General features: G+C 48.2%; 3 protein-coding genes across 14 annotated transcripts; 2 read left to right on the top strand and 1 right to left on the bottom strand.

The window, feature by feature from the left end:
• The first annotated feature begins 1,783 nt into the window (after window positions 1-1,783).
• Window positions 1,784-16,761, top strand: NGB (neuroglobin). Of its 6 annotated transcripts, XM_050952316.1 has the most exons (7): window positions 1,784-1,874; window positions 2,707-2,801; window positions 8,917-9,135; window positions 10,002-10,109; window positions 11,651-11,762; window positions 13,116-13,235; window positions 14,701-16,761. In XM_050952316.1, the coding sequence occupies exons 4-7, from the start codon at window positions 10,006-10,008 to the stop codon at window positions 14,845-14,847; spliced, it is 483 nt and encodes a 160-aa protein (XP_050808273.1). In that variant the 5' UTR covers window positions 1,784-1,874; window positions 2,707-2,801; window positions 8,917-9,135; window positions 10,002-10,005; the 3' UTR covers window positions 14,848-16,761. The 6 variants fall into 6 exon arrangements, with proteins under 6 accessions (XP_050808273.1, XP_050808278.1, XP_050808275.1 ...); XM_050952318.1 differs by lacking the exon at window positions 2,707-2,801 and having other exon boundaries at window positions 1,795-1,874; XM_050952321.1 differs by lacking the exons at window positions 2,707-2,801; window positions 8,917-9,135 and having other exon boundaries at window positions 1,793-1,874.
• Window positions 16,762-23,936: 7,175 nt separating this feature from the next.
• On the bottom strand, window positions 23,937-94,403 carry TMEM63C (transmembrane protein 63C). 6 transcript variants are annotated; one of them, XM_050955667.1, is made up of 25 exons: window positions 93,767-94,181; window positions 92,807-92,876; window positions 52,372-52,486; window positions 51,618-51,845; window positions 50,528-50,607; window positions 46,561-46,648; window positions 43,339-43,376; window positions 42,158-42,300; window positions 41,683-41,734; window positions 40,896-41,004; window positions 40,142-40,215; window positions 39,578-39,658; window positions 38,835-38,955; window positions 36,849-36,982; window positions 36,170-36,292; window positions 35,454-35,607; window positions 34,742-34,848; window positions 33,658-33,744; window positions 31,893-31,958; window positions 31,346-31,508; window positions 29,377-29,482; window positions 28,791-28,958; window positions 28,305-28,420; window positions 27,513-27,584; window positions 23,937-26,691 (listed from the first exon to the last, which is right to left on the bottom strand). In XM_050955667.1, exons 4-25 carry the CDS (start codon window positions 51,813-51,815, stop codon window positions 26,479-26,481), a joined length of 2,493 nt encoding a protein of 830 aa, XP_050811624.1. In that variant the 5' UTR covers window positions 51,816-51,845; window positions 52,372-52,486; window positions 92,807-92,876; window positions 93,767-94,181; the 3' UTR covers window positions 23,937-26,478. The 6 variants fall into 6 exon arrangements, with proteins under 6 accessions (XP_050811624.1, XP_050811627.1, XP_050811623.1 ...); XM_050955670.1 differs by lacking the exons at window positions 92,807-92,876; window positions 93,767-94,181 and adding an exon at window positions 94,383-94,403 and having other exon boundaries at window positions 52,372-52,483; XM_050955666.1 differs by lacking the exon at window positions 92,807-92,876.
• Window positions 94,404-126,479: 32,076 nt separating this feature from the next.
• On the top strand, window positions 126,480-137,934 carry ZDHHC22 (zinc finger DHHC-type palmitoyltransferase 22). Of its 2 annotated transcripts, XR_007774706.1 has the most exons (4): window positions 126,480-126,843; window positions 128,073-128,648; window positions 132,631-134,338; window positions 134,414-137,934. XR_007774706.1 is itself a non-coding variant. In XM_050955747.1 (3 exons), the coding sequence occupies exons 2-3, from the start codon at window positions 128,087-128,089 to the stop codon at window positions 132,894-132,896; spliced, it is 828 nt and encodes a 275-aa protein (XP_050811704.1). In that variant the 5' UTR covers window positions 126,480-126,843; window positions 128,073-128,086; the 3' UTR covers window positions 132,897-137,934. The 2 variants fall into 2 exon arrangements, 1 of the variants encoding a protein (XP_050811704.1); XM_050955747.1 differs by having other exon boundaries at window positions 132,631-137,934.
• Window positions 137,935-142,974: the final 5,040 nt, after the last annotated feature.

Here is a 142,974-nt window from a genome sequence, read left to right as displayed (position 1 = left end):
AAAAATTAATGTAGGATGAACAGAGATCTCCTCAGCCAACTCTTCTAGGACTCTTAGGTGCAAGTTATCTGGTTCTGCTAAATTAGAAATATTTATCCCTAGCAGATGCTGTTTAACATTTTTTTTAGTTACTAATGGACTGTACTTCATACTCATATGATAAGAGTGCATCGTCCTGCTTCTTTCCAAAAGCAGAACATAAATATGTTTTGAACTCTGTCTTTTGTTTCTGGAGTTTGGGGACATCTCTTCCCACGAAGTAGTAGCATGTAGTTCTTGTTGGAGCCAGGAACCGAGGTGGCTAAACCAGGCAAAGTGAAAAAGTACTCAAACAGTGAAGGGGAAACCCTGTACCTAGAAATAATACTCAAGGTTGAATTCAGAAAACAAATAGCCTAGCACTGAAGCAAAGGGATTGCCATATTGACATAGCATCCATTCCTCTACTGTAGAGCTATCAGTCACATAAGATCTGTTTGATAGGTGGAGCAAAGCCATTCTCCTGAAATGCAATTGAAATACGTTGGGTGATTGAGGGAGATGCCTTGGCAGCAATAAGAAGAAAGGATGAGGATAGAGACTGAACTTGGATTAGAAAAAGGATGATCTATGAGCAGGGCCGGCTCTAGGCCCCAGCACACCAAGTGCGTGCTTGGGGCGGCATGCCGTGGGGGGGGCGCTCTGCTGGTTGCTGGGAGGGTGGCAGGCGGCTCCGGTGGACCTCCTGCAGATGTGTCTGCGGAGGGTCCACTGGTCCCGCAGCTCCGGTGGAGCATCACAGGCACGCCTGCGGGAGGTCCACCGAAGCCGCGGGACCGGCGAGCGGCAGAGCGCCCCCTGCGGCGTGCCGCCGTGCTTGGGGCGGTGAAATGGCTAGAGCCGGCCCTGTCTATGAGCATTTCAAAGAAAGGTTGTATCAGTGCTTCTGAAATGAGTAAAAGATAGAAGAGAAACTACTGAGGAAGCTCCTTTGGGAAGTGCATGGGAAAAGAAAATTCTCCTCAAGCTTTTTTCTGAGTGAGAAATAATTGGGTTGGGCCAACGGGTGATGAAAGAAATTAAGTGCCAAATTGAGCCCTGATGGAAGCAGTGGGAATCCCTGGGAGTTGGGATTGTTTCTGATTCGAGGTAGGGAGGCTTAAAAAGCCATGGTTGTAGTTACTTTCTCAAAGGCCATGCTCTGATAGCAGGGGCAGAGATCATTGATTATGACTGCGCTAGAGCATAGAACTGAGGCATGAGGTGAATAATGATGTTGTTAAGGCTTGTGTATCTGGAGTCTAGAGATAATGCTGAACTGGTCAGACAGCTGCCTTCCCAGTGCCTGAAGAAACTAACAACTTTACACGCAGTCCCCTTTGGATTCTCTGGCTGGGTCATGTGCTGTCATCCTTGGATTGTTCTCAGCTGTTTGTTTATATAAACTTCTCTTCTCATAGGAGCTATGTGAGAAGAATCCCTGGTTATTTAGCAGCAAAAGAGTCTATGGACACTTTTTTATTTTTTGCTCTGATTTTAATCTCCTGCTGTGGCTCAACTCTTCAATGTCATCATCACTGCCCTGTGTCTCCCCACAGGCACGATGGCAGGCAAAGAACACTGCAGCTGTTGCCCTTACCATTCACGTGCAAGATTATTCCCCGCTACGTCTTTGCCTTCTTGTTATGCAACTGGCTTTGTGATTGGCCTTGCCTACTGAGCCGTGCCTGAGGGGGGAGCAGGGATGAGTCGTAGGAACATTTCATAAGCTCTCTTGCCACCTGAGGATGTGGAGAAAAGGGAAGGCAGCTGTCATAGTGCTCAGCTATAACAGAGAGACTGGGAAGCCAGGGGGGAGAAAGGGGGTGAACCTAGCCCAGGAGTCAGGCACTAAGGTGAGCTGAGAGCCTGGAAAAGTGTGATCAGAACTGCATTATTCATGAGGACCTGCAGATGTTGAATTTGAAACGAGAAATAGTCTGGAGGGGGATTGTTTAAATTACTTGAAAATTGCTGCAACAAAGATGAAAACTAAGTGTCACAGCATAATGGGCAAAGTGGAGTCAGATCCAGGCCCTTGACGGGGAGAAAGGATGGTTTGGTGATCTGAGCACAGGACTGGAAATCAGGATTTACTGGAGTTATTCCTAGTTCTTCCATAGTCTTTACTGTGTGACTGAGCAGGTCACTTTTGTGCCTCAGTTTCCCCTTCTGGTAAACATAGATGAATCTTCACGAGGGGTTGTTAGTGTTTATAAAGCAATTTGAGATGCTTGGGTTGAAGGGGCTGAAAAGATGATTATTAGTCTAAAGGAATGGATTACTGTTAGATTGCTTTTGTCTGAAGCACAAAACAGGCCTGCAGAGCACAGTGTCCATCTGCCTGCCTGATGGAGGTCAGTGAGACTGACTAGAAATTCCCCTTGTCTAATTATGGTATAAACTGGTGTCTGTGATGGATCTGTTCTCTGCCAGAACCTCTGCCCTACCCCAGTTGATACATTGCAGAAACCTGAGAGGATTTTACAGCAGGACTGAGCTCTAAGACAATAGAAATGAAGCCAAGGGGTTTGGGTGACATCACAGTAGGCGCAAAGGCCGTGGAAGCCTGTGGAGTGCGCCTGACCTCTTTGATGGTTCCCTTGGTGGTTTGGCGTGCTTGAAGGCTCTCTAAAGATTTGAACAAGCAATATGTTTTTGTTTTTTTGATTATAAACTCCCCTGCAGATCCTCCGTGTGGTGACAGCACCTCCAGTGCTGTGGTAGCAAGGAACTCCTCTGATAGTAGAATAGCTGCAAAGGAGAGGCTGCTTTGTATGCAGGTGAGACCAGTGCCATGTGAAACTCCTCCTGAGACCTCACTGCTGGCAATTGCATGAGCATGTGTCATCTACGAGTTTCAAATGTTCTCTACCCTTGAGCTCTCCCCATCTCCCACCTCCAACCCCCCTGAAAATTCATATCTTTCTGAGCTGGGGGCTTGGTAGAAATAAGCAGTTGCCAAAGAAAAAGTGTTTGCTTTGGAATTAAAACTGGAAGTAGTAGTGCTGGTTAAAGGTGCCAAAGTAACAGTGCTGGAGGCTGGTGTTTCTGCTATAGCATGAGCAGTGGCAGGGCACTGGAACAATTTCTATAGTAGGGGTGCTGAGAGCCATTGAACCAAACTGTAAATCCTGTATATGATGGAAAACCACTTCAACTCAGGGGGTATGGCAGCACTGTTAGTTCCAGCTCCTCTGTGGCAAGGGAAACTGCCCCTTTGAGCCTCTGTCCTGGCCTGGAGGGGCCCCCACTAGGGGAGGGATGGGAGTTAATTCTCTAGACCCCATTCAAGCAGTGGTCTCTGTGCTGAGCCTTCCACCGAGGGGGCTAATTAGTGTCAACTGTCACGGTGGTTTTCCACTAGGACTGTCCTGAGCCCTGCCCTTCATGTCAGTTGGCAAACATGTAAGAGACAGTGCTGATTGAGCTCCGTGGCTTGTTCAGAGATATCAGTAACTTGGCTGTTTTTAATTTTGTTTTGTCTGTGCACATGGAACTTGAAGTGGCCTCCTAGGTCATCAAGTCCAGACCTCTGCGTTTGCAGGCAAACTTTCTCACGATCCTGCTCGCAAATTTATCAAGCCCCATCTAAAAACTACTCTGTTTGCCCCCACGACTCTGATTGGGAGGTTATTCCAGAACCTCACTCCTCTGATAGTTCGAAATCTCCTTCTAATTTCCAGCCTCAATTTATTTGTGGGCAAGCTATGCCCATAAAACTGCTCTGTGTGACTAAGGGGAGATTATGGGCAAGTCACCTGGCTTCCTGTTACAATCAGGGCCTTGTTGCTATTGCTTAGGATGCTTCTTCCACAAAGAGCATCTGATGAATCTGTATTTGTTTATCAGCCCAGGAAGGAAATGGCCACATCTTCAGAAAGGAGCCTCCCTGAAATGACCCCTTCCTATGGTTCTGGGGATTGTGCCCCAGATCTTAAAGAAGCTTCAGCAAAGCTATCAGCAGTGTTCCCGTGTCTCTCCTGTCTTTCTCCTACAACATCTCCAAATTCCAGCCCCCTTTCATTCTCCTTGCTCCAGATCATATCGAGGACCTGATCATCTCTTGCATTGACACTTGTAACCTCCTTTTCTCTTGCTTCTCTTTCTCTCTCTCCTCCCCCACCCACCTTTCAGTCTATCCAAAATAGCGCTGAGAAAATAATCTACTTAGTTAGAGGCTCTAATTTACCTCTTCCCCATTTCAAATTCCTCCACTGGCTTCATTTCTCCTTCTACAGCAACATCAACTTCTTGCTCTCTACAAGATTCTCCCAACATAGCTCTTGCTTACAATTCTGTTATCTTTTGTTAGCAGGGGTCAGATGGAGGTGGGGGAAAAGAGATGATACTTTCCCAACCTTTGCTGACAATGCAAGCTCTATATACTCATGACATCAAAATGAAATGTCATTCATAGTACATTGTGCAGATTTTCATAATATAGGGAGCCCTGCTTCTTTCCTGTGTGCTTTGATCAACCAGGGAATAGTTAAGACTGTTAACATATACCTAGTTGTCATTAGGCTTCAGTGTTAACATCAATTGCAATAACATAGCATATCATGCCTCTCTCAGATCTGTTGCTTCAGGCTCCCTTCAGATTTGGGCAGTGATTACTGCATTGGTTTACATTCATTTCACATTTTGAAGGTTTCCTTGGCAATCATAAGGGCTGGAGAATTTAATTCTTTTTAAAAAATGAGAGCTCATTCTGCCCCACAACATAGCAGCCCTCAGGGGAAAGTACTCAGTATTGTCCACCACAAGTGTTATTCCTGGCAGAGTTCTGTACCACTGCGCATACACAGAATGTGTGTCCCCTGCAGCTATCTTTGCTTCCTTTCAGAAAAATGGCTTTCTGACAGCAAAGCAAAGCATAGCCACAGGAGCAGTCATGCGACCCTTCCCAGCAGTATGTTTTGGGTGCCCAGGGCAGCCGGTAGAGAGGTAAATCACTGTGGGGCAGGGAGTGGGACTAGGGAAGACCCAGCTGGTGGCTCCTACCCTGTGCTGGGTTCAGCTGCTAGTCCCAGCTGGGCTGGGGAAGATAGGACTTCCTTTTCCTCTGCATGGCATCTGGGGGTCGAACAGACTCACCCTCAGATTTCTCCCCAGGCTGCAGGAAGCTCTGCAAACTCCTCACCCATTGCTCCTCAGCTGTAGTGGGAGTGATCACTTTATGGGGAGTTGCTCCCCCATCCACCCAACCCCCATGCATCCATACCTCCTCATACCTAGACCCTCCTGCCAAGCTTCACCCCCTACACACACATCCAGAACCACCCCGCCGAGCCCCACTTCCCCTGCACCTGGACCACCCCAACGAGCCACCCAGATCCCCATTCCGCTGAGTCCCAACCTGCACCCAGATTGCCCCACACAGAACCCTTTCAACCCACACCTGGATGCCCCCACACTAAGCCCCTCCACATTTGGATCCTGCTGAGCTGAGCCTGCCTGCCCACACATGGCACATCTGGCATGGAGGGACAAGGCCCTGGGGTGTTTCTGAGGCAGGCTTGGTCCTTGCACTGTGTCAGAGTTGGGTGCAGCCTCACTGCTGAGTCCATGTCATAGGGAGAGAGCTGCAGAATGATCTCCTACCTCTGTGCAGCCAGTGACCTGTGCTCCCCAATGCTATGCTAGAACCTCCACATTTATTTAACAAATAAAATTTGCCCTCAGAATTTTTATACTTTGGGTGCAGAATTCCCTCAGGAGTAAAGTGTTCAGAGATCCTGAGTCAGGCCCCCAAAGTCCATAAGATTGACTTTAACCCTCCCTCCCCCAGCTCCTTCATGATTTTAAGTTTGGTTCTTTTTATTCACCTTCTGAACATTTACAGTGCACTTGGGTCACATTATCAGGCTTTTCTTTGCCACCATGAGGGTTAGATATTTACTCCTCCTCCCACTCCCTCCCAGATGAGAGCTGGGATTCTCACATTCACTTGCCTACAGTGGGACTTTTGAGAAAATGCCAAATATTACAAGAGTTGTGATAACAGCAGTAAGAAGTTGGCAACATAAAATACTGGCTCATCAAGCGCCCATGAACCGGCTCCGACTGAGGCATGCTTGTTGCTCTGCCCTACCCTCACACCCACTACTATCATCAGAGTGCCTGCAAAGTGCATCTTTATGTCAGCAACCTCAGCCCTGCCCCAGTGCATCTTGCATCCTCCTCTCTCTACAACACTTGTATCAAACTTCCCATTTTTGGTTAACACCAAGTGGTGTTTGTATCAATGTAAAAGACCCTCTGCACCAACCAGTGCTGCTGCTTCCTTCAGCTCCCCGAAGTGCATTGTTTGCTTTAATTAGCTTGTCGGATTAGATTGTCAGGTCCTTGCCCGGGCAAGACTAAGGTTCCCCCTGGCCCATGCAGAGCTGTGCACGTTGATGGCACGGAATCTGTTTTACCATCACAAATCTCAGTGGCTAAAGATCTGGGAGTCCAACTGGGACCCTTAAATCTTAGCAGCTAGGCCAGGGGTCTCAAACTTAAATGACCGCGAGGGCCACATGAGGACTAGTATATTGGCCCAAGGACCGCATTACTGACACCACCCCTCTGCCACCGTCGACAGTGGTCCCACTTACCCCTTACATGAAGCCCTGCCCCTGCCCCACCCCTTCCCTGCCCCCATTCCTGAAATCTCCACCCCAACTCTGTCCCCTCCCTGCCCCCAGGGGGTGCAGGAAGCATGTGGGGTGTGGCAGGGACTCAGGGCAGTGAGTTGGGGTGTGGGATGCAGGAGGGATGAAGGGTGCAGCAGGGGATCGGGGTGCAGGAGGGGTGTGATGGGCTCAGGGCAGGGGGTTGGGGTGCAGGGTGCAGCTCAGGGAAGGGGGTCAGGGTGAAGGGTGCAGCAGGGAGCTTAGGGCGGTGGGCTGAGGTGCAGGAGGGGTGTGGCAGGGGGTTGGGGTGCAGGGTGCGGCAAGGGGCTCAGGGCAGGAGGTTCGACTGCAGGAGGAGTTTGCGGGGCGGGCTCTGGCCAGGCATGCACCGGGGGCAGGGCAGGCTCCCTGCCTACCCGCCCTGCCCCCAGGCTGCTCCGGGAAGTGGCTGGAACATGCAGGAGCAGGGGCACAGGAGTGTGCCTGCCGCTGTTGCTTCAGGCACCGCCCCCAGCATCTCCCATTGGCTGGGATTGGGGAACCGCAGCCAATGGGAGATGCTGGGGGCGGTGCCTGAAGCAACATCAACACCCCCCCCCCGTCTCTTGTACCCCACGTCCCATCCGCCTCCCGGAGCAGCGCAGGGGTAGTGCAGGCAGGGCGGGCATTGTTGAGCTCTCCGAATGTGCTCAGGTTTATGAAACATAAAGATAATCGTGACACCCGCAGAAGATCTTACAACCTTAGGGCCAAATTCTAACTCCACTGAAGTCAAAGGTGTTACAGCAGCAGAGAACTGGTGTCATAAACAGATAGCTAAGGGTTAACGTCTCTTTCACCTGGAAATAAGTATCTGAAGCACCTGACCAGAGGACCTATCAGGAAACAGGATTTTTTTCAACTCTGGGTGGAGGGAAGTTTGTGTGTGAGTCCTTTGTTCTTGGTCTTCTGCCTGCACTCTCTCGGCTATGAGGGGATTTCTATTTCCTGCTTTCTAATCTTCTGTTTCCCAGTTGTAAGTACCAAAGATCAGATAGGGATTTATATGTTCTTTTGTATTTACATGTCTATAGTTGCTGGAGGGCTTTGAATTGTATTCTTTTTGAATGAGGCTGTTTATTCAATATTCTTTTAAGCAAATGACCCTGTATTTGTCACCTTAATACAGAGAGACCATTTTTATGTATTTTTCTTTCTTTTATATAAAGCTTTCTTTTTAAGACCTGTTGGAGTTTTTCTTTGGTGGGGAACTCCAGGGAATTGAGTCTGCAGCTCACCAGGGAATTGGTGGAAGGAAGAAGTCAGGGGGAAATCTGTGTGTGTTAGATTTACTAGCCTGACTTTGCATTCCCTCTGGGTGAAGAGGGAAGTGCTTGTGTTTCCATGACTGGAAATAGAGAGGTTGGACTCCCTCTGTTTAGATTCACGGAGTTTGCTTCTGTGTATCTCTCCAGGAACACCTGGAGGGGGGAAGGGAAAAGGTTTATTTCCCTTTGTTGTGAGACTCCAGGGATTTGGGTCTTGGGGTCCCAGGGAAGGTTTTTGGGGGGACCAGAGTGCCCCAAAACACTCTAATTTTTTGGGTGGTGGCAGCTTTACCAGGTCCAAGCTGGTAACTAAGCTTGGAGGTTTTCATGCTAACCCCCATATTTTGGCCGCTAAGGTCCAAATCTGGGACTAGGTTATGATAACTGGCCCTTCAGAAGAGATAGTGAGAAGACAAGAGTGGTGGGATGGAAGTGAGGATGCAATATTGTGCTGTTTAACATATCCCCCTTCTAGGAACAAACGTTAATGCTCTTGAGGAATGATGTATCATCATTGGCTATGAACACTTACAGCCCATACTGAAGGTTCCTGGCCTTCAGAATGTCGTCTTCTCAAGATAAATCTCATTAATAACTGTGTGTTTGTAATTTCAGGGCAGACTGCAATGATTTTCAATGAGACACATGCTCCTATGTCACTCAGGCACTTTTGAAAACCCAACCTGAAATTATTATTCTGCTATCTATCTACTGTGTCTTTCTGTTGAGGGGCTCTTTAACCCAGGTCTGCCAGATTGTTTCCTTTCTCTGCACTTGCCTCACTGCCGTCTGAGACACTAGGCCATTTTAAGAGAAGAGCTTTTACTTAGAGTATACTTTGAAGGCATCTGACACAGCTGAAAAGTCTATGGTCCATTATTAAATGCTTTGCCCTGTATAACTGGCTTTCTTTCCATTAAATTAAACATGTGATTATGTTCCCTTTCTACATTTCAAATCTCGAGAAGCACCTACTAATGGATATATCAGGAGCCTGAGAGGGTTCTGGATGTCAATGAAAGTGACAGGAAGCAAGGGGCTACTGTAACCTTAAAAGCGTCTCTGAAACTAGCAGAAAGAAAGGGGATATTCAGAGGCAGCAACATCTAATGGTTAGAACAGAGCTGGGTGTTGCAAGAGCTGGATTCCAGTCTTGGAGCTGTCATTGATTTGCTATGTGACCTTGGGTAAGTTTCTTCCCTTCTGTGTCTCTTACTTCATCTGGTTAATAGAGCTGATTGGAAAATTTCAACCAAAATGGGTTAAATCATCTCTTATGTACTGAGGCTGAAAGTCTATGGTTGTTCTTTGTGTGTGGGGAAAATACAACAAAGTGCACAATATTTATTTATTTGTGTAGCTTTAAAAAGATTGATGGAAGAGAGGGAAAGAAAGGTGACACTGTCTCTTTAAGAGCATCGGTGAAAGTGTTGGTACTGGGAGCTGCTCTGCGAGACAGCCAGCTGGGAAAGTGCTGCTGATAAAAGGGAAAGGAGCTAGCTTCAGCTCCAGATCCTTGTGCCTGATAGTGTGTGACAGGCGCAGAGACAGGGACTGAGTCAGGAGCACAGTTATCACCCAGCACAAAGACTGGGAGAGGGAGACACAGAGAAACGTGTGGTAACCAAACAGCAGGGGGAAATTAGAAAGCAACGAGTCCTTCATTCTCGTAGACCCCAGGGAACAATATGGATCTTCCCCAAGGCACTCAGGTTTCATCTAATTGCTCAGAGAGAGGCTCTTTCTAAACCCACCTGTGCTGCTTCCAGGTTGCAAGTGACAGGGCAGATAGGAGAAGAGTTCTTGCTCTATTTGTAAATCCCAGAGATGTGATCACAAAGTCTTGTGCACTCTGCAGGGAAGAGCATCCTTGGCCCTTAGGGAGTGAATGGTGTGTGTGCATCTCTGCTCGAGGCACTGGTAGCCTTAGATACTTGGATTACTAGGAGATCAGTGCCACCTGTAACTCAGAGGGCAGAGTAAGTAGTGCAGTTACTTTCAGAAGAAGCGTAAGGTTTGCCTGGCTCTGTTCTTAACCTCCCTCTTTCTACAGTAAAATGGAGAGTGGAAGATTATCCAGCACAGAACAGGCGCTGATCCGGGAGAGCTGGCAGAAAGTGAGTAGCAACCTCCTGCAGCATGGCATCGTCTTGTTTACCAGGTAAGTAACAGGCTGTTCTAGCAACAGGAGGCATCTATAGCAGGGTAACTCATCCAGATATGGAGTAAGCACCTGGGGCACTCGCTAGCCTGTTTCTTACCCATCTCTCTCCCTGACCACCATCCCTGAATTAAACAGTGGGAGCTTTCCAATCCCTGATCAGAAACACTTTCTTCTCCTTGGGAATGATTTATTTTTTCTGGCTTCATCTCATTGCTCCTTCTGTCCATTTGTTGTGATTTGCACCCTGGAGAGAACAGGATTATGAAGAAGCTTGTTTGCATTTAAATCTAGAAGTTTGTTAAAAGGAGAACAGGGAGAGTGTATGGGGTAGAAGACTGTGTATTTTTTGTGCCTTTGCAATGATAATCCTCATTTGTTAGCAGAAAAGATATTTCTGTTGTAAAGAGCTGCTCGCTCCCAGTGTATATGCTCAACTCTGTGGAGTGTATCTAAGTGGCTTCCTAATTGTTTGTGACACTGCAGTCTTCAGACACAGATAGAGACCTGGCCACTGGGGAGAGGATCAACTAATTCCAGGTTCAATCCCAGCACAGAGGAAAAGGTGCTGGGAGAGAACAGCTGAAAATCCAATTCGCTGCCTCTTCCAAGCAAATGAGCCCCTAAATTAGCGGCTAGAGGAATGGAGGGAGATAAAAAAAATACCTGAAAATTCCTTTAAAATCGTGGATCTAAGTTTGTGACGAGCTCCCAGCTTCTTCACAGCCTGTGCAGAATGGAGTGTTGCATCTGGGAAAAAAACAGGGCCCAGCAGAACAGAAGAGAGAAGCTATCTAAGGGGATGTTTAAAAGTTTTGTGAAAGGGGGGTGGATGTTGCAGCTGAATGTAAAGATGAGGTTGATCGTAGGAGATTAGGGAGAAAGCAAATTGGCCATTGTGTGTATGTCTGTGTGAATTGCCATACAACAGAGTCCCAGGAATGGCATTAATCCATTGCATCTTCCTGACCTCTTGCACATTTCACCAGTGTGTGTTTTTCAGCTTAGAGTCCCTGTATAAGTTGGTGGAAGGAGCCTAAATAGTAAGCCAGTGATGGTCTGTGAGCTAGGGGTTTATATGACCCTGCTCACTAGGGTATCTGGCTGCAGCATTCTGGGCCTTCCTGAAGTTGGTCGAGTTGGGATTCAGGAAATTTATAAAATGGGGAATTGCAAGAGTTGAGATGGCAAACAGGCACAAATAAGTATTTCAGCCAAGACAGGGTCAGGCTAAGGATGAATTCCAGCAATGGCTTGGAGCTAATGCTAGGGAGCCATAAACCTACCAGTTAGGAATGGGAATTTGGACTAGAGTAACAGGCTTTTTTGTAGCCAGAGATGATCTGAACTGTCCCAAATTATTAATCTTCCTTTCAGAACTCTATGCTTTTCACATGATTGATGGTGAAGTCAGGTCACCCTTTGGGTGGTGCTGGTGGAGGCTGATGTATGGATTGGTAGGGAGGGGTCATCGTCTTGGTGAAGGTGGAGTCACTTTATGAGGAGTGTGAAAAGTCTCAGCGTTTCTCTTTCTGTTGCAGGTTGTTTGATCTGGACCCTGACCTGTTGCCCCTTTTCCAGTACAATTGCAAACAGTTCTCCAGCCCTCAGGAGTGCCTCTCATCACCTGAGTTCCTGGATCACATTAGGAAGGTAAGGGATGAAGAGGTCGATGCGGTCAGTGATGCACAGTATAGAGCAAATTCCCTGAACGGGAGAAGTCCTGAGTAGCAAACTCTGCATTGGGGGGCTAGGTCTCTCTTACGTCCATTTGCCATGAAATGTCAGGCAACTCACTCCCTGAAATACAGACATTAGTGAAGTTCTGCCAGAGGCAAATCCCCATGTGTACAGCAATGAGGGCTGGGTGCCATGTGTCCTTACTCTCTCACTGCAGTTATTGATTCAATGAAAATCAAAGGACTGGGTTCTTATTCTGAAATGTGCATGAGAATTTTGTGCTGCTTAGATGATGGACTGACCACAGTGGAGACTGAAGGTTCTCTAGTTACCTACACACAGAACAGGGACAGTACAAGCACTTAGATATCACAGTGATGGCATGATACAAAACCGTAGCTAGAGAGAGAGGCCATGGGCAAAGTTCCTGCTGTAACTAAAGAGCAGGCGTCACCAGCAATCTCCTCCTGAAGGTTCTCTTGCTGCAGCAGCAGAGCCTGAGAGCCCACAACCCCTTAAGTTACCTATCATGGGACCCATCATGCAGGACAGTGTTATACACATTCACCTCATCCTCAGACATGGAGGATAGAGATGGGGAAATAAAATATCTATATATCATCTTGGAGGATCCTGGTGTGTTTAATGCAGCATAGCAGAATCCCTTCATTCAGCGCTGAAATACAGTCACCTCAGGGGTGGAACGCTGCAGCTATTTAGTGACACACGACAGTGCTACACGATGGTTTGTGACAGGAAATGAAGAAAAATTCCATATTCTACTGAAACTGAAAGTTAAAATTAGGGAGGCAGAATGTAATTATCCAGGCTGGAATTTGACCAACGCTTGCCAAAAGGGTCTTGGGAGCTATAATGGTCACTTGTGATCACATCCTCAGCTTCAGGTCTCATCCAACAAGCTACATTTCCAGCATCACAGTGTCACAGAGAGAAGAGGGCCCCCTATTGAATCACCAACACCACTTGCCATACCACCTGCTGGCCTGCTTAGCTTGTGAGATCTGGTAGGATAACAGCCTCATAAGGTGAAATGATGTGGCCCTTGAGTTTGCCTTTGCCAGAAGGAGGAGATGATGTACACAGGTGGGGACGGCTGTGGAAAACACTGTTTTTCAATAGAATACAGGTTTCCATCAGGATCTGTGAAGTTCTGACCAAGCTCTTTAGTATAATGGAGCAGAACAGGCCTTATCTGTACAACAGGCTAAGAATGGCTCCATGGCTGATGATGAGAAGGCTGTTTGGAAATTTTGTTCCCAGCAGATGTTCTCTGCTAATTCTGTCCTCTCTGGATTTTTCCTGCAGGTGATGCTGGTGATAGATGCTGCTGTGACCCACCTGGAGAACTTGTCCTCTCTGGAAGAATATCTCACCAACTTGGGCAAAAAACACCAGGCAGTTGGTGTGAAGGTGGATTCTTTCTCGGTGAGGCATCTTCTCTCTTCATGCTACTTCTGCCACAGCATTCTCCCAGCTTCACCAAAGGTGCCATCCTGATCCACCATGAATGGTAGTGCATGATTTCCTCATTGTGCCATGAAGCTGGGTTCTAGGACTTCTGCACATATGTTGCTGGGTTATTTAACTCTGTTGCTGGGCAAGAAAACCGGCAGCCCAACCCAGTCCCAGAATCTGAAGCACCTACAAGGTGACCGTTGGCGTGCTAAGGGGGAGCAATCCCACATGCCTACTCTTTAGGAGAATTTGCGCTAGCTTGAGTTGTATTCCCCACTCTGCCCCGCATCGTAAGCTCGATGGGCAGATCGTTAGGGTGCCATTTGCAAGAGAATACAGCTACATCTCAGGCTGCATTTGCCTGGCACAGGGTTACTGAACCTCAGCCCAGGACATTGCCAGATATGTGATCAGTTGTCCCAGCTCTCACCTTCCCTTCCTCTCCGAGGTAGTGAGGCTACCCCAGCCCTCATTTCAGACCCCAGCTTCCCCACATCCTACCAATGAGCAGGAGCAGAAACACTAGATAAATGACTTGCGATTATGGAAAGCATCAGGCATGTTAACTTGAAGATACATTGGCTTCGTTCCTTTACCTCTCCAAGTGTGTTGTCTTGTGCCACTAGCCATAGCCCATGGCAGACTGAGCTAGAATTCCCATTACTTGGTGGATAATTATCTCTCTCTGGGGTTTGTTTCTAGCAGCCTGGATGAGGGAGGTTTGTTCCATATCAGATCAGCTATTTATACGGTGTCACCTGGACTGCCATGTCAGTAAAGAGGGTTGGGTTTGGGATGGTGTGCCATGTAGTGGAGACTTCCCAGGGGAGGATGGGCTCTGACTATCCAGTTTAGTCTGATACACTGTGATCTCTACCTACTGCTGTAAATAGCTTCTGAATATGCCTCAGTTTTGCCTACCTACTTTCAGATGTCATCACCAGCCTCCCCTGGTGCTAACCTAGGGGAGAGTGCAGACTTCCTGCAGCTGGGAGCTAAAGTAGATTAATAATCTTGCCTAGAGTTTCACCCCCACTCCTTTCTGCCGAAAAGCTTCATTCAGCACTGGATTGTGCTCCCTTCAGAAAGGGAGCGATGAGGGAGATCAATTGAGAGCGTGAGGGGAGTGGGTACAAAGCAGTGTGGAGCAAGGGAAGTCGGTGGGGAGTGAATCAGCCCACAAGAAGAGGTGGGCGGGCAGCTTGGAGACATTCTGGAAAATTGTAGGAGGATTAGAGAGATGGGGAGGAAGCAGGAGTGGGGACAGGGCACCTGGTGGGTAGGAGCTAGAGAAGCTGTGTTGTCCTGTTCTGGGCAGTGCAACAGGGAAGGCTCACAAAGGAGATGAAGAATAAATTCAGCAGGAGAAAAACTGACATCATGGCTGTCCTGAGGCATCTGACCTCTGATCCTGGTGCCTCTGTTTGGTTTGCAGGCAGTGGGAGAGTCCTTGCTGTTCATGCTGGAGAAATGCCTCGGTACTGCCTTCAGCCCGGACATACGAGAGGCTTGGACCAGGCTGTATGGTGCCGTGGTGAAAGCCATGAGCTGTGGCTGGGATGCACGTAAAGAGGGGGAATAGACCTAGCAAGTTTAGGCTCTGGCTTTCCTGTTCTGAACCCAGCAGCAGCTCCAAGGAGAGCGTTGACTCTCTCTTCCAACCACGCCCATTCCAGGGCCATCTCGGTAGCCCTCTCTGTCTTGCTTTGATATTACCCACATCTCTGCCTCTGACGATGGTCAGTGTGATCCCCCCTTAATTACAATGAGCCCTTGCATCCACTTCCAGGGGGCAGGGTAGAGCTGGGCTCAGCACGCAGAGATGGAATGAGCTTGTCACAAACTGAAGCTGCCTTCCCTCAAATTCCAATAAGTTTGTCTCTCCACCTAAATATTCTCCTGGAGTCACTGCAGGTTGGCTAATTCTTGCTCTTTTTTCCCTCTGCATTTGCCCTAGAATAGATCCCAGGCCCATCCTCATGTAAGGTTAACCACAGCTATGTGTATTTCTTAGGGAGAGGCTGAGCTGTGTAGCTTTTTGAACGTGGAACTGGGTTAATCCTGGTGTCAGGCGGCTCTTACCAGGTCTGAGCTGCTAGCTGGCTGGATTTGGAGTGACTTGGCTGGCTGATTTAACCTGAAAGCCAGCTGAAATGCAGCAGCTACCAGTGCTTTTCAAAATGTCTTCCCCCTAAAGTAAATTACATAAAGTACAAATACAGACTTTTTGTATTAGAATTAAAGCGACAGATGCAGCTTTCTCCTGGGAGCAGCTTCCAAAAATCATCCTGATTCTTGGCCAAAGAGAATATAGCTGGAATTCTTCCCATTTACTTATCATTTACATATTTAGAGCTTCCTGGGCCCTTCGGGATAACTCCTAGCCATCACTGAAATGCAGCCACTCCTGGGGTGGAATAAGATGCCTGATTAACAGCATACAACAATGCCGTGCTCCACTTTAGGACAGGAATTAAGTAAGAATCCAATATCCAATTGAAAATACGGGAGGAGTGTTCAGGAGGTAGAATGTGATTACTTTAATTGGAATTTGACCTGAACCCCGGGAATAAGATCCTGACTCCTGTGAGAAGTGTCGCATGGGATTTTAAATGGCCCCACGTGGCTAGGAACTCGGTTTTATGTCTTATCTGAGACATTCCTCCTCCAGAAGTACAGCGCACTGTTTGGGGCGTTGGTACTGCCTGAGGGAAGAGCATATCCTACTGAACGTCCAGCACTGCTTCCTACAGGACCTGGATTTTCCATGCAGATCTCCCATCCGAGCACGGACTAGCTACGACTCACTGTTCTGTTAATGTAACTGCTACCCAGTGCCCTCGTGACCCGCACCTTGTAACAAGAGCTCACGTCTGTCGTTTTGGAGCAGCTCTGTGTCAGTTGGCCAGTTAGAGAATCCTCAGTTGCATATTCTAGGGAGGGTAGTATGGGTGTCCAGGATATGAAATGCACACTGAGTTCACTGCATCTCTGATGGCTGCAGCTTCCTTTTAGCCAAAGGGATCCTTGTCTTCTCTCCTTATAGGTTTTTGGGCTCCACTCTTCTTTCCCTCTTCTGCAGACTCTGACTATAGCACCAGATCTCCCCTCTTACTACTCTCTCTCTATGGAAGCCAAGCTGGGTGGATGTGGTAGCTCTCCTCTAACCTGCAACTCCTGGCTAGTTAGGGCAGGGGAAGTTGGGCCTGGATCCAGGAGAACAGCGCTGGCTGTGCCTGTATATCCCAGGAAGGGGGAGTTAGGTGCTCCCCTGTGGAATTTTGAAAGGTGATCAGTACATATCCAATACCTTCTCTGCGGCTATAAACCTATGAGGTCAAAGACTTGTTTGTGCGTGCTGTGGCTGGGTGGGCAGCTGCATGTGCTGAATAGATGTATGTGGGTATGAACGACCCCTTGTCCAGCTTTCATAGCCCCTTAAGCTCACCTGCTCTCTGCCACGTTTTGTGTAATTCCTAAGAGAAATAAAGCAGCTGTCTGTGTATGCCTCCTAGCCCTGTCTGGACTGTGTTTAATAGGCAGTTGTATAGCAACAATGCTAGTATTAAATCACACCTGCCAGGGACTGATGCAAGGTGACCTACAAAGGATTTTTTTTTAAATGAGTCTCTGCCTTTTTGGCTTATTTATGATTTCAGCATAAAAGACCTGAAAGGTTGAAAAAGAGGAGTGGGAGCGGGAGGGTTTTATTTTATTTCTGTGTGACTCTTGGAGATAGTGCAAATGTCAAGTCTAGCCTTGCCTGGCTTTGCTGGAGGACTGCTCGGTGGCCTCATGTCTATTGGCAACTTTTCCCCATGTCTCTTATTGGAAGGGGCAGGCTGTTGAATCTTTAACAAAAACATCCTTTCTACTAATGGCTCATTAACTGGTGATGTTAAATAGCCCCTAATGGGATCAAAATGTTCTGAGCAGCAGACCAGTAATCTCTTCCCCTCTCAATTGTTCATCTTCTCTCACTTCTGTGATCATGCCATTGCACTAATTCTCCAGTTGCTGTCAGCTGTGTCTGCGCTGGGGAACAGAACCACTGCTAACTGAAGCAGTGGGATAGCCCTGCTGGAAGCACCTACTATGCAAAATATTCATGCTAGCTATGTTGCTTCGGGTTAAGGAATACTGTGGTTTTCCCCATCTCCCTTCTATACTGTCCCTAAGATAAACGCTAAAAAGATTCTTTTTTCCTTTACAAGTCACTTCCTAGGGCTTGCATCATGCCTGACATCTAGGTAGATTCTACAGGTATTATACCCACTTGATTGTGGGGGAAACCGAGGCATGGATGTCTTGAAGCAAACCCAGGCCTGCAGGCTTCTAACCTCGTGCTTTGACCACTCTCTGTGCACTTTGAAGAAAGGCTAAAGGAGTGTTAGGATTGGAGAGTGCATCCTAGACCAGAGAGAGGTCATCTCTGTAGCACACACTAGCAGTCTTGAGGGTGTTTTATGGCTTTCCTGTCGGGTTAACCCTTTCTCACAGCAGCATTTTCCAGCCCATCAGTCACACCCTATTGCGCTATGCCTCCCTTAGCTATGCCATTTTGCATCAGGCTGCATTATGTAATTTTTCAGCCCCAGCTGTGAGAGAGTTTCACACGCAAATGACTGTAATCAGTGGAGTGGTTTCTCTGAGTGACTGAGTGCTCTGAAGTGCAGAATAACAGTGCCCTAAACAATTGTGTTAGTGTTGGATGACCCTTGCTGAGCTGCCTGTTCTGCTTAGAGAGAGAGGGAAGTGAGAGCTATCAGCCAAGAGGTTGTGATTACAAAGACTGTGCAGAGGTCTCTTGCTCCCGCTCTAGGCCTTAACACCTACACTAAATCTTTAATGCTAAACTTTAAGTGGGAGGAGACTAGGGGGAAAGACATTTCTCTGGGGTCTGTCTCTCTCCCTCCAGAAATCATCCATTCTGCGATGAAACACTTAAACAAAATAATTGCTGTTATTTAAGTAGGACCTACAGTTCACGGGGTGGGGGTGGGAGAGGGAGAGGAACGGGACTGGGCTGTGAAATCAGCAGAGGGAGCCAGTGTTAACTAACTTGTAATGAGTGACTCCACAGCAACCCCAAAAGCTGTGTTAATTTCTTATTTCCTCTCCCCACGATCCCTGGGGAGGGATGAGGCAGTCAGGGATTGTTACCAACTTCCATGCTCCCCACTTGTGGTTTGCAAACAGTTCAGCTTGGTGACCTCTCCTTCCTACATCTGTTTTTCTTTTGGCAGGGGAACCCCAAGAGCTTCATTCTCATAATATCCACTACCCCACCTGCCCAAACAATTCCTGATTCTACCTGTCCCCACCTGTCACTCGTGTCCTATCTGCCATCCCTGAAAACCTTCCCCAAAGCCACATCTACTTTCTCATGGGGATGGAGTCACTTGCATTAGATCCTCACACTACCACCAGACTTTCCTTGCCCTATATGCACCTTCTAAAATGACCTTCTGTACCACAGTTACCCCCTTGCCCCCAAACTTCCCCCCCCCCAGGCCAGATCTGTCTGGTGCACCAGACCTCTTTCCCTACACCCACTTCAGGGCTGGCCATGCACTCTACCTGTATCCACAGTTGCCAACTTTCATGTGATAAATAAGCACGCCGACTTCCACAATAAGCCAAAAATCAAGCTAATCCTATTTCAAAACAAGCCAATCCCGAAGAACCCCAACACTCTATTTGACTAGATTCCCCCCAGCGTGCAGTCTGGAACTAGTGGGCCTGCTGTGCACCGCTGACTCTCTTCCCCCCTTGCCCCTGCTTGTCCCCGCTTGCCGGGAGCCAATTTAAAAAAAAGAATCAACAAGCTATAAGCCAAAAACTATCCAACAAGCCAATTAAGCCAAAACTAAGCCCCATGTCTGCATTTTTTCCCATGGGTTTGGCATATCTGCCTGTATCCTAATGGTTGTGAGCGCCACCAGTCTCCCTCCTCCACGAGCTTTGCTCCCAAGAATGCCCATGCAATGGGCAGAGTGGGGCACTAACAACTTCATGGACTAGATGCACAGCCACTGTGTGTAAAGGAACTGGAGTTCCACACCCACCCACACCCACACCCCCACCTGTCCAACCCCCGCTTCCTCCCCTCCCCGGTCTGTATAGCCTGGTTCTCTAGTCAAGGCTGCTCACCAGTCTCCATTGCTGGAGGCTCAGGGTAATTTGTCTCTATCCTGCCTGCTTTTTGTTAAAATCAGGATGACAGGAGAAGCAGGAGCTCTGATTTCCATGGTAACAGTACTGTGAGCCTGCCAGGGCAGATGGCTGCCTGCAGCAGCACACAGCTTACTGGGTAACCCCTTGACGGGCATGAGTGAGTGAGTGTGACTGCCCGGAGCGCAGTGAGGAGTCTCAAGGACAGCGGCGCTGGATGAATATTAGCATGAATAGTGCTGCAGCAGCAGCCAGAGGCCCCTGTGTTCTGTGCCTTGTGCACCCTCAGTGCTTTGGGGCACAGAAGGACTCTTACTAGATAAGATGGGGTGGAAAGGCGAGAAGCAAGAAAACCCTTTGCCTGCCACATTCAATACTCTGCTCCAAGCTGTCTCTGAATGGGAGAGCCATTAAAGGGGAAAGGCTGCCTGGCCAGGAGAGCCTGAGGGGAGATAAGTGTATTAAAGGCTATTTTGGCTCCTCTACGTGTTTGGGGAGGGGGGATTAATTTTCACTCCTCTACTGTCATTTCAAAAGCAGTAGTCCAGGGGCCTGTACACCTAACATCAGGCCCCTGGTGTGACACTCATGCAGCCCCCTCATCTCCTGCAGCCCTGTGGAAAAACTGCCCTCCCAGCGGGGATGCTGTGGTGCCTGCTCTGCCAGCTGTTGCTGCTCCCCTCTGCTCGATCGCAGGCAGGCAGATGAGCAGCTGGTGAGTGGAGGAGGTGGCTCTGGCGGAGAAGGAGGCGCAGGCTGAGAAGCAACATAGGCTGGGGAAGGGAGCACACAAGTGTACCCACACGGGTATGGGAGCAAGGCTGGTTCCAGCCAGCAGAGGGCAGAGGTTGGCTCTCAAGCCTGCTTACATGACCCAGTATTTACATGGAGCCCACTGCAGGCTGCATTACTAAGGTTTTCCTTTGCATCCAGTTAGGCTGCTGCCTTTTGCTAACTGCAGCTGCGGCTGCACTGAGTTCCAGGTCAGAGCCAGGCTGAATCTGTATGGGTGGCAGATTGAGCAGCAGATCTTCCCTGCAGCCCTGCTCTGAAGAGAAACGTGAATGTGCCCAGCTGTCGGACCTGGCACTATTCTATACACCTTGTTCTGTCTCTCCTTCTCCCCTAGTCTGTCCATTTCCCCACCCCACTCCCCAGGCATGTCTTTTTCATCATGGCCCCTCTCACCCATCGGCTCCCTCGCCAAAAATGTTTTAACTCCAACCTGGTTCCTCTTTCTCCCAGAATGCCCAGACCTCCTCTCCTGAAGCATGTGGGAAGGATGTGCACAGAGAGCGCTTCCAGTTTGACATAGTGGTAGAAGATCAGGCAAAGAGGGGAACTTTCCTCCCCTCTGGCTGGAGCAGCACAGTGGATCTATGGAGCCCGTAGCAGGGTACTTCCACCCCAGGGTTTGGAACCAGCTGGGATGAGTCCATATACTGCGCTGGTACCTCTCTGAAGCTGTTGTATTGGTCTCCAGACCCTCAGCTCTCATGAAAAGAAAAGGTCTCTAGCTGCTTTGATTGTGATGAAAACTTCAAAAATGTGACTGGAGGGGCCCCAAAGTGGAGGTGAGTCTGCAGAGAATTTGGAACAATAGCTCTGAGAGGTGGGAACTGCTCCACTCATCTAGGAGCTAGTTGCCCAGTGTTGATAATTTAAATGTCACAATTTAATTCACCACTGTCCTTCCTTGTGTAACAAAAGAGAAGAGAGGGTCACAGATTGGCACAATTTGCTTTGGGGGATGGTTCTTTTTGGTGTCATGAGTCTGTGGTAGTTGGGAGATAGTAATACTCCCCTCGTGTGCACTGACCCCCCTGAAATTGAGGGGTGGAGCATTCAGTTCCATGGGGCTCCTGGTGCTTACCACAAGCCTCAGCAGCCCCATGGAGCTGAATGGCAACATGGTCTCATTTTAAACATCTGCACAATCGACTGTGAGCAGCCTCTTCTGGTGGCTTGCCAAGACGAGTCTCTACGCCCATTGGCTCTTTACCCGGCCCTGTCCCACACTCTGGGAAGTTCAGTATATTACAGGAAGGACCCAACTAATCCAGTTGAGGTCTTTCCTAAGGCAATCATATTCCAACCCCTTGCAGCCTGAGTCTGAGGGAACAGGTGCTGGGTCAGTTCAGGCTGCAGCCCAGCTGGGAGTCCACGAGCAGGATCAGTTTATTTGACATGACGAGTGAATGCGTCACTCAGTGCTGGGCCAGACAAGTTGCCAGGAAAGGGAGCAGTTTTCCTGAGCACCTCATCTCTATTAAAGGGCAGTAAATTAGACCAAGGAGGAGGAGCTACGTCTTCTGGCAATGAGTATCCTAGAGCACTCACTGCTGTGAGAGGCTGGAGAGCAAATGCAAGCTCTGGCTTTAAAAACTGGCTGGCCTATGTTTATGCACTGTAACAGCAACCCTATGTGGGCTCCCCTAGAGCCAATGTCCTTCACATCACACCTCCCTGCCTTTCCTGCTGCTTAGGTGAGCGTAGCGCAGTGTAAACAGGTGCCATTTACTGCAGGGAAGGACTGGGCGAAGTCATTTTATTCAAGGCACGGTCATAGCAATAAATAACAAGAAAGGTACAGAACTCTGGCACATTCCTATAGTGTGACAGCCAAGGGAAAGTCAGACAAGGAGCCAGAGCTCCTCAAGAACACCATGCCACTCAAAGGACTTTGCTTCCATACCAGAGTAACAGCAAAAGAGAGAGAGGCGTTGAGGTTAGTTGATCAGGTGCTGATAGCATCAAACTGGCTCCAACAGGAGAGGCAGCATAAGGAACAATCCACCTTCCCACAGAACTGGGCCAGACCAACCAGTGAGTGGAGACAGCACAGGGTGAGGTTAGACAGGGGCACAGTTGGACGAGGGTGGTAGTGGCCAGGGAGTAACTGGCTGGGGTGACATGGGTGGAGCTGTGTAGACACCACAGTGTACATGGTGATGTATGAGGTGGGGAATGGATGGGGGTATATGTGCAAAGGGACAAATGAGTGTTTGGCTGAATAGCTGCTGGAGACGGGGGTTTTATCATGGGCTATGAGATGCCAACAGTGCGCCAGGCACTGAGCCCAGAAGGGGTTTGTGATGTGGCTATGTGCACACAGACAACAGAGGGGTCACCCATCGCACTAGCATCTCTGATTTTTTTTGCCATCCCAAGTCCCATTCTTCGGAGCTGCTTTCCCTGGCCTCAGTGCTATTATGACTTTTCACTGCCACTGTCCCATGCTACCCATCAGCACGCTCCCTCTGGCAGCTGTGGGCATGACTGAAGGCTAGTGTGACACAGTAATGGTGCTGGGAGGCTAGAGCCTGGCCCTGAGGAGCTGAGCATCCCTCCCCTCCTTTCAACCACCCACCACTCTCAAGGGTGCGGACAGGCTGCCTGGCTTACCATAGCCACCTTGCGCTTGCTGGAGAACATTTCTTAGATGCTGAGTACTAAACACTCCCCCTCTTGACTGTGTCCTGTCCCCTGGGGACAGAGCTGCGCCCCCTTTACCCCCCACCCCTGCCTTTCTAACCACACTAAGGGGACCAGGCCCACTCGCTTTTGCTTGGATCCTCATTTGTGCACCAGCATCATCCCGTCAGCCCAGCTCTGGGAATGGGGAGTGGTAACTGCCCTGCCCATGGGCCCAGAGCCCAGTTCTTGCAAGTGGGTTGTGGCATCATGGCTGCTTTGAGGGCAGCAGGGGAGCCAACATATTTTTTAATTCCCTCACCCTTTGTTTTTAAGTCACAGTTTTATTTGTTGACTGCAGTGACGGAGGGAACTCTGTAATGTGGTCAGATGGCAGCTCACATGCCTGCCTCCCTCCCACCTGCCCCCAGCAACTTGGAGCAAGTAGCTGGCAGGGCTGAATTCAGCCTGCAGCTGCACAGCTCAGTGAATGTTCAGCTATGTAGCTACCAGGCTTGGCGATCACATACGCCTGGGGGAATTCTGTGCGTGCATGCGGGCGTGTGTGCGTGCGCGCAGAATTCATGTCCCCAGCCAATTTTTTTTTTTGCTTCCCTGTGGAAAAAAATGACTTTTTGATGGGGAAGCAAAGGTAAGCCACAAGTCATTGGGTGCATGTACACACACAGCAGCAATGCTAGTTCAGCTGCTAGTCCCAGGCTCGGTCAGACTGACCCCCAGAAACCTGCCCTAGCTGCAGGACAAGCTGCACCTCTGCCACACCCCCATCCACTTCCAGCCTCCATCACGCCTTAACCACGGGGTGGAGGGGGAGGGGATGTCACTGTATTTGGGGCTGTGCCCCAGTCTGCCTAAACCCTCTGCATCGGGCCCCAGACACACGCCCCACCCCCTTCCTGCAAGCCTTGCCCCCCCCCCCGAGCAGCCCACACCTGAATACAGAGCCTCACCTCCTGCATCTGGAGTGTCCCTGCACCCAGACCCCCTGCTGAGACACCCCTCCATCCAGACCCCCCTCCCGCAGCCAAACCATACCCCCTGCGCACACACGCAAACCCCCACCCTTTAACCCCCCCATATATCTAGACCACCCTGATGAACCTGCACCACCTGGCCCTTCCTCTGCAGAGTCCCATTTCCCCTGCACTTGGAATCCCTCCACCCTAAAACAAGCCCCTGTGCAGCCAGATTCTGTCCCAAACCCCCCGCCCCGCCCCCGTATCTAGATCCCTCACTGAGCCACTTGCAACCATATTGCACCCACACAGAACCCTCTCAATCCACACCTGGATCCCTCCACACTAGGCTCCTGCTGGGCTGAGCCCGCCAGCCCACACCTTGTGTGCCGGGGGTGGGGGAGGAGGGATCCAGGGTATTTCTGGGGCAGGCCCGGCCCTTGTGCTATGTCAGGGTCTGGAGCAGCCTCACCACTGAGTCCATGTCATGGGGATGAGGGGGGCGGGAGGTGTTGTAGGGTGAGCGCCCACCTCCATGCAGCCAGTGGCCTGTGCTCCCCACTGCCATGCTGGCACTGCCACATTTATTAGTGACATAAACATTCTGCACACAATAAAATTTTGCAAAATTCTGCAAATTTTATTTTTTTGATGCAGAATTCCCTCAAGCGTAAGCACTAGCTGACACCTCCCTGAGGCACAAACTGAGCCCCTGGCTGAACGTCCTGCAACTGCAAATGGTCTTATGACTCTCTGCACAGATGGCTCTTTAAGGTGACAACAACCTGCCAAGTGGCGTGGGGTCCTACAGCAAACACCCCTCCCCTTGCTTGCAGCCTGCCATGCCAACATGTAGCCAAACATTTTGAGCACATGTTGTGCCGCTCAGCCTTGGGCAGGTGGCTCCTCCTTGCATGGCAGAAGGCGTGATGCCTGTCTCCCTGGAGGACAGCATGAGCCTGGGGTGGAGGTGAGGGGGCATAAGCCGTCACTGACCCTGGATTATAAGCACCAAGTGCAGTTGCTGCTGCAATTGGACAGAACCATACTTAGGATGCTGGCATTAGCACTGGGGCAGTGTTGCTGGGTACCTGTTAAACAGTTGCAGCAGCCTATGCCCGAGGGGGCTGCATTTCTGACACTGGGCAGTATAAAAGTCCTCTACTACCAGTGTCACTAGGCTGGCACTGACTTTCCTTTCCCTAGCTCTTTGACTAGTGCCGGTCATTCAGCAGGCAGCAGATGCTGGGGAGGGTGACCATCCAGCAGCGAAGTGAAAGCAAGCGTTCATTAGCCATCTTGGGAATTTCCAGTGTGAGGCTGCTCCATGTGTTCTCAAGTCCAGGTGGTGGGGGCAGAGGTTTTTCCAGCCCAGAGATTGCCCAGAAGGGTTCCCCAAAGGAGCTTGTTCAATCACATGCATAAGCCCCTGCATGAATAGAGCCCCCCCACAACTCCCAGCTGCCTCTTTAATTAAGCCCTTGGAGCCTACATGCATCTCCGAGGGGTCATGCCCAAAGAGCCGGCAGTCTGGAACATGCTGCTGTACAGCGCTAATGCTTCAGGGCACACAACTCTCCTTTTGCTGCTTGTTATTCCATCCTGGCCTCAGCATTCTCCCCCTGGCACCCACCCTCTCTCTTTCTCCCTTACCCTGTGCTGGGGGAGCCAGGTGACAGGCCCCACATCAGACGCTGAACCAAGAGAAGGAGCCCCAAAGACAAATACAGCGTTCAGCAGTCACACACACACAGCCGCAAGCAGACATAGGGGGAGGAACAGACACCACCCAGGCCTGGCACTGGGGCCCAGCTGAAGGGCAACTGCCCTGCCCTGCTCCTTGGGACAGCGAGCGAGTGCACCACAAAGCTACGGGTTTGGCATTGCACTTGAGTCTGGCTGGTGCCCGTGGCAGCCAGGGAACTGCAGGCCTTTGCTTCTGCATTGGACACATTCATCGGCGCTCTCTGGGCATTTTCCCTTGGCAGCAGGAGAACAAGCCCATGCCCACCCCCACAATCTCCCAAAATATGTTGATAAAAAAAGATTCACAGCTACGTCTGCTCTGGCGCGATGGGTCTGTGCCCCCCCCCCCGCCCCAATGTCTGGGGGCCACCCACTCTACTGCTCCCCTCCTTCCCAAAGAGATGCTGAACCAGAGGGAAAGGTGTGGAAAGCAAAGAGGGGTGCCTGAGGTCTGCGGCGACTGACCCTGACTCCAGGAGAATGGAAAACCAGGGGATGGCAGGCAGGCTACTGAGCATGAGATGCACTAAGCAATCAGCTTCAGCTGCTCAGAGCTGGAGCACAGGATGGAAGCAAGAGGCCTCCTGGGGTCTCCCCCTCTATTAAGTTCTGTCTCCACCACTGCAGCCTAGACCCCAGTAATATCTGTGTGCATGAGCAGGAGGCCACCACCCCAGCACTGGGGCTTGGGCTCTCGCAGGCCAGAAAAGCCGTTGCTCTTCAGCAGTGTTGGATCTGGGCCAGTTAGCGGCACTAGACCCTCGCCAGGGCCTGAGAGCTGGCGGCAGGGTCGCCATGGCAGCTCAGGAAGCTCGGGGCCTAGAAGATGGAGGTCCCCCCGCGTTCTCAATACTTGATGTAGGAGTTTCTGTCCAGCTGGTGTTGCCGCTGCGGGCGGCTGCTCAGTGGTAATGGACCTGGTCCTCCAGCACGGGCCCGGTTCTGAATTCACCCTCCACAGTCTCCAGCTCCGTCTCAAAGCTCTGAAGGCCACCCTCCTCGCTGTTCTCCACCGGCTCCAGCCGGTTACCCATTGTGCCGTAGGACTGGTGAGCTGGGGAGGCAGCCGGCGTCAGGCTCAGCTCGGGCTCCTGCAGGACCGTGGCCACGAACATCTGGGGCACAAAGCAGACAATGGGCTAGAGGCGAGGATCAGAAAGAAACCCCGGTCCCACTCAGAATCCAGGCTGGATGAAAGGAGGGATTTGATTGGCCAATGAGGTTGGGGCGTGTGAGTGTATTACCCTCCATTCACAAGCAGGGCCAGCTCTGGCTCTTTTGCCACCCCAAGCAAAAAAAAAAATTGTGGCGGCCAGAGCGGCAAAGCAGGAAAAAAAACCTGCAGGGCGGCCGGAGTTAGGGGGACTCCCTGCACTGAAGACGTGCTCCGGCTAGCAGCGGGGAAGGTGAAGGGAGCGGGGAGGAGAGAGAGAAGGTGGGCGGCCAGGGCTTCAGCAGGGCACTCGCCACTTGGCCCCGACTGCCATGCTGCCTGCTGGGAGGGCTCCGTGCCGCTCCGGTTGGCGGGCAGGGAAGGACGCGGGCTGCCCTGCTGGGCTTGCTACAGACCTGGCACCGGCGCTCTCCTCCTCCGCACCTCCCCTACTGGGCGGCCAGATTGACAAACAAAACAAAAACAAAAGTGGCTGTGCCGCCCTAGGATTGGGCGGAATGCCGCCCCGTAGAATCTGCCACCCCAAGCACGAGCTTTCTCGGCTCGTGCCTGGAGCTGGCCCTGTTCACAAGAGCTGCGCACCAGGAGATGAGTGGCCATGCCGGGGTAGAGGTACATCTGGGTCACTGTGGGAGTCTCAGTGCAGTGCTCCTAGTCTCAGGCATTAGTGGTTCATTGTATCAGAGTGTTTTGACGCCGCATAAAGCTGACTCCCGAAACGAGGCACCTGACGCGTGAGGACAGGGGGGTGGATATACTCACATTTGAGTTAGGGGTTGAGGAGATGCTGCTTCTTTCTGTGTCGTTGAAGGCCCCTTCTGACTGCTCGGACATCTGCAGGCAGGGAGAATACAAAGCAATGAAGGATCAGATCCCCCAAGTTGTGGGGACAAACCACAGGAACACACCCTCCTACAGCCATTTGAGACCATGGGGTTAGAGAGGGAGGGATCATGTTTGCAGCCACTGAGAGCTAGGATTAACTGAACTGACCACACCCCTCAGCGATACCTGCCCAGAGACAGACCCACAGCTCGTTTTACAGCTCACAGAGATGGGCTAGACACCAGCAGCTGGGGGACGCTGGAGCTGCCCCTTGGCTCTGAGCTCTCAGCCTGGATTACAGGGGACTGCTTGCCAGGAGACGGGTTTGCTGGAAGTGCAGTGAGCTCTAATTTGGATCTAGTGGCAAAACGGAGCTCAAAGTGCTGGCACCTCTTAAAATGCAGCATCTCCTAGTGCTGCCCCTGGTGTGAGCGCTGACGGGGGAGGTGGGTGGGGCCCAGAGCCTACGATCTGGAGACAAGAAGGGCCACTTTCAGCTGGGCCACTGCAACTGCGACACAGACACACCCAAAGCTGGTGATGGTGAAAGGGCAGAGGGGAGATGCTCCATGCATCACCAGGGGAGTCAGCTCTGTGTCTGCTCCAGACGCAACGAAATCCTCAGGCACCTCAGTGCATATTGACCCCTGAGAGGCAAGACACAGACAAACAGGACAAAGAGACGATGAGTCAGGGCCTGGGACCAAAGCGGCTGCTTCCCTCTCTCACCTGATAGCTGGAGGGCTTCCTTGGCTGCAGCTTCTTCAAACACAGGCCAAAGAAAGAGAAGAGGATGCAGGATAGAAGAACCACGAAGGTAAAGAGGGTGATGGGACGGATGGGACCTAGAGCAGAGAAAAACAGCCAGCCAGCATGGGAGTCTGTATCAGAGTCCACCAGCTTCAGTTCCTACCAGCCACAAGAGCTTCTGAGTACCAGCCAAAATCTCTCCCACCTATGGCTGAGGCCCCCCTAACTACCAGCCAAGATCTCCCCCATCTGGCTGAGCCCTCCCCTCACACAGTGAGTAAAATCGAGATCTCACCAACATTACCCTTACTCCATTTCTTTTCTCCCTGTCTGCCCCATTCCCCTCTCCTCCTGTTCCTGATGACAAGGTGATGGTCACTAACTGGCTGCTTGTCCCCTGGAGAAGTGAGACCTGATGCAGATACGGTCTAGGCTGGAGGAGTCCCTGCCCTGAGTCCACCCTACCTAGACGCAGGACAGAGAAGAAGAGCAGCCAAAACATGCAGAGGATGGGTGCCACCACCACCTGGCTGACGGCCGCTGAGTGGATGCGCTGGTTCAGCTTGGTGGGGATGTACACATAGTAAATGTTGTAGCGATCCACCATGTGTTTCAGCAGCATGTAGAGCAAACCTGGACCAGGAAGATGAAAGAGGGTCAGGACAGGTGCCATCGTTGGACAAAGGAGGGGGGGTGAGGTGAAAGCACCACAGCTTGGAGAGGGGATGAGGGACTGGGTCAAGGAGAACAGTCCCTGGAATTGATGCCAGTGGTGATTGGGGATTTGGCAGCTGATCCCTGCTCACTTTTCTGTACCGGGGCTGGTTCCCCAGTCACAGCATGACAGTGGGGCAGGGGTGGTGGTTCTCAGCAGGAGGTCAATGAGACCAGACAGAGCTGCCTTCTAATGATCATCTCACCTCCCAAGGGAGCAAACAGACTCTCCTGGGAACATGGATGTGGGCGAGGCTGCTTCCAGCCCCGGGGCCAGGCCCAGAGGAGATGATGAGACAGCTGAAGGCCGGGCTGGAAGTTCACAGGAGCCACTCACCAAAGGGGACGATGATGGGGCAGGTGATGCTGTAGGTCATGACGACAGCAAAGATGCAGCAGGTCCAGGCGTACTCCAGCCCGAACTGGAACTCATAGGCTTGGCACTGAGGCACAACCAATAGCACAGTTACCCTGCTGCCTCCAGCCTCGTGCTATCGTGTGTGTTACAGCACTAGCTGGAGGCCTCAGGTGAGCTCGTGGCCCCTGGCACTAGGCACTATACATACACATAGTGGAGACAGGGTCTCCCAGAGAGCTCGTACTCCACATGGACAGATGGAAGGCAGAGAAAGGACATTGCGCCCACACCACAGATGGGGAACTGAGGCACCCAGGGATGACAGGCCTTGTCCCAGTTCACCTAGGGAGTCTGTGGCAGAGTCAGTCAGATCTCCCAGCCCATTGCCTTGCCCCCAGCCCCATGCTTCCCAGCATTTCTTCCAGGGCCTGGCAGCAACTCCCAGTCCTTTATGTTTCCCTTCTTCCTTTATAAGCCACCCAGACAACATGGGCAGCCATCACCTGCTGACCACGGAAGGGATTCTCCTTCAGAGCCAGGCGCTGCTGCTCTTCACGCAGCCAATGGGGTCACTACTGAGCGACATGATGCACTCCCTTGCCCCGCTGCCTTTCCAGACCTGCACTGATTGCTTCCTCTGCACAGCTTACCCTTGGCAGCCACAGAGGGACTGGAACTAAAGCCAAGCCTCCTGCAGCAGCCTCCAGCCACAAGCCTGTCCCCAGAGGCACTGGGACCAGAGCTAGGGTTGTCAACTTTCGAATTGCACAAAACCAAACACCTTAGCCCTGCCTCCTTCCCCAAGGCCCTGCTCCCCTGCTCCCTACGTTCCCCCTCCCTTGGTGGCTCACTCTCTTCCCCCTCACTCACTTTCGCTGGGTTGGGGCAGGGGGTTGGGGTGGAGGAGGGGGTGACAGCTCTGTCTGGGGGTGCAGGCTCTGGGGTGGGGCCAGAAATGAGGGGTACAGGATGCAGGAGGGGGATCCAAGCTGGGGCACAGTGTTGGGGTGTGGGAGGGGGTGAGGGCTCTGGTTGGGGGTGTGAGCTCTGGAGTGGAGCCGGAGATGAGGGGTTTGGGTGCAGGAGGGGGCTCCAGGCTGGAGGGGTGGGGCAGAGGGGTTCAGGGTGTGGGAGGGGGCTCTGGGCTGGGGTAGGAGTGTGAGATACAAGGGGATGAGGGCTCTGCCTGGGGGCGCAAGTTCTGGGGTGGGTCTAGGGATGAGGGGTTTGGGGTGCAGGAGGAAGCTCCGGGTTTGGAGGGGCTCAGGGCTGGAGCAGGAGGTTGGGGCAAGGGCTTACCTCTGGCAGCTCCCTGTCAGCAGCTCAGCAGAGGGACTAAGGCAGGCTGTCTGTCTGTCCTGCACTGTGCTACGCCACAGAAGTGGCCAGCAGGTCTGGCTCCTAGTCAGAGGTGTGGGAGGTGGCTCTGCGCGCTGCTCTTGCCCACAAGCACTGCCCCTGCAGCTCCCATTGGCTGCAGTTTCTGGCCAATGGGAGTGTGGAGCTGGTGCTTGGGGCAGGAGTGGTGCATGAAGCCCTGTGGCCCACCCCCACCTAGGAGCCGGGCCTACTGACTGCTTCTGGGGTGCAGTGTCGAGCCAGGGCAGGTAGGGACTAGCCTGTCTTAGTGCCGCAGCACTGCTACATGGACTTTTAACGGCTCGGTTGACGGTGGTGACAGGAGCTGCCAGAGTCCCTTTACGACCGGGTGTTCTGGTCGAAAACCAGACACCTGGTCACCCTAATCAGAGTCCCACCTCCTGGAGCAGCCCTAGGCCACGGACCTGTCCCCAGAGGCACTGCAACCAGAGCCCCACCTCCTGAGTACAAGAAGTTGAGTTTCTGGCCAGGACAGTGGAGACAGGATCTGGCAGGTCTGAGTTCCCAGGCAGGGTGTGGCAGATGGGCAGTGTGTGGGTGCGGGTGTGCAGGGAGTGGAGCCACACACCCGTTTGATGTGGAGCCGCTCTGGCTCAGACTTGGCGAAGCAGAGGCGGGTTGCATAGACGATGAGGCTGGGGATGCGCAGCAGCTCCATGGCTGTCCCAATCAGGCTGGACGTGATGACGTAGTTGACAAAAAAAGCGCCGTTATCAGGGAGGAAAACGCACCTGCCCCCGGAAACAACAAGGAGGGAAGAGAATGAGACATGCCCCAAGCAGATGGCCAGAGAAGAGCTGTGCCAGGCTGGTGGCTGCAGGACTCATGCCCGAATCACTCCAAAGCAGCTGCCCAGCAGCACAGGGGGTGACAGCTGCAGGGTTGCTGGGTCCATGAGCTTGCAGCCCCTTCTGCTCAGGGGATCGCTCAGAAATGGGGGCCAAAACTTGGGGCATCCTAAAACACTACAACCAAAAACCACTGACAGTGCAAAATGCAATTCCTCTGCCCCTGCACACACCCAGCTGTGCATGCAGCTCCCCCTAATCTACCTGTGTACACACATCCCCACACAAACATGGCTCCACACACGTTCAGCACCCGCCAGTACTCACTGGAACTTGATATTTGCCTCATCCAAGAAGTGAATGTCAAAGAGCCAGTGGAAGAAAAGATCTAAACTGGATGAGAGAAGGAAGAGCAGAAGCTGGTTAGACCTGTGTTATACAGACAAGAGAGAATATTATGGACAAACAGGCAAGAGTCTTTCGCTCTCTCTCACACGCACATGCAGAGAGCAGGAAAAGGTCTTGCAGCACACCTTCCCCCCACCCTTCTCTGGACTTCCCTTTGGCACAGGGCCTGACCTCGGTGTGGAATGTGCCCAGCCTGTTTTGTTTTGGCATTGTGTGAATAACAACAATCATGATAATAATCAAGGCTGGTCTGCGAAAAAACAGCTGGGCCACTTGGTGCAAATGCTGGAAAACACTGTCCTGTCAAAGGTGGCAATTACTGAAGGATCTGGTTACACGACCTGGAACGCTCCACAGAAAGGGTTCAACCTACGATGGAGCCGTGTCAAAATCTTACTGGAGTGGCTGCTACTCCCGCAGAGTGATCTTGGCTTGATGCTTTGGTCCCTTTGCACATCTCCAGCTGCGCAAAGGGCCACTAGCTGCTTGGCAACAGCCCCAGCACAGCCAGAATCCCTAGGTGGCATAAAGCTGTTGGCAACAGCGATATGACTGAAGGCTCGCTATGCTCCGACCAGTCCCAGCTGATAGAACAACTCCGTGGTGCCACAGGCAGCTGAGGGCAAGTTAGGTCAGCCCCACTGCTTCTCCAAGTTGTGCTGGGAACCAAAGTGGATCCCAGCCGGCATCAGAATAAGGACATCCCAAAGGTGATTAAAACCACTTTTGCCCCCACCCTGGGATCCTGACTTGATCACAGCTTGGTTGGACCTGAGAACAAGGCTACATTCACACCCGGCGAAGGAGTTCCTTTGCAGATCAGCTGAACAAGAAAGGGATTAATACTCAGGGTGACTTGAGCTAGCTCATACTCAGGAAGGAGGGGGCTGTGCAGCTGGGGGTCCTTGGGCTGAGGGGTCACCAGGGTAAAGTTTGGGGACAGGACGGGCCCAGGAACAAACAGTGCATGTGCTGGGAGGGGAGGAGCGAGTGCTTTCTGGCTAAAGGGCTGGAGAGTTGGGCCTCAGCAGGCGTCTCTGAAAGTGCAGTAGCCTGTGAGTAGCTGTGCTGCTTTTGCCATTTCTGTTTGATACACACTACCAATACATTAGAGCAGGAGGTTCCCCAGAGGGAGCTGGTCAGTTCTCTCTCAAAGACAAAGTGGGCTACTCCACAGCCCCTAAAGCTATAGACTGGCGTTGGCCAAGGAGCAACACCACAGAGAATGATAAGTAACCAGCTATTGAACTATAAGATATATTTCCTCTTTAAAGAGTTATTGCTCTAGGGGCTGCTGTGCTGCAGCAGTCTTTTGGAGATGTAACAGGGATGCCCTCTGGAATACACATGATTATTAAAGACACGACGGCACGTTGCCCAAGAGTCAGGGAGTTAATCTTGGCATCCTGGGCAGTTGGGCCATGGGCAATTCCATGCTTCTTCTCTAATTTCCTATTACATTTTAAATGGATACACTGCACTTTCTGCCATAACTGGTGCGTAGAAGTGCTGATTGCTAAGAGCTGCTGTGTTCCACTGCATTTCAGTGATGGTGACGTGATCCCTGCACACACAGTCTCTGCAAATGCTTTGGGGTTGATCCCTCAGGATGAAGAGCTCCAGGCACATGTATATAATTCTCAGTCTGCAAGTCAATGAGGAGGGCTGTGCACATGGGTTGTACCTGGTCAGCCCCAGCGAGGGCAGGATGATCACCATGAACACCAGAAAGAAGTAACACTTGTGCATCGTGACCTGATTTTCATTCGACCTACAGTAAAAGGAAACGATCTTTATACATTTTGGAGACAGAAGAGGAGCTGGAGGGAGAGATGCTTGGGGCTTGGGTCCAGTTCTGCCCAGAGAATCAGACTGTCCTCAAGGGGACACTGCTCTGTTGGAGCAGAGTGCTAACTGGGGAAGGTGGGGATTATTTCCCTAAACTATGCAGAGGCCACAATGGGGGAACAGGGTGTGGTGAAGCCATCTGGGGAGTCCCCCACCCTCCAAATCTCTAATTCTCATCACTTCCCACAACAGGATTTGCAGCTGGAAATCTGACTGTAGTTCACAAGCTGCAATGGCCAGTTTTACCACGAGGGGGTGCTGCTGAGTGGGAGCAGAGAGGGAACACAGCTGGACAACCACAGCTGGATTGCTGGTTGAGGCCATGGGGAGGCATTAGTGCAGTCCGGGAGCAGGTTTAAAGCGAGAGGCATAAATAAAGGGAGAAGAGAGGGGACTACAGGAGGTTCATCAGGTGGGGCAGCTTTGACCCCCCCCTCCGGTAGCAGGGCATTTTTTAAAAGGTGGGCGCCTGTACCTCCATCCCCACCAGCATGGGAACGACTGCGCTGGGAGCCATTCAGCCTGACCTGTCCTGGAGATTCAGTGCCGGTTTGGAATGTAGCTGAGAGCAATGGAGTGGACTGAAGCATGTGTGTGTGCAGCTGCCAGGTGACTGCTGCCCAACGGAGGCGGGAACAAACAGCACAGCACCTCGCACAGTAACCTGGCTAGTGCACACAAGGGCAGACACAGCGATCTCTCCGGGCACGGAATTGTCTCCTCAGGAGGGACTGGCATCCTCTTCAGTCCAGACTGGACAACACCCCGCGGAACAGACTGTAGGACCAATCCCACCCTGACCCCTGCAGATGACTAAATGGTGCCTACTAGGGTTTTCATTCAAATCCAGATCCCGAGTGACTCCGAGGGGGCAGGCGGGCCCCAGGGTGAAAGGTCAGAGTGTAAAGGCCGTGAGTTACCTGGTCCAGTGTGACTCAAAGAAGGCAGAATAGTACACGACGAATGGCAGGAACACAGAGAAGGCCCAGAGCAGCAACGTGGGGAAGAACTGGGTGAGGACGGGATTCTGGGGAGGGGAGAGACCGGAGACAAGCTTAGGACCCTGCCTGCCTGGTGGCAGGGCCCCTGGGACACTTTGTGCACCGCTGGAGTGGCGGCGAGGCTGAGGAAAGAAGGCTTTACTGGGACAGAGCAAGCCCCCAGCTACAGCTCACAGGTTACTGCGGAGGAAGGGGCTGGATTCATGGCAGCTCTGGAGCAGCCCAGCACTTGGTGCAGTCTGTAATGGTCCCACCCCACCTCCTTTGCTTTGGCACACTCACAAAGCTGCCCTGCCTCACTGGCTCCCTATGAGTGAGGTTGTATGTGCCCCTCCCAGGGTATGGGGTCACTGCCTGGGTGTGGGGACACACACACACAACCTCACACAGAGACAAGACCCGAGGATGCCTCCATCAGGGACATGTGGCTGCCCACCATGTGGGCTCTCCCTTTCTCCCTGCCAAGACACTCATCCCACTCATGGAGAGTGCAGAGAAGAGGCATGGCCTGCTCTCCTCGGGGGACACAGAGACAGCCCACACCCTCCCCTCCTCAGGCAAGCTCGGAGATGGGTAACCCCCTAGTTGGGTCCCTGAGTCCAGCAGGCAGAGCCCCACAGGAATCGGCTACCTTGAGGCTCTCTACCGGCCGCGTCACGTTGAACATGTCTATGGTGTTGACGATGATGGCAGGTGTGGTGAGGAAGAAGAGGAGGATGAAGAGGCAGAAATTGAGGAGGACAAATCGCACCCACCATGACGTGCCATGGACAGATAAATTCTCCCTACAAGAGAACAGAGTATCCAGCAGGTGGAGCACAGGGAAAGACACAGCGGTGTGGGTGGCTGGAGTATCCCTCCTGGTTCCCAGCTGGGAAGGGGCTCTCCCCACTTCAACAGCCTGACCCACTGGCTCCCATGTTCACTCTGCCCTATACCTTCTCCCCCACATAGACCCCATCCTTTCTGATTATTCCAGGGCTTCTGCTTCTGGGTTTCCTGCTATTAGTCCCCATCCCACCCCATCTCAACACAACTGTCCCCTGCATTGTCCCACCTGGAACTGGGGGCATCGCCAGGATCTAGGAGAACCAGCACAATGGAATCTCTGTGCACCCTGCAATGGGCTCTGGATTCACCAATGCCAGAGAAAGCCCAGGAGACTTCATTTTCCCCTCCCTTGCCTGGCCTAGCTGAGACTTGCAACCTCGCTGCATTGGTGTCACTGCTCAGGCCCCGCAGAGGCAGATTCTCAGCCCTTAACACTCCCAACGGTCTGGGAGAATTAAAGCTTTGGATCCACCTTGTTCCCTGGTGCCCCCTCCATCCAGCTGTGTGGGGATTTACCAGATGATGTCACTTGGGGCTGGGGCATAGCGAACGCCCCAGCTGTGGGACTTTACCACCGTGGTCACGGAGGATTGCTGTGGGTGCCTGCGGCAGTGGATGCGGCTGTAATCCTTCAAAATCCTACAGGAGAGAGGAGGAAGAGGAGACTTTGGCTCACAGGACAGATTCCTGCTATATGAGAAGAGCTGGGGGAGGGGGGTGAAGGGGTTTAGGATCTCCGCCACCCTAAACGTTCTTCCCACAATCACAGGCTGTGGCCCTCTGCCATACTCAGAGGTCATTTCTTCTGCTGATATGATAGGCAGAGTTCGGCTGAGACTAAACAACCATTTGGGTTTAGCTTACTGAAAATCAGAGTCCACGCGGAACCACGGAAATACTCAGAGCGCCACTTGACAGCCTCGAAGCACCAGGGCCACTGACACTCCCACCCCAGAGCTGAGATGGGCACCCCTGCTGGCTCTGAAGCAGGAACGGACTAACCATTCCTGGTCCCAAACCCAGCAGGGGAAAGTGCTAGAGAAGCCGAAGCTGCTTATTATTTTTATATTTGCACCCCAGAGCTGTGTGAATTTCAGGTTCATTTCCCATGGGCAGAGGGTAATGTGTAGGCTGCCCAGAGGGCCGTTCTAGCTAGCAGGACCTCGACCCTGCTCTCGCTGAGGCCTGCACTCACACTGATGTCATCCTCTCATCCTGGAAAGTGACGAAGGCCATGTCAAGACGCTTGAGTGAGATGCGGTTGCGCTCAGCATTGAACTCATCGGTCAGTTTCTCCTCCAGCTCCCCATAGTACTGCTCAGCATCCACCTGCAGGGGAGTGGAAAGATCACTTTAAAAGGAGCTCTCCTCCCAGAGAGATGGGGACTGACATTCCAGCAGATTACTGGGGATGAAATCTGGGGGGCTGCCACATCAACACCTGGACTAGCTGCTGGGAGGCAGTCACTGAGCAAGTTACAAGTGGGAATGAGAGGAGCTGGTTTTGGACGTGCAGGCTCCTTCCTCACCCATGTGAGGGAAATAAGGATTCCAGGAGGGAGCTGAGGCCTTTGGTCCAAGCAAGGACAGAAGATGTATTGATGCAGGATTTAAGGAGGCAGTGTTTGGGAACAATGCTAAAGAAGCCGAAACTCCCACCACCACGAGTATGTTTAACTCCAGCACCACCCCTCACTGGGATAATGGACATTGACTGAGGGCATCTGGCCCCCACCGTGCCCATCTTCACCCTAAGAAACAGCAGCAGAACCAGGGGGCATTGAGCCATAAGATCACTATGCCCTCCTCCTTCAGATCGCTCCTCTGGACTCATCCCAGCTGTGGTGCCTATGAGACATCAGCCAGTGAATGATGCAAGGGGCACGTAGGGAAAGCTGGCCCTTACATTGTGTAACTGTCAGGAAAGAACCTGCAAATGCACTTACGGATTTTAAACCTGACTCTATTCGGTTGTATCCCTCTCCCAACACCCTTCAGGTGTTCCCTGTCTTCTTAGGCCCCCATCCTGAATGGAGCTGCTCTGTGTGGGAGGGGTCTATGCTGGTGCACACAGGGGTCTGCCAGTGAGAAGCAACTTGCAGGATCGGGGCCTTTGAGTGTCAGAGCCTATGTTTTTCTGTGGGCACATACAGCACCTAGCACAAGGGACCCGATACTCAGGGGTGGCTCCAGGCCCCAGCATGCCAAGCGCGTGCTTGAGGCGGCAAGCCATGGGGGGCACTCTGCCAGTGCCGCAAGGGCAGCAGGCAGGGTGCCTTTGGTGGCTTGCCTGCGGAGGATCCGCTGGTCCCGCGGCTTCGGTGGACCTCCCGCTTGGGGCGGCAAAAACCCTTGAGCCGCCCCTGCCGATACTAATTGTGGCTTTTGCGTACTGCTGGAAGAAATATTAAGTAGTGTTCAACAGCTGACAAATGCTAACCCAGGATGCACAGCTGCAGTGAGTTAACTGTGGCGGGGAGGTGCCCAGGGATGGGTGTGAAAGTGAGAGTGACTGTATGTCATTCCAGTCTCTCCAGGCAGACACGCTGCTTGTAAAAGAACAACACTAAAGTCTGTGTCAAGGAGACAGCTGTCTGGGTTGGAACAACAGCTGCAAGTGATGGTTTGTGCCTCGAGAGGGCAGTAGCAGGTGAGTGTTTCCTATATACACAGTTCAGGTTCCGGAGTGAGCCACCTTGGGTGCCTGATTCTGTGGGTTGTTTTTAGGGTGACCAGATGAGATGAAGAAAATATTGGGATATATGGGGTGGGGGGTGTCCGCCGGCAGAGAAAAAAAAAAGCTGAGTGCTGCCGGCGGAGCAACAACAACAACAACAACAAAGGCCGAGTGCTGCCGGCAGAGTGAAATATCGGGACGAACCACCCAAATACCGGGACGGTCCCGATTTTATCGGGATGTCTGGTCACCCTAGTTGTTTGTTGATCAATGGAAACCTCCCTCTGGCCCTGAGGGTTCCCCTGACCCATCTCATTCTCCTGAGCCTCCATCCCCCAGTATGCATGGTGGGAAGGAGACTGGAGAGCAGCATTGTTTAGTGGCTGTCACAGAAGCAGAGCTGTGTGGGGAGGGGAAGCTATAAGAGAATCTCTGATTAGGGGCCTGGGGCTTGTTGGGGTCGAGTGTTATCCAGCCCCACCCTCCACAACTGTGATCTCTTACCTGTTCAAAGGTGCAGCTGCGGCAGCAGAAGATGCGGGCGCAGGGGTGAGTTTTGATCATGATTTTCCCCTCTTTCTGTGCCTTGGTGGTGAAGTAAAGTCGTCCCTTCATTGCCTTGCGCCTGCCAGGAATAGGATCACAGAAGACACTTCATGAGGCCTCCCAGAAAAGAGAGCTCCCCTAATTTGTTGGAAAGGAGCCTTTTTTCCATATACTCCCAGATGCACCCTGTGTCTTCCATAACATGCCCCCTACAGCACACCAGGCCAGAAATATCCCAGATGTACCAATGTGGACAGGGACAGAGGGGGAAGCCTGATACGCTCATCCTGCTGGGCACACTCCTCCTGGCATGGGAGCCTGGTGCCATGCTAACACTAGGAGGAGACAGTGCTCATTAGCACTAGAGAGACCTCAGGTACCCCAGGCACAGCCTGCCAGATAGGCAAGGCCACTAGGAACCTCAAATAAAGAAGTCTCAAATGCCAAGGGAGGCCAAGGTGTGAGATTTCCCTTGGGACTCCTGAGGCCATGTAGACAATGTGGGTGTGCTCCCCTGGCATACAGGACTGTTCTTTTACAGGGTAAACTAGATCCAGGCAGGATGACGGCTCTGGAGAGCCTGCATAGGCAGTGTGCATGCAGACTCTTGAGCCCATCAGTGGGTGATATGCAGGCACCATGAGATAGCTCCATGGGACTCCTAAGGAGTTCAAGGCACCAAGGCCCCAGCGCAGACTCACCTCTCTCCATCCAGCTTCATCAGCTTGTGAACATCAAAGCAGAACTGGACATTGGTGACAGTACAGCTGGGATAGGCCTCGCTGCAGGGCACATACAGAGACAGACATGTGAGACCCTCTCTCCCAGGAGACTGAAGAGACTCAAACCACTTGCTTCTCCCAGCCCCGCTGACTCCTCATCTCCAACTCCGCAAGGAAGGGAGAGCTGGGATTGCTGAGGGGGACAGCCTCCTGGCCCCAGACCACTTACCAACCCCCAGGATGTGAGTCTTCCTGGGCAATGTTGGATGAGAAGAGGGAGGATGGCTGCATTTTCTGTACCTGTCTTTGCCATGGCAGCCAGCAGGGGGCAGAACCACTTTCTTCATTACCTGAGACCTTTGGCTGCTGGCAACATCACCTGCTTTCCACACTGATGTTCCTCTAATGTTTTCACCCCTCATCCAGACCATGGGCATCCCGACCTGTCTCCCTTCAGTGAGTCGTCAAGAATCAGCAGAACCAGGGGCAGAGAAGCTCACAGAGATGGGCACAGATCAAGCAGCTACCTGTGGTTCTACTCACTGAAAATGCTTGATGACAAGGGAGGAGTCTGTGATTTCCTTGGGAATCCGGGTGACCATCAGTGTCCGGGCAACCTGGGAGAGGAGAAGAGGAGCTGAGATAGAGGAATCGGGGAGCAGAACCATGTTTTGTCTTGCATTCACAACACTCCCGCCTCTGCAGCACCTCACATTCTCCCTGGAAGGAAGGTCAGTATCATTTCTACCATTGCACAGATGGAGAAAACTGATGCACAGAGACTTGTACAAGATCATCCTGTGAATTGGTGGCAAAGCTGGGATGGAATCCAGGAGTCCTGAATCCCAGTCCCCGGCCAGTTCACTAATATCCCTCCAAGAGGTGGGAACAGAACCAGGAGTCCTGACTTCTAGTTCCAGGCTCTAATTACTCAACCACACCCTCCCAGTGCTGGGAATAGCCTCTGACTCCTAGGCCCCCTGCTGTAACCACTAGACACTACCACCTCTTACACTGCTTGGACATGGGTTGAGCTCAGTCCCTCGACAGCAACACATACAAGTTTAAACTTGATGGGGGCACAAAATGGTGCCTAATCTGAGGGTTTCTTTCATTTTAAGGAGAATGGGAGAAATCCACCTTCTTTTTCCCAGTTAACCGAACTCCAAGCCATTCGTAAAGATCTAATGTATTCTAACTGTGGCTCGTTCAAAAGCACAGATGGCAAAAGACAAGCAAAGTTGTGCAGGGTCTCCCCTTCGGTTGAGAGGGGCAGAAGAGGACTGGGGCAGCTTACCTTCTCATCCTCCTTGTATTCGAGCTGGACAGAGTGATGAGCCATACAGAGGATGGTGATAATGAAATAGATGAGAGCGAAGATACTGTGCAGCCACAGGAGACGGTCTCTGTGCAAGAAAAAAGGAACAGATCTGCAACCTAACAAAGCAGCACCCCTATTGGAGATCAGTCAAACCCACTGCAGTCCCGTCCTCCCCTCCACCTGGTTTGCTCATCACAGTGAAAACCAAAAGCACATAGCATCCATGCTCATAGCTACTGCAGTCCCTGCCTCTTCCAGCACAAGGTGCTGTAAGGAATGGATGCAGGAAAGTGAGCTGCTGGCAGTTCAGTTAATGCAGTCCTAGTTTCTGCTAGTAGGGAGCACCAGAGGGAAAGCTGCAGGAGCACTAGCTGAGCTGCCGGAGGAATGAGGCAGGAGAACTTGTAAACTCAAGCTGCTCCAGACCAAACTCATCCCAACAGGAGGTGCTGTACTGAATGGTGTAGGAGTGCTGGCTGGGGAGGTGCTAGCTCCAAGCTACGGCAGTTCCAGCAGGAGGTGCTATTGTGCACGGTGTAGGAGTGCTGGCTACCATGTCTTCTTATACAGGTGTCCACATCTGGCCATCAGGTGCTCACATGTCTTTGCAGTGCACGAGTCGTGCAGATCTTTATGAACTATGTAAAAGAAAACCCTGTCCCTGGTCCCAGGCCCCACATTGCTGATGGCCTAACCCTGTGCCCCTGGCAGCCATCTCCACAAGCGGCAGAGAGTGCAGCTGCAAGGTGTGGGGGGAACGTACTGTGTTGGGACGTTGGTGATGGTTGTCCGGCCAAAATGAGCTGGACTGCTTCCTGGAAAAGAAGAGGGGAAGCATGGAGGTTATGGGAGTGCCGCGCATCTCAAGAGGTTCAGGCCCAGAATACAAACAGCTTCTCTATGACAGATGCCTGGGTCCCCTCCTGGCTCCTTCCTCTCTGCTGCTTCCCCAGGGTTTCTCCTCCTCCTGCAAGCCCCAAAGCTTCTCTGGTCTCCCCCATTTCCTATACCCCATAGCTGGCCACCAACCCACACCCCATGGGGCCAATCTCCCAGGCATGACCCCCTGCACTGAACCAATCTTCTGGGCACCACACCTTATTCAGAATCCCACCTTCCCAGCTAACTGACGGCATCATCAGTCCCCCATCCCGCTTGGTGTATGATGCCCACCCATGTGCTGTGCGGATCTGTGCTCTGCCACTGGGATCACGCAGTGGGCTTGGAGAATTACCTACCCAAGAGATCCCCAGAGAAGTTGACAGGCAGGATGACAGCCACAGAGAGCACACAGACGATCATGACCAGCACCAGGATGTGGCGCTGGAAAGAGAGGTAGGTGGTGGCATCGATCCCACACTTGCTCTGGAGCTCCTCATCCCTTACCGACACAGAGGCGGATGGTGTGTTAGTGCAGGTGATGTGAGATCACCCATCCCTGCTCAGGGGGCATGCCCCCCTCAGCCCCCCACCACTCTCCAGTGGAAAGCACCAGCCCCAAATACTGTAGGGCTCAAACTCAGGCCATCCCTCCAGAGAGCACATACAAGATTCAGGAGGAGAGTGCTCTGAGTCTCTCCCTGGAGGATGGCATTTTGGCACCCGTGGAATGGGACATCTGGGACGTCTAGAGGGTTGCAGACTGGTCCCCAAGGGAAGGGCTGGGAGGGAGCCCCATCATTTGGGACATTAAACCTGGGCTTGGACAAAGCCCTGGAACGTACACTGAACGGAACAATCCTGCAGTAGCCCCTGGAGGAGCCTAACCGGACCTCTCCATCTCAAACTCCAACACAATAGGTTGTCCCTGACATTCCATGGACCAGATCCCTCGATGAACACAAGAAGGGATGGTGATCTCCTAGCATTTGGAGAGTCCAGCCAGTGAAACACCAACAAATCTGGACACTTTCCTGAACTAGCCAACTCTGCTAAATGGGAGGTGGAAATCCCCTGGGCCTGGTCTCTCTTAGGGGAGTTCCAGCCCTTTCTGATCCCCACTGGCCCTGAGAACAGACTTTTTGGGCAGTGCTTCACTCTTCTGGACATGATCAGAACCAAGGGCACCACAAAAATGAGGGTGGGAGGGGAGAAGTCTGTCAAACTTTTTCTGAACTTCAGGTATATTGTGGGCCTCCTGAATGTCCCTCAAGGTGGGAGAGGAGCACTCACCAGAACCAGGGCAGAGGGGAGATGGGACAGCACACAAGGGACAGCAGGATGTAATGAACAAAAAGCCCATGTTCCCCTCCCCGTCCAGGGGAGGTGCTTTCTGATCAAGGGATGCCAAGCAGATACAGCAGCACTGGGGTATTCACTGGTGATGGGTGGTACCCAGGTGGTGTCTTGGATACACGGAAAGGCAGAGAGAGGCCAGGTAGCTGCCATCCAATGCAGACAGGAAAGGACATGTACTTACTTCATTTGGTAGATGGAAATGAGCCAGGAGCAGAATCCCTGGAAGGGAAGATAAACAGGATCAGCAGGTTGAGAGCAAACCAAGGTACCAGAAATGGAGCGTGGCCTCAGAGTGCTTCACATTGTGGGGAACCAGGGACAAGCCATGCCGTGATTGTGGCCAAGGAGGCCAGTTGGGGGCTGGCTGCACGGCAACTATTGCTAAACTAACAGAGCTCCTGCTCTGCACTCAGTGACCAGCTCTGACAGCACAACTAGTGTCAATGACGACAGAACACGGAGGTGATCACCTCTGTTTTTCTGAAAATGCCAAGGGACCTTTAGTGTTCAGATAGCAGCCAGCAGAAGGACTGGAGAAGACATTCGAGGAGAGCAGAGAGGAGCTGACAAATAAATGCACCAGGCTACATTCCTTCTGGGGGAAATCCATGGGCATGAACCTGGCTAGCAATTCCTAGAATAAAGATGACTCTGGGGGGACATGATCACAGCCTACAGAAGCCGTCAGGGTGACAGTACAAGTGAATGAAGGGAATTAACAACGCTCTCAGGAGATGGCAGGACAAGGAGGTTATGGCCCTGAAGTGATGGAAGGAAAAGTCTAAGCTGGAGATTAAGGAATTTGTCTTCACAGCAAGAGCAGCCAGGGAAGAGGCTAGGAGAGGGAAGTCCCATCACTGCAGAGATCCGAGAGTGGGTTTGAGAAGTATGGTAGGTGGGGATGACAAGGGCTTGAATCCTCCAGAATCCAAGGACAGACTCAAGCAGCTTTCCTTGGCACCAGCTGGCATGGCAGACCTCAGCTCCAGGGCTCCTCTGAAGGACAGATCCTTCGACAGCACAGCAGTTCCCTTTTCAGCACTGCACAAAGGCATTAGCCCTGGAGAGGAGCTTACCTCCCTGGGGCAATTCTCCCTCCACAGGATACAGGCCACTCCCATGGCCTTTCATTTGACTTGACCCCATGGAGGAAAGAGTCCTTCACACAGTGATTCCTGCAATGTACGTGTCCCACCTCTCCCCAGTGACAAGTGAACAGGGTCACAAGTCAGAGGGAAATTGCCAGAAACAGGAGAATTCCTGGTAAATGGACAAGACCTGCTGTGGAGAAGAAGAGGCAGCTCCAGGAATGTCACCAGAGCCACGGCCAAAGCCAGTTCAGGGGTTCATCTTTTTGTTAGTCAAAGCTTAAATTTTTCTATATGACAAACATGCTCAGAGAGCAAGAGCAGGGCAATGGAGAGATGGAGGAGAGGGAATGAGAAAGAGAGACAGGTTGCATCTACCCTGGGAAATTTAGGAAAATCTTCCATGGAGGGAGTGTGACGGTGCACCCCATAAGGCTTCATGGAAATATGCTTATTAATGTATATATATGACATAACTGGAATATGTTTTGTGCTACATATGCCATGTAACATATCTCTGTAAAAGTTATGATCTACTGAATCTATTCATCCTATTTGTATGCATGTGTCGTTGTATTCAAAGTTATGAATATTGGCTGTGTACTTGCTTGATTTCTAAGTAACCTTAGTAAAGCATTTGGTCAGCTTCTTGAGAAAGGAATATGCAAATTACATGCCCAGTCAAGAAACACTTAAAGGACAATGTATCTTGGAAAGCTCCAATCCACATAAGAAGTCTACCTGAGGATGGTCAGGGTAGCATGTAAACAATGGCTCCTGCCTGTAAGAACTGAGTCATGCATGGACATGTGACTTGCCCGTGTGACTCCAAAACTCCATCGTGGAGCTGGACTTTGCATAGGAGAGAGGAGGGGGTCTCCACTCACAAGAGAAAGTCTACTTAAACCCCTGGGAGGCCCCTCCATTTTGTCTTCAGCTAGCTAAAGAGATAGCCTCTCTACCCCCAAGGATACCTGAAAGAAACTGGAACAAAGGACAGTAACTACAGGGGGTGTGAGTGATTGCTGGACCCAGGCTAGAAGGAGACTACTCTGTAAAAGAAAGCTTACTGGAATTCCTCTGAGCCCATGTCCAGACTAACCCGCGGCATCGGCGGGTTAAAATCGATTGCTCGGGGATCGATATATCGCGTCTAGTCTGGACGCGATGTATCGATCCCCGAGCGCGCTTACATCGATTCCAGAACTCCATCAACCCGAACGGAGTTCCGGAATCGACATGGAGAGCCGTGGACATCGATGCCGCGCCATCTGGACGGGTGAGTACCTCGATTTTAGAAATTCGACTTCAGCTACGTTATTCCCGTATCTAAAGTTGCGTATCTAAAATCGATTTTAATACCCTAGTCTGGACGTGGCCTAAGGGTGAGGTTTTTATCTGTACTCAGTTTTCTTACTGGATTAGATTCAGACTTGAGTGTTTTATTTTATTTTACTTAGTAATGCACTTCGTTCTGTTACTACTTGGAACTACTTAAATCCTACTTTCTGTATTTAATAAAATCACTTTTTACTTATTAATGAACCCAGAGTATGTATTAATACCTGGGGAGCAAACAGCTGTGCATATCTCTCTATCAATGTTATAGAGGGTGAACAATTTATGAGTTTACCCTGTGTAAGCTTTATACAGGGTAAAACGGATTTATTTGTGGTTTAGACTCCATTGAGAATTGGGCATCTGAGTGTTAAAGACAGGAACACTTCTTAAGTTGCTTTCAGTTAAGTCTGCAGCTTTGGGGCACATGGTTCAGACCCTGGGTCTGTGTTGGAGCAGACTGGCGTGTCTGGCTGAACAAGACAGGATGCTGGAGTCTCAAGCTGGCAGGGAAAGCAGGGGCAGAAGAATCTTGGCACATCAGTTGGCAGCCCCCAGGCGGTTTCTGTGATCCAACCCGTCACAGGGAGTACTGACACAGACAGCACTCAGGAGCTGCTACTACCATGTTATCTAACCCTGTTGGGAATGGATCTAGAAAACACAAGGGCAAAAAGCACCAGTGTGCTGTCAGCTCTAGCACTCCCACTGCTGACACCAACAACAGCTCCCCTGGTGCTAGATCAATGGGGGGGATGGATTTCCCAAGCATCGACACTCACTGTAAGAGCATTAGAAAATTGCCGCTTCCCAGGAAAACAAAGGGCAGCTCCTGGCTCCACCATTGGTTCATATTAAACAGGAAACTTCAGACTGGTGACCTAATCTAATTTTAAACCTGTGCTCCCTGTAGTAGAGAGAGCTCCTCTTTGCACAGGATGGAGCTAATTTCCCTCCCACATCCCACTGAGACTCACCACATCTTTGTTATCGACATCCGGCGGGCTGGTCTCCGACGGTGATTTCTCCTTCTCACTCTGCTCCCCATAGAACAGCGACGTCAAGCTTCCAGGCAGAGGGAGGAGAGAGAGGGCAAGAAAGGGGGCACAGGATGGAGAGAAGGGGAGAGAAAGAAGAGAGGGAATGAAGGAGAAGCACAAGAGAAGGAGCAAGAAGGATGAGGAAAAACCCCAAGATTCTGATCAGACCCACTTCAAAGTGACATTTTCCCCCACAGCAAGCGACCCCTTTCTGAGAAATCAGCCAAGCCAGGACAGCATTTGTGCGTTTCTAGCCCAGCAGCTGGAAGGGATTTTTCAGCTCAATAGCTGCATGGAGTCAGCTCTCTCCTCAGACAGTTTAAGATGGTGAATCAGCAGGTGGCAAAAGGTTTCTATACATGCAGCAACTGCACCCCAAGAACCTGCCACTCCCAACACCTCCCCAGCGAATGGCACAGATTCAGTTTCATGGGAACAGCGGTTACACACACACAGTCATTGTCTAGGACATATTGAACTGTATTGATGCCCACTGCATACAGGAGAAATGAGACAACAAGTCAGTCAGTAATGATAATATCATAACAAATTGGTGTATGTGTGTCTGTCTATGCATGCAATCGCTGTCCTCTGCACAGCAGAATCAGACCTGTTTCACTGTGGGTCACAGTCCCTATAGTGCTGGCAGCTAATGGAGTGTCACCTTTAGCTGAAGTGCTAGGGCTCTATGCTTTTGGAGTGGGAGCATCCCAGTTTTCTCCTTGCTCATGCTGTTAAGTTCTGAATGGCCATGGATTTGTTACAATATAATAACACTCTGTCCTCTATCTCCATTTGTTCAAGGTTCTCTTTATGGTTCACAAACACTGCTCACGCTTCACAAAACCCATGTGAGGTCACTACCTTCACGACAAGTTAAAGGAAGCTCCTCAGACCGAGGGGCAGTGGGGGAAGATATTAACTATTCAACACTTCTCCCTGTGCTGGCTCCTTTCCAGGAAAATCCCTTTTGGTTTACACTTGGGACTTCCTGGAAGTAATGAAGAGAGAAATGTCCCACCAGATCAAAGTAAAAACAAGATCCCACTAGCGCATGAGGCTCTATTGTCTGGTTGTTTCCCTGCTTCTCTTCTGTTATCTCAGATACTTTGGCTAAAGAAGAGTTCCCCACTCTTTGCTCCAGCGAGGTCATAACTACATGTTTGTGACATCATTATGGCAGTGACTGCAACATCACTGACTCACCACTATGACCTCACTTGCACTATTCTGGTAGAAGAGGAAGAGTTTAGGGAGCGAAAAACTCTTAAAGGGACAGTGTCAAATCATTTGTGCTGGAGTTTAGATTGTGTGAGAAAAATGTTTTTCAAAACTTAATAATAAAATTACAATAATACAGTAATACCTAGCTCTTAAAAGTGCTTTTCATCAGTATGATTTCAAAGCACTTTACAAATGAGGTCAATGTCAGTATCCTTATTAACAGCAAGGTTTCCATTAACTGAATGGAGAAACATTTTTGTTTAGCTTTAAAACCTTTCTGGCAGTTTGGGAAGCCTCAAACCCAGCAGCCTTGGGCTACTGCCTGGCGACTAGCAAGGGAAAGTGTCAAGAATGAAGAGGTGAAAGTGACCAGGCTAATGTCACTGCCCAGGAGGAGTGAAATTCAGGGAGTAAAGCGAATAGGGGATCACTGGGGAAAAGTGACTTGGATTTTTACAGTTCTGACTGTTTTAAACATGCCATGTGACATTCTAGTACTATATTTTAATGGTGTCTGCTGTTTTAAATCTTGACTGTCCTTTTAATCTCTCCAACAAGTGAAAACATCACTGACACATTTCCAGATTTCGAACCAAAGGCAGTGCTTGAGAAAAATCAAAGAAAATAGAGGCTCAGAAGAGGATTCTGGAAAGAATTCCCTAAAGCCAACCCCATCTCTCTCAGAGACACTCTTCCCTACCGTCCTCCAGAAATAACAGCCATGGGAAAGAAAGAGGAACTGCTGCAGGGATGGGGAGCAGGATGGCTGTGAGGTGCTGAGAAACATGGCACCTGTCGGGAGGATGCCTGATATTTTGGTCTGGTTTCATGCTGCCAATCAAAGCAGGTTTGGACTTGTAAATGGGGAACAACATCTCTCAGAATCCCGACATTCTTTTAATCAATAACAAATATAGGATCTGATTTTTTTTTTAATTGTGTTGATCACATTTTTCTCCTGAGTCCTGTCCTAAGGCCCAGCTGGGTTCTAAACCCCTGGAAATCTGCAGGCTAGGAGAATACTGACGTCCTCCTCCACCCAACCAGACTAGAGCACCAGGAGAACCTCGGTGCTGTACCAGAAACACTTAGCATTCTCTCCCCTCCTGCTGCCAGACAACACTCTGTGCTGAGGCAGTCTCCTGCCCCTTTGGTGGGAGAACTGGCTCCAACCCCTGTGGGAAAGCAGCTGCTGTTTCTCTTTCTTTCCCAGGAAGGCATTTTTCTTGTCACCAAAACCACAATCACCAGATCACCATTATCATTACTCGTAGGAATTCCATGTGCTTGGAGGGATTCGGCTGGTTCAGAAGTGGGGGAGAGGAGACAATTAGAAGTATCAGTAACCATTCAGGATACTTCTATCATTCCCTGCTTATCCTCCCAGTTTTATATCCCCAGTTGACTATCACCCGCCAACCTGCAGCCCATTGTGCCTGCATTCCCTCCAAACGTTCATCCCCACTCAACTCCACCTCAGACTATGAGTAAGATAATGACAACAAGAAGCCAAGTGCCATGAACCCCCCAATCATCACCTACCACCCACACCTCCAGCTCTATTTTTAAACAACCTTCACCCCCACACCCTTCCATCCTCTCATCCCGAGCAACCTGTCTCCCAAACCCACACCTCCAAACTCCCCATCTCTCCTCCTCTCGGGTCATATCATAGTACACAGATTTCATTCAGATACATGCTCTGCGCCCCTCTGATACTTGCGCCCTCTTTGCCAGAAGACCAGAGCATTAAGCCACATGTCAGCATTTAGCTAGTTCCATATCCCTCAAGGACCCCTGTGCTGATGATAGATCCTTCTCCCATTTCCATCAGTAGCTGTTCTACAACAGCGTTCAGCAGGCATCAGATCAGGTCCTTAGGGAGCCTTGACATCCCTGGTCAGGACCTTTTGCCAAGGGATGATGCAACTGCTGAGAGGGAGGTGGAGGATGGGGTCCTCTCACTGTTAGTGGCTGGTGTGTTAGCTCAATAATTGCTGCACATGCTAACGGACTAGTGAGGGGTTTGTTATTTAACCTTTTGGTGCATTGTTTCCTATTTCTTCCTGGTTTTCCAAGAAAGAAAAAAGGAAGGAACATGTTCCTTAGTTCTGAACCTACAAGTGAAAGCTAACGCAGCCCTGGTGCTGACTCTGATACACCCACCAGTGTCACTCTAGAGAACGTGGCCCTGCCAGTGCACGGACAGCCCTGCCACTTCCACTGCTACAGAATCAAACTTGCCTTCAATCCGGCCACAGCGTGGGGACAGGAGAGAGCTCCAGAGCTTACCAGAAGCAGCATTTCCCGCCCCAAAACCCAGCAGCACAATGGGCACTAACTGGCCTACGTCTTGAAAGGCTCAGCAGAGAAGTTGACCGGGCCATGGAGGCTGACCTGCCCTCCCATCCCTAGCCAGTGTTCCTCCGGGGCATGAATGAGGGAGCCTGTGAGAAAAGCTTGCCCTGCTGCCACCCATGCTGTGCCTCTCCGTGGGGATGAACTGAGCTGCTCAGCCACCAGAGCTGCTAGTCTGGCACCGTTCAACAGCCCTGACATTGACTCTTCTGGGCTTGTTTTGGAATAAGGGCAGGGAATAGACCCTGCAGCTCCTCTCCCTGCTCTGTCACAAACACTTGGGGGGTGCCACCAGCCCCTAGGAAGGGAGCTCAGTCCTTACCTGTCATTATCCATCAGCAGGGCCAGGCGCCCATAGTCCCAAGCTGCTTTCCGAAGGCAGGAGAAGACCAGGAGGAGGAGCTGCATCAGGAGAGGGAGAGTAAAGGGTTGATGTACCAGCCCCACCTGATTTCTAGAGGCCTCTCCATTCAGAGAGGCTGCCCTCCACAAGTGGTCCCAGTCATGACAGCAGAACCAGTTAAAGCTCCTCTCAAAACCAAATTGAGGTCTTGCTCCAGTGACTCTGCTGCAACTGGCTTCTGGTGACTTCACTCACGCACTGCAGCAGAGACCCACATAGTCCAGAACACTACACTCCCACATCCATCCACACAAGGTGAATATACCCACACACAGGCACACAACCAAGGTGACCATACACACATAGAAAGGCAGAGACCCATATAGCCACGGTAAGCCCCCCCTCATCTCTTTCTCTCTCTTACACACACACACACACACACACACACACACACACACACACACACACACACACACACACACACACACACACACACACACACACACACACACACACACACACACACAGAAACTACCTCCCACCCTGTAGTCAGAGCTGTATGCCCAGCATAGTCACACAATACAACCCTTCCACACCTTCCCAGGCTCAGCTGTACACCCACCATAGGCACAACACACACTGGAACCCACCCAGATGCCTACAGGCAGAATCGGATACCTGCTGCAGGCTCACGTAACGCACACACATCCATGATTATGACACTTGTCTTTTCTCGGGGACTCCACCTGCACAAACATGGCCTCATCGGCACCAGGAAAATCAGGGCCCATAGTTCACCACCTGGCCAGCTCCATTAGCAAGAGCTGCAGTGGAGACAGGGCTCAGGCATTCTGACCACTGTGTCATCTGACCATGCTGAATAGGTGCCATGGTGTCACACTTCAAAGTCCTGGTGCGATTCTAGCCACACTGAGTCACTCCCACTCCTGAGGCCTGCCTCTTTCCTTCCCCAGTTCACTTGAGGCACTGCCGAGAGACTGGGCAGACACCGGGAGCTGGGGAGAGTGAGTAGGGCACCCTGGCATAGCCCCCTCCTCGCCTCGCTCACCAGCCAGAGGATGAAGTTGATGGCGAGCACGGTGGGCACACCGCCGAATGGCAGCCCCTGCAGGACCGTGCTCCGGGAGCGGGCGCTGAAGCACTGCTCCTCTGTGCTGTTCGCCAGTGGGTCCAGGAAGCTGAGGACATCCAGGGAGACGGGGCTGGCGCCCCCGGGTGCAGGCTCAGCCAAGTACATGCTGTCCATCTATGCTTTCACACAGACCCTGCAAAACACCTAGGAAGAGTCCATTGGGGCAAGATGGAGTTGGGGAGTAGGGGAGCGTTAGCGGGCAGGAATTCACAGCTACTGCAGTCCTGGCCTTTCCCAGCAGGTGGAACTGGCTGTGAGCACAGCTATTAGAGCCCCAGCCTCTCTCAGCATGAGGCACCTCAGAGATGAGTGTAGGGCAAGTAGCTGTAGGAATGAGCTCCTAGCTAGTGCAGTCCCAGCCTTGCCCAGCAGCCAGCGCTGTAGGGATCAGCACAGGAACATAGGATGGGAGAGCTCCCAGCAACACAATTCCCAACCTCTCTCAGCTGGAGGTGCTGTAGGAAATGGGGCAGGGTTCTGCTGGTGGGCTGCTCACAACTTCTCCAGCCTTAGCCTCTCCCAGCAGGAGGTGCCATGGGGAATGGGACAGGGTGCTGGTTGCAGGGAAGCTCCCATCTGCTCCAAGCCCTGTCCCAGGGCTACACTCCATAAGACTACACACGATTGTTGTCATTTGGCTTTTCAGATGCCGTCTCATTTTTATTCATACCTGACCAAGGTCCCTCGCTGCCTTCCCCACTCAGTCCTGGCGGCTGGAGTCAGTCACTGCCATCATGGTGCGGCCAGTGTGCAGGAACGAGGCACTGAACCGTTTGCGTGAGCTGCTATGAGTAAAAGAGACACTGATACTAGGAGAGGGGCAGACAGAGTTCTGTTCACCTTGTTCCCACACCACCTTAGTTTCATCTTTTAAATTACACCCTCCACCCCCCTCTACCAATACCCAGAATCTTTGATGTTACAGATACGAAAGTCCTACCTGCCAGCATAGGACTGTTCACTCTGGGATATTTCCTCGGCTTTACTACAGTCCAATCGTCAATGTCCTAAGCAATGGGGCTCCCACCGCTTCCCCGGGAGATGACGTGACAGCCTCACAGAATTCGCTGTTAGGAAATATTTATTGCTATTCACCTTCAATGACTTCAACCCTTGAGTAATCCTCTGCTCTCCTTGGGGCTTCCTCCCTTCAAACACCTGTGACCCACTACTCACCCCTTGGTCATTGCTTAGTGAAGCCAAATAACCAAGCTCTTGTAATCTTTCCTCATAAACCAAACCCTCCATCACTTTTATTGCTCTCCTCTGACATCCTCCCAACTTGCTGATATTTTTCGGGCCCTGAGGTGCCTGGGATTGATCTCATAGCAGCCATAAAGCCAGAGTTCATTGCTTCCCTGCTCCTGGAGGTGCTGTGGGAAACAGGGCAGAGGCACTGGCAGTAGGATGACCAGATAGCAAGGGTGAAAAATCAGGACAGGGGGTGGGGGGGTAATAGGTACCTATATAAGAAAATTCCCCAAATATCGGGACTGTCCCTATAAAATAGGGACATCTGGTCACTCTAACTGGCAGTGGGGTTGCTCACAGCTACTCAGATCCTGGCCTTGCCCACCACTTGTTCCTGCACTGCAAGCCCAGAGCTATTTTTCCAAGTGTTCTCGTCTCTGTCAGAACTTGTCTTCGCTAGGAAATGCTGTGTTAAAACAAAACAACACATTGCCAACCACAACTAACAGGTCAGTATGGACCTAGCTGTGGTTGGCAACGTGTGAGGTGCCTTTGCTCTTCACAATAGTGTTTAAACACAGGAAGGCTTTCTACTGCCAACAGGCCTCAATGGCCCTCCAGAAGTTGGGTCAGCTGGACTCCATCACATCAGACTTATCCAACAGTTGAGCTATTTTAGCATTGTTCTGACTCCATTCGTTTTCCCTGGTAACCAGAGGAAACCTCCTGGTCTGAGCCGCTCAGCTAATCCTCAAAGCAGCTTTTTTGGAAAACAGGCACTATGTTAGCAGCTCCCAGCAGGCACTGGTTTTCTGCCTATTTCCTCTGGCTCTGTCAATCTTGCTGTGGTTTCACATTCTTTCCTTCTGAGCCCTCAGCTGATCCCAACTGCTCCTGGCCATTTACTGCATTTAATTATCCCAAGTTGCTCTATACCAGTGGCTCTCAACCTTTCCAGGCTATGAAAGTGTCACAGCACACTAGTATTGAAAAACTGCTGACTTTCTCATTTTTACCATATAATTATAAAATAAATAAACTGGAATATAAACATTGTACTTACATTTCACTGTATAGTACATAGAGCAGTGTAAACAAGCCATTGTCCATATGAAATTTTAGTTTGTACTGACTTTGCTAGTGCGTTCTACGTAGCCTGTTGTAAAACTAGACAAATATCTAAATGAGCTGATGTACGCCCTGGAAGACCTCTCAGTGACCTCAGGGGTACATGTACTCTCAGTTGAGAACCACTGCTATATAACTCCCGCCTCAGCCTCCGTCAAGGCTACATTCTGACTCCCAGGATTTGCTGCACCAGATCCAAGCATTGTTCCCTGGCTTTCCTCTCCCCAGTCTCTCGTGGGGAGACGGGGCATGTAAAGGAGCAGGATGCCAGTAGATGTGGCCAGTGCTGGCTGCATGCTCAGTGTTCATGGAATGAGGTGCTCAGAGCTACCTATGGAGCCATCATTTTAAAACGGTGCAGGACCCTGCATGCCACAAGTCACAAAGTCCAGCCCCACGGTGCCAAGACAGCAGTGACTGGAAGTATTAAAAGGTGGCATTGGGGGTGGAACCATATTGACTTTAGGCTGCAGCACCACGATAGCACACCCCATAAGGTTCAATACAGCCTGCCAACCCTATCAGGCCAGATTCTCTGGGCTAGATCCTCTCTCATCCCCAGAGCAACAGGTTTAGTTGAATCCCAGGGCCTTGCCTCTGACTGCAGAGACTAAGCACAGTGCCGCAGTGACAGCAAGGTCATCAGCATGGAAGAGAAGGTTGGTTCAAGGAAGGATATTGGAGACACTGCTACTCCCACACACCCTGGAGATAGATCAGTCACCACTTCATCCTCTACTGATACTGGAGAAAACCACAGACCCAAACCAGATCCTGTGTTTCCAGGACTGGGCTTGGGCCCTAGATGTCACTTGTTGCTGCCGGGAGGGGGAAGGGGATGTTGTGTCATTCTTGTGACCATCAAGCCAGTGAGAGTTGACCAGGAGGGAACCAGCTGAATAGCAACCCTAAAATGTACTCAGAGCCACCATGCTTCTGATAAGCAAATCAGGGAAACAGATACGTCTACTATGAGGTGGGTGCACAACTGGTTGGAAAATCATACTGGAAGAATAGTTAACAATGGTTCTCAGTCAAATTCACAGGGCATATTGTGTGAGGTCTCGCTGGGATCTCTCCTGAGTCTGGTTCTATTCAATATCTTCATAAATGATTTGGTTAATGGCAAAGAGAGCACACTGATAAAGTTTGTGGGTGATACCAGGCTGGGAGAGGTTGGCAAGTGCTTTGGAGGGCAGGATTAGAATTCAAAATGATCTTGACAAACTGCAGAACTGATCTGAAATAAATAGGATGAAATTCAATAAGGACAAGTGCAATGTACTAGACTTAAGAAGGAATAATCAATTCCACACACACAAAATGGGAAATGACTGCCTAGGAAGGAGTACTGCAGTAAAGGATCTGTGGGTTATTATGGATCACAAACTAAATATAAGTCAACAATGTAACACTATTGCAGAAAAAGCGAACATCATTCTGGGAAGTATTAGCAGACACGAAAAATAATTCTTCCGCTCTGCTTAGCATTGATAAGGACTCAACTGTAGTATTGTGTCCAGTTCTCAGCACCACACTTCAGATTGGTGTGGACAAACTGGAGAAAGTCCAGATGAGAGCAACAAATATGATTAAACGTCTAGAAAACATAATCTATGAGGGAAGATTGAAAAAATTGGGTCTGTTGAAGTTTGGAGAAGTGAAGGCTAAGGAGGGACATGATAATCTTCAAGTGCATAAAAGGTTGTTTTAAAGAGGAGGGTGATATATTGTTCTCATGCACTGAGGACAGAACAAGAAGTAATGGGGTTAGATTGCAGCAAGAGTGATTTAGATTAAACTTGAGGAAGAATTTCCTAATGCACGGAACAAATTAGCTAAGGAGATTGTGGAAACCCCACCACTGGAGGTTTGTAAGAACAGAATAGACAAACACCCGTCAGGAATGGGCTAGATATTACTTAGTCCTGCCTCAGTGCAGGGGACTGGACTATATGACCTCTCGAGGTCCCTTCCATTTCTATGTTTCTATAGAGAATCCATGTTGGCAGGTGGCCAATTAGCATGGCACAACAAACTGAGGCCTTTAGAGAATTCTTACTGGTTCTCACACATATCCCTGGGTCTCTCTCACTGCGCACTGTCATCCTTGGATGCTTTGGGACCCCTGGCTTAGCACTACCTCCCAATCCTCTCACTAAGCACTGTACCCCATAGCCTTCTGGGGGTCCCTCACTAGATCCACCGCACAGCCCCCTCTCTATTGAAACAAGTTAAAAGAGTTGTAATTAACATTCATCACATTTATAAAGGTTCCCCCTGATCTTGAAGTAGCTTCTGCTCCCCAGCCACCCAAAAAAGGTTGATTGTAACTTGCACAGCTGGATGGGAGGGGGAGCCTGAACACACGTCAGGTGCGTGGCTACCTGCTGCAGAGTGCATTAATGCACAGGAGCTTGCAAATCTTACAGGGTCTGAGATTTTTGTTAGCCCTTTGTACAGGTGGTCAGGGAGAGCTGGTGGCAGGAAATACAGGTTTCACTGTGCTTGATTTCTGGAGCAGCAGATTCCTGGTGGGAGACTCTGGGCCCTCTGTCTCCAGCCAGTATTTTTTATTATTCGACCTGTTGCTGAATCTGGAAGCTGCCCCTCCTCCGAAGCACAGAAAGGCCATTCTGCACTACCTGGTATGCTGAGTTATGTAGCACTGCCAAAGGCCGCTCAAGCTGATCTGCTGCCCTAGGCAAAACTTCAGCATGCTGCCTCCTCCTGCCCTCTAGGATAGAGGTTCTTAGCTGGGGGCGGGAGGCATGTTAGACTTGTCAGTGGGGGGTGCAGTGAGAAGTGCCAGGTCACAGCGCCACTCATACAAGTTTGGCCTGGCCGCCCTTCCATCATGATGAGGGTGGGGCTGGCTGGACCAAATCTGAGTGAGTGGTTCTGTGACCTGGCACTTGGCCCCCCACTTTCTCGCTGCACCCCTGGCGCATGGGGTCGCAGCACCACTCAGCTTTAGCCTAGCCTCTCCTGCCCCAGGCAGCTGCCTAGTTTGCCTTTAGCTAAGGTGGCCCCATAGCACTTCTCTGTTTAATAATAATGATGCAGACTGTCTCCCTCACCCCTGGGTACTGCAGAGATGGGAGCTTTGGAGAGAGCCCTCTTCCACCCGGGTCACTCCTGACCCTCTGTGAAGTATGGTGCTGTGCCAATGGAGAGACCATCCTTTACATGAAAAATGAAGCTGTGGCCTTGGCTGGCGTGCCCACTAAAGATTTCATGGTGCTTAGTAAAACTAGGAATTTGAATCCCAGAGCCCAATTTGGGTAATTCTATTCTGCCTCCCTGAATTTACACAGCAGTTCCAGCAGCAGACAACAGTGGTCCCTAAACTGGTGCTGGCTGCTGCTCCTTGTTTCTAGCTGCTAACTCACACTCTTAAAGGTGAATAATACATGTAACACTTTTCTACTGCATCTTTCCTACTAAGGCAATCTCTGTAGCTGCCTCAGAGCTGTTAGCTGATCCCTGGTGGGACTGGAGGCAGGGCCAGGTGATGGTGAATGGGTGTCTGTCAATGAAGATATGGCCCTTGCTATGAAAACATTTGCGATCCCCTGGCATACAGGATGGTTCTTCCACAACTTGCTGTGTGCTGTTGCTGTGTGCTGTTAAATGTTACACCTCAGAAGTGGATGCATTTCAGGGAAGAGTGAGTGATCTCTGTTGGGCAAGAACAGTTTGGGATCTTTCAGGATGAAAGAGGCTATAGAAACTTGTGATATTATTACTGAGAGACTCTCCTGTCCTCTAGCTTGGGACAGGATCAAAAAGTGACTCACACAAGCTACTCACTTGGGTTTTCTCACCTATCTTTGGTTGGAGATGCTGTACCGCCTAGATTTCTTCCCTTCCCCCCACCAAAAGGCCCCACATTGGACCAAATCTCTTGAAAAGAATTTTCCTAATACGTTTATTAAGGTTTACCATGACTCAGTTTCCACACAGGCATTCCTATTAGTCCAAAGCCCACTTGATGTTCATTACAACCAAAATACAACTATAAGCATATATATATACACACACCTGTATTTCCTTCCCTAGCAACAAAACAGTTTATAAGCATAGGCCAAAATGAAACAGGTTCAGACCTGGGAGACACCTTCCCATTATGGTGTGACTCGAGGCACAAGGAAAAGTTCTGACAAAGAACCCTTAGCAGACACTATACACTATAACAAGCAAGAGATGTCATTGCTGGTTGTTGGACCTTAGCTCGAGTCAGATGAAGCAGTTTAGGGCTGCACTCTGCTCTCATCAGGGGTTTTCCCCTTATCTTACTTTGCCACATCTTTCCCCAACTAACATTTTTAGCCAATGATTTACTACCCTTGGTGCCAAGTTAACCGTGTTTTCTTTATTTCTGTTGCTTAGACCAAACCTCAAATAACACAACATTGGTATTACTGGGGTCACTATGAGTTTAACTCCAACAACTTTTTTCTTTCGCTTGATTTCATTCTTTATGCGCACATGCTGTAGGCCTATCGCAAGTGCTAAAATCCAAACCTAATGTGGGCCTATGTTCTTACAAACTCCATCCCTCCGGCTGAGGAAGGCTGGATTCAGCTGTCTCAGGAGCCCATCAAAACCAGCCCTGGCTCAGCCAGAGTCAGGACTGTCCATTTGGCCTGGAGAGCATGTGGGGGAAGGATCCCCCTTCCTTATGGAGGTGCAGCAGGGGCTGCATTGTATCTCAGTCACTATGTAGGTAATTAATAGCCCATCTTTCATGTACATTAGCAGCAGTGAGGCTGCACTGAGACATGTTTTGGCCAGCCATGCAGGGGAGGGGGCAGTTAAAGAGAATGGGTGTGTGGCAGATAAGTGGATTTTTTGACATCAGTCTTTACCGTAGAAAACCAGAGGGAAATTCCTACCCCAAAGTCCATTTTTATTGTGTCCTGTACTCACACCCACCTCCTCCTACTGGGTTACTCCCACTACTCCCTGCAGAATTGCATCCCCTACCATCACAGGGGGACAGTGGAGTCAGTACCAACTCAATGCCTGTGACTGAGTCACCCACGCTGCTCCCTGCAGCACTTTGGGTTCTCCATGGAGGTCACACATCCAGTACTTACTGACTTGGACTGATCCTACTTAAAATGTGAAGTCTGACAAGATCCCAGCCCAAGATGGGATGGCTGCAGGCCATTAATTTGGCCTCCCATCAGGAGAGATTCTATGTCATGTTCTTGAACTGGCAGGAATCTTTCCCAAGGCTGTGTCTACACTAGACAGTTGGATCCCATTGGGATCAGGGGCTGAACTCCTAGTTTGGGGGGCTGAGAAGAACTCTTTGCAGTATGGCTGCCTCCCATTCCTTGCTTGTCTCCTCCTCCCCTTACCAAGGCAGGGTGAACTATACGGTGAGCCCCAGAGCAGCCCCGTGGAGACGACAGAGGCTCTGGAAATGGGATTCCATGTGCATGGGATAAGTGGTCCCATGGAAAAGGAATGAGCAGGTGCATATGAGTGTGAGCAAGGTAAGTTCACTTTTCAAAGTGCTGAGGACAAGAGAATTTACTACAGCCCTCTTCTCAGTCGGCCAGTGCCCCAGCCCATTGGTCTCTAAGAGAAAAAAGCCCCCACAAAAGGCTGGTGAGGCGTCAGGGCAGCAGATGAAGGCACAGGGCCAGTGAGGGTTAGGCACTTCCCTGTAGAGCTGCACTCAATCTGTTCATTTGCTGGGTGCATGTCTCCCTCCCTTCCCCAGGTAAACAACAGAGCTGTCGCCATCTGGCATTTTCAGCTGCTAAATAATTCATCTCCCTTTTGTTAACAAGAAGAGAAAGTCTCTGATGGACGGAGCTGCTGGATCTTTAGCAAATAAACAAGGAGGCTCCTAGCAACCTGCAACTCCTGTCCCACCTCTGACCTGCTTTCCTGGAGATAGAGCCCATGACCCATGACTGTTTCCATGGTTCACTTGATGATTACCTGTTCTGTTCATTCCCTCTGAAGCACCTGGCAGTGGCCACTGAGCACTGTCAGTAGACAGGATACTGAGCTAGATGGACCTTTAGTCTGACCCAGTATGGCTGTTCTTATGTTCCTTATGAGCACTACTTACTCTTCCTACCACAGGGGGGAGCCAGTGAGCAAAGAACATAGCCACTGGGGGATGGGTGGGATGCTGTCTTTCCAGCTAGGTCCCTGATGCTGCCCCCTTCCCCACTAGCTATGTAGAGAAGCAGATTAGAGCTTTGCTGATCCTTGTCCATCCAGGAGCAGATTCTTCCTGTACATGCTGCATTTCATTTCCCTCTAAGTTTTCCTATCCACATGCTTCCCAAAGGCAAACCTCCTGTGTGCCCCCCAGATTCAACTCCATGTATATCCCAAACCAACTCCTGCCCAACTCCCTGTGCTTAACTCACTTTTTTATTGCAGCACTTTATAGAGTGTAAGAAATTCTAGGAATAGAAAGAGAGCAACCCTCCTTGGGAGCAAGGGGAGCAATAGCTCAGTGGTTTGAGCATTGGCCTGCTAAACACAGGGTTGTAAGTTCAATCCTTGAGGAGGCCATTTAGGGATCTGGGGCAAAATCAGTACTTGGTCCTGCTAGTGAAGGCAGGGGGCTGGACTCAATAACCTTTCAGGGTCCCTCCCAGCATTATGAGATCAATATAGCTCCATGTATTACTATTTTAGCACCCAGGCCCTCCCTCTAGTTCAGCTTCATTCCACCCTCCTCCCACCCAGGCCCATGACTCTGCAGCTCAATCGCAGCCCCAACTCAGCCTCCTTACAACCCCTCCAGTCCCATCACACAGCCCTGAGCTGGCTCCAGTGCATTATCCAGAACTTTTAAATCAACCTCAATCCCACCCCAAAAGTCTCCTCAGGGGCGGCTCCAGGCATCAGCACACCAAGCGCGTGCCTGGGGCAGCAAGCCATGGGGGGCACTCTGTCGGTCACTGCAAGGGCGGCAGGCAGGCTGCCTTTGGAGGCTTGCCTGCAGAGGGTCCGCTGGTCCCGCGGCTTCGGCGGACCTCCCACAGGCGTGCCTGCGAATCCGCGGAACCAGGGACCTCCCGCAGGCAAGCCGCTGAAGGCAGCTGCCTGCCGTACTTGGAGCAGCAAAATACCTAGAGCCGCCTCTGAGTCTCCTTCTCTAGACACTAGTGAACCAGGCACCTTTCCAGCTCAGGTGTTCCAAAACAAACATCCTGGTTTCCTTACAGTTAAAGCTGTAGAAGTTATTAACAAACTACATAACTACATGTATACTATGTGAATCACCAGCTGAAGATAATTTACATAAATATTCTATGATTCTTGCTTCATACATTTGGTCAGCAATAATATCATGGTAATTTCACCTTACACATTCCAATGACAACCTTAGCTCTGTCCTGCAAGACATGCTTATGAACTCTTTCAACAGAGAGGTAACTAATTATATAACTTATTTACAGAGTCATAATCATATTAACAATACATATGTTGAAAGGATGCTTAATTCTGACCCACAAGATGTTCTTAAGGCTACTCCTGGAAAGCAGAGGTTAATTTCCACATGTCATTATCACTGTGAAATACTCTGATATTCTAAAACACTGCGCTAACACCACAGTATGCAGCAGTATTGTGGGCCACTACTGCAGCATATTAAATCATTTTCTTATAAGGGAGACCTGGGTTGAGTGAAACGCCTTTTAGACACTGATTTACCCCTTTTCAAGCTGTTCTGCTGAATAACACAAGTATAAATAACCAAGAAGTATACAGTCCTCTGTATCCTAAAACTAGCTTGCCCAACTTCCCTTAATAGGATAAAGGATTTGGGTTTAAACTCTTATCTCTTATTTTGGATGTGTTTAGGAGTCTGTCTCTCTAAATTTTCCCTGAAATTTTCAGCTGGATGCATGGTTATGCTTCCCTTCGGTTCTAAACTGTTGTGTAGTATTGTTGTGTGTTGTAAAACAGCTTCTGCGTTCTGCACCAGAGCTGGCTGCATTTCAGTGTTGCATGCAGGGATTACTGTGCATAGACAATTTGTAAACATCTTTGGGACGAAAGGCCACACAGAATATACCCATAAGTGAGCATATTCTAATAGAACAAGCCAGGGACATGAAATCAGGAGACCAGGTTCTACTCCCAACTGTGCCACTGACTCACTGTATGACCCTGGGTAAATCACTTCCCCTCTCTGTGACTCAGTTTCCCCATCTGTAAAATGGGGAAAACTCTGATCTGCAACGTGGGTGTGTGCCTTAGTGTCTATAAAGTTCTTTGAGATCCTTCTATCATTATTTATTATTTGTATTGTGATAGCACTTAGGAACTGCAACCAAGTAACAGGACCTCACTGTGCTAGGTGCTGTACAGACATGGACCAAAGACAACGGTCCCTGCCCCAGAGAGCTCACAATCTGCATGTCAGCAGAGCACAACAGGTGGATGAAACAGCTGAATGAGCTGGGGGCAGGAGCTGGTTGATGAGGTTACAATAAAAAAGACTTTGGCAGAAAAGCAAAAGTCACAGTGCGTTGCTTGCCTAAGCAAGATGACAAGCCAGAGATCCCAAAGAAGGCAAAGAAATATATACACAATAAAAAAAGAAATTGTATCCAATTTATAGATAAATCTGTGACCTGCCCTGAGTTTTTCCTCACTTAATACAGATATTTGTGTTTCGACAAAATGTTCCTCCTTCAGATCTTGTGTCCTTCTCACATTAATAACAACACATTGTACAGGACATTGAGACCCTCCAAAGGAGGTCACTACAGCCAAGAAAATAATTAAGTAAATTTACAGCTAGCATGGGTAGAATAATTCATAATTCATATTTTGTTTTTTTCCTGTCCACAAACTGTCCATGAATGGCCTGCGATTCTCTTAGATGTGTTATTCAAAGTGATTTGCCAGACAATTTCTGCAAATTTCTGGATGTTTGTTTCTAGTGTCTGACTGGATGAGCATAACATGCAGAATCAGATGTCCCATTATAAATATGAAATTTGCTTTATGTGAATGTTGTCCTTTCTCTTGAACATTCCTGTCAGCAAACTCATTTGCTAGGGGATTCATGGAAAGTGAATGCACAAAGACCATGAACACAGCAAAGCAAATCCTTTGTAAAATTCAAATGAATAATCAGCCACTTTGGGGGACCGTATTTGCCTAGAGCTGATCATAATCCTTATCTATCTCCCAGTGGGGCTATCAGCTTTGTTTTGCAGATAAGAAAACACAGATACAGGGAGGCTAAGGGATTGGCTCATAGTGGTCACAGAGAGCCAAGAGAAGATGTGGGATTAGAACCCAGCAGCCCTGATTTCCAGTTCTGTGCTCTGGCTACTAGATCACACTGCTTCCTGAGCTACTCTCTTTTCTGCTCTCTTCTCCCCTCTGCCCTTCCTAGGTATGTGCTGGGGGAATTCTCTCCAGCTTGCAGGAGTGGGATGTAGGGAGAGATATAATGTCACGTCAATGCCCCTTAATCCCCCTCTCTCCCTATCCCAAACTGGGAAGAGTTGATAAAGCTCAGGCCTACGGCTCTGTGTGATCAGTGGAAGGTCAGTGGTGAGCTTAGAGGGGTAGGCAAGGAAAACTGAGCTGGTTACATTGATTCAGCACCACAGACAGGGATCAATAACAAGCTCAGGCTGGAACAGGTACGTCAATATCTCAGTGCTGAGCTCAGCACAGAACGTGGGAGATGTGGCTTTACTAGAGGAGGGTACAGTGACCTCTAGAGTGCTTCAGCTCAGTCTGGCAGAAAGGAGCAAACACACTATGCCCTGCCCAGGGCACTCCCAATTTCCCACTTGGGCAAAGGTGAGCGCAATGGGGAAACAGGATATCCAAAGCAGGACCCACTAAAACTACACTGTGGGGCTGGGGCAGTGGTGCAAGTAGAATTCATTTCTTACCGGTATGCTGCCACCACTTAAGGGGGGGGGCATGTGAGTGCCCCATATGACTCCTCACGTGATCCCACCCTGCCCCGAGCCCAGGGCCCCACACTCTCCACCTCCCTTCCCCATGATCCATCCTACATTACCTGGGGAGAGTGGGGGGAGGCTCTGTCCTCCTCCCGCTGCACCGCAGACTTCTGAACCGCAGGGCGCTCCGGAACCCCAGTGGCAAAAGAAGCAGAACGTCGGGCGGCACCATGCCAGCAATTCCTCCAGTGCGGCTGTACCGCTCCCAGCCCCGCCCCAGCCCTGTCCTGTCGCAGGGCTGCTGTACAGACCCCGGACAGGAGACACAGACACACAGCTGCGTGAAAGGTTTGGGGGTGGTACAGCCACGCCCAGGGCCAGTGCAACCATTTAGGCAACCTAGGCGGTCGCCTAGGGCGTTAGGATTTGGGGGGGCGCCATTTTCTTTAGCAGTGACCGCAGCGGCCGAATCTTCGGCCACCCCGGTCGCCGCCGGCATTTAAGTGGAGGGAGCTAGGACAGGGGGGGCACAGGGAGGGCCGCCTGCAGCAAGTAAGGGGGGGGCGGCACGCAGGGGAACTCCCCGCCCCAGCTCACCCCTGCTCCGCCTCCTCCCCGAGCACGCCGTGACTGCTTCACTTCTCCCGCCTCCCAGGCTTGCGGCGCCTAAGCTGATTGGCGCTGCAAGCCTGGGAGGTGGGAGAAGTGCAGCAGGTCACGGCGTGCTTGGGGAGGAGGCGGAGCAGGGGTGAGCTGCTTCACTTCTCCCGCCTCCCAGGCTTGCGGCACCAATCAGCTTAGGCGCCGCAAGCCTGGGAGGTGTGAGAAGTGAAGTGGGGGTGGCGTGCTTGGGGTGCTCATGCGCAGAGCAGGGTGAGCTGGGGCTGGGGGGCGGGTGCCTCAGGGCAGAGGGTGGGGGTGGGGAGCTGCTGCAAGGGGAGCGCCTCAGGGCAGAGGGGGGGAGCTGCCATGGGGGGGGCGCCTCAGGGCAGGGGCGCAGGGGGAAGTTTCGCCAAGGGCGCGAAACATCCCTGCACTGGTCCTGGCCACGCCGGAGGAGTTGCCAGCATGGGGCTACCTGGCAGCCCTACATTATGCTCCTCCTGTACTTTCCAGTGTGGTGTACTGGCTATAAATAGCTTACTGGTATGGCGTACCATATCGTATCACCCAACTTGCACCACTGGGCAGCGGGTAGAGTCTTTACTCATTCTCTCTCCCTATGAAGTTCACCCTCACTCACAGGTGCCAACTTTTGCCACCAAAAACATCAACAGCACTAGGCAGTGTTTGGCATTCTGCTCATTTTCCTTCATGATCCTAGCATCACAGTGCTAAGGAGTGGTCAGGAGGGTAAATTTCTGCACTCCCAGCAGTGCCAGCTGGGTCTCCAGCAGAGGGAGTTACTGGTGCAAGAAAAGCTTCCTCCTATATTTTCCTACTCAACCTTACCAAGCCGCCGTACCCCCACCTCCCTGAGCCCACATCCTAGTGCTGGGATGGCAAGCTCCTTGAGAAAGATATCCCAGAGTCTCTTCCTCACTCTGTTTATCCCTACTGGAATCTGTTTGGGAAACTTCCTTTGCTCACAGCCATTTGGCGTGGGCTTTAATCCCATCAGATCTCAGCTGTGAGCAGAAAATCTGCCTCTCCATCAAGGAGACCAGATCTGGGACCAATCACCAGGACAGCAGATTCAGGAAATCAGAGCCTCATCTCACATCCCACAGCCCCTACACAGTGTGAGCTTCTGTGAGGTGAACACAGCCTATGGATCTAGTCATTACCTTGTTAATGGGCTACAGAAATTAAGCCATGTGTGAATATCACTACCTCCAAGTCCTGAAAAGAGATCAGACCCCAGTGATTTGGGATATGTTGCCTTCTGCATTAGGACTGCATCGCATTCCTCTCTCAAAGAACTACACACTGCCCATCGGACCCAGATTCCATATGCAAATGTCACACCAAGAAATGCTTTGATTGAAATGGTGCCTATAGCCCTTGACCAGAGACTAAACACAAAATTACTGATGTTCTCTCCTGCTGTCCCTTATAATCAGGGGAATCAGCCAGCAATCTGCAATCAAGAGACCTGGCTGGAATGCCTCCCTCAATTGTCTGAAGGGTTGGGGATTCCCCAGGGACCTTAGGATCACTAGGGTTCTGTTGTACACAGATACGACCCCAGCTCCACCCTTGACTCAAATCTTCTATTTGCACCTACGGTCTCTAACCATGGTGCCTACCTTTCCTGTCTGGCAATCTGAGCCTACCACCTTTCCAGCCTTGCTGCAGGTGTGCCTCTTTTGACATCTTAGCCAGACTTTCCACTCCTGTCACTTCTGCTATGGCAGCTTCCTTCTCTATGGCCTCCCCAGATTCCAGCTCTCCAGACTCCAGCACCTGCACAGTGCTGCTACCACCTTCTCCAATGCACAAGGAGAAGCAGTCCCATTGCCTCCCTCTCACCGAGCACTGCTGGCTCCAGGAGCATTTCAGGGGAGGATTCAAATCTGCCATCTGTGTTTTTAAAAGCTCCAGGGCTATGGCTCAGAGGACCTCCAGGCCTGTCTCTCTTTTTACTCCCCTGCTCACTTTCTCTGTCATTCTACTACCAGGCTCCTCACTGTCCCTCTGTATAGTGCTACCAGGTTGGTGAGACAGCCTCACCCCTTGCAGCTCCCAGAATCTGCAACAGCTGCCCCATATTTCTCCACCTGATCCATGTTCCACCTCTTTTCTCTCTGGCCTCTTAGCGTCACCCTGCCCTGCTGATTATTTGGTACCTAATTCCATAAGGTAGTTGGTCTGAAAGATGCTGTGCAAAGGAATGTGGCATCAGTCCATTCTTCACAAGACCAGCCTGCCGGCTACTTCTCTCTATCTACACAGGCCCTTGCACATCTCTTGCTCATAAACTTACTGCAGGGCAATGCTACCAATGTTACCATCTAACCAACAGGAAGAGGAACAGGTAATGTCACAGCTGGAGTGGATGCAACCAGGGACATGCAAACAGCAGTGCAAACCTGACCTCTTAAGTTGAGTCTGTTGTGTCCAGAACTATATTGTCAAAGTCCCAGCAGCAGGAAAAGTATCTTGCCATGTGGGAGCTGCAGCTCAAAACCTTGCTAGTAGCAGCATCCTTGGCGAGAAGGGATAACAGCAACATGAAAACCCAATGGAAAGGCAGTGGCATGAGAGGAGGGCTACAAACCTATTTAGACAAGTCAGTGAAAAACCCGCAGCCTGAGATCTGGCTGGGACCAGCCTCTGCTTTTCTGAAGGAGAGAGCAGGGTAAGAAGCACTCCCTCTGACAGGAGCTCAGCCCATGCAGATCCCATACTGGAGTTAGTCACTCAGTGTGATCAAATCTCCTGAACCCAGAAGCAGGGAATGACAAGCAAATTCCAGTTTACAAATGGGGTAAAATCATCCATTGTCTTCAGTGAAGTTACATCAGGAATGAGTTTGACTCATGAAATTCAATGCTGGTGAAAGGTGCCAGTCTGACAACCTGTAAGACTAAAATTCCTCTGCTTATCCACACGGCACGTCCAGGATGGGCAGTGGTATGGCATGGGGCCCTGAACAGCCACCAGTGGCTAAATGAAACCAAAGCTCAAATAGTGCGGCAGGGAAAGGAGGAAATAATGGTGTTGAAATATGTTTCGTCTCCTCTTTCACCTTTCCCTTCCTCCTATTGTCTTTTCATGGGAGGGTGCTGTAGTTTGAGAATTGCAGAGGGGAGCAGGGGCTGCTGTCTGCTTTCCTGCTACTGGCCAGCGCAGGCTGGAGCTGAGGTGGGAGGTTGAGCAGAATCTTGCAAAGTTAATTTTGAATATTCGGACCCCAACCCAATGCACAGATAGCTCCTCATCGGGGTCCCCCAATGGGTACAGCCCCACATTAGAAACCAACCAGAGGGATGCCCCAATTTACAATTAAAAGATGCTTCTCAAAGGCACCACTGCCTCCAACCCCCATGCATGCATAGCCCTCATTTTAAATGGAAGAACAACAGGGGAAGCCTGAGTGATTTTCCTGCTCTCAAGAGAGGCATGTCAGGCCCATGTTTAGGAAATCCTGCTACAGAGTTACATGAACCCAGGGCAGAGCCCTGAGATTTGCTTTCTGAAACCAACAAGCCACACAAAGGCAAAAGTCTCCTGTAATGTCACATACCGGCTGAGGCGGCTGGAAGGGGTCACACGGGGGGCTCGCAATGGAGTCACTCCGAGGACAGAAGCAGCTGCTTGTGGAGGGACGGTGAAAGGTTTTGTCAATTCCTCCCTTCCCCCCCACACCTCCTGCTAAACTTCCCACGAGCAGCCTGGGAGCTGGGAAACTCTCCTCCACGCAGCAGCTGTGGCCAGAAGTCTCTGGAGACGCAAGACGAGAGATGAGTCTCAGGACATTGGGGCCATTACGGCATGTGTGTGGGCTCTGATGCATGAAGAATTGGCAGCCTGCCCCTACTTCTCTCCTCCCTCCTGCATCCCTGGGGATGCCAGGGACGCCCCTGCACTGGCTGACAGAGGGGTGTGTGGGATGGGATAGCTGTCTCAGGGCATCCTTTCCAGCTCTCATTTCTATGCTTAACTCTGCTCCAGAGGGCCATGGTCGCACCAACATCCTCCAGGTGGAATCAGCATCCTCCCTCAGCCTAGTTCAGTCTTCTCTACCTCCAAGCGCTAGCAGCATTGCACTGTCATGGTGCCACAAGGAGCAGGACGCTCAACATCTAGAGTGACAGACAGTGGGAGAGAGAAACCCGACAAGCCTGCCTCACCCGTCCCCATTCCTTCCCTCCCTCTTCCTATCCCGCCACTGCAGTCATTCATCAAATTCATATGATTCAGCACTAGCTATTTAGTCGCTCCTGCTGCAGGGAGGCTGTTGGCTTGGGCTAGCAAGGGCACAGCTTGCGAGAGGGGAGGAAGGGAGGTGGAACAGTCTCTCCTGTCCTGCCCCTTGGGGTATGTTATAAGCAGCTGGTTACCTGCCAGGCTCAGAGCCAGCAAGGGTCAGAGCACTGTCACCACAGAGCATGGAAGGGCTCTTCCCTACTGCATGGGGTTTGATTGGCATCGGCTGTAGCTTCTCCAGAAAACGGTTTCAGTAAGAGACTGGTACAATACTACAAAACCTTGCCCCCCACTGGGAGGCAGGAGCATGGCCTAGTGGTCTGAGCACAGGCCTGGGAGCTGCTAGGTTCTAATCCCAGCTCTGTCACTGTGTGGTGAGCCTTAGGTGAGGACTTTTCCTCTCTGTGCCTCAGTTCCTCATCTGTAAAATGGGGATCATGGCACTGAGCCAGCTCACAAGAGGGACGGGGAAGTTGCTTGGAAAGTGCTTTGAAAACAGGAAGTTGTTTGTGAAGCATGAAGGGATATTAGAGGGGAGCATGTTTGGCTAGAAAGGAAGTTCACAAAGGAGACCACTCCTGAGGTAAAAAAAATCACCTTTTAACTTTGCTCTTTATACATTTTTTCTCTTATCCCAGGCTCTCAAAGTATTTTATGAACACGAATTACCTATGCCTCACAACCCCTTCCCCCAGGCATGTACAGCATCCTCATTTTACACTGGCCTATGCTTTTCACCTTCATTCCTCTCTAGAACTGGTATGTAGTGTGTTAAACAGCTGTCTCATCCCACCCCAGAGGTGGCTGTATCTTCGTGGATGATAAGTGATCCCGGTACATAAAGTTTGTTGAGATCTTCATATGAATAGTTTGGTGCTTATTCCACAACCCTGCACGTACCCTTGAGGTTTATCATTATCTCACTGTGCAGGGTACCTGCAGGTGTGTCTATACCCCTGCCATTCCAGGAGTTGCAGCCTCAGCATCTCTGTGAAATGTAATTCATATTGAGGTGGTAGTGAGGATGATGAGGGATGGGGAGCTGCCTTTGTAAGAAGCAGACAGGAATTCATTTCAGATTCCTTAAAAGAATGGTGCTATTGAGAATGGAAGAAATGTTCTGTAGTGGCTATTGTGTCTGTATCACCACTGCCTTCTTCTGGATGTAATGTCAGACAGGCGTGTGTGCATGTGTAAGACCCTCTATTGGCAGAAGCCCAGCAGAGAGCATATAAATCCAATATTACTGCTCCTTATGGACCATACAATCAATTTGGGCTAGTGTATTCAGGGCTAATCGTTTTCTCATAGCTAAGCTGGCAATCAAGATATTTGTATGTGTTTAGTAGAGCTGACAAATTTTTCAAAAAGGAAATTTTGGGTTGAAAACTGTCCTTTTTTCTCAGTTGAAAGTTTTCATGGAGAGCAGTTGACATGCTCAGATTTTTTGTTTTTGTGAAATTTTTCGTAACATTTTTAATTGCAATCTCTGCCCTGATCCTTACTGAAATGGTATCCACAAGTTCTGTTCACTGAAAACTCAGGTGTGCAACCTATAACAATGTCAACATTTGAAAACTGCTGTTAAAAAAAAATCCAAGCCGCATTTTGACAAAACTGTAAAAAAAATTGCAAAATTAAAAAAAACCAGTAAAGAATATGAGTCTGTTGTCAACTCTGCAATGAAAACGATGGACTTTTCCACAAAAGTTACTAGCTGCCGTTGAAAAATGGATTTAGCAAGTGCCCTTGTTACAGAAACACAAACCTTCTGGAGGCAACATTTCAAGCAGGCAGCTGAGATTCTGTTCTCTGTGTGTTGCACTTCTCCACACAATAAGTTTGTCTGCAAGGGAGCAGTTTGAGAGGATTTAGGATGGAGGGTCAGGCCACGCTCTGCGCTCTCTCTCATGGAGACTTTAAGAAAAGCAGCTAAAAGCACGTCATCTACAACATGGATCCGCTGGGCTGAAAGTGCCTGTTTGTCTCAGTGTATTGAAAACAGAACGTGGTGCTTCTCCCCAACTCTTCCTAGGTAAGCAGGCAGAGTAGTTACAATTCCTCAGCAGGGAGCATACCAGCACTAGGAAAGGGGAACCCTGGCAGAGCTGAAGAGTAGATCTTCCCTTCCCCCCAGGCTCTGGTCTCCAAACCTCATACATCCATTGCCCATGCTCGTTCTGTGAAGCTGTCCCGCTCTAACTCCAGTCTCCCTTTGGTCTGTATTTCAATATCCTGCTGTGCACACACTGTGCCTTTACAGTAATAATATTTAGTACTTCGGCTGCACTTTACCTTAGCAAAGCACTGAACAAACATTAACTAATTAGACTGTAAGATCCCCAAGGCAAGGACCAGTTACTTGCTGGGTGTCATTCACCCTACTGCCTCAGCAACATTTAACACTTATCTGTAGTGTTAAAAAGGCTGGTGACAATCACTACTCCTATTTCACAGCTAGGGAAACTAAAGGGTTGAAGTGACTTCCCCAGTTACACAGGCCTTGGCTACACTGGCGCTTTACTGCGCTGCAACTTTCTCGCTCAGGGGTGTGAAAAAAACACCCCCCTGAGCGCTGCAAGATACAGCGCTGTAAAGCATCGGTGTAAACAGTGCCGGGAGCGCGGCTCCCAGCACTGCAAGCTAATCCCCACGGGGAGGTGGAGTACCTGCAGCGCTGTGAGAGCTCTCTCCCAGCACTGGCGCCGCGACCACACTCGCACTTCAAAGCGCTGCCGCGGGAGCACGGTACAGCTGGAAGTGTAGCCATACCCATAGGAAATCAGTGGCAGGGCTGGGAACAGAACCCAGGACACCTGCTTTGTAGTCCAATGCTTGCCTACTGGGTTATTCTGCCTTCCCCTTCACTACACTTCAGCAGCCAAGCATAAAGGATCTCCTTAATACCTAGAAATGCTTCAAAACATCCTGCGTTCAGAGAAAGTCAGACAAGACCCACACCCTTCACCTCTCCTTGGCCAGCGTCTGGCCTGCTCTATCAGCTGAGTTCCTTCCCACTCATAGCCATACACACTCAGAGACACGAGCATTGAAATGAAGAAGAGTCTCTCTTTCGCTGTGCAACACGCACCAGGTAGAAATATAACCCCTCTGTGGGAAATCCAGCTACCTCAAGAGTCAGTGAGAGCCTGTGGGAACCTTGCTGTAGAATACTTGGGTGTTTTCAATAAGGGTTGGTGGGATTCTGGAGTGTCGTGGGGTGGTGGGGAGGGCTAGGACACTCACTTTCTCTCCATACCTCTTGCTGAAGCCGTAGGAGCCCATCTAGGGAGCTGTGCCATGTGGGGAGGAGAATGGAAGCATGTCCTCTCTCAAATACCATATGACAGCCAGAGCTCAAAACAGGCCAGCTGACACCAGTGTTCGGCCAGCCCTCTTGGTAGTGCTGAATAAAGCTGGGATGTTCTCTTGTTGTAGGGTAGGGGAACCTCACTGCAGTATACAGGCAAGAAAAGGGAGTACCTGGTGTCCCCTCACATATGCTTCGCCAGATACATGGGGAAAAAAGCAGAATTGCTCAACCTCCAAACACAGATAACACAGCTCCTATCAGGCCTTTTCAGCTCTGCTCCCCACTGAGCCGTGACAGTGTCTGAGGCATGGTTAGCTTAGCAGTGCACACAGGCCCCACTCCATGCCCTGCTGGGACAAAGAGACACACGGGACAAGTGTGAGCATGGTCATGATTCAGATATAGGTAAGAGTCGGCCAGCTGAACGACATGCACTGGAAATGAATGGTACAACTCCGGGAAGGCGACCCCTATCACCCGCACCTGTCCTGGCCCCACTCACCCCCAGCAGCCTTCACTTTGAAGGGAATTTAGTTCTGGCTTGACAACCCTAGTGCCTAAGGGTTTCTGTATATCCCCAGAGGAGGGGCAGGAGCAGAGCTAGCCTCCTGCTCACCTTGTCCTGGGAGGGCCCCTCTAGGCAAGAGAACAGTTTGTCCGCCACAGCCCATTCTAGGGTCGGCCCCTGTGCAGAAATGGCCCACCAGAGCCAGCTGCTCTGCAGTGTGGATTCTTGCCCCACTAGGAAGCACTAAACCTGTTTCACACAGGGCACCAAACAGCCATCTGGCGGCAAAGATGGCAAACTCTGGCTACGTCGGACCCAAATGGAGACCAGGCTCTGTGTCTCCCACTCACAAGTCCCTGCAGTACCGTGTGCCTTCAGCAGCTGTTATTGAACAGAAACAGTGTTACTGAACAGAACAGAACTGGGCAGTGCCTGAGTCACTGATGGCAGCGCTGTCTCCTGGCCACAGAGTCAAGGAGGGATCTGAAGCAGTACTGTGAGCAACACTATGGGACACCTAAGATTTTGGAACCTAAATCTCCTAGGCCACTGAGGCCATAACTCATTCACTTCTGCCCCCTCTCAACTCCCCACTCTGCCCCCTCCCAGTGGAATACCAGTGTCATCTGCTCTGTGTGGCAGCAATCAGAAGGGAGAGAGAGTGCTGCACGGAGGAGGATGAACTTCGTCACAGGGTGCTCGAACCAGCATTGCTATCGCAATTATTCGGCCCCTTGCACAGAGACCCAGACCTGCCAGATCTGGAGACTCAGTTGGGGCAACAGAACAGTAGGGGGGAGCCCTGCAGGTCTGAGCTGGGAAGCAGGACACAAGGGGAGCAAGCTCTGAGAGGAGGGGTCAGGGGATTCTGCTTCACCTCCCATGCGCTTTGTTGATTTCAACCACTGCTGGCTGCTGGCTGGCTGTGTGGGCGGGCGGACTGTGTGGGCGGATTAGTGAGTGTCAGGCAGAACACGCTGCCATTCCCAGCTCCACTCAACACCCACACAGGCAGCAAGACTAAAAGCAGACAGACAAACACAGCAACCACCCTTCCCCCAAACCATAGAAAGGCCAGGGAACGTGCCCAGGAAGCAATGTCTCAATTCCAGGCCCACTGAGAAGAGGTGTGAAAGCCCTGGGGAATAAACACATAGGGAGCAATTGAGCATATCACCTACTTTTGCCCACTTCTCCCACAGCCATCTCTGCATGGAACACCCTATCAGAGCTGGTCTTTCTCATGATTGCCCAGGGCGCTGCACTACCTGCTGCTTTTTTAAATTTCACCAGGAGTCCCACTTCTTCTGCAATGCCTACCAGAACAGCCACTGCCCACCTCATCGTTTTCCAGCTCCAAAACCTTCTTCCTGTGGCATTGCAAGGCACGGGGGCTAAGAGATAGGATGGGATTAACTGTGGCTGTTCATTTGCATGTGCAGAATGTTTTCCCAGCAGCCAGCAGTTACTTGGCACTGGTGGAGGCAAAGGCTCTGGAACAAAGGGAGAAGTTTGACCCATGACCATGTGTTCACCGAGCTCTTTGCTACAGGGTACTTGCCAAACTTGGCTCTGAGGATGCTTCTCTCCTGCCCATAAATAGCATCTGAGTATGGAGTTGGTTAATACCAGACTCCATTGATAAGTCACCACACTCCTAGTCTGAAAGGGAGGATGTGGGAGCTGTCAGATCAGATAAAGCATCAGCACGGATAGATTAACCAGAGCTGACACCAGTGGCTTGCAGGGCTAGCCACATTCAGCTTTCCCCACCCTCAGGTATTAACCAGGTAGCAATCAAGCCATCACTGTGTGTTAACAGCGCCTCAAAGAACAGGTAAAAGCTCTGGTGTCATTTATTACAAATTTTGTAATACAGCTGTTTGGAAAGGAAGGGTGAGTTCTCAGAGCAGGTGATGCAGGATAAGGCACCATGGCAGCTGTGGGCCTCCTGTACTCCAGAGAGCCAATTCTTGATGTGTCCCATCATCAATTCCTGACACTCTCAGGCCTGGTCCCAGAACTGACTTCATAGAATATCAGGGTTGGAAGGACCTTAGGTAGCCATCTAGTCAAACCCCTTACTCAAAGCAGGACCAATCCCCAACTATTTTTTTGCCCCAGATCCCTAAGTGGCCCCCTCAAGGATTGATCTCACAACCCTGGATTTAGCAGGCCAATGCTCAAACCACTGAGCTATCCGTCTCTCTGAATTTTGGGGCAGTCCGTGATGGCAGTGTTCAGAGAAGGAGGAAGCCCAGTAGGCTCACAGGAGCAGCTCCCAAATTCCTGGTCCTCTGCAAAGAGCCTCTCTCCCAACGTTGCCCAGGACACCCTGCTTCCAGACAGGCTGGCTGTGCCTCAGGAGTAGTCCCTAGGAAGAGCTGTGCTGCAGGGAGAGGTGTAGGTGTCCCAGTACTGGCACTCTCCCATCTAAGTCAGTACTAACTCCTGGTTCCCCAGCATGGGGCTAGGAGGTGCAGTGTTGCAGGCATGGTGTTGGGGAGGGACCCTCCTCTCAGTCAATACTGACTCCAGTGCCCCAGGGTGGTGTTAGGAGGCGCTGTGCTGCAGAGAATGGTGTGAATGACTCGGCAGGGGATAACAGTCCTTCTGTGTCAACACTGAGCCAATGCCCCAGTAGTGCTAGGGGTACTTTACTGTGCTGCAGGGAGAGATGTTAGTAGATTCAGTAAGTAGTATTCTTCCCTCCAGGGATCAGGAGACCTGCTCCAATGAAGATGCTCTCTCTTGAAGGCAGACTAAAACCAGCACCCTGAGCACAGTGGGCATTAATGATTGCACCGCATTCTCCTAGGCCGTGGGGAGCCAGCCCGAGAGTCAGGCCAAATCCAAGGGAGACAGTTGCATTCTGTCCACCCCTTCAGCCACTCAGTGATCCCAACTGCTCACTGCTTAACATGCCTGGTGAGCAAACTCCCTTTTGAGAAAGCATCTGGTGTGTTTCTCTTTTTAGAGACTGTGGACGAGGCAACCAGCTGGGGCCCCCTCAGAGGCACACATCAGCCAGCCTTCTCCAGCCCACACAGCCTTCGGGGGGACTCAGAAGACAGAGTCCACTGGTAAATAACACGGCTTCTTCTAGGCACACAGAGAGCTGCAGACATGTGGCTCTGAACAGCACTCCATGTTCCAGCCTCTTCCCAGCATGCTAAAGCAAGTGCGAAGAATACAGACTGTCCTAATCACTCCAGGGGAATTCCCCAGCCCACGACATACAGCTGAGCAAATGCTTAACCACTTACCCAAAGGCAGGCACCATGCATTTGCCAGCCTTTTCCCCATGCTGGGGGCAGCTGTGGCATCAGAGATCAGGTGGAAGGTGCTAGTTCATTGGGCTGGGAATTTTCAGCACATCTCAAGCCAATGCCAGGTGAGCAAGTTGTAATGTGTCTGCAGGCACCTTAAATCCTCCTCCCCCGCTCTCTGATTATCCTATTCAGGGGGCCAGGACTCAGGGATTGCCCCTTCTGCAGATTGTGTTGCTCAGAAGGAGGCAGTTAGGTAGGCAGGGAGAGGCAGAGTGAGCATTCCTACCTTGCATGCTCCCAGCTTGCTTAGGACATGGGGCCTAAAGCCACTCAACACTTCACAGGATCAGGCCTTCCTTGTGCCAGAGCTGCTAAGCTCTGCTTTGCTTCTCCTCCAAGCACATGGCCATAGCACTATCCGGTTAGCTGCTGCTCCCAGCTGCTTGCAGGTGTTTCAAAGCCTATTAACGTGACTGAGAAAACATGGGAGACAGACTGTTTCTTTTATGTCACGGCAGAAATGGCCAGGTCTTTGCACGTGCACAGGCCAGGCTGGGAGGAGAGGGAGGCACCAGGAGAGAGAGAAAGAAAGAAAGTGGACTGGCAGGGAGAACTGGCATCACTTTATGAATTAGGCCAGACAGCTGGGCATGTCCTGGATTATTATCGAGGGATGAAGGGGGATGGGCCAATGTGCAAGAAATCAACCCTGAAAATAGTGGGGGAAGCTTCAGGTTGGAGCAGGTGACTTTAGGGGGCAGTCAGCCCAGCCCACCCTAGCCTGAGGTCTCTGGGCTTGGGAGGAATTGGGAGCCTTTAGGATGGTCCATATTCAGTCTCTGGCATCAGAGACCCTCTTTGTACAAGGGGACATGGGAGGGGCACTCTGGGGCTGGAGAAGAGAAGAGTGTCAATCTCATAGATGGGAAATGTGGGGGGTGGGGAGGATTAGAAAGCTCTATACCCCGTTTGCCAATCCCATTTGGTGAAATCCTGCCTAGTTCAGCATGTGCTGAAGTGCTGCCAGCACACCACTCAGGGTAACAAGATTCAGGCCCTTCTGCCCAGCTGCATCCTGCACATGCTCCAAATCATTAATGCTGCAATGGAAAAGAAAAGAAAAGAACATTGCAGCAGAGGGCAAAAGAGTTGCTTCGAATCTCCTCCAGTTACTCATCTCAGGTGAGCCTTGGACACAGGGACAGCTTGGAGTTACCCAAGGCCAGGCTTGCCAGGTCACATACTCTGCAGCGCCAATGCTAGGACACTACATCTGGGCCGACACAGGAGAATAACCTGCTCGCAAAAGGAATTTTAATATACACCCCCAAAGTGGCCTGATGTATGCTGTTCAGTAGGGGGGCTGCTCTGGCACAGTCACAAACACATCACCAGCCAGTCCACCTGTGGAGCTGCTCAGCTAACGTGTTCGCACACAAACCCAATCTGCCTCTCACGCCTTCCCAGGTGCCCAAACCCCCAAACGACCCCTATTCAACTGCCCAAATCCCCATCAATCCCTGGGCAACTTCCACAACAAAGCTCTGCCTAGAATTCAGTACAGAAATCTGCCTCACTCTGAAAACTGACTATGCTGGGAGAAGGGAAAGGAAACTAAGAATCAAAACAAATAACTCTGATGAGCCTGTTGTGATGGTTTTATTCCCATGTGATTCGCTATAAACTCCTTGTTAAAAATTTAAGCAAAGATGCTGCAGCATACTCAGCTTGCAGCAGAATCTGCCACAGGACTGCGTGGCAGTTTGCCAGAGTACAGGTCTTGGCTGCATCAGAGGGCTCAGCAGCTCAAGACATGGGAGCTCCAGCCCTGACATTGCAGAGGGAGAGCCAGGGAGTGATGAGAGAGATGATTTCCTACAGTGTGATGCAAACTGTTGAGACAAGAGGCCCTGAGGTTACACACACCTGTCTCTTCTGTTGCAAGTAGGTGCCCAGGAGAGGGGAGAACTATCGAGCTTGTAAAACACCCTTAGCCTGGAATACAGGTGTCCGCAAGTTAGTTAGTCAGAAAGAGCTGTTAGACAAGCCCTTACTCTGGGCCTAACCCAGCTCCTATGGAAGCCAGCGAGAGCTGCATCAGGCTGTTAGCACTCAGCATCTTGGCTTCCAGCTCTACTGTAAGCCCCCCTACTTCAGAGAGCAGCCCTGCTCTCTGCTCCACTCTGGGGGATGTGTTCCTCTTCCCACTTCTCCCACCTCCATCCTGGATGGATCAAAGCAACCGACTGGCTCAGACCTCCTAGTAATCTCCATTTGCTGCCTTTGCAAAGTCACTGTAAGCACGATGGGCAGCCATGTTTAAGCCTAGGCCCTCTGCAGTGCTGAGGCAGGAGCTTCTCATACAATCAGCTGCAGGTGACAGAGGGGAAGAGCAGCCTCATGCTAATAGTTGGGACATCGCTGTGCACTCTTGCTGGAAGATCTTCCAGTCCCAGGCACCCATCCTCTGGGACACCTCAGACCCAGGTTCACAAGGTAACAAAGGCAAAGTCTAGAGACCATTTTGGGAGCTCAGCATCCACTCAAGTATTTTATACAAGAACGACCCCCATCACCTATGGAAGATCCTGAGGCAGAGCCCAAGTGCGACAGAAAAGAATGCCCCACACCTGCTGCAAGTTCATAGGGTCAGAGGCAGGAAACAGGCCCAGTACAGAACTGGAGATAATGGTTTATGGAGTGTTTGGCACTGAAAGGGAAAGCAAGATCAGAACTTCAATGACTGGACAGCAAGAGACTCAGTGCAATGAGTTTGGGAGGGGACAGCAGCTTTGGGGCAACTGCCACTTGAAACCTTAGAGGGGGACTGTCAAAAGCCAGAGTTGGGAAGCTGAGCGCTTTTGAAATCCACCTCAGTGCATAGGGACTGATCATGGTGATTCAGTAAGGGGCACTCTTGCACTGGAATCAGTACTGACCCCAGCGCCCCTCCATGCTGCTCGGGGACACCATGCTCATGGAGGCGCTCTCTATCAGAGGTGTAATACTGACCTCCAAACCACTTGTGCACATTAAAGATCACCTGGTACTTTTCACAAGAGCTGGACCATCTGGGCTAAATTCCAACTTGGGATATTACATTTCACCCCATTTCAGATGGATGCCATTCTCCTTCCTGCTCAAAAAGTTATTGTCTTTCCGAGTGCTGTCAAACGGCTGCCACTGCCCAGCTCACAGAAGGCTGCATTCAGTGGCAAGCTAAGCACTTTGGGATTCAATACTCCCTCTCTCTAATGCTGGAACGTGACAAATACACTTCAAGGTTACTGAGTTAGTGAGGACCTTTGGACTGGGAGAGGGAGGGGACTGGGTAAGCCACTCACCTCAATGTTACATTATTGAACTATTACGCAGTTTCTTGGAATCTAGAAATCACTTATTATACTGCAGATAACCCTCCCGTTTCTCCCCCGTCCCATCCTGTGGGAAGCTTCACCACACCCTAGATTCAGGAAGAGGCTCCTGCCAACCACAGAAAATCTCAGCCTTAGTTTGGCAGCCACACCGGTCCACCCTGAATTAGGGGCCATACTCTTGTGGATTCTGTATCTCAAGACCACACACTTTAAGAATCTGCTTGATGACACTATCACTGCTAAGCCTTTTCATCCCCCACCCTCACCAACCCCCCACCCCCAGTCAGTAAGAGTTTGCATAATTTGGGGCATACAAAATCAAGGTGGAAAAGCTCTAATACATGAAATGCAAGTATTTAACATTTGCAATGTCAATTATTAACAATACATATTTGAATGGTAGTGATGTATGAGGAGGGGGCTTGGGGTATAGCATGGACCTCACTTTCATTTGATACAGTGGCTACTCTTTTTAATGTGAAAAATATTCAAATTATAAATATATATATATTCAACAAAATCATTATAACAAATTTTAACCAAATGCTATAGTGGGTCAAATGTGGGGAAGGGGTGTTTAGATCCAAAACACTTTTCTACACATTTGCCTGAAGATGCGCTCATTTTACATTTTCTGTAAGTGCTTCAGTTATAAGCGGTAAGGAACTGAGCGTTGGTGCTGATGTGGTACCTTCGCCAATGTTTGCTGCCCATGATTTCAGCTATACTTCTGACATGGTGGCATAATCTGATTGTCCATAGCATGCAGCCAGGAATTTGGTTGTCTGTTTGATGACAGCAGGCATTGCTACATGATATCACTTGCAGACAAAAGGTGTATCCAGCTGGCAGACTCTTCAACACAGTGCCTTTGTGAAGGACAAAATAGGAAGCTACCATATCAGGCTGAAAGTACCTGGGCAGCTAACAGTCTTGATACAATGTTGTGGTGTTGCTCCACAATAGCATAGATGCTTATTACAGCTCTCTCAGGGCATCCATAATCACTAAAGATATTAGGCCCCATTCAAGGCAATGGTACAAGAGTAAGATAAATATGTCGGTGTCATCTGATAATACTGATATTCCCACCAGTTTCTCTTTTGCAACCATCACCATTTGTTGGACAGGGATGCTGTCAGGTTCTTCTTGTGAGGAGGCCGTATCTTCTCAGTTGATCACCCCACCTCCCCAGTTGATTTAAACTGGCGTATTGTCTCCGACTGTGATGATTGGCTTGTGCTTTGGAATGCGTCTTAGTGAAGCTTCTTGTTGAATGAGTTCTGTACAAATGATGTCAATCAACTGTTTCTTACTGTCAGTTACCATCAAGACAACTTTCTGTGGAGGCACTTGTGTATTTATACTCAACTAATGCACTCTGCTTGCTTCTGTAGTTCTGCTAGATCTTATGACACACTTTGTGCTGAAGTCTTGGTACGTATCAAAGAAAAGGTATACATCACTTATTGCTTGTGTTCAGGGTAGACTCTGAAATTAGTCACCACTTGCTAGCCACGTACTACCCAAAGAACTCCAGAACCCTCAATGGCCATGCAGGTTACTTCTTGTGGAGTATGTCTATAACTGTCTGCTTCCTTAGCCTGGGCAATCCTCATGTCACCAGAGTCAGTGAACACTGACGTTGGTACAGGAGCCTACTCATGTGACAAAAAATTCTTGATGTCAACCTCTCGTGAACTTGCTTGTAGGCCCATCACTTTTGAATAAACATTAGTGTTAACTACCTTTGTTGCACCAACCACCTGTCCGTACTTTGCTGTCACTGCCAAAGTCTCTACTAACCTTGATATTGTGTCATAGAACCCTGTGGGACAGCTACATTCAAATTCTTGCATTTGGTGAATTCCAATTGTACCTGTGTCATCTACACTGACTGATGGTGGTGCCACTTTACCACTGACAATATTTACTTTTGCCTGTAGAGGATTATGGCAGGACGGAAGCCAGGGGGGAGGGGGATTAGGGATCAATGCACAGCATTAGCTTCTTACTAGTTGTTTCCCTGTGACCCTTGCATCTGCAGAAATCCTTTATTTCATTCCTTCTTTGTGAATCTCTTGTACTTGTGCCTCCTGGTTACCTTTTATGTGTGCAATGTCTTCCACCAGCTAGATGCATACATGGAGGCTAACAACCCAACCTCAAGAGTTTCAGGGTGATCTCAGTGATTCCACTATGGCCATGGCCATTCTCCATGAAGGTGGTTTCAATGTACCTGTCACTGCATAAACCGTTCCATATTCCTGGTCCATGGGGCAGGAAGAAAACAGCTGACCATGTGTTTGGTTTATATGTTGTTAGTGTCTATAACTGTCCAATATTTGAAAATTAATTCTCAAGAGTGAATATGTAAGAATTTAATTTGCAGGCTCAGAGTACAAGAAGAATAAGCCTTGTGTCTGAGTTCAGTGAGGATGAGGGGGCGTGCAAGCAAGGTACGCTGCTAATACAGACACAACATATGCGCTTCCTCGCTAATTATGTTCCATACGAAAATATTAGTTTGAAGTTTTCATTAAAAATAATTGAAATTCAATGAAAGGGGTTTCACTGTCACTTGGCTTGTGAATCAGGAAGGGGAGGTAGTAAGTGCTCATATTTCAAAATGCTCAGTAGTGACAATGGTGTCATCAGGCAGTTTCTTCGCATTTAGGGTCTTGAAATTCAGAATACCCACACACACACTATGGACACTAACACAAAGTACTGCCATAAACTTGCATTTGGCTTCAGGCTTAGCTTTTTCAGAGCACAATGGACATTTGGTTTGGTCTGCAGCCCTCCTCCAGCCAGGGTGCCACTGCAATCTCACAGCCCTTCCTCCCCACTGCAGACTACCATCCAGCCACTTCAATGAACCACTCCCCACTTCCCTCCACCCCACCCCCCATAGGAGTTTAGTCTGAAGAAACACCCAGGGCATCAGGCAAAAGACTAACAGAGAGACATATAAAGAAAGAAGAGACTCAGAGAAGGCCTGTGGGGAGGGTGTGGAGAGGTGACAAAGCTGTTTTCATGTTGCTCAGGAAAGCTATTCCCCCAAATCCCACTCCCTTCAGTCCTATACAGCCATCTATTAACGATGGGAACTGCCTACAGAGATGGCCAGTACCTAGTAAGGTAAGAACTAAATTTATTTGGAGCTCTGGTGTGCCTAGGGTGACCTGATGTCTCGATTTTAGAGGGACAGTCTTGATATTCAGGGCTTTGTCTTATATAGATGGCTATAACACCCATCCTGATTTTTCACACTTGCTCTTTGGTCAACCTAGGTGGGCCAAAGTGTGGAAACCCCTCTCCCACCAGGGGATAAATGGGGTAGGGATGCCTTGAGATGCAGCTGTGTCTCCAAAAATACCAACACTGCCACACTTGCTATTCATATTCCTCATGGGCAATACACTTCTGTCACTGATTAAGCAAATGGTAAGCTGTGTGTCCTCTGTACAGGATGTTTCCTTTGGCCCAGGCAGCAGGATAAGCACCTGACACAAGGCTGCAGAGCAGGTTTGTTTTTAACTCTTTCCTACACAACAACAGATGTGGCATTGGACAAAACTCAAAACAGTAAAAATAAACCTCAGGTGCTCCTAGTTCCAAGGATTTATCTGGAGTATGCCCCTTTCTCTCTCTCTCTCACACACCCACCCACCCAGGCCAATCCCTGACACCTACACTACGTGTTTAAACCGATTTTAGCAGCGTTAAACCGATTTAACGCTGCACCCGTCCACACTACGAGGCCCTTTAGATCGATATAAAGGGCTCTTTAAATTGGTTTCTGTACTCCTCCCCGACGAGAGGAGTAGTGCTAAAATCGGTATTACCATATCGGATTAGGGTTAGTGTGGCCGCAAATCGACGGTATTGGCCTTCTGGCGGCATCCCACAGTGCACCACTGTGACTGCTCTGGACAGCAATCTGAACTCGGATGCAGTGGCCAGGTAAACAGGAAAAGCCCCCGCGAAATTTTGATTTTCATTTCCTGTTTGCCCAGCGTGGAGCTCTGATCAGCACGGGTGGCAATGCAGTCCCAAATCCAAAAAGAGTTCCAGCATGGACCGTACGGGAGATACCGGATCTGATCGCTGTATGGGGAAACAAATCTGTTCTATCAGAGCTCTGTTACAGAAGACGAAATGCCAAAGCGTTTGAAAAAAAAATCTACAGGCTACATAGTGCTGCGTGATAAGCGTAACGGGAAGCCAGAGACTCAAAGGGACGCTCATGGAGGGAGGGAGGGGGTACTGAGGACTCCAGCTATCCCACAGTCCCCGGCAGTCTCCGAAAAGTATTTGCATTCTTGGCTGAGCTCCCAATGCCTGTAGGTTCAAACACATTGTCCGGCGTGGTTCAGGGAATAGCTCGTCAATTTACTCCCTCCCCCCACGTGAAAGAAAAGGGAAAGAAATAGTTTCTTGACTTCTTTCAGTGTCATGCTATGTCTACTGAATGCTGCTGGTAGACGCGATGCTGCAGCAGTGAAGAGCAGTATCCGCTCCTCTCCCCTCCCTGGTGGCAGACGGTACAATATGACTGATATCGGTCATCACCATCAGCCCGTGGGTGCTCCTGGCTTGCCTCAGGTGAGGTCGGCTGGGGGCGCCTGGGTAAAAATAGGGATGATTCCTGGTCATTCCCAGTAGATGAGACAGAACTGCTGGTAACCGTCCTCATCATAGCAACTGGGGGCTGAGCTCCATCAGCCCCCTCCCTTTCCTGTGTAAAGAAAAGATTCTGTACTGTCTGGACTATCACAGCAGCGGGATGCTGGGCTCCTCTCCTCCGCACCGCTTAATGTCCTGCCTGGACTGTCATAGCACCGGGAGGCTGCCTCCCCCTCATTTTATCTCACTAACAAGTCACTGTTTCTTATTCCTGCATTCTTTATTACTTCATCACACAAATGGGGGGATACTGCCACAGTAGCCCAGGAAGGTTGGGGGAGGAGGGAAGCAACGGGTGGGGTTGTTGCAGGGGCACCCCCCGTGAATGGCATGTAGCTCATCATTTCTGCAGGATCTGACACGGAGCAGCTGTGCTCTGATACACTGGTTCTCTAGTACACTTGCCCCATATTCTAGGCAGGACTGACACTATTTTTAGAAACCATAAAGGAGGGATTGACTCGGGGAGTCACTCCCAGTTTTGCCTTTGCGCCCCCGGCCGATCTCAGCCAGGGGCACCCATGATAGCAGCAGACAGTACAGAAGGACAGATAACAATCATCTCATTGCTAATTTACACTGGCAGCAGATGGTACAGAACAACTGGTAACCATCTCTGCTATCATGCAAAAGCAAATGAATGCTGCTGTGTAGTGCTGGAGTATTGCCTCTGTCCGCAGCATCCAGTACACATACAGTGACTGGAAAAAAAAAAAAGCTGAATGGGCTCCATGGTTGCTGTGCTATGTCGTCTGCCAGGGCAATCCAGGGAAAAAAGGCACGAAATGATTGTCTGCCGTTGCTTTCCCGGAGGAAGGAATGACTGACGACATTTACCCAGAACCACCCGCGACAATGATTTTTGCCCCATCAGCCACTGGGCTATCAACCCAGAATTCTAAGGGGTGGGGGAGACTGCGGGAACTATGGGATAGCTACAGAATAGCAACCCACAGTGCAACGCTCCGGAAATCGACGCTAGCCTCGGACCATGGACGCACACCACCGAATTAATGTGCTCAGCGTGGCCGCGTGCACTCGACTTTATACAATCTGTTTTATAAAACCGGCTTATGTAAAATCGGAATAATCCCGTAGTGTAGACGTACCCATAGTTACAGAAATCCAGTTACATAGGTTAGTCCCATTAACCCTGGAACACAGACATCACCCTACTGACACAGCTGCTCCCTCTGTCTCCCACAGCTGGATCAAAATGGGACAAAGGGAATCGAAAGACTTTACAATCTGCCAGGACCCAAGATCAGGATTAGATGGTTTCCTATGCGAAAACTAGAGCTGAGTCTAAACCCAAATTCCAGCTCCAAATGCCCTCAGACTTTGGGGAAGCTCAAGTCTAGAGACAGGGGCTGGAACTATGGGTGCAATTGCACCCACTGGTTTGAAGTGGACTCCATCATATACAGGGTTTACAGTTTGTTTCAATGTCTCTCAGCACCTCCACTATAAAAATTGTTCCAGCATCCCTGGGTCTAGGGCAAATGATGTAGCTTTGGCCTCTCTCTCATTGCAATTGACAATATCCCAAGCACCAACTAAGCCTAGAGCTGCCCTCCCTGCCTTGCTCACTTGGTTCATATATTTTAGCAAAATGGGCCATCATGGCACCCTGAACTCAGATCTTGGGAAACAAGAGAAAGGAGAAATGATCTTCAGCTACTTGGTGTTAAAACAAATATTTATAATTCGTGGAGTCTGCCCAGATTTGGGGACTGACTGAGTAGGGTGACCAGATAGCAAGTGTGAAAAATCAGGACAGGAGATGGGGGGTAATAGGCACCTATACAAAAAAAAAATCCCCAAATATCGGGATTGTCCCTATAAAATCAGGACATCTGACTATGACTGAGACTCCTAAACCAAACAGACACACAACGCTGAAAATGCTTTTTGGGTTACTTTTTGGTAGCACCTTTTAATGTTTAGCGCACTAGTCTGGGAGTCAGGAATTCCTGAGGTTAGTCTCATCTCTGCCACCAACTCACCAGAGGTCTTGAGCCAGTCAAGCCATCTTTCCGTGCTTCAGTTCCTCTCCATCCCCACTTGCCACCTGTAAAATGCTGGCTCTGCTGCTGCATGAGTAGGACATAGGAAGAGGCACAGCATGGAAACAGTGCCTTATAGTGAGGCTCTCAGAAGAGTTTTTGCATCTCCGCTGTTTTCTGCAAAATTTAAGGGTTTTTTAAATGAAAACCACCACCACCAAAATAAGGGTGAAAGCCTGGCCTCATTGACACCAATAGCAAAACTTCTGCTGAATTTCAGTGTGGCCAGGATTTCACCTCCGGTCCTTTTGATTGTGAAGAAAAAACTCCTGACTGTGATTCAGTGAGACAGCACTGCACTGAGTCTGCAGCCAGAGAGCCTGAAGCAGCAGTTCTTGGGAGGTGTAATTGCAATGGCAAGTTAATTCTGAAACCTAACAGCTATGGCAGACATTTCAACACTTAAGTATTTCACTGCAGATCATGTCAGTAGAAACACCCAGCGAGTGCACTGTCTCCACTGTGGCTGGACTGATTTGAAAGGACCTCGAGAAAAAGGCAGTAAAATGTTAAAGATGCAAGTAACCGAACATTTTATTCACTCATTTTTTGATCCTTAACATAAAAGGATGTGAGGAAAGAACATGAAAAGAAAAGAAAGACTTTGGGGGAAGTCGTTGGGGGGCAGGGAGGAGAGAAAGAACAAGTACATTTGATAGAAACCATTCAGTAACAACACAGTATCCTGGATTAATCAGCTTAATGAGTGTTTAAGATAAGAGAACAGAACAACAAAACACAAGCCCTCAATAATGGAGTAACAGGCTCCCTTCTCTGCCCTTTGGACCACCACAAATTCGCTGGATGGGTCCTCTTCACAAGGTCACCAGGACAGTCTCGTGCAGCAACATACAATTAGAAGTCAACTTCTCCCTTCTGGGAAGAGAGGACAAGCTCTCACCATCCTGGGATCCTTATTCCCTAGCCTCTGCCACCTTCCTCATTGCATTGCCTTCCTCCCAGTCTTTTAACTGTTCCTGGCTGATTGTTCTCATTAGCTGTCAGCCTTCTGCCTACTTAAGCCATTGAGCACCCATTCCCCCAATTAAATCCACTCTAGGAGGGAGATAGCTAGTACCTCAGCATATATTTACACTGCAATTAGACCCCCACTGCTGGCCTCTGTCAGCTGACTCAGACTTGCAGGGCTGTAAATTTGAGGTGTAGATAGTCAGGGTAGGCTGTAGGACACTCTTCCTTCACTGGGTCCCAGAGCCCAGGCTCCAGCCTGCACTCAAAACATCTACACTGCAATTTCACAGTCCAAGCCAGCTGACATGGGCCAGCTGTCTGTGTTTAATTGCAGTGTAGACATGTCATGGTATATTTCCCCAATCTGAACCTTAGAGTCCAAAAGTTGGGGTACCAGCATGAATTCCTCTAAGCTTAATTACCAGCTTAGATCTGATAAGCTGCCACCACCCAAAAATATATAGTGTTTTGGGCCACTCTGGTCCCCCCAAAAACCTTCCCTGGGGACCCAAGAACCAAATTCCTTGAGTCTTACAACTAAGGGGAATAAACCATTTCCCCCCTTTCTCCTTTCTTCCTCACAGATCTTTCCTGCCCTGGGTACACTAGGAGATCACTGTGATTCAAACTCCTTGAATCACAACACAGAGAAATCAGTTTTTTTTCCCCCGCCCTTCTCCCTCCCTCCCAGGGCCATCCTGGAGAGACAGACAGATTCAAGCTCCGTGAATCTAAAACAAAGGGATTCCACTCTTCCCCCCTCCCTTCTCTCACCAATTCCCTGGTAAGTACAGACTCAGTTCCCTTGAGCCTCAACAAGGAGAAAAAATCAAACAGGTCTTAAAAAGCAAAACTTTTAATAAAAAGAAAGGAAAAAAAGTAAAAGTTGTCTCTGTAATTTAGATGGTAAAAGTTACAGGGTCTTTCAGCTTATAGACACTAGAGAGAAGCCTCCTCCCAGCAAAATACAATTTAAAATACTCCCAGCAAACTACACATTTGCAAACACAGAAAACAATCAAAAGACTATAACCACCTTTCCTACTTAATACTCACTATTCTGAATATATAAGAGACTGTAGCAGAGAGATTGGCAAGAAACCTGGTTGCACGTCTAGTCCCTTTCAGGACCCAGAGAGAACAAAACAAAAACCAAAAAACACAAACAAAGGCTTCCCTCCACCAAGATTTGAAAGTATCTTGTTTCCTGATTGGTCCTCTGGTCAGGTGTTTTTGGTTCCCTGTTTGTTAACCCTTTACAGGTAAAAGAGACATTAACCCTTAACTATCTGTTTATGACAAGACATACCCTTGGTAAACAGAGTGAGAGTCAGCTCCAAGCACCTAGCACTCTGTCACATGTGCAATCAGAACACACAGGCACAAACCCACACTCACATTGCAGTTCAAAAAGTTTGGTTATTTCCCCACTTCTTGACATAATATTTCCCTCCTGCCCAGCTCTGCCCTCTCAGGATCAGATAGAAAACAGACACTGAAGCACTGACACACCCCAGGAAATGTTGCTCTGAGTTAGGGTGACCAGACAGCAAATGTGAAAGTCGGGATGAGGGGTAATAGGAACCTATATAAGAAAAAGACCCCAAAATCAGGACAGTCCCTATAAAATTGGGACATCTGGTCACCCTACTCTCGGTGGATTCCCCATGCGGCTGGAGGCAGAAAAATCTAGAAATCTCTCAAAAGGAGTCTGAGATTTTGAACCCAAGGTCTGAGAGAACTGCATAAGCATCCAAACTTCTGGCCACTCCTAGGAATTGCACTTGCTGGAGATCTTGCATTAGTCATAAAACTGACAAGACAAAGCATTTGGTGGCTGATGGCCAGTAGAGGAGCAGCCCATGGGGTTACATTGTCCTCTCTCATCTCTCATCCAGGCAGTTCAATCTCCCTACAGCTAACCTAAACCACACAAGAGAAGAGGCAGCTTTTGGCAGGAACTCTGCCACCCAGACCCAGGGCAGGGAAATTCCCTCTGTGATGATGCTGTGCCCTTCCTTCATTGCTTCGATCACGGCCATTGTAGCAGCCTCCAATATCTGCCTCAGCCTGACAATCCTGACTCCTGCCTCTGCCCCATCAGCCCTTTAATGTTATACTGATGTTGGCTTTTGTTTGAAGGATTTCTCTGTATGTTCAACACAAGGATAATACACACCTATGTGCTGCATAGCAGAGGGCTGCCATGGGACAGTCTAAGCCCACGTCCAGACTAACCCGCGGCATCGGCGGGTTAAAATCGATTGCTCGGGGATCGATATATCGCATCTAGTCTGGACGCGATGTATCGATCCCCGAGCGCGCTTACATCGATTCCGGAACTCCATCAACCCGAACGGAGTTCCGGAATCGACACGGAGAGCCGCGGACATCGATGCCGCGCCGTCCAGACGGGTGAGTACCTCGATTTTAGAAATTCGACTTCAGCTACGTTATTCACATAGCTGAAGTTGAGTATCTAAAATCAATTTTAATACCCTAGTCTGGACGTGGCCTAAGAGAGCAGCAAGGTTTTATTAGAGGGGCACATTTTATTAGTAGTAAATTGCATGGTGGTAGCACTTTGAGGCCCCAGCTGCGACTGTGCTGGGTGCTGAACTAACTATCCCTATCCCGAAGGACTAACAGTCTGATTTAAGATCCACACACAGATTTGTGCCCATATAATTATTTGGATGGGGTGAGACAAAGTTATACCAGTATAAAGGTGTTTATACCAGTATCACTTATTCCCATAAGGGAAGGGGAATAGGCACCAGTATAACTGCATCTGCACTAGGGGGATTGTTTAGCTTTAACTATACCAGTGCAGTTAAAGTAGTACAATGTGTGTGTGTAGACAAGCCCTAAGACAAGACACAGCAACTGAGTGTGACAAACACAGGAGGATGAGTAACAGTGATCACAGGTCTGTGTAACTACCAGTTACACAGGGGAGGCAATGTGATTTAGGAGCTAGAGCACTGGACTGGGGGTGAAGAGACCTGGGGTCTAATCCTGGCTCTGACAGTAACCTGCCACTTCACCTTTATGACTCTGTTCCCCTCCCACTCTGTGTGTCTTGGCTCTTTAGATTCTGGTCTGAAGAACTTGTCCCTTGCTATGTTTACGTACAGCACCTAGCACCAATCTTGGTTGGGGCCTCTAGAAGCTACTGAAATAGAGAGTAAGTGTTCCTACAGGCATAATGAGCTAGGGGAGGGATTCAGTTATAAACTAATAAATAATGTTACCACCTGCTAACAGTATTTTGTCACTGTCAAACTACTAATTGGAGCTACATGTGAACTGATGACTCAGGACTAGATTTTTAAAGGTATTTAGGCACCCAGAGATGCAGGTAGGCACCGGGTGGGACTTTTAAAAGCACCTAACTCCCATTGATTTCACACAGAGATCAGCATCTAGGTACCTCTGAAAAAATCACACTGGGTGCCTACCTGCACCTCAAGGCACCTAAATGCCTTTACAAATCTGGTCCTTAGTCCTGATGGATTCCACATTCCAATATCAGACCCACTTTCCATCCCCAAACTCCTTCTAGACCTTTCAACCGAAAACATTATTCGTACAGAGCTTAACAAGCAATGGATTCAAGGCTATTTCATTTATCAAATGTCACAAGTAAACTCATTCTAGATTTATTGAACGGGGGAATTACGAACATCTTAGAACAAACGTGAATCTCAGTCTTGTAATAATCTAAAACCAAACCTGCTTTTCCTCAGGCCTCTCTCATAAGTGATGCAATGTTTTCCTCAAAGTGGAGGTACAAGACACTATTTTAATTGCTGTAAACGTGTTTAACGTAAAGAAGTGCTGCTTGTAGGAAGGCAAGACTGATGAATGTAGAATGCAATATTGGTTATATCACTCGTACGGAACAGCTAGCTTTTGCATCACAAGAATACTGATATTTTCATAAGGGTTAATGTGACTGACTGATTAATTTAATATCAATTAAATCCAGTTGCGGGTGTTATAAAGTTGTCTCTATCTTTGTTAAAACAGCACAATGAAAAGAGGGACGCGTTTTCTAGAAGAAATGGGGTAATATTCAAAAACACTGACAATCCCTCCTTCTATGAGATGGGGAAGACTGTGTCAAATCTGGTTTAGTTTAACTGAAACTGGAAGCTCCTGGGGCAAAAACCTGTTTTGTTTTATTTGTCTGTAAAGGACTGTGCACATCTCTGGCTCTGTATACGTAATAACTAACAATGATCACCAGGGCTGTTATTACAATCTCTCATTGCAAGATCTTTGTATGCTTCCAGCTGTTGGTGATGCCTGAACTGGGGATTAATTAGTTAATGTTTGTGACAATCTTTGAAGATGAGAACATGCTACCAAAGTGTCAAGTTTTATTATGTAAAATGAAGGGTTTACATGCATTTAGATATGGTTACACTGTAGTAGCAGGAAGGCCAAGATGTTGCTACATAAACAAGGCAAAGAATCAAAAGTGCAGAGAGGCTGAAAGAGAGTGTTTTGGCTGCTGAGACCATGAAATGTTGGATTTTTGCATGGCTTTGCAGGAGGGTGTATGCAGGACCAAGTTAAGACAGTTCCTTCTTGAGAGATTTCCTCATGTCCACCCACTCACTCACTCTTCCACCCCTGTACTATGCCAGTTTAGACATGTTAGCTGGAGGAGGGTCAGGACAGCAATGGGCCAGCAGGGCTCTCCCTGTCCCCAGTCCACGATTCAATGGGCTACAACTGTCCACTGTACAGACTTCTGCTCCGGTCTGACTCTTTTTCCTGTATTTTTTCCAATAACAATAAAAGCCATGCACTTTTCCACAGCACCTGTCAGGCCACACGACACATACGTAGGAATTACTCAACTCCCACAGAAATTCAGCCTAGTCTGGAGTGGAACACCATTATTCAGCCCCTGTATGTTTCGAGGAAGGAAATAACTTCCCCAGCAGAGTCCCTGGGGGATGAAGCTATTCATGCTTGTTCTCTGAGCTTTATTTTAAGCAGAATCCTCCCTCACCTGTCCCCCTAGTCACAGAGTGGAATTGCCCCAAGTTTGCAGGGAGAACCCGTATCTAGACACTAATACATTTCCCTGCTGGAACTGTCTAGAATGTAAGAACACAAGGACATCGATCATTCAGTGAGATTTTCATCAAACAGTTAAAAGAAGATACCCACACAGACAGAACCTTGGCCAGACAGGGCTGTGCCCCCCTCAATAATAATCTATTAGCAAATTATCATATATTATAAATACACAGTGTTAAATAGCCATTTGTTACACTGAATGAGGTAGCAAGCAAGGGAAACGGCGATGTTACGTATCTGTGGATGGTTTTGGATGAAGTCATAAGCCATGAGTGAGCAGCTTAGCCAGAGCATTAGATCATCCCAATCACACAGATACTTTCAGTTGGAGTCATTAATTTCTCAGGACCCAGTGTTTTTATGTGAAATGAGGTAGAATAGTTTTTTTTATTGCCAGCATGAAGCATTTCCTGGCATTTCCAACATCACCAGGCACAGCTCCAGGAAGGAGGATTTTGAAGCCCTGATGATGTGGGAAACTGACAACAAGCCATGGAATGATACAGTGAAGGCAGCTTGATATTTTATCTTCCATCAAGGGAAGGAGGCAGCACACTTCAGTGTACAGGGACTCAGATTGGGAGTCAAGAGAATGGAGTGCTATTCCTGGCTCTATCATTGACTTATTGTGTGATTTCAGAGAAGTCCCTTCACAGAGCTATGCCTCAGTTTTTACATCTGCAAAAACATTGCTCACCTGCCTTTAGCAAGTGCTTTGGAATCTCTGGCTGAAAAGCTCTATCAGTATTACTATTATCATCACCACTCTATGGAAAAGAAAAGTAGAGATAAGAGTGTAATTATGCAAAAATCACCCCAACCTCTATAACGATCTGCATCCCGGATACACCCCCGCTTTCTTGGAGTGGTAAACGTGGCACTAGGATAAGGAGTAGTAAGAAGTCACAGAAGTTGCCATCAGAGTGCCTTCCATGAACTCATTAATGGGTATGTGTATAAATGACAGCCACAACCATATTGTACAGAGAGGGCTTTAGCAGGAGAAATTAATGTGTTCTGTCAGCACTTTGGGGTTTTTCTACCTAACTTATCCAGCTGAAAAGAATTAAAGCCCCTTTCCAACACCGAAAGTTCCACAGGGATGCTTCCCCACCTACAGTCAGGATCTTCCAATCAAACATTAGGGGACATACACAGATTCTCCCTCCCTCTCTTTTTCCTTTTGTTAAGGCTTGATTTTTTGTTTTAAATGCACCTTGTTCCACCAGGTCCTTCTGACCCTGTGCAGGCTGCCATGGAATGAGATATCAGATTCTGTTCCGCATGATCTAATAGTCTGAGCCTAATTTTGGCCCGTTTTCTCCATTAATTGTGTAGGAGCTAAGAACAACACGCATAGGAGAAAACACATCCACTGAGCAAAGGGAACATCCCCGCTCCAAATGAAACAATATCCTCTCCCTCAATCGCCTCCACTTTTCCTAGTCCAGATCTCTCTCACCTCTCCTTGGGCAAGAAATTATAATATTGCATATTCCAGCCACTACCCCAGGAAACAGTGGGATCAATTAAAGGCAGCCTGCCCTTTGGAGCTGCTCCTTTGAAATCCTCTCTCTACTCACGCATTGAATGGCTGCTGCTGATCGTCCCCCTTTCCTCAGGCTGAGGGGAGAGATGAAAAGATGATGTTCCCTACCTGCAAGAGGGCAGCTGAGATCTCAGTCCTTCTCACCATCAACTGCAGCAGACAGTCAGCCCCACCTGCTAAGGGACCGTCTGCGAACTACCAGCTGCACAAGGGAGGCACATCATCTCTCTGCTCCTCCCTCCCGGATCAGCAGCACTCCCCAGCTAACCGGCCCTGGCAAGGAACCTGGATTAACTACATCAGCCTATGCAAACACTCTGGCGGGGCACCACAACAAACCCACGCAGGGACAGTCTGCAAAGTACCAGCTGCAAATATAAAGGGCTCCTCCCTTTATAGCAACATCAACAGAAACCCCAGGCCAGAAGAGACCAGCTCCCCTTTCTCTCCCCGCCGTGGTGGTTTTGTATGTGTGCAATGATCCGCGCTGTGCAATGATTTCACACCCCTCCCCCGGGGACCCATGGCCATCAGAGCTGCTTCCCATTTTTGAGATGAGCAGAAAAGGGGCACAACCCCTTTGCTGCAAATGATCGGCCGCAGGGAGCCCTCAGGACTCTTCCCCCTCAGCTCCTCCCTTCTGCAATAATGCAGAGCAAACAATCCCGTCCTACAAATCGCCCCGCCTCCAGCCTACCCAGCTAAGGGATTGTCTACAAATTACCAAACGCACAGACGAACACTGAAGAATGTTGAAGAGATTGGGGCCTACATTTCTGCAAGCCGCTTCTGGGTCAGTCTGGGACCACGTTTGAAAATGTGGCTGCATTTCAACAGCCAGAGATGAGTCGCTGAGAAGGACAAATCTCACACAAGCCTGTCACACCAGAGCCTAAAGCTACTGAACTTTAGCAAGGACCAGAAAATTAACCGTGTAAAAGGGAGGGTGAGAAATATATGTCCCCAGATGATCAGGAATGAATTTTCACCACAGACATAAGGAGGGAAACCTGTTCTGTCTAATTCTGATACTGTGTCCCTCACCGTATTATCTGAACTTACAGACTGTTCTATCGGATACACCCATACAGAGAATAGCCCAGCCTTGCAAAAAAGGAGAGCAATGGCATCACTACAGGGCAACCTGTCACTAGAGCAGTAATTCATAGAAGACCATACACCAGACAGTGTGCAGGCCCATCCTGGGCAGCCCAGACAGCTACCTGAGGGGTCTGGCTCTTTCACACTTGGGCAGCACTCATGAAGCTTGTCTTGCCACTGAAGTGTCACCGAATTGAATTGCAAGTACAGTATCTAAGGAACTTCCAAGGCATTTAGACTCTGTATTTCTGCATCACAAGCAAAACAATCTTCCCCTTGCAGTAAAATGTAATGAAGAGATCGGAGGAGGAAGACTCCAGTTATGTAGATCCATAGTCCATAAAGGGGTTTGGAGCCTGGGTTCCGGTTAAGGCCCATCTCTCTTATTTATATTTATCTACTTCAGTTTAGAAAATGCACTTATTCTAGGCTCTGGGCCAGGGGTGGCCAAACTTTCTGACCCTTCGAGCAGCATACAACAATCTTCAGAAGTTCAAGATTGGGGTGTGCCTGTTGGGGTTTGGGGCTTCAGCCCTGTGGGGAGGAAGGTGTTGAGACTTCAGCCCCATGGGAGGCACCTGTCTTGGCTCGGTGCTTCAACCCTGTTCCTGCTGAAACCCTGAGCCCCAGCAGGCATGGCCCATGAGGTTGAAGCCCCAAGACCTACCCTCCCTGCTAGGCAAGCCCTAGCCCCACTGTGATACCAGACACCTCTGTGTTCTTGGGGAACCAGGGTGCAGTATCCAGCCTGACTCATGAAAGACTCCCCCCCGCCATCCCTCAGCCTCTGCTTAAACCAAAACCCATCAGAGAAAAGAACTTGCAGAGAGCAGTGAAGGGCGTTGGGAGACACACCTAGACCCCTCCTGACAAGGGTGACAAGATTAAGACATCTCCATTAACATACAGAATGGAGAGCAGAGACAACTCCCCTAGCCTCATCTGCATGAAAAATGGAACAGGAAGACATCTCAATTTGCATACAGAATGGAGAACCAAGAACCACACTGAATTCTGGGACTAGAAAAAGCAGGGAAGTACTGCATCATGGGAATCTCTGCTCCAGATGCTACTGAACCTAGGCCTGCACGCACCCAGCTCAGCAATTATCAGACCAATTCTAGTAATGAATCCTTAATTGATATCCAAATAGTAAAGCCGCCTAGTTGCATTGTGAGCTTCCTGGAAGAAAATATCACCCATAGCCAAGAGTGATCAGCTCCTTTTGTCTAGTCTAAAGAAAACCCTTGAGTTATCAGCCTCACCTATAATCAAATCTATTGTTCTCCCTTGAACAATTGTATTTTCTCTACAAAAATCCCTACTCACCCTCCAGTCAGTGTTCTGATGCTCAGATCCAAACTCTGCACCAGTTCCATGGGGACTCCCTACTCTCCTGACTGATCGTGCTGGGGACTCTGCCTGCCTCCTGCCCTCAGGACCCTCCGCTACCAGCATCATCTGGGAACCCCGACCAGTTCAAGCTTCAGGGAGTGGTGAGATCCCCTTCCTTTCTCTCTTTCTCTTTTCATTTTTCCTTTCTACCTTAGGTATTAACCTTTAATAATGTATGTTATGTTGGTTTAGCCCTCCTTGCGTAGTTATCACCTGTATTCAATAAATAACTTGTATGGTTAAGCTGGGTGCTTCTCTCTCTCTGGCTGAACCTTACTCTGTTGTGTTTTTAGCTTCCCCCATTCACTCTGCAGCAACGCTTCTTTTACCTAAGCTAAAGATCCCTGCAGTGCCCAAAATACTGTGGGGTTTGCTCATCAAGTAGGTTACTGCCAGTACAATTGTGTTGTGAGAGTGGGGATAGGGACGTGCTGAATCTGGGACACATGAGGGTAACAGCTTGAAAGTGCTGCTTGACCCAGTCCATGGGGCCCAGGGGCATATGAGGAGAGTCAGCTTGAAAGTGCTGCTTCCTCCAGCCCAGTGAATCCAGAGACATATAAGGGGTCAGCTTGACAGTGCTGATTGACCCAGTCCACTCAGACTTGCTCTGTTAATGTATGTGTGGGTGGGTGTGGGCTCATCTGGTTTTGGAGCTGGAGAAACCCAGCCCTAGGGAACCTAGGTCCTGCAGGATAGCTCCATTGGGAGGGGACTTGCGGGAAGGGAAAAGTAGAGCTCCATATGAACACACAAGTGACACAAGCAGCACATTAATAGAATTACAGAATCCCCTTCCCCAGAGAAGTAACCCGAATAAATGAGCCTATCCCAAAGTAATGGGCAAATCTGGTAACAAATGTCCTGTTGCAGGGCAGAAGCCCCGAGTTCCCTGCTCCCAGTCTGGTAGGTGGAGAATTTGGGGGGCTCCATAAGCTGCACTTTAACTGTAAAAGAGTCGCAAGTGGCTCGCAAGCCACAGTTTAGCCACCCCTGCTCTAGGCACACGTGCAATAAACCTTTCCCTCCCAAAACGTACAAAATAAAGTGTGATCAGCTGGAAACTCACCTTTCCAGACTGTCAGGGATAAGAACTTTCAGCCCCCAGGTATATACTCCTCAGGCACCTTAGTGAATAGCTCAACCTGCAGCATTCCCTGAACATCATACATGGGGTCTGTTGAAATAAGTGGGGTCAGACTAAGTTCCAGTGATAAAGGCCTTTTTTTTTTAAATCAAGGGGCTATTAACTCAAGTGTTTTCAGTTGCTGTGGTATCACCTGAGGAGAATGGAAGTTTCAAAGGTATCCAGGACTCAAAGCATTTAGGCTCAGATCCTCAAAGATATTTAGGTGCTTAACGAGAGCCTTGCTATCCAACAGGGCCTGACTACAGGTATCAAGTTTGGGTTACATCTGGTCTGAATAGGACTGGCCAAGTCAGGTTCAGGTTGGCTGTGCTCATCTCGGGTTCAGATATGAGTCAGGCTTTAAAATGAGGCCCGAGCAGACCTCTACACCTAACTCCCATGAAAGTTAGGCACCTAAATATCTTTGAGGGTAAGGGCCTTAATGCTTTATCAGTCAAAAATAATCTCTTGAATTGCACCTGAAAACAAACCAGTACACATAATGGAGCACAGATGCATTGTGTTCCACACAAGAAACAACTGACTGTCACCTTGTCCAAGGTAAGATGCTCATCAAGTGACCAGTTTTGTTCCCACTGAAGTCAATGGGAGTTTTGTCACTGATGTCAATGGAGGAGGCCTCAAGTTAAGGCCTCACTCTTTGTGCTCCCTCTTGCCAAAAGGGTGTCAAATGTAGCACCTTCTCCACAGCCTGAGATATCAGGTCGCTGGTAACATGGTCATTCCTCCACAGCAAACCTGCCTATTTCTCCACGTCATCCTTAGGAGAAGGCGTTCAATACACTTTGCTCACAGTTCTGTTCATTGTCAGTCCCCGGTCAGGTCTGCCTCACACAAGAGGTCCAGTTCCAGAGCCCGAGAGTGAGACTGCTCTGAGAAGGGCAGCTTCTCTCTGCCCTGCAATCCTGACAGTACACAGGGGAAGGATTCTCACCTGCCCAGCCTTACAGGGCAGCCCCTCCACCAGAATTGCCATCATGGTAATGTGTCTGAGCTACAAGGGTCCTGGGACGGCTTGGAGTCAGTGGCCTAGGGGCGAAAGGCTCTCTGTGCTATTCCCAATCCCCTGTTTTTGCTTTTTCAATCCTTACCTACATGGGCCCAAACTTTCAAAGAGTCCTTTACCCTCTGGTAGTGGAGCCTGCAGACAGCTGCTTTTCTGCTTTCTGAAATGGTGCCTGTTTTCAAAAATCCTGTGGCTGAAATTAAGCAATTTGAAAGTTAGGCCCAACAGGAGCCAGGTCCACAGTCTGAGCGTACACAGACAGCACAGAGGTTCTGCAATGGGGCCTGCCCTCCCTATGCCCTTCCCTCTCTCTTGCACTCCTTTGCCCAGTCCTGGCAGGCCTGAAAAGAGTCAAAAGGCATCACTCAGCTGATCTCTGCTCTGCTGGAGCAGGCCAGAAAGAACAGGCTGGACACAGTGCCATATAATTAAATAAACCCTCACTAGAAACTGGGCCCTGATCTCAGTCTAAGGGCTTCTAGAGCTGCCACAATACAAAAAATAAATCATCATAACTTTAGACAAGAAAATTTTTGAAATGTCTCTCACTTCTTGCACTGTCATCTCCTTCAGCGCCTGTAATAGACAAAAACAAGGGAAAAGTCATTAAACGCTTGAACTTACTCGAGCGTAGCACAGAGCTGGTGTCAGTCCCACAGTATCTTCCAGGCCACGGGGGCTTGACTTTCTCCTGCCTTGCAGCATGTGACATCCTTTACCTCTGTACAGAGTGGCCATTAAATGCTCCTGTTCTGACTCAGTTTTGCACCTGCTTTGCACAGATATAAATAGTGACACTGAGTGCACATCAGGGGAGTACCAGGCTCAGGGATTCGGCGTGAGAATTAGTTACATTTTCAAGTTACTGGCCAAGATTGTCAAAGTGAATAATGGTTTTGGGAACCTCGGTGTTTGGTTCACCACCTGGAGATGCCTTAAGGGCCCCTGATTTTCAGAAAGTGCAGACCACTGAGCCTCTGAAAGTCAAGGTCTTTTGGAGGCTTCTCAAGGTTGGACTCCTGAAAACTAAGGCACTCAAAACCACTAATCATTTTGGAAAATCTTGGTCTTATATCTTGACATTAGCTCTAAACCAGCACATTCTCTATCACATCCCCCATTCCAAATGAATAGAATTCCATCTCACCCTCCCCATCCATAAAGCCCCCTCTGACATCAGAGCCACATGAAAGACAGGAAGACCTAGCTGGGCTGGAGAGAATCCCTAGAGGGATTTGCTCCTTCCTCGCTCTGGCCCCAATCATGCATGTCTCTAGATCAGAGTGAGCAAAATACGGCCTGAGGGCCAGATCTGGCCCATCTAACGTTTCTGTCCAGCCTGTCAGGCTCTTTGGCTGCCCCCTCGCAATCTCCAGGCCGCTAAAAGTCCTGCAGCACAGCGGGACACTCAGGCAGGCTGCCTGCCTTCAGTAGCCCCATGCCACTCCTGGAAGCTGCCGGCTGCTGCTGGCATGTGGCTGCAAGCCCCTGGCAGGGGGGAGGCAGCTCCGTGCACTGCCCCTGCCCCCAGCACCATCCTCACAGCTCCCATTGGCCAGTGCTGCGGGGATGGTGCTTGCAGGCATGGGCAGCACACGGATACCCCCTGCCTCCCTCCCGCCAAGGGGTGTACAGAAACACGCCATGCTGCTAGCAGCCAGCCACTTCCAGGAGCGGTGTGGGGCCATGGCATGCAGGCAGCCTGCCTGAGACCTGTTGTGCCACTAGCCAGGAGCCACCTGTGGTGAACGCCTTCTTGCCAGAGCCTCCATCTCGCACTCCCACCCACACCCCAACCTCCTGCCCCAGGTCAGAACCCCCTCCTGCACCAAAACTCCCTCTCAGGCCCTGCACCCCCTCCTGCACCTCAATCCCCTGCCCCAGCCCAGAACCCCCTTCTTCACTAAACTCCCTCACAGAGCCCACACCCATCACCCTCTCCTGCAGCCCAACACTCTGCACCAGCCTGGAGCTCCCTCCCATACCCAAACTCCCTTCCAGACCCCACACCTCCTCCATTAATATAGTAGAAATGTGCGGCCAAAATTCATGGAGTTATTGCCCACCCCTGCTCTAAATCCTAGAGAAGAAAATCATTAATTCCTCTTGTAAATGAGGCCTGAAGCTGCAGACCGCAGCAGGCTGTGACTTTGGCCAGCGTGCGCACTCTAGGCTGAGACTCATGACAGCAAGGAATGCAGAATAAATATTGTAAACGTGACAGAAGAGCTACTGCCCTCCTTGTGCCCAGGAAGGACTCATTGTGCTATAGGGCCAGGGGTGAAAGTAACTTAAAGGACTTGCCGGTACTCCGGAATCCGGAGGAGGGGTGTGGCCTCCACTGGAAGAGGTGGAGCCTTTAAATCCCCAGGCCCTTTAAATCAGGATTTAAAGGGCCCAGGCTAGGGCTGTGGTAGCAGCAGCTGGGAGCCCCAAGCCCTTTAAATCACCCCGAGCTCCCAGCTGCAGAGGTGTCTGGGAGCCCTGGGGGTTGGGGACAATTTAAATGGGGCAATTTAAAGGGCCCAGGGCTCTAGCTGCTGCTACTGCTACTGCAGCAGAGACCCCAGCCCTTTAAATTGCGGACGGAGCCCCAGGGCTCCAGCAGCAGGGCCAGGGGCTCCTGCTGCCACTACCCTCCAGGGCCCTTTAAATCATCTCTGGAGCCCTGCTGCTGGAGCCCTGAGGCAGCAGCGGCAGGGCTCCGGTAGCTATTTAAAGGACCCAGGGTGGTAGAGGCAGCGGCAGCCCCGAACCCTTTCAATAGCCACCAGAGCCCTGCCGCCACTACTCCAGGGCTCCGGGGGCTATTTAAAGGGCCTGGGCCCTTTAAATTGTCCTCAGAGCCCTGGGGTAGCGGCAGTGGGGCTCCAGCGGCAATTTAAAGGGCCTAGGGCGGTAGCAGCGGCAGGAGCCCTGGGCCCTTTAAATCGCCACCTGAGCCCCGCAGCCGCTACCTCATGGCTCTGGCAGCGGGGCTCTGGCAGCAATTTAAAGGGCCCTGGGCTCCAGCCCTTTAAATTGCTACCTCAGGAAGCCGGTCCACCCCGGTCCACCAGCTCTTGCCGGCACGGGTGGCAAGTTTGTAGAAATTTTGGTGGTGCCCAGAACCTGCCCCTGCCCAAACTCTGGCCCCCAAACTCCACTCCTCACCTGCCCAAGACTCTGGGAGGGAGTTTGGGTGGGGGAGGAACTCTGGGGTGCAGGCCCTGGGCTGGGGCAGGGGACTGGGGTGCAGGCTCTGTGAGGGAGTTTGGGGATGGGAGGGAGTGTGGAAGGAGGGGGCGCAGGTTCTGGGAGGGAGTTGGGGATAAGAGGGCGTGTGGAGGGAGGGGGAGCAGGAGTGAGGGCTGTAGGGTGAGGCTGGGAGTAGATTTGGGATGTGACTGGGGATGAAGGGTTTGGAGTGTGGGAAGGGACTCAGGGCTGAGGCAGAGGGTTAGGGTGCAGGGGAATGAGGGCTCTGGCTGGAGCTGAGATGAGGGGTTTGGGGTGCTGGAGAGGCTCAGGGCTAGGATAGAGGGTTGGAGTGCGGGGGGGATGAGGGCTCTGGCTGGGGGTGTGGGCTCTGGGCTGGGTCAGGGTGGGGATGAGTTTGGGGTGCAGGCAGGCTGCCCTGGGACTGGAGCCAGAGAGAAGGACTCCCTCTAGTCTTCTCCCTGCTGGCAGCAGCGAGCTCTGGGGTAGGGACCCCCTTCTCCCCCCTGGCAGCACACTCACTCCCCCCCACTGTCACTGCACGTGCTCCTAGGGCCCCTCTCAGGTCCAGGAATCCCCCTCACCTCCCCTTTGGTGGGTGCCATGCCAGGGGACAGTGTGGCTGCCATCGCAAGTGCACCTCCTCCCCGCTGCTGCCCCTCACTGTAGCCTCACTGGCGCTGCCCCTTGCCCAGCATGGGGCAAGAGCAGTGACTGCGGGCAGGGGGGTGGCTGTACTGGTGGAGGGTCCCACTGGAAAATGAAAGGGTCCAAGGGGGAAGGGCAGACTGCCCTGGCAGTAGTAGAGGGGGGCACTAGGACCCTGTGGCAGCAGTGAATGCAGGCAGGCAGCATGGAGCTGCAGGGGACAGGGAGAGACAAACACTCTGCTCCGGGACCCAGGGAGGTGCATGGAGGCAGCAAAGGGGGGCCAGGGCACACTCAGGGGAGGCACGGGGGGGGGGCAGCAGGTGAGGCCAGGGGGAGACCCGGCCCCGAACATTTGGGGAGCTGGGCTCCCGGGCCCTCAATTTTGCTGGAGCCAGGAGGCGGAGTCAGAGAGGGAGCGAATGCTCCATTTTCTTGCCTGTAGCTACTGCACCTTTTCTTAGCGGTCCTCGGTACCGGCGCACTTTCACCTCTGTATAGGGCTCAACTCCCAGCTCCATGGTCAGAGGAGCCTCCTGCCCTCCTTTGCTGTCATAGTCATTTTGCATTCTGTAAGGACACAGGCCCCCAGCATGCCTGAGCAGATTCATGGGCAGGACAAAACCAATCACTGGAATAAACCACTGGGATCCCTATAGCATAGCAGCAGGTGTCCAGCCTGCTATGCTGTGAAACTATCTGCTCCCCTGCTGATTCCCTTATGCTGGGGCTCTGTGCACCCTTGTAATTTCAAACCAATTTGCAAAAATTACATGCCACTCAGGCTACATGGCCAGGCCCCAACATGTTGTATTAAAATGTGCTAACTAGTTACAAGGTGCTACTTGATCATTACAGTCCAACTCTGCTCTGACAAGGGGCTGTAAAAATGGCAACACAAGGCTACTTGTTTATGGTTTCTCAGTGGCTCCAAGTGAAACCTGCTTGGTTTACAAGTAAATGGATGGCCTTTGGAAATACCAGCCTTGCCAACTCTGCCTGGGCTCTGAGAACCAAGCTGGGTTCTCTCCTGCCCATGCATCATCAATAGTAATGATAAAATTATACGGGCCAATAGCCCTATGCATCCAAAACCACCGACAGGCATAATGGCATGTGGCTGCAGGTAACTGACTGATACTAGCAGTTTCTCTAATGGTCCTCCTGCCCTTTCCCTCATCCTCCACAGCATTGCTGCTTGTACCTTGGCCATCCCATCCCCATCCTAGACCCCTGTCTGTTCCCCACTTTCTTCCTACTAACCAGCCAAATCTTGCCTGATTCTTTGTCTTTCCACATTCTTCTCCCTACTTCAATTGCTGTCTCTTGTGAACCTCAGCATCTGTTCCAATATCCAAGGGAGGTCTCACTGAAGACCTCCACATGTACCTGCAGGCCCGCACCTGCTTCAAACACCCCTGTTCTGGGCACAAAGTGTGCCCACACAATTCTGAAAATAGATGCAGTGTCCCTATTGATGAGGCCATACCCCCTGCTCACTAATTTGCACATACCTGTCCTTTGACACACACATGCTCTGAGCATGCCCAACGTCCTCTCTGCATGTGCATCTCTTTCTTATGCCCCCACAGGTGCATGTACATGGGGATTTGTGCCCATTCAAGCTGTGGAAAATGTGTTCCTATCTCCTCTGTGTGTGTTTAAAACAAATTATATACTTCCCTGTGAACAGCCTGCCTAGAGATTGCTAATACTTCATGACATGGAGGCCAGAGATCCAACGCAATCCTTCCCTACCTTTTGTATGGCAAAAGACCTGTCCTTCAACTCCTGACAGATTAGAAGTTCCAGGCTGAGCATCTGACCTACTGACTAGGTAAATGATATTTGTGTTGATGCTTCCAGCAGTGAAAGACTAACTGCAGGGATGTCTGAAAATGATAGTCCAGTAGTTTTAATGAGAATGTTAGTAGATTATGGGGGGGAATAGCTAGACTTCCTTTGACACCTTGGGAAAGTCACCACACCTCTCTGTGCCAAAAGGCTGGTCTACACCACAAAGTTAGGTCATGTTAACTACAGCACTCAAGGCTGTGAAAAATGTCACACGTGGGTGATGTAGTTAAACTGACCCAAGGCCTCATGTAGACACCACTAGGTCAATGGAAGAATTCTTCCATCTACCTAGCTCCCTCCTCTCAGAGAGGTGAGGAAGAACCTTTTCTCACTGGAGAAAATGTCTACAGTGCAGCTGTTGTAGTGTTTCTAGTGTACCATAGCCTTAGTGCCCAGTCTTATGTCTGAATGGAGTATGTCTTCCTTCCACCTTTTGTCTGTCTCACCTGTTAAAGCGCAAGCAAGTTGGGGAAGGGAGTGTTTCTTACTGGTTATTTGTACTGGGGTACCAATCTCAAGGGAGCCTCTTGGCTCTGCTATAATGAGTACTAATTAGGGCAATTAACTCAAAATAATTAACTGATTAAAAAATTAATTGTGATAAATCGCACTGTTAAACAATAGAATATCAGCTGAAATGTATTAAATATTTTTGGATGTTTTTCTACATTTTCAAATATATTGATTTCTATAACACAGAATACAAAGCATACAGTGCTCACTTTATATCATTATTTTTATTGCAAATATTTGCACTGTAGAAATGATAAACAAAAGAAATAGTATTTTTCACTTCACCACATATAAGTACTGTAGTACAATCTCTTTATTGTGAAAGGGTAACTTACAAATGTAGATTTTATTTTTGTTACATAACTGCACTCAAAAACAAAATCAATGAAATCCCTGCAAGCTGCATGGGTGTTTTTTAAAGACACCATAATAGAGGCCCAACTTAAATGTATACCCCAAATTAAGAAACACAGTAAAAACTAAAAAAGAGCCACCGTGGCTTAACAACCATGTAAAAGAAACAGTGAAAGATAAAAAGGCATCTTTTAAAAAGTAGAAGTCAAATCCTGGTGAGGTAAATAGAAAGGAGCATAAACAGTGCCAAATTAAGTGTAAAAATAGAATAATTAGAAAAATAGAATGGTAATAAGAATAGCCAAAGAGGAGTTTGAAGAACGGCCAGCCAAAAACTCCAAAGGTAATAACAAAATGTTTTTTAAGTACATCAGAAGCAGGAAGCCTGCTGAACAACCAGTGGGGCCCCTGGATGATCGAGATACAAAAGGAGCTCTTAAAGACGATAAAGTCATTGCAGAGAAACTAAAATGGATTCTTTGCTTCAGTCTTCACGGCTGAGGATGTGAGGGAGATTCCCAAACCTGAGCCGGCTTTTTTAGGTGACAAATCTGAGGAACTGTCATAGATTGAAGTGTCACTAGAGGAGGTTTTGGAATTAATTGATAAACTCAACATTAACAAGTCACCGGGACCAAATGGCATTCACTCAAGAGTTCTGAAAGAACTCAAATATGAAATTGCAGAACTATTAACTATGGTTTGTAACCTGTTCTTTAAATTGGCTTCGGTACCCAATGACTGGAAGTTAGCTAACGTAACACCAATATTTAAAAAGGGCTCTAGAGATGATCCCAGCAATTACAGACTGGTAATTCTAACGTCAGTACCAGACAAATTAGCTGAAACAATAGTTAAGAATAAAATTGTCAGACACATAGAAAAACATAAACTGTTGAGCAATAGTCAACATGGTTTCTGTAAAGGGAAATCATGTCTTACTAATCTATTAGAGTTCTTTGAAGGAGTCAACAAACATGGACAAAGGGGATCCAGTGGACATAGTGTACTTAGATTTCCAGAAAGCTTTTGACAAGGTCCCTCACCAAAGGCTCTTACATAAATTAAGTTGTCATGGGATAAAAGGGAAGATCCTGTCAAAGTTAGACTCAGAACTCACAATTTGTCAGACCACTCTGTTTTATTAGCAAAGCACTCTGCTAATACACCCAGATAATATGAGCACCATGCAAGACTCAAACTATCTTATTTATACAGATAAAAGGGCGTGAGTTAACAAGATAACGAAGGGAAGCAGAATCTGATAAGTTTACCTGGGCTAGACATGCATATCTTATGTCCTTACTAACTATTACCGATCTCCTGTTTATGTCCCACCATTAGCTTAAGTGAACCCATTGTTTTGTACCTTAATATTTCTCTTCCTGACAACTATATTTCAACATTCCTTATTTCTGCTTAAAGGAACATACGGCATTTCTTTAATCTATTCTATTTTTACAATATAATTCATTCTACTTTCACAGTCCTTTAATGGACTGAGAACTGGTTAAAAGACAGGGAACAAAGGGTAGGAATAAATGGTAAATTCTCAGAATGGAGAGGGGTAACTAGTGGTGTTCCCCAAGGGTCAGTCCTAGGACCAATCCTATTCAACTTATTCATAAATGATGTGGAGAAAGGGGTAAAAAGTGAGGTGGCAAAGTTTGCAGATGATACTAAACTGCTCAAGATAGTTAAGACCAAAGCAGACTGTGAAGAACTTCAAAAAGATCTCACAAAACTAAGTGATTGGGCAACAAAATGGCAAATGAAATGTAATGTGGATAAATGTAAAGTAATGCACTTTGGAAAAATTAACCCCAACTATACATACAATATGATGGGAGCTAATTTAGCTACAACGAAACAGGAAAAAGATCTTGGAGTCATCGTGGATAGTTCTCTGAAGACATTCACGTAGTGTGCAGAGGCGGTCAAGAAAGCAAACAGGATGTTAGGAATCATTAAAAAGGGGATAGAGAGTAACACGGAGAATATATTTTTGCCCTTATATAAGTCGATGGTATGCCCACATCTTGAATAGTGCATACAGATGTGGTCTCTTTATCTCAAAAAAGATATACTGGCACTAGAAAAGGTTCAGAGAAGGGCAACTAAAATGATTAGGGGTTTGGAACGGGTCCCATATGAGGAGAGATTAAAGAGGCTAGGACTTTTCATCTTAGAAAAGAGGAGACTAAGGGGGGATATGATAGAGATATATAAAATCATGAGTGATGTGGAGAAAGTAGATAAGGAAAAATTATTTACTTATTCTCATAATACAAGAACTAGGGGCCACCAAATGAAATTAATGGGCAGCAGGTTTAAAACAAATAAACACACAGCACACAGTCAACTTGTGGAACTCCTTGCCTGAGGAGGTTGTGAAGACTCGGACTATAACAGCATTTTAAAAAGAACTGGATAAATTCATGGAGGTTAAGTCCATAAATGGCTATTAGCCAGGATGGGTAAGAAATGGTGTCACTAGCTTCTGTTTGTCAAAGGGTGGAGATGGATGGTAGGAGAGAGATCACTTGATCATTACCTGTTAGGTTCACTCACACTGGGGCATCTGGCATTGGCCACTGTCGGTAGACAGGATACTGGGCTAGATGGACCTTTGGTCTGACCCAGTATGGCCGTTCTTATGTTAATGTAAAACTTTAGAGCCTACAAATCTACTCAGTCCTACTTCTTGTTGAGACAATTGCTAAGACAAATAAGTTTGTTTACCGTTACGGGAGATACTGCCAACTGCTTCTTATTTACAATGTCACCTGAAAGTGAGAACAGGCATTCGAATGACACTTTTGTAGCCAGCATTGCAAGGTATTTACTTGCCAGATATGCTAAATGTTCATATGTCCCTTCATGCTTTGGCCACCATTCCGGAGAACATGCTTCCATGCTGATGATGCTCATTAAAAAAATAATGCATCAATTAAATTTGTGACTGAACTCCTTGGGAGAGAATTGTATGTCTACTTTTCTGTTTTACCCACATTCTGCCATATATTTCATGTTATAGCAGTCTCAGATGATGACCCAGCACATGTTTGTTTTAAGAACACTTTCACAGAAGATTTGACAAAATGCAAAGAAGGTACCAATGTGAGATTTCTAAAAATAGCTATAGCACTCAACCCAAGGTTTAAGAATCAGAAGTGCCATCCAAAATATGAGAGGGACGAGGTGTGGAGCATGCTTTCAGAAGTCTTAAAAGAGCAACACTCTGATGCGGAAACTACAGAAGCCAAACCACCAAAAAAGAAAATCAACCTTCTGCTGGTGGCATCTGACTCAAATAATGAAAATGAACATTCGTCAGTCTGCACTGCTCTGGATCGTTTTCGAGCAGAACCCATCATCAGCATGGACATGTTCTCTGGAATGATGGTTGAAGCATGAAGGGATATGTGAATCTTTAGTGCATTTGGCATGTAAATATCTTGCGATTTCGATGTGACATTCTGTACCTTCGGTGAGTGTATTGTAACCCTCATATTCTTCATTTTCATATAACTGTGATCTCACATATAAAGCATACCTTGTAAGGTATCAGGGGAAAAGTTATGATCTGCTGAAAGTCGTTTCTGTATCCATATATGTGTATCATTAATGCATATGAAGTTATGAAAACTGTGTTGTATGGTAGTCACTAAAGCATGCTGTAAGTTGGGAGAATCAGCCAGATATTAGCTCCCCAGAGGCAACAGCAAGGAAAGTAACCAATGCCCGAGTGGGGTGTCAAACAACCCATCAACAGCCATTGTCCAGCAAGGGAGCTACAATGCAATGACTCATCTGATTGAGGCCCCACCAGAGGAATTGTGAACCTCGCTTGAAGAGATTCAGCAATGCCACCCAGACATGCCTGGACTTGTGTACTACAAGCACATGGACTGAGTGTATAAAACAGGCAGAGGGGACACATACTGGGCCCTTCTCCTGCCCCCACCTATGCTGCAAGCACCCAAGACCCTGAGAAGAAGATAAGACACCAACACAGGAGATTGGCCCAGGTTTAAGGAACAACCCTGTATATTAAGGACTGCAATATCCAGTGGGGCAAGAAAAACTGCTTAATCCAGTTGCTGCCCAGTCTAATAGGGTTGAGAGTTTAGACTGTGTGCTTATATTTTATTTTGTTTTCGTTACCACTCTGGCTTGTTATGCTTTGACTTATAATCACTTAAAATCTTTCATTATAGTTAATAAATCTGTTTGTTTATTCTTCCTGAAGCAGTGCTTTTGGTTTGAAGTGTGTCAGAGGCTCCCTTTGAGATAACAAGCCTGGTACATATCAATTTTTTTGTTAAATTAACAAACTCATATAACTTTGCAGCATCCAGCAGGCATAACTGGACACTGCAAGACGGAGGTTCCTGGGGTTGTGTCTGGGATCGGAGATATTGGCTACTGTCATTCGCTTGCAAGTAGCTGGGAGCAGTTTACATGTCAGAGGCTGTATGTGAATAGCCCAGGAGTTGGGGTTCTCACAGCAGTGCAGGGTCAGGCTGACTCCCAGAGTCAAGGATTGGAGTGGCCTAGCAGATCACCAGTCCAGATAACACCAGAAGGGAACATCACAGCCAGATACAACAGTGCTATGTGAACGCCTGTTCTCATTTTCAGGTGACATTGTAAACATGATGTGGGCAGCTTTATCTCCTGGAAATTGTAACCAAACTTGTTTCTCTGAGTGATTGGCTGAAGTAGGACTGAGTGGACTTGTAGGTTCTAAAGTTTTACATTGTTTTATTTTTTAATGCAGTTATTTTTTGTACATAATTCTACATTTGTAAGTTCAACTTTCATTATAAAGAGATTGCACCATGGTACTTGTATTAGGTGACTTGAAATATACTATTTCTTTTGTTTTTTACAGTGCAAATATTTGTAATAAAAAATAAATATAAAGTGAGCACTGTACACTTTATATTCTGTAATGTAATTGAAATAAATATACTTGAACATGTAGAAAACATCCAAAAATATCTAAATAAATGATATTCTATTATTGTTTAACAGTTCGATTAATCGCGATTAATTTTTTTAATTGCTTGACAGCCCTAGTACTAATAAATCTATCAATGTACTGGTCACTGTCTGTTCATGTTTCTGTAACACTCATGATCATCACTGGCCTAATGGGACCCTCACTCTCCCAGAAGAGGCTGTACTGTCTTCTGTCACTTTTGAAGAGCTTGTCCAGAAATTCTAACCTGATCTTCATGAGCAAATCAGGTCTGTCCACAGAGGGGGCCTTTCCAATGAGAATGCTCTTCCCTCAGAGGAGTTTCAACATTGTTAAGGTTATTGTCCTTAGTCCTTCATACCGTCCAGGTGCTTTACAAACATTAACTAGTTCAGCATCACAATACACCTGTGCAGTAGGCAGATAAATATTGCAATGATCCTGCTGGCTCACCATGAGTATCTTACACCCAGTGCAGCTGAGCTGGACGGAAAGAGCCAGGAGAGGGTGCTATATTAACCATTTCTACAACCAGCCAGCAGTAAAGGGCTGGATAATCCCTGCATCACAGGAAATAGGCTATTCAAGGGTCACAGGGGACTGGCTCAAGAGAGACCCAGGGGTTGCATGTGAGCAGCAAGACAGAGGCTGCCACCTGGGAACCGGCTACTGAGGGAAGACAGCAGTAGCAGGCAGCCTGAGAGCAGGGAGTATAAGGTTGAGAGCTGGGCTGGCACAAGGCCAGCAGCTGCTACAGCAAGTCAGAGGGCAGCAGTCTGAGCACAGGGGGAATGGGACAACTAGGGTGTCAGGAGAATAGTCATTCAGGCCCCAGTGACATAATGCACAAAAGAACTGTGCTCTGGCTGGTGGAGGTGCTTCACTGCCTCCAGGAGAGGGGTGGACTGGAGGGTGTATCCCTGGCTTGCATGAGGCCTGAAGTATCCACTGGCTACTGTTACCTTTATATTCCTGGTTAGGACTGCCCCCAGGGTTGATATTGTGTTGGCCTGTGCTGAAACTGTTAAAGTAATTGTGCCAAGGGTCTTTGTACTTTTTGGTTTCTGGCAGCCCTAGTAAAGTAATCTCCCTGACTTGGAATGTGTCTCTGGGTACCCGGTGAGGGCTACAGCTTGTAGAATCCACATGCCACAGCAGTCACCGCAGCACCCTGCAGTGGAATCAGTTACAGTATTTGTATCCCCATTGTACAGATGGAGAAATTGAGACACAGAGGAGGGAAGTACCTTGCACAAGGCCATACAGCAAGTCAGTGTCAGAGCTCCGATTAGAATTCAGGATTTCTGGTTAAAACTCTAAGCTCAGTGCACTACATTACTCTGTGTCTCATTTCTTATTGCAACACTTGCAACAATAGATCAATCCAGCCTGACAGGTGTGACGATGCAGTTCTGGCGGGACCCAACTGAGAGTGCCAATTCAGGACCAATTGCTTAAACAGGGCAGTTACAGCCCTAGGCTAGGGTTCTTCCACCTCTAAGGCAAACCAAACCAGCCAGACACAAATGACTTCGGTTTCACCCCACTGGCTAACCACAAGTCACACAAGCAATTTCCTTAGACACTCCAGTCTCCCAGTATCACCACCAGTGCCACCCGTCCTGGGGATGAATGGTTATGAAAACCAACACCCCAGTAAAAGAAAAAGGTTCTCTCGATCCCAAAAGACCAAGCCCCAGACCCAGGTCAATATACACATCAGATCTTACCCACAAATCACGCTGTTGCCAATCCTTTAGAATCTAAAATCTAAAGGTTTATTCATAAAGGGAAAAAGGTAGAAATGAGAGCTAGAATTGGTTAAATGGAATCAATTACATACAGTAATGGCAAAGTTCTTAGTTCAGGCTTGTAGCAGTGATGGAGTAAACTGCAGGTTCAAATCAAGTCTCTGGAGTACATCCCCCTCTGGGATGGGTCATCAGTCCCTTGTGTAGAGCTTCAGTTTGTAGCAAAGTCCCTCCAGAGGTAAGATGCAGGACTGAAGACAAGATGGAGATGAGGCATCAGCCTTATATAGGCACTTTCAGGTGTAAGAACACTTCTTTGTTCTTACTGTGGAAAATTACAGCAAAATGGAGTTTGCAGTCACATGGGCCAGTTTCTGCACACCCTGCTGAGTCACAAGGCGTATCTGCCTCCTCTCAATGGGTCAATTGTGTAGCTGATGGTCCTTAATGGGCCATCAAGCAGGCTAAGCAGAGCTAACACCCACTTATCTGGGATCTTTCCCAGTAACACAGCACAAGTTTGAAATATAGACAGTATAGAGCCAATACTTATAACTTCAACTACAAAATGATACAGACAGCATAATCATAACCAGTAACTCATAACTTGGTCTTAGACACCTTATATGACCCCCTTTACATAGGATTTGGTGCCACTACAGGACCTTGGTTGCAACCCACGTTCTATATGGTCCCAGTTTATATCAATAACGTCACAACAAGGCTGCAGGATTCCTCTTCCCTCTGTTCTTTCTGGCCAGCACCACAGAGGGGTGAGTAAACCACATCTTCAAACCCTACAACCATCTAGTTTGGAAAAGTAACATAATCTGGTAGTTCACTGTTAAATCCTCTGTTAAACTGAACAGAAGGTTGGATGCTCACACATCAGCCAGGTAGGAGGGACTCTGGAGTTAACCATAGAATAATCACTCAGGCAGAAGTATTGTCTATAATCCATTTACAGTAAACAGTTACCCAGAGAGGTCTCCAGAAGCTAGGTGTGGATTTAATTGGCTTGATGTCTCATCTGCCAAACAGTGCTGCAAATCTCTTCCCAAGACATCAACCCCTGTCATACTCAGGTTATGAAAGGCCACGTAAAGTGATGAAATGAAGCAAAAGTTTGTAGAGATCTGGGACCAAATTCAGGCCTGGTGTAATTGGTGCAAATCCATTTGTTGTTAGTAGGAATTGCACCTGTTTACAGAGAGTTGAATTTGGTACCCTATGCTTTAGTATCAGTCTCCCTATCAGTGAGGTTTTATCCAGGTTCAGTTCAGTAGCTTCATTGGCCAATAGCAAACTTCTCATATGGAGCTCTTTAAAGAGGTCTGTGTGAGGGACACTGTGCTTCAGATCTGTACAAAGCCTGATGCTGGAGTCCATCCGGTGTGGCAATGTCTCCTTTCCCTTGGTTACTTGGTATGTGGAAGTTTGGGATTAGCTGATAGGAGTGGAGCCAGCTGTGGGAAACTGTTCTTTTCTATATGGCTCTGGTGTGTAATTGTACCAAAGCCTAGCTGCATTGCTCATCAGATCTCTCACTGTTTCGATCACAGAATCACAGAACTTAGAAACAGAAAAAAGATCTTTTAGATCTTCTAATCCATGGGTTCTCAGTCTGGGGATTGTGATCCAATAGATGTCAGGAGGCTGAGTACCCTGCCTTTCCCATATTGTTATGTGGGAGGAGGGATTCCCAGCTAGATAGAAGGGGGAGTATGGTAAAGGTTTAGAACCTCTGATCTAATCGATTTCCCAGCCAATGAATGATTGTTGCTTGTTGTAAATTTACTAGGGCAGAGGTGGGCAAACTTTTTGGCCTGAGGGCCACATCGGGTTTCCAAAATTGTATGGAGGGCCAGTTAGAGTGTGTCTCCATAAACAGCCAGGCATGGCCCGGCCACCAACTCCTATCTGACCGGCCCCCTGCTTCTCGCCCCCTGACTGCTCCCCCAGGACACCTACCCCATCCACCACCCCCTGTTCCCTGTCCCCTGACCACCCCCAGACCCTGCACTCGATGCCCCCTGATGCCCCATTTAACCCCTCTCTCATTCCTGACTTGCTCCCAGAACCCTGGCCCCATCCAACCACCCCTCCTCCCTGTCCCCTGACCGTCCCCAGAACCCCTGCCCATGACTGCCCCCCACTGCCCCATCCAACCTCCCCTCTCCTTCCTGACTGCCCCCTCTGGAACCCCTGCCCCCATTCAACCCCCCTTTTCCCCACCCTCTGACTGCCCAACTCTTATCCACAACCCCGCCCCCTGATCACCCTCCCCGCAACTCCCCTGCCCTCTAGCCAACCCCCCTGCTCCCTTACCATGTTGCCTGGAGCACTGGTGGCTGGTGACACTACAGCCATGCTGCCCAGTGCGCTGGGTCAGGCCACGGCTCTGCAGCTGCTCTGTCTGGCCACCCAGAGTATTGCGTTGGTGGCACAGTGAGCTGAGATTGTGGGGGACAGAGGAGAGGGGCAGGGGACTAGCCTCCTGGACCAGGAGCTCGGGGCCGGGCAGGAGGATCCCGCGGGCTGTATGTGGCCTGTGGGCCATAGTTTGCCCACCTCTGTACTAGAGCTTTGTCCAATCTCATTGTAAATGCCTCAAACAATGGGGCTTCCAGCACTTCCCTTGGGAGATGATGCCACAGCCTAAGAGAGTTCACCAGAAATATATTCTTAGAGCAAATTGAACTAACTCTGTATTGATTATTTCATATCTCTAAGCCAGCAGGTAAGAGTTGATTCTGGGCTGAAGCCCAGCCCCTTCCTAAAACCTATGACCTGGAAATGCTACACACTTCATTTTTGCCAATACTTCCCTCTGGTCTGATATTTTCCCCCTTCCATGAGATGACAGAATGGCAAAATATTTTGGGGAAAGTGAGCATATCCTGTCTGGGCAGGAGAGAAGAGGTTATCTGTGTCCATCTATATTCTGTCTATCATCATGATAGCCGAGTGCCTCACAAACCAATGTAGTAACACAAGAAGGTCTCTGTATCTCTCTCTTTGTGTATTTCATAAGGAGGTTTTCTGTGTGTGGTTTTTATATACTGCAGAGTATGACTGCCATCTTACCCATTACAGCATTGTCTGTCCCAGAGGGCCAAGACCAGCTTTTAAAATGAACTCGATGGAGACATTCATGCTGGCTGTGTTTAATATTTGGCTTGAGCCCATTTCCTGACTGTGATGTGTGCAGTGTCCACTGGCAGGGGCTGTGGCGAGTTTTAGCTAAATAAGCAGCACCATCTATGGGCTTCATCTGGGATTTCAAACAGTCGATTTTAAAATCCCAAAGAGGGGTGCCTCTTTCTATTCTCATTTTCCATGTTCTGAGCAATGGGTCTCTCTCCCCTAATCCATCTCACTACCACGGAGTCTTTCCAGACATTTAACCTGTATTTTCCCTTCCTAATATCATCCTATTTCTTCTAGTTATACTTTCTAGGTCCACTCTAAATAATTACTCTCTCTCCTTAATGTTTGCTCCCTTCTAATCCTTTTGGATTTATGTCCCTCCTTTAATCCCTAATGTAACTGTTCCCATAATACTGAGGAGTTAGGATAAAGTGATATGTACAAGCAGCACATAGACTGGTTTTATTAATTTTCCCAGCTACCTTTATCCCTCAAAAACCTTCCTATAGACCAGGGATTGGCAACCTTTGGCCATGCCATGCAGCCTGTCAGGGAAATCTGCTGGCGGGTCAGGCCGGTTTCTTTACCTGAAGCATCTGCAGGTTCAGCTGATCACAGCTCCCACTGGCCATGGTTCACTGTTCCAGGCCAGTGAAGGCTGCGGGAGGTGGCGACCAGCACATCCACGTGCCAGAGCTGCCTATCCCTGTTGTACGATGAGGCCTAGGGTTGGGGAAAAAATGAAAAATAATAAGAGTTCCCCCTTTCTCCAGAGTATCTGAAACACAGAGTTCCTGATAGCAATACAATGAATCTAGCTTGAACTTGCTCACAGGGGTAATAAGGATGTTATTTGTTTATTTTAAATTAAACAGGTGTGACGGCTTCTGTGTTCAGTCATCAGCTACTGTAAAACACTAAGAAGCTGTTTTTTTCTCTTTGCCTGATGAAAATTTTCTGCTCCGCTAAATGCTTCCAAACTCTCCGTGGCAGGGCACACCCCTCTCAGTGAATAGCACAGACCTGAGACCTGTCTATAACTTTGTTGGGGTACCTGGCTACCACACAGTTAGAGTTGGACAGCCCAGGACTTTAGGACAAGTCAGAGACATACTTAAGATCCTGTTGTCATAAACAGATAGCTAAGGGTTAATGTCTCTTTCACCTGAAGCACCTGACCAGAGGACCAATCAGGAAACCGGATTTTTTCAACTCTGGGTGGAGGGAAGTTTGTGTCTGAGTCTTTGTCTGTCTGCCTGCTTTTCTCTGAGCTTTGGAGAAGTAGTTTCTACTTTCTAGTCTTCTGTTTCTACGTGTAAGGACAAAGAGATCAGATAGTAAGTTATATGGTTTCTTTTCTTTGGGTATTTGCATGAATATAAGTGCTGGAGTGCTTTGATTTGTATTCTTTTTGAATAAGGCTGTTTATTCAATATTCTTTTAAGCAATTGACCCTGTATTGTGTCACCTTAATACAGAGAGACCATTTGTATGTATTTTTCTTTCTTTTTATATAAAGCTTTCTTTTAAGACCTGTTGGAGTTTTTCTTTACTTCAGGGAAATTGAGTCTGTACTCACCAGGGAATTGGTGGGAGGAAGAAATCAGGGGGAGATCTGTGTGTGTTGAATTTGCTAGCCTGATTTTGCATTCCCTCTGGGTGAAGAGGAAAGTACTTTTTGTTTCCAGGACTGGGAACGGAGAGGGGGAGTCACTCTGTTTGGATTCACAGAGCTGGTGTCTGTGTATCTCTCCAGGAGCACCTGGAGGGGGGGGAAGGGAAAAAGGATTATTTCCCTTTGTTGTGAGACTCAAGGGATTTGGGTCTTGGGGTCCCCAGGGAAGGTTTTTCAGGGGGACCAGAGTGCCCCAAAAACACTCTAATTTTTTGGGTGGTGGCAGCAAGTACCAGGTCCAAGCTGGTAACTAAGCTTGGAGGTTTTCATGCTAACCCCCATATTTTGGACGCTAAGGTCCAAATCTGGGACTAAGGTTATGATACCTGTCTACATTGCAAAATGGATCTGTGCTTTAGCAGTGTTGCGGAATTCTGACCCTCAGCATGTTTGCACTTGCAATGTGGACATGCTCTTGGTTTCTCATTAGTTCACATGAAGATTAAACGATGTTTAGGCACCAGAAATTATTTTAAAATGGTCAAAAGGGTGCCCATCCTCAGGAAGACTCAGAAAGAGATAATCATCTATTCTATATTCACGCTGAAACTGAGGAGATCCCTGTCCCCTAGCACCAAAGACCCAAGTGGCTCATTCAGGAGAGACAGCATTACAGGATCTGTGTGTGCCTCTCCACTTACCTCTCCATCCAATGCATATGGGAATACTGATGTTATGATATTGCATTCCCTCAGACAGAAACACGGGATTGCACATCTCAGGGGCAGGGAAGCAGGAACCCTGCTCTGGAAATTTTGCCACCAGAGATCCTGGAAATAGACTACCAAGACCATACAACTAAGGGAAACAGGCCCAGCTGCCTCAAAAATTCCAAAACTGAAGGCCTGATTCTGCCACTCTTACTTCTACTGAGCAGCACTTTAATTTGTCCCATTAAAGCAAATTGGTTTAATTGCAGAATAAGATGATATTCAACCTAAGTAAGGGCAGCAGAACCAGGCCCTGGATTCCCTAGATAGCACTTACTTTCTTTTCCCAGAGTCCTGCTGAGACTGGTGAATTCACTACACAAAGCACTCAGACACTATAGTTTTTCAGACACACAGATAAGCATGGAGTACAATGTTCATCTTACTGCCACTGATCACACTTGCTGCCTTGTCACTAAGGGTTGTGTTCTCTTCAATGCTCACTAGTTTATCTGAGTTATGCCTGATGAATGTTTGTGTGGAAGATCCCCAAGTAGAGCCAGGTCGTTACAGGAAGTGGTGCTGATGACTCTGTAAGTAGCAATATTGCCCCATAGTCAGTACTGAAACACTGCCAAGCCTGGCAGCTAGGGAGTGCTTTGCAGTGGGAGTTACTTGGCTTCAGATGAGAGGTTAACTTGAAGTCCTAATTGCTTGTTACCTTAAATCGTAAATCACTTGTGCACTTCTCAAAAAAGTTAGTAGATTAATCTTTGTGTTCTGCCCAAATTTCAATTTGGGTAGCTATACTCAGGCTTCCTAAATTCCCCAGTAGCTTTAATTACTTAATGGTGCTATGACAATTTACACCAGCTGAGGATTCCTCCTCCCTTCCCCAATTCTTCATTTCCAGTCTTAAATCATTGTATCTTTGTATGCTGTTAAACAGCTGCCATGTTCTACCCCAGAGGTGGCAGCCCTTTGGTAATGAGGGAAGTGATCCCTGCATAGGTATGCACTTTGGGAGCCTTTAAGATGGCGGAAGTTATATAATGTAAGATATTTAGTCTAACATATGTTCAGTTAGAATCACTGATATATGCACTGTTTAGCAGATATATATAACATAAGCATGTGCAGTACTCACATATATAATAATAATATTTTACATTTCAACAGCACTCAAAGTAGTTTACAAACTTATATTCCTACACCACCATTGAAATACAGTCAATCTCTAGGGCAGAGAGTGACAGCCAGGAGAAACTAGAAGCAACAAGCATTATCCCACAGGATACATTGCAGCAGCAGTCTATTTTATAGCACTGGTTTAGAAATTTGTTCTGTTCTCCATGGTGAAATGTGTCATATTTCATATCGGACTTCACTCCTTCCCAGACTGAGAGGTTTCTTTCTCTAGGGAGAGGCAATTTCTTCAAGGAAGAGCCCCAGGGAAACAGCAAAAGGAAAGAAACATTTTATCTTTAGCAACTGGTCATTTCCATTTTGGAGGCAGCAAAAGAAGAACCATCTGTTGGGCAGTGAATATTCAGCACATGAGCAGTGACTCGATTATGAATATGAGAAGGTGTTATTATTATTTATTATTTATAGGGTGCCCTAGATGTGCATGACACTTAAAAATCCTTGGGCTGTACGATATGAATTCGATCAAGAATGCAACACAAAATAGCAACAGATCACCATAGTGCGTGGGTGTGAGGATGTGGGGGCGGCAGCAGTAAACACAAGTAGGAGTGGACAGCTCCTGGAGATGGCAATTTTTCCTGTTGACAGGAGGTTGTTTGAGCTGATCACTTTCACACATTCCTTGCTGTTTATGTAGGTTTTTAATCTGCTCCTGTAATTAATATTTACATTTATTATTTTACATTCTATACTCACTGAAGTGCTCTGTTCCTGCAGAACTCTACATGGAAATGACCAAGCATTAAAGGAACATTAACCAGCTACTGGCTCTAACTACAATATTCTTCCATGAGCAGTGAGACTGCTGCCTTCTCAGGAGCTTTTAATGCCCAAAAGCTTAAAAAGAATCAGTTTTAAACAAAATGATTCACAGAAATCAAATTGATGTGGTTAGGCACCTTTGCTGTTAGCCTTCATGGGCTTTAATTCAGATACTATGATAAATTCTTGTTGAGTTCACTGGGAGCTGGATCAGGTCCTAAATGAACCTACCTGAGGTGCATAGAGCCTGAAAGATGCTGAGCTCCCTCAAATCGCAGTGAAGAAAATCAGAATTGGGGGCATCACACTTTGCAGAAGGTGCTCAGAACTTTGCAGGATTGAGCCTTTGGTTATGTTCTCCGCTGTTGGCCTCTTTTTTATTTGCCCCCACTCTCTTTTGCAGGGCTGCTTGAGAATTTTCTCTTATAGACCTTCCTCCCTGGGCTTTCAGCCATCTGTTTGCAACTAAGTTAGGTATGGGCACCTTTCCCTTCATGAGGGGCTCCTTTTCCACCTGTCTCCATGGGAGATTTTCCTTCCAATATTTTCTATTTTAAGCAGATATTTATTGGCTTGCTGATGTTTATTTGATCATAGAAAGCTGGTGTTTCCCAACATCAGCAGCCGGCAGCAAATGAGTCAAATCTTAATTTCTGCAACAGCTTTCATGACAAAAAAGAGCACATGCTAAATTGTTACTTGGTACATTTGTTTTAAACAGGCCTGATATTTCCTTGCTCTATTTAGCTACCTAACCAGGTACTTACATGTCCTTCACCAACACAGTATCCAAACACCCTTCATTACTTAAAATATGACACTAGTCTTTTGCTCTTCCTTTTCTGCCACCAAAAATGGGCTTAGGGCATTTCTTGAAGATGAATGACTGAGCGAATTAGGGTACTATTATGCGAAAGGCTGAGTGAAGAGATGGAACTTATATATGACTCTGAATGTGACAAGGCTAGTGGCCATTCTTATTTCTTGTGGCAAGAGTTCCAAGTTCTTGGTCTGGCTCCTGTGAAGGTTCCATCTCCCGTGGTCACAAGTCTTCCCCTATTAGTCCACAGCAACATCATTAAGTGAAGTGTTGTGGGAGGGCGTTGGTTGCCGCAGGATAGACAGTTTCTCAGGTATCCAGGTCCAATTTTATATGGGACTTTGCAAATCAAGACAGCTAATATTTTTAAACTTGACTTGGTCTGTGTACACTAGGTGCAAAGTCTTGTTTAAAATCATGTTAGTTAAAATGTGATAGTGAATACATTTTAATGCGATTTTGGGATGCATCAGGCGGGGTATTTCCTGCAAGGATAAGGATGTGTTAGTACCGTTGTATACGGCGTTGGTGAGGCCCCATCTGGAATACTGTGTGCAGTTCTGGTGTCCCATGTTCAAGAAGGATGAATTCAAACTGGAACAGGTTCAGAGACGGGCTACAAGGATGATCCGAGGAATGGAAAAACTGCCTTATGAAAGGAGACTCAAAGAGCTTGGCTTGTTTAGCCTGGCCAAAAGAAGGCTGAGGGGGGATATGCTCGCCCTATATAAATATATCAAGGGGGTTAACGTTAGGGAGGGAGAGGAATTATTTAAGTTTAGTACTAATGTAGCCACGAGGACGAATGGGTATAAACTGGATATTAGGAAGTTTAGACTTGAAATTAGACGAAGGTTTCTGACCATTAGGGGAGTGAAGTTCTGGAATAGCCTTCCGAGGGAAGTAGTAGGGGCAAAAGACTTTCCTGGCTTTAAGACAAAGCTTGATGAGTATATGGAGGGGATGTTATGATAGGATCGTTAATTTGGGCAATTGATCTTGAATTACCACCAGACAGGTCTGCTCAATGGTCTGCGGGGAGATGTTGCATGCAATGGGTACTGAGTTGCTGCGGAGAATTCCTTCTTGGGTGCTAGCTGGTGACTCTTGCCCACATGCTCAGGGTTTAGCTGATCGCCATATTTGGGGTCGGGAAGGAATTTTCCTCCAGGGCGGATTGGCAGGTGCCCTGGAGGTTTTTCGCCTTCCCCTGCAGCGTGGGGCACGGGTCGCTTGCTGGTGGTGTCTCTGCAGCTTGAGGTCTTCAAACCATGTTTGAGGATTTCAATAACTCGGTCCTGGGATAGGGGTTGTTATAAAATTGGATGGGTGGGGTTCTGTGGCCTGCCTTGTGCAGGAGGTCAGACTAGATGATCAGATTGGTCCCTTCTGACCTATGAGTCTATGAGTATGAGTCTAAAACACAATCACTTTTCCTTATCTAGATCTGACTTTAGAGTTCATGCTTCTTGGTCCATTTGATTTTTGGCTTTTCTAATGAGAATGACAATATCCTGATCTGCATAAATTAGTATTTAGACACTTCTTTAAAAGGAGATTTATCCTGATAGACTCAGATCACCCAAAGAGCCATTACAGCCTGTTCTGTAAATCTTTATAAATTCACAGATTATTGACCCTTTTTTGCCTTGCTCAATCTGCTAAGTGTTATAAATCCATGTGCTAAAGTTCCTTAGAACACTGTCACTGGACAAGGTTAACACAAGCAGGTGCAAAAGAATATAGTTCTAAATGAAAAGTAACTGTTTTTTCATTTTCCTTTCCCCCTATATACTACATGGATTAATGACCTGAATATGTCTGACATACAAAGACATGTCTGAAATACAGCTGGTTAAGAATGTGTCTTTAGGTAGCAAACTTTCCAGTTAGGCACCTTAAAACTAGCCCAGACTGATTTTTGGCATGCGACAAAGTGTGAAAACATAATGTGTTCCCTCATAGATATATTATATGCCAAATTTTAGCCCACAGCATATTTTTAGAGCTGAGTTATAAGCCCTGGAAAAGACAAGACATAATGAGACATCAACAAATAAACAAAACAGACAAAAGCTTGGCCCACACAGATGGGAACATACTGCTGTCATTTTGTGTATTTCCCCATTAAAGCTAATGATTGGCTGGATCAGGGAACTACCTATATATATTATAATTGGAGATATACCAATCTCCTAGAACTGGAAAGGATATTGAAAGGTCATTAAGTCCAGCCCCCTACCTTCAATAACAGGACCAATTTTGGCCCCAGATCCCTAAGTGGCCCCCTCAAGGATTGAGCTCACAATCCTGGGTTTAGGAGGCCAGTGCTCAAACCACTGAGGTATCCCTCCCCCTGAATACTTCATTTTCAATCTCTAGGCCACAGATTCAAATCCAGAACAAGTCTGATAGTATCAGAAAGTCATCACCTTCTATCAACTGTTTAATAGCCCTAATGTGAGCAAGTTGATCTCCATCCTTTCCCTTATTGACTGATTTCCTCATCACTAAAGCCACCAGCACAATTTGCACAGCATGACTGGCAACCTAGGTCAAAAAACAGGAACATAATGTTATGTTCCCAAGTTCATCCCAACTGCCTTTCAATACTGCTCAATGGCCAGTAGCTCTCAATTAGAGACAGGAGCTTAATTTTAGTCTCTGATTTTAGGAAGTCTTGGCCCTTTTTGACAATTTCAGTGGAATAGCTAAGGACTGAACAAGGCCCTGGTACTGAATTCTGCTCTGTCCCATAATGTTGGTGCCACCATCAATGCAGGTTTGATGTCTCTTAGTGAGTGGTGTGGGGTAATCTTGCCATTCTGATACACATTCTTTACTTTATTTCATGGCTAAACAGAAGACATCAGGTTTTGTCTGCCACATTTGATTAGCATTCAATCTTACCTAACACAATGAAACAGAAAACCCTCTAGATATTATGGATGTCCAGATTTTGAAAAGTAATTGACTGAAAAAAAAGGAACTGGAAGGATATAAGGTTTATTTGGACCTTAAGTGAAAATTTGAAACAAGCACCACTGAATATACTACAGATGGGATCCATTTCATCCAAGCTATAGAATCAAATAACGTGTATTAAATTACTCACTTTTGTGAAATATAACCAATGGGCTGTCTCCTGAATGCAAACCTAATGGGACTGTTTGAAGCTATGCACATTTTTATTGGAAAAATATAAAAGAAAACATAATTTGGGCTGTGATTTAGTGAGAGTTCACTGATGATCTCTGTTAGATGTGAAGCCAGAGAGCATGAAACATGGAATAGACTGGCACTGCATTTTATTTTGCTTAACATGGGCCAAGCATAGTGGATTGTATGTCTCAGGGAACAGACTATAGAGAAGTGGTGGGCAAATGTTTTGGCCCAAAGGCCACATCTGGGTATGGAAATTGTATGGCAGGCCATGAATGCTCATGCAATTGGGGGTTGGGTGCAGGAGGGAGTGAGGGCTCCAGCTGTAGGTGCAGGCTCTGAGGTGGGACCAGAAATGAGAAGCTCAGGGTGCAGGAGGGGGCTCTGGACTGGGACCGAGGGGTTCAGAGGGTGGAAGGGGGATCAGGGCTGGGGCAGGGGGGTTGGGGCACAGGGGTGGGGTTGCAGTCTCTTGGCAGTGCTTACATCAAGCAGCTCCCAGAAGCAGCAGCATGTCCCCCTTTCTGGCTTCTATGCGGGAGCACAGCTCTTGGCAGTTCTGCATGCTGCCCCGTCTGCACGTGCCACCCCTGCAGCTCCCATTGGCCATGATTCCCAGCCAATGGGAGCTGCGGGGGTGGCACTTGCGGTGGGGGCAGCATGTGGAACCCCCTGGCTGCCCCTACGCATAGGAGTGGACGGGGAACATGCTGCTGCTTCCTGGAGCCACGTGGAGCTACAGCATGCCCGGAGTGGGCAAGCTCCCGACCCTGCTCCCCGGCAGAAGCTCAAAGGCTGGATTAAAATGTCTGAAGGGCCAGATGCTGGCCCTTAGCTATAGTTTCCCCACCCCTACTATAGAGACTTTCATCTACTATGGTCAAGTGTAGCCCAGGTTAGTGGTGACCAAAAGATGCAATCAAATGATGGCTGTTTGACAGATTGTATGGAATGAGTTAGTGAATTCCCAGTCTACTTCCTAGCAGTCAGTTGTCCACATCAGAGAAATCACCTTCACACTTGGCACTAATTGATCCTGTCTCAGGAGAGAGTTTAAAGGGTCAGTGGACCATGGAGATCAAAATCCCTCCAAGTTAGGGGTGAGACACTGGGGGCTGGCTCTGGAGTGGTGTGTGGAAGAAGTTCACAGTGCCATTCTCCAAGAAGTACCAGTGTAATAGGTAATAATAATAATAATACCTAGCCCTTTTATATAGTGCTTTTCATACAGAGATCACAAAGCCTTTATGAAGGAGGTAAATGTTCTTATTCCTGTTTTTACAGATGTGGAAACTGAGGAGTGGAGTGGTCAAGTGATTTATCTAAAGGCATCCAGCAAGCCAGCAGCAGAGCTGTGAAAAGAACCTAGGTCTCCTGTACACTAGCCCACACTGCCTTTCTAAAAGAGAAAATGGGAAACTTACATTTCTCTGTCAATCAGTCTAGCTTCTTTCACCAGTATGACATTGGGGACGGGGGAACGGAGAGAATAATACCAATTCCTGAAGTAAATATTGGTGTCATTTGTTTTAATACATACCCACAAATTAACCATTGCTCTTGTTATTTCAGTGAGTGGACAAGCTAATTTGTCTAGCTTTTCTCAAATCTCTCTCACACACACACAAACACAGATTCAAATTCCTTCCTGATATAACTCCACTGAAGTCAATGGAATTGTACGAGAATTAATCCTGACCCCTCCTCCCCAATCTCCCACTGCACAAACACAATAATGTGATCAGAGAAAAACAATTTATGCCATATTTTTAAATATGAAGTCAGTATTTTGCTAGTCACAAAATTGTGAGCATCAAAGTCTGGAAGAGCATGTTAATGAAAGCAGCAGGCACAACTTAGCCACTGTACCACTCCAGTGGGAAAAGCTGCTGACTTTCTCTTATACATTTCATTAATAAACTGTAGCTTGTGGTGCTACCAGTATAGGAAGAATTAATGTCTTTCATGTTATTCATTCCCTTCAATCAATGATCCTCCATTACATGAAAAGGTTTCAACGTATTTTTTCTGTTATTTTGATGTAAGCTGTTAAAATAAGAAAACACTGATTGTTTAACAGTAGAAGCTAGGCTGGTATATTCCTTCTTTTAAGGCTCACTCTAGTTTAAAATCAATAAATCAAGGAAATATTAAAAGATTTTGTTTATTTGGGATCATGACAGAGAGATCATTAGGATGGGAGTGAAGGCTGGGTGAATGCTGCCCAGTTTTTCCCACATTTCTGCTGAAGTGCATTTCAGTCATGTCTCATTTCAGCACCATTGTGCACAGGCCTGGCTTCCCCTGGCTTTTGTTATCCTAAATGGCTTTTTCTCTGATATGTTGAATCATGAAAGTGAGCTAAGAAAAAAAAGTTATTTATGCAACAAAACAAAAAAGTATTAAATAAAAAACATCTGACTGTCACTAACCCTCACAGTGTGTGTAGAGGGGTGAGGGGGTAGTTCTTGTCTCACAATGTGTATCTCCTTAGAAGCTGAGACACAGGAGCACACTTCAGTCCTTCCCTGCCATGCACTCCACTTAGATGTGAGTGATGGGCCTCCCTGGCAAAAGCAGAGCCTGCTAATGAGTCTGAATCACAGGATGGTTTTTAGGAAAGGGATCAATCCTAGGACCAGTTTGCAGCCACCAACCTGTATTTTCTTTCACCTGTGACCAGTTCAGAATTTGAATCTTGGTCTCCAAAGGTTCAAAGCACTAAGCCAGGGAGCCTCCTTGTGCCCCTTTCAAAGGTCAGACATTTATTTGACAAGCTGTGAGTGTTTGTCAATGTCTTGTGTGTGTTTGTATGTGTGTGCGCACATATTTTGGAGAGAGGGAGCAGTGCATGTGTATTGTGTGTTGGGGGGAAGAGAGTGCTAGTTACTCAGCACTTATGGACGTGGAGTAATTAGAGCTCTGTGCACAGGTTCTCTGGGACCCGTTTAACATACAGCACAGCGCACTTCACTCCCCTCCCTTCAATGCTCATTAGTTGACTAGGGTGCCAGAGGTCCTGGATCTGGGCAAAAAAGAGGAGGCTGCCAGCCGAGAGAGAGACAGACAGAGAGAGACAGAGAGAGAGAACCCCTCCCAGACTTTCCAGCCTTCACAAAAATGTTCCTCAGGGCTGCTGCTCTTCCCAGGAGTGGCTCGTCGGCAGCAGGCTAGACGTTTCCACCCTCCCCCTCTTCTGAGGCACCTGCTGGAGCAGCAGTTTCCAGCCGGCCGGGCTGCAGCAGGCAGGACCTGCTCTGGGCTCTGGGTGACTGAGCTCAGATTCTTCTTCCTTCCCGTCTCCTGCCCCACTGCCAGCAGCTCCACGGTGCTACAACCGGTGGAACTGGGGGGCTTTCAGAGAGCCCAGGCTCCAGGGCTCATAGGGACACCTTCCCACTGCGTACGGGGTGCTGGTAGGGTGGGAGGGACCCCAGGTGCCGGGGCCCGGCGGCACACAACACTCTGGCTGGTGCTGCAGGGACAGCTGCCTCCAGTGCCGCGGCTCCCAGGAGGGCTCCTGCCAGAGGCACTGAAGGGACAGCTCCCTATTTCCTGCTGGGGGTGCTGAAGGGACAGCTCCCCACTCAGCACAGGGCGGTTCCTGCTGGGGGTGCTGAAGGGACAGCTCCCCATTGAGCCGCCTGCGGCTGTTGCGAGAGGGCTGCAAGGGGGAAGCTCCTCGAGCCTCTGCTGTTCACACCGCGGCTGCTGCTAAGCCAGCGGCTGGCCTCGAAGGGCCACCAGCTTCTTCCCAGCTCCCCTGGACTCCGGCCACAGCAGATCCAGGCAGCCAGGTAACAAGAGCAACAACTATGCACTGCTAAAAACAGCAAGCAAGGGGATTTCAAGGTTATTCCGTGCGCCAGCCAGACAGCAAGCCGGGCGAGCGGCGTGAGCTGATCTGGAGACTGCCCAGCGGTCCCGCCAGAACCAGGCTGGGGCTGCCAGTGTGGGCACCACACAAAGTTCCCAGTGGCTACTAAATCTTTAAAGTGTAAGGGACAAATGTGCTTCTGATTTAAGTTCCAGGCTGAAGTTTCCTTACAGTGGTGGATAAGGTCCAGCCGGGGAGTGTAAAAAGCGGGCAGCGCTGGAACAGGCGGCTCCCTGCTTCATTTATTTGTCATAGGTCCTTGTACCCTTGTACCTTTGAAATGTGTCTGGCACGGATGGAAAAAGAAAGAGCTAAAGGTAGTCATCGCTGTGTTGGGGGAGCTGACATGGACCTGCCGAGATGGCTGCTGTTTTGTACCTTTGGTTTTCAGGGGATTTTGTTTGCTTGTTGGTGTAATCACGTGTATTGACTATACAATAACGACAGACAGACACACACACAGCGCTCTGCCGCTGTTACAGAGTTCCTCGCACAACGCCGAAGGTTGCAGCTGGAGCAGCAATTAGCAGGTGTTTTGTGCATTTCCTAATTTTGCGCATGTAGGGACAACAGTCATTGAGGTAATCTGCAGATCTGTGGCTGCCTTCAACGGGTAAATTAGAATTCTGGATCTGATTCGTGTTGCAGTGGATTAGAGCAACCACCCTTTCTCGCTTCCCTTCTTCCCCCACCTTCCTTCTGACATGCAACACAAAAATTGACCCTGCCTGTAACAGGAACTCCTGTAGTAGAGAAATGGGGAGCCGCGGAGCGAGCTTGGTGCTGATGCAGCCGGCAGACAGAGGCTCCAGGCACCGCAGCCTCTGGGATCACAGTGGCAGTGCCGCCTGCAAGCTCCCTGAAGCCAGGCACTGACTGGGGCTGTGACAGTAACAGCTGGGAAATGAGGAGCGATCGTTCCCCAAGTAGCTTGTCTCTGTCACACGCCACTGAACTGGTGCGGGTTTCATTGCAGGGGGTGAGTGTGGCAGACGGGAGGGAGGGGCGGGGGAGGGCAGGAGAGATGGCATTACCAGGAGCAAACAGGGGAGCCGAGGGGAGGCGGAGGGGATGGGGAACCTGGAAGGAAATGGACGCAAGTATCCGTCCGAGGCGGTGATGTTTGTTCTCTTCTTGCTCTCTCTGCAGGAATGTAATCCACAATGCTAGTTCTCAGGGTGCTCAATGTTGCTGCTCCAGCCTACTTCCTGTGCATCTCCTTAGTGACCTTCGTCCTCCAGCTCTTTCTCTTCATCCCCAGCATGTTCAAAGACCCTTCCACCACCCCACTTTTCTCTCCTGCTCTGCTGCATGGGGCCCTGTTCCTCTTCCTCTCAGCTAATGCCCTGGGGAACTACATCCTTGTGATACAGAACTCCCCTGAGGACCTGGGCAAGTGCCTGAACTCGGGCAGAGGAGCCGAAGTGGTGGCGGACCAGCCGGACGGAAGCAGGTCCCCTTGCTCAGCCTTGCCCAGCACCCACTTCTGTAGACTGTGTGCCAGAGTCACCCAAAGGCATGACCACCACTGTTTCTTCACAGGGAACTGCATCGGGAGCAGGAACATGCGGAACTTCATCATGTTCTGCCTCTACACCTCCTTGGCTTGTCTCGACTCCCTGGTGGCAGGGGTGGCTTACATTTCTGCAGTGCTCTCTATGTCCTTTGCAAACCCACTGGCCTTCCTCACCCTCCTGCCTCACTCCATCAGCCAATTCTTCTCAGGTAAGTGGCCTCTCTCCCAGAGAAAGAACATGGACTCCCTTTGCTCAAATGTGTGACGTGGGTCCTGCTCTTTCCTAGGCAACTTTGTGAGGGGTGGAGGGCGGGGAAAAGGAAGGGAGAGGTTTCTGTGCTGATGGATCTCTTCATTGAGGTTTGGTGTACATTTCCTGCAGTACTTTAGCACTGTGATCAAAGGCCCTACTGAAATCGAGGCTGGGCCCCAGCCAGGTTCCAGACACAGCCCTCTTCATAATTTGTTAGGTTCTAAAAAAAAAAACCCAAACCCAGTGCCTAAGACAGAGCGTCAGTGAGCAGGGCTGGTGGGCACAGAGACAGTCCAGTGCAACTAGAGAGCAGGAGAAAGAATTTCACTCATTATCCTCCCTGGGTGCCTGGGCGTGGTTCTCAATTTCTTCAGAGGGAGAAACCATATCCTAATAGAGATTGACTGGGGGACACTTCCCCTTCCATTTGCCATCACCTGGTCTCTCCTCCACTCCCATTAGACACACACCCAGCCCCATCACCTTTCCCATTCACCATCATCCAGCCCCACCTCCCCTTCCATTCGCCATCATCCTGCCCCAACTCCCCATCATAAAACACACACCCAGCCCCACCTTCTTTCCCATTAGACATCACCCAGCCCAATCACCCCTCTCATTAGACACAAGCCCAGACCCAGTTCCTTTCCCTTCCCAATAAACACACCTCACCCCACATCCCCTCCCTGTGGCAAGTACAGCAGCTGCTTGCATGGAGAATCAGCGTTAGGAAATTATGCTAGCTTTTTTTAATGCTATCTAGCAGGTGGAAACAAGGAAGAGAAATAGTATGACGTGACCAACCAGCTCTCCGCAGACCTCCAGCTAGTTCTTTGCAGACCACAGTTTGAGAGCCACCATTGATCTCTGAAAGCGCCTCATGCCAAAAACAAATGTATTCAGAGGAATAATGTCTTGCTGATGACCCTGCCTTTTTATGTCTTTCAAGGTGCCCTTTCTCCATCTGCATCTTTTCCTGCCCTCATCAGTTCTCCCCCTACTCCTCTAAATTCTTTTCCTGATCCTACTTCCACAGCTCTGCCTCTGCACCTCTGGTTCTCTCCCTCCTCATCTCACCATGCCCCCGAGCCCCTCCAAATGCACCAAGTCTAAATTTGAGACAAAACCCTAGAATGAAGGGCATTTGAAAAGTCGCTACACAGAAAGCTTATAGACTAGTGGTACTTTGAAAGTGACTAAGTAAAAATGTCATTCTTTTAACCATCAGACCTGCAGCCTGTGTGTATCAGAATCAGAACTCCTCACTTTACTAAAACAGGACTTCTGCTCTGACTCCTGCAGAGCCACTCAGTGCAGGGAGAGGACCAGGATTGTATTCTGGGGTCATGAATCCACAGGACTGTTACTATGTTTTGATTGCAGAAACTTGCTAATGATACATGAGCCACAAGGAACCCAGCTTGCTTTTCAGATTCCAGGCTGAGAAGGCTGGCATTTAAAAACAAACAAGCAGCAATTTACTTAGAAAAGTATCCCATTTTGGCATAGTAGTCACTGAAAGACAACAGACATGGAACCCTGTCATGAGATTTTGGTCAAGTCACTTTTCCAAGTAGAACCACATTTTAAATAACATTGGATAAACTTCTTCAGAATGAATAACGCCAGACTTGATGCTCTCCTCTTCTAAGCTATGCTTGACACAGCAAAATGGAGTGGGGGAAAAGGTGAGGAGGTCACCAGGGAGCTGGTTATGGCTGTTTGATTCTGTGGGCTGATCTTTATCAACCCTGGCATATGTTAGAGCAAAACCCTAGGCTTCACTAACTTATGCCACCAGTGTATGGCCCCTAAGGGACCATGTATTAACTGAGGATCAGTGCAGCAGAGCAGAACTCCACCATACTCCAACACATCCTTTTCCTCCTCTGACATGCTCTCTATGGTGGCAGCAGGTGACCACTGGAATAGGAGATGGATCTGCAAGTTTTATACCAGCTAGATTAATTCTCAGCTGGCTAGTTGTGGCCAGAATCTGTGATCAGGAGGCACAAAAGAGCCAGCATGGATATCAGAATTTGTCCCAAAATCTATAAATTCAGCATAATGATTCAGCATTTCTGGCATAAATAATGTGCAGCAATAAGAGTGAGATCACATCAAGTTCACAAGGAACAGAAGTAAATTTGGATTTAAAATGGTCTCTGGTAATGACGGGCAAATGAGGGGCATTTTTGTAAATGTCTGTCAGATTGGATCTACTGACAAAACTATAGACTACTGTTTATTTGGATAACCTAAGAATAGGATGAACAAACCTTATGTCCATTAAGTATGGCTCAGGGAAGCTTTATACTTGCAAAAAGAGACAAAGGATTCCTCTTCTCACAACATGGTGACTTTCTGAATCGTGGCCTCAAATAAATCTTGCAGGCTTGTTGCAAAATCCCCAGCTCCCAACAGAGCATTATCAGGAAAAATGAACCAATCTCTATCACTCTTGCTTCCAATAAATGCTGAGAAGCTCATGCTTGTATCTGACCTTTCTATTCAATATTTCAAGTTACCCTCACTAACCAAATTAGTATGAGAATTCTTCACCTCCTTAAGGGGATCTGTTCTTCCCTTACCATGTTGTGCATGATGTCTATTGGGATCTGACAATGAAAGAAAGGTGATATTGAATTTAAAAAGCAATGTTTAATGGTTCAAGAGTTCAGGACTGAAAAGCCAGATGCTGTAGTCTGTTTGAAAAAATTCATCCTGTAAATGTTCTCTCCTAGCCAAGTCCCAAACTTGAAGTGAAGTCAAAGTGTAATCTAGCCAACAGCTAGACTATTAATTTCAGCATTTCAAGATGGAGAAGCTGGAATTCATAGATTTTAAGGCCAGAGGGGACTATTAGATCATCTTCTCTGAACTCCTGTATAACACAATTCCAATAACAGGAGGAGCCATGAGCTACTTACTGCCAGCCACCCAGCCCTGTTTTGGTGACTCCTGGTGAGAGAGGATGAGGCAGGACTGGCTATAAGACTAGCCAGCACTCCTGCACCATTCCCTATGATGACTTCTGCTGAGAGAGGCTTGGATTAGAGTAACTTGAGTTATCCCCCCTGCACCATTCCTACATTCTTCTCTTCAGGAGGGAAAGGTGACATTAGAGAGGTTCTTTTAAAAGACCTGTAAGGAATTAGTTATGATACATTTCATAGTTATATCAGTACTAAAAATATTGGCAGATCCTGAGCGGGTGCAAATTGGCCCATATACTGATATCATACTATAGAGAGAGAGATATATAGGGCCAGAACTATAGCTGCTGTAAATTTTCACAGCTCCATTGACTTCAATGGAATTAGGCCAATTTGCACCCGCTCAGGATCTGCCCATATTTTTTAGTACTTATATGTGTATAAAATTATATATAACTTTTTCAAAACAATGATTAGAAGTACCTGTCAGATTCAATGTTTCCATAAGTCTTTTAGCGTGCTGTAGCCATGTACACAAGAGATGCTACTGTCCTGCAAGCTAGTGCATTGTAGATTCAGACCCTGCTTTGCTGTGCAAAAACATCCCATGTAGACAGGCCCTATGTCATTGAGGCACTTTTGAAAATGTTACTAACAATGATTAAAATACATTTTATATTTTGTGGAATTTTCACAAGCCCTGATGCTACATATTAACAGTATAAACCCTAGTCTAGTCTAACCTTTACTATTGTAATATTTTTCCCCAACAGTGTTAGTTGCACTGATTATCATGAATGAAATACTTCAATTAGAATAATTAGAATGATTAATCCTCTTTTTCCTTCTAGCTCTCCAGTTGTATAATTGTTATAGAATATAATTCAGTTTCCAGGGCTCTGCAAATTGAATATTTCTGGATTGCTAATATACTAATATGTGGGGTGTGTATAAAATGTTGTTTCTATTTTCTCTTCCCCTCTCCTGGCTCTGGAACTGCAGGAGCTCTCCTTAGCTCTGAAATGTTTGTCATTCTCATGCTGTACCTCTGGCTTGGAATTGGACTTGCCTGTGCTGGCTTCTGTTCCCACCAGATACTGTTGATTTTACGAGGGCAAACTCGCTACCAGGTGCGGAAGGGGATGGTGGGAAGAGCCCGGCCCTGGAGGAAGAACCTGCAGGATGTCTTTGGGAAGAGGTGGCTAATAGGACTTCTCATTCCTATGCTAAACGTGGGAAGTGACTATCACAGGCATAAAGACAAGTAACTCTCCACAACACACACACACAGATATACCCCTACTTTCTCATACTCTGCTACAACATGGCAAAGTTGGGATAGTCCCCCTCTCAGTAGTGCAGACTCTGTGGGGGAGGGATTGGCTAGCAAACTGAACAGGCATAAGGGATTGTCTTTCTGTTCTGTGCTTGTACAGTGCCTAGCACAATGGGGTCCGCATCCATGACTAGGGCTCCTAGCTGCTATGTTAATACAAATAATAAATATTAATAAGGAGATCACAAACCATGTAGATGAAGAGATACGGCCGCTTTGTAGACACATCACTGCACCTGTATACAAGGCAACAGTCTCTGTACTATTAGAAAACGAATATTCAAATCCTCCTTTAGGCGCCTTTCTCACTCTTTTATCTCCCCTCTGTCTCTTGCTCTCTCTCTCTTATTTAATCTATGCCTTCTCCCACAACTGGCAGCAGGATCCTTCTCCAACTAGCTGATAGCCTATGCTATCATGACTAGATTGTAAGCAAAGTATATGTTCCTGGGGGGGGGGGGGTTTCCAAGTTGGAGCTTTATGAAGCATAAAGTGACCTGAGACAGAAAGAAGCATTTAACAATAAAACTGTAGTGCAGCCAAACCCTCTAGGAAGAGGCTGCTAGGAAGGCAGAGAGAGTCTAGTCTCCATAGACTAGAAATTAGGGATGGAAAGGACTTATTAGGTCTCTTGATCTCCAATTATTCTTGATCTCTTCCCTTCGTAGGTGTATGAAGGGATAGCAGCTAATAGACTGACCACGAGGCCTGTCAGGATTGCAGCTCTTTTGGCTGCTTCTCAGAGTATTTCTTCTTCAACTCCCCACCTCCAACCCTTGCCTTATGACACAGTCCATGGCACAATTGTCTATCTGGCTCCAACGACCAGCAAGCAGATCTAATAATGGACCTTGGATCAAATAAGGCAGAGATACAAGGAAAGAAAACTGTGAGCATGAATGGAAAAGATGCATTTGAGAGTTGGGCTGTGTGTGACAGCGGTAGGCTGGGGGTGACTTGTGTGAGTGAGTGACAGAAAGTGCAAGCACACAGACTGGCCTGGCAGGATAGTGTAAGTGGCAGCACTTAAATGTACATCCTGATGTAGCACACAGTCAAAGATGGTTCTTCCATGTTGAGTGGTGGACAGAGTTCAGACCTCACTGGAAGACAATGGGGTTCTCCAAAGACACTTTGCTATAATTTTGTAGTAGTATTAAAAATTAACAAAATTATTACCTCAAACATTCCTGCCATACCTTTACCATAGACTCTTCAGAGGTTCTCAAACTGGGTGGGGGGAGCATGAGAAGCTTTAGGGAAAAAATTACTGCACATATTCAGAGCTGGGTGGCCAGAGAGTGGTGGCCATACCATATCATGCCATCCTTACTTCTGCGCTACTGCTGGCAGTGGTGCTGTCTTCAGAGCTGGGTGCCTGGCCAGCAGCTGCCACTCTCCACTCTGCCTTCAGAGCTGGGCAGTCAAAAAGTGGCAGCTGCTGGCCAGGTGCTGGTGGGGGGAAGGTCAAGTAAATTACAACAGACACAAAGAAGGGGGGGGGGGGTGCGATTAAGTTTGAGAACAAATGCTTTAGGACATTTCCTCCAGGTATAGTGGAGTACATTCATCATGCTGTTTCTCCAACAAAGAAATTAACGGAGTTACTATTGCGATTAATCAGCCCAGAATGTCAGTATGTCCTGCTGCAGCAAACCCCATCATATCAGTGCTGAGACACCATGCTGATAGGTGCCTTAAAAAAAGACACTACCACATTTCAAAAATTATCACAGTTCTTTATTCCCAGGGGCTTATTATAATGAGAAGAAGCCTCTGCTATGGTCATGTTTGCATCAGCCAGTGTGGCCTGGATGGGAATCCACTACTTCTCTTAATAGACTGGAGGGACCACTATTAAGCAATGAAAGCCGTATTTCTTTCTTGAACACCACTCTTAATCTACCCTGGGGGAGGAGCATAATACCCTGCTATCAAAGTTGTGTTTCTCCCATAGCAGTGCACAGCTGTCATTCCTACAGACTTTAGAACTGGCTCTCAGACAGCTCTAGCATGATCCCAGAGTGTACACAAATAACAGACACAGTACATTGTGATGAGCTGCGTGACCTTGAGAATATACTGCAGAAATAACTAGCTGTGTAGGTAGAACACACATAAACAATACTCTTTCCACATTGAATGTGTGTTCGCATGAACACACCAGTATTAACATGTATAGTATGCTGTATTTTCACTAACAGACAACAATAAATTGTTTTGATTTTTTAAGTTATCTTCTAGATGTTGTGATCTTTAACTGCTCTTTTGTTCTATTTGTGTGTGTGGACATGTATGTGTATAACAGCATGTTTAGCCATCTTATATGTACAGTAGGAAGAAATTAGGAGTCAGGTCTTCTGGGTTCTTTTCCTGGCTCTGCCACTAATTCACTGTGTGACCTTGGGCAAGCCACTTCATCTCTCTACTTTAGTCACCCCTTCTGAAAATGGATCTAATAACATAGGAAGGTTGTGATGTTTAATTTGCGTTTGTAAAGTGTTAGGAAGTCCTCAGACAAAATGTGCTAGAGAAATGTTACTATTATTATTATCCACAGACTGCTTGTCCAAGTGAATTACTACATACAAGTACCTATACAACAGAAGAGTTCACCTTGACAGTATCTCAACTAGGAAATGAATTGTTTCTGACAGTCCCCTTGTTATTGGATTGTGAGGAAGCACTTTGCACTGTATGCCTGGCCTTAGAAGTATTCCCAGGATTATTCTTATTCCACAGTCTAGCTGATCCAACTTCCTCTTCTCATCACTGATTCTATGTTTTATTCCTAAAGGGGACAGACTTGCAAGACTTCAGCCAGTAGCTTTTCTGTGTCAGCACAAATTATGAAATTATGTTGTGGAATTCTCATCCTCTGCATGTACCATTTTATTGGCACTGTCAGTTTGGTCAATTCCTGCTATTCACTGCCTGAAGGCATGTTACCTCAGACTGTCATCTCACCAGGTATCACATACTAAGAAGGGTGGGGCCAGCTCAGTACTTGGAAGGGGGACTCTTCCAAGGAAAACCCAGATATTACACAAAGTAATGCTAGTGATTCAGTAAAAATCACTTTTCTCTCCAAGTCAGTAACCAGTGCCCCAGCCTGATGCTAGAGACAGCTATGCTGACAGAAGGTCCTGACCATTTCAGTCATAACAAATTTCCAAATTTTTAACAAGTGTTAATCCTGGTATCATAGCCAAATTGCAGTATGGGGAACTTTATTGTGACTCCCTAAAATTCCTCCTGCAATTTCAGTTATTCCTCACTTCCTGACCTAAATTGATGTGTTGGGTTAATGTGGGCTCTTAAATAGCTTTTCTGAACCATGCTACAGCTGCCTGCATTTTAGTGGTACTGAAGTGACTTCTGCTTGTATATCTTCTTGCAATTAATGTCTTTTGGAATGAAAGGCACTATAGAAATGTAACATTATTGTGGTATTGTATGTTGGCTTATTGCTCTGCTCTCCTCCCAACTCTGTGAACTGCAACATCCAAAATCTAAGAGTGGTGAGTCCCTTGGGAGCAGCATATGTCAAAGCTTCTCACTTATCCAACCACCTAGACATCTCTTCTATATGGTACCTAAGGTTTCATCAAAATCCCAGAGGGAAAAGAACCCAAATTTTAACAACTCCAACCAGAACCTTTGCTCCTGGCTGAGACTTGGCAAATTAGGTCCAAGCCCAAGAGCAACATAGTTACTTTCAATAAATTCTCAGGAAATCAGTTTGATGGTTCTAAAGTTTGATAAAAGTAAAGAAAAAAACTCTTCCCATTTTCAGCTTTTGGAAGCTTTTTCTTAATGTTCAGAATAACAATAACAACAATTATAATAATATAAACACATTTTGCAAAGTGATGGTTTCTAACAGTGGCTAACTGCTTCTACTATTTTGAAAACTAAATATTAAGGGCTTAGTCATGTTTGAAAGCCCAGCATTGTGCTGAGAGTGGTGTGAAGGTGGAGTGCACCATATGATTCTCCAGGGGTTAGGGGGTATTAGATGCTGCTCTCTGAGTCCAGTCAGGTGTGCTTTATTGGCTGGTACAGGGTGAGGGAAGCTGATTCATGGCTCCATGTCTTGCACCCTCTTTGTTGGCTGTGAACATGTATGGGGACCAGGCACATTCTGACCCTTAATATGGTTTAAGATACTGACTTTGAAAAGCGGCTATTTCAAAAAATGGTGATTTCGCTGAAGTCTGAAAAAGTCCTAGAAATGACAGTTGAGACTAAACCAAATGAAAGCTTGCAGTGCAATGTCATTGTCAGAGAAGACGAGCAGCCATCTTCTGCACTTGGCCACCATAAGCTGGAAGTGAGGACAGCACGTAGCAAGAAAGAATTTGGCCTTGCTTAGGCCAACAAAAACATTTGCACAGGTGCAGTGTTACTAACAGGGGTAGACAAAGTGACAGATTCATGAGAATAAAAAGGGAGCATGAATAACTGGTTTTGAGTCTGAGTGTCTGTAATTATAAGTTTCTTGCTGGAGTTGCTTTACTGATAAGTAGAAAGTATGAGCTTTTTTGCTGTTGGTATGGAAACAGTCAGTCCATTAGGGGTTTCTTTGAGTTTTGCTTTGTTTTGAGTTACCTATAAAAGAGTTTAGTTAGCGTGGAGAAGCCTGGAAGAAGTTCTTTTAAGAGGATTTCTATGAGCTTGGAGCCTGACTGCTACCTCCCCACTGGCTAGGAGGGAAGCCGGCCACCAGAACCCTGCTGCTGACACTCAACACCATCTCAGACTTTGGGTAACTATATTTTGGAGTGCTCTAAACTATTGTGATTTTAGAGGTACTCAAGAAAAACAAGGATTTTTAGGTGGAAGCACTCTTGTGTGTGCCAATCAGATGGAGGTGCTGTATCCCCCATTGATTTATTTCCTGACACCACCTGAAAAACAGAGACTAGTTACCACAGCTTTCAGTTCATTTAACCCTGGGTAACACCTCACCCAGCCAGGAAAACTGAGTCCCGACTTCAAACCACAGGATCCAATTTCAAACCTCCCAACTTTCAATCCCAGCCCAAACACCAGATCCAATCTAGGACAGGCTGTCTGAGTTGAGCCTACAGCCATTTCAGATAGTCCCATGCCTGTCAGGTTAGCCATGAAATCTTGAGCTGATTCAGAAAATCATGTACATGGATGATGAAGTTGGCAAGCACAATCAGTCTGGCAAATCCTCTAATCCTGCAGCAAGAAATTCATTAGCTCTAAGTACGGACTTTGCTGCACAGTGGGGCAATCTGCACATTAGAATCATCTTAACTCAGTCATGGGACTCACATACAAGATGGAAATTCTGTATTAGATCAAGTGTTTGAGTAGGAGACCCCCTGTATTTTAGGCTGGTTGCAAACACACAGCCACAAAATCTCTCATTTGCTCACATTGTATTGAATGTGACATTCTGTATTCCTATGTCCACCCTTTTTTCAAACTATGATCCATTTTATACAAACTATGCCTTGTAAGGTATCTCCTGAAAACTCATGATTTGCTGATCATTATTGTCCTGGTAAAATATGTGTGGCAACATTTTAAAAGTTATAAGATTCCAATGTATGATGTTACTAAGACATATTCCAAATCTGGGAAAGCAGCCACTATCCAGTTCCTCAGAGATAAAAGGCAAATTGATGCCTCAGCCAGGTGTCAACAGAATCAAATGGACTATCACTTGTTTAAGAGGCCATTCTTTGGCAGGAAAAAGGGTGTGAGTGAGAAATGGCAAAAAAAATCTGGAGGTTCCCATCCCCCTATACTTTCTGTCTCCTGAACCCCAGCAGGAGATGATTCTCAAAGAAGAGGGAAAGTGTAAGAATGTGGGACAGACACCCTAAGATAGCTCTCCCTTAATCTCTACTCATGGAATCAACAACACTTGAAGGACAAAGGAAGCATCACTGGACTGTGGAGGGATCCTGGCAGAAATAAATTCAGCCAGTAAGACTGCTAGAACATGTGGTGAGAGAGAGACTTTTGCTTTGAATTCACTTAGCTTGTTAAGTTAGGTATTAGTTGTGTTTCACCTTTTATTTCTTTGTAACCAATTCTGACTTTTATGCCTCATTACTTGTAATCACTTAAAATCAATCTTTCTATAGTTAATAAACTTGTTTTATTCTTTTATCTAGACTATTGTGTTTGGACTGAAGTGTTTGGGAAACTCCATTTGAGATAACAGGATTTGTGCATATCATTTTCTATTAATAAATGACAGATTTTCTATGAGCTTGTATTATCCAGAAGAAGAGACCTGGCAGTACAAGATGCTCATTTCTGGGGGAAGTCTGGGACTGGGAATTTGCTGGCATTGCTCTGCAATGTAATTCATAGCACTCATACAGTATAGCTGGGAGTAATTTACATGCTGGAGGCTATGTATGAGTAGACCAGGAGTGATTGCTCTCACAGTGAAGCAGTGTAAAAGACACACCAGGCTGGAGAATTGAGGTGACACAGCTGTTCAACAGTCTAGATTGTAACCTGGGTAATGTCACAACTTGGCTGGTAACAACTTCGATCCATCATCATTATCTAACCAGATCTTATTATCTTCTGGGAAAGAGGAGTTTAAGGGGGAAGATGGGTATTGTGTTGATGGAGAAGGAGAGCAAAGGAGTGGAAAACCTGGCAAACTTAGCAGTGGTGCCAAGACTGACCAAGAGATGATAGGGTGAAAATGGACAAGTTAAATATGAGGTTCCAGTTAAATATTTCAGCATTTTGGGATGCATAAGAAGATGGATAACAATGCAGGAAGTTGGGAAATGATAACCCCTGTCTATATAACTCTGATGCAACCACACTGGGATATTACATTCAGCATTACATACCTCAGACAAACTGGAGGTATTTCAAAGAGGAGCAACAAATAATTAAGGAGATGAGAGATGGATTTACCAAAAATTATTTAAAAAAACCCAATATCTGTTTATTTTGGATAAATTAAAGTGGGGAGTGTGTGTGTGTGTGGAAAGGATATGAAAATCATCTATAAGTATTTGACAGGAGTAGGAAGAATTATTTGGATGGGATCAGCAGGTATAACTAGGAGTGATGAGATCAATGTAAGAAAGTAAAATATAGGTTGAATTTCAGAAAATACTTCCAGACAGTGAGATCTGTTAGACAGTGAAATAATCTTCCGATGGAAGAGGCTGAAGCTCCATCACTTGGGAGATAAAACTAGAATGGCTAAAACACTAAAGGCAGGGAACAATCCTGCATTGATGAGAGGATGGGGTAGGGAGATGGACTAGATAAGACCTCATATTTTTCCTATCTCCAGTTTCTTTGAAGAAACAAAGATATTTGCACTAGTGCCAGATATAACAATTGGGAAACAAACTTAAATGAGAAAAGGCAAGATGCTGAAGGCATTTAGTTAGCATTTCTTTATACACGGTGATGCCTACAAAACACTTGGCAAGAGGAGTTAAGCTGCTGGTGAGCTAATATTGTCTCATTATTTCCATGTATTCCCCCCTGTCTATCTGTATCAATCTGTGGTATTTTGTCTTATACCTAGATGTAAGCTCCTTGGGACAGGGACCATCTTTTTGTTTTGTTTGTACAGCACCTAACAGAATGGTCCAGGACTTGGGCACCTGGTATAAGACTAAGGCTCCTAAGTGCTAAAGTAATAAAAATACAATAATAAATAACATAATAAAATGAAAAAGGATGTTAAGTGAGTAAAAAAATTAATCGTGATTAATCACATTGTTAAACAATAATAGAATACTATTTATTTAAATTTTTTGATGTTTTCTACATTTTCAAATATATTGATTTCAGTTACAACACAGAATACAAAGTATACTGTGCTCACTTTATATTTATTTTTGATCACAAATATTTGCATGGTAAAAAAGAAACAAAAAATAGTATTTTTCAATTCACCTAATACAAGTACTGTACTGCAATCTCTTTATCATGAAAGTTGAACTTACAAATGTAAAATTAGGTACAAAAATAACTGCACTCAAAAATAAAACAATGTAAAACTTTAGAGCCTATAAGCCCACTCAGTCCTACTTCTTGTTCAGCCAATTGCTCAGACAAACAATTCTGTTTATATTTACGGGAGATAATGCTGCCTGTTTTGTGTTTACAAGTGTTCGCATGGCACTATTGTAGCCAGCATCACAAGATATTTATGTGCTAGATGGCTAAAGATTCACATGTCCCATTATGCTTCAACTACCATTCCAGGGAACATGTGTCCATGCTGATGACGTGTTCTGCTCGATAACAAACCAAAGTAGTGTGGACCAACACATATTCTTTTTCATCTTATGAGTCAGATGCCACCAACAGAAGGTGGATTTTCTTTTTCAGTGGTCCAGGTTCTGCAGTTTCTGCATCAGAGTGTTGCTCTTTTAAGACTTCTGAAAGCATTCTCCACACCTCGTCCCTCTCAGATTTTGGAAGGCACTTCAGATTCTTAAACCTTGGGTCAAGGTCTGTAATTATCTTTAGAAATCTCACATCTCACTTCTTGTGTTTTGTCAAATCTGCAGTGAAAGTTTTCTTAAAATGAACAACATGTGCTGGGTCATCAACCAAGACATAACGTGAAATATATGGCAAAATGTGATTAAAACAGAGCAGGGAACATACAATTCTCCCCCAAAGAGTTCAGTCACAAATTCAATTAACATATTATTTTTTTTAATGAATGTCATCAGCATGAAAGCATGTCCTCTGGAATGGTGGCCGAAGCATGAGGGGCATAAAAATATTGCGCATACCTGGCATGTAAATACCTTGCAATGCTGGCTACAACAGTGCCATGAGAACATCTGTTCTCACTTTCAGGTGACGTAAAAAATAAGTGGGCAGCATTAGCTTCCATAAATGTAAACCAATTTGTTTGTCTTAATGTTTGTCTGAACAGGGAGTAGAACTGAGTGGACTTGTAGGCTCTAAAAGGTTACATTGTTTTGTTTTTGAGTGAAGTGATGTAACAAAAAAAAAATCTACATTTGTAAGTTGCACTTTCACAATAAAGAGATTGCACTACTGTACTTGTCTGAGGTGAATTGAAAAATACTATTTTTTATCATTTTTACAGTGCAACTATTTGTAATAAAAATAATAATATAAAGTGAGCACTGTACACTTTGTATTCTGTGTTGTAATTGAAATCAATATATTTGAAAATGTAGAAAAACATCCAAAAATATTTAATACATTTCAATTGGTATTCTATTGTTTAACGGTGCGATAAAAAACTGCGATTAATCATGATTAATTTTTTTTTAGTTTTTAATTTTTTTAGTTAAGCGCATGAGTCAACTGCAAATAACTGACAGCTCTAAAAATAAAATAATAACAATAAAATACACCAGTGACCACATTCTACCCTGACTTACACTTTGTGCCATCTCAGCTGGTGAGTGCAGAATGAGGCCAACTAATTAGTTGATAAAGTGAATAAAATACCAAAGCTTGAAAAAAACAATTAACTGGGCAAACAGAAAAAGTTGTATAAAAAATTGCTAACTGAAAGGAGGTATTAGATCTAAATAGAGTTCTCTGGCCTCCTTGTGCCCCAATCCTGCATCTGTAGCATTATTTCCACATAGTAATTATATATATTCACAAGGGGGAATTAACTATCTGTGGACAAAGTAAAGGATTCATGTATCTCTAAAGCTCTTTCCAGTACAATGACCAGACACAGTAATTTTCAGTGTCTCAATACAGCCAGCAGAGGGCACATCCAAACAGTCTCTTCTTGTTCTTAGACAAAGTGGGTGAGATAATATCTTTTATTTGACCAACTTCTTTTCGTATAAGAGACAAGCTTTTGAGCTACACTCAAAAGCCTGTCTCCTTCGCCAACAGAAGTTTGTCCGGTAAAAGATATTATTTCACCCTCCTTGTATATCTAATATCCTGGGAGCAACACGGCTACAACAACTCTGTTGTTCTTACTCTTCTTTTGTCCTTCCAGCTCAGCCTGGGTAGAATGGTCA

Source organism: Gopherus flavomarginatus, chromosome 5 (assembly GCF_025201925.1).
Source record: "Gopherus flavomarginatus isolate rGopFla2 chromosome 5, rGopFla2.mat.asm, whole genome shotgun sequence".
In the NCBI taxonomy this organism is placed as follows: Eukaryota; Metazoa; Chordata; order Testudines; family Testudinidae; genus Gopherus; species Gopherus flavomarginatus.
Note: the sequence above shows the minus strand (reverse complement) of the source record. Positions and strands in the feature narration are given on the sequence as shown.

Excerpts from the sequence above, each read along its gene's own strand:
- TMEM63C (XM_050955670.1), bottom strand. The coding sequence starts at position 51,815 with ATGGACAGCATGTACTTGGCTGAGCCTGCACCCGGGGGCGCCAGCCCC. Across the intron at positions 33,745-34,741 it reads TTTGAGTCACACTGGACCAG|GTCGAATGAAAATCAGGTCA; the intron begins GTAACTCACGGC and ends CTTTTACTGTAG. Across the intron at positions 28,959-29,376 it reads CCCCATCATCGTCCCCTTTG|GTTTGCTCTACATGCTGCTG; the intron begins GTGAGTGGCTCC and ends TTCCTGGTCCAG.
- NGB (XM_050952316.1), top strand. The coding sequence starts at position 10,006 with ATGGAGAGTGGAAGATTATCCAGCACAGAACAGGCGCTGATCCGGGAG. Across the intron at positions 10,110-11,650 it reads GGCATCGTCTTGTTTACCAG|GTTGTTTGATCTGGACCCTG; the intron begins GTAAGTAACAGG and ends TTTCTGTTGCAG. Across the intron at positions 13,236-14,700 it reads TGAAGGTGGATTCTTTCTCG|GCAGTGGGAGAGTCCTTGCT; the intron begins GTGAGGCATCTT and ends TTTGGTTTGCAG.
- ZDHHC22 (XM_050955747.1), top strand. The coding sequence starts at position 128,087 with ATGCTAGTTCTCAGGGTGCTCAATGTTGCTGCTCCAGCCTACTTCCTG. Across the intron at positions 128,649-132,630 it reads CATCAGCCAATTCTTCTCAG|GAGCTCTCCTTAGCTCTGAA; the intron begins GTAAGTGGCCTC and ends CTGGAACTGCAG.